The sequence below is a fragment of the Nicotiana tabacum genome, chromosome 22, assembly GCF_000715075.1.
Source record: "Nicotiana tabacum cultivar K326 chromosome 22, ASM71507v2, whole genome shotgun sequence".
NCBI classification, from domain to species: Eukaryota; Viridiplantae; Streptophyta; class Magnoliopsida; order Solanales; family Solanaceae; genus Nicotiana; species Nicotiana tabacum.
Window position 1 is genome coordinate 100,295,960 of NC_134101.1, and position 144,179 is coordinate 100,440,138.

Below are 144,179 nucleotides of genomic sequence, written 5' to 3' on the forward strand. Positions count from 1 at the left end.
ATTGCCTGTGATTAGAGGTGGCAAAATGGTTAAAAAACAGTTAACCACCCATATTATCCACCAAAAAATGGGTTGGATAATGAACTTTTTTAAAACGGGTCAAATATGGATAAGAACCATATTATCCATTTAAAAAAATGGATCACCAGTGGATAACCAATGGGTCAAACTTTTACATTTGTAAAGCTTCAACTTGGGGGTTCCTCAAGTTAGGGAGACTAAGAATTCTACCAAAAGTGATCATATGCAAGAAGTCATAGATAATATGGTTACCCATATTATCTTTCGGTTAACCCATTTTTTATCCGTATTAAATATGGGTCGGGACGGATAATTTATCCATTTTTTCATTACTTGTTTTCAACCTGAACCACATCCGACCCGACCTGCCCGTTTGCTACTCCTACCTATGATAATGAGGCAAAATTTGAAACTTTAGTGTTATGACTTGCTTGCTACTTTGATTAACATGGTATTTGAGAACTTGAATTGAAATGAAATTTATGAGAACTTGTTGGTGATTCATATGCTTTGGATTAATTATTGGTACAAATCAAAGTCATGTGTTTGTGATAAAGTATATTTTTTTACTTGGTATGACGTTGGTGTACTATTGAGTTGATTACTTGGAAGGAGATTGTGTGCTTTGATTGCTTGAGGACAAGCAATAATTTAAGTTTGGGGGTTTGATAAGTTTACCAACTTATCTCTACTTTAATCTTAGATTTTTTTCTATGTTTTCTTGATAAAATAGTGTATTCAATGTGGTTTATATGATTTAGAAGTGATCGGGAAAGAAATAAAGTGAGAACAAGTCAAAAAGGAGATTAAATGCAGAAATTTAGAAATTGGCCTAAGATGTCGCAAATGCGAGCAGGAGCTTGCAATTGCAAAGCCAACCATGCCAATTAATGTTCGCAAATGTGAATTGATGGATCCCAATTGCGACACCAAGTAAGGACAGCAGAGGTTGCATATGCGAAGTCAACCGGATAAGTCAACCTTCGCATACGTGAACTCCTTCATCGCAAATGCGATAACAAGTGAACAAGGCCCGGTTCGCAAATCTGATGCTTTTGCGAATAACGAGCTTTATTTCTAGGCAGTGATGTAATTTCATATTTTTTAGCCCCAACCCCTTTTATACACGACTTAGCCCATTTGGGCAAACATCTTTGGCTGCCTTTGGGACATTTTTTGGCTAATTATTGGTATTCTTGACTAAGAGAAACAAGCTTGGAACTAGGGTTCTTGACACACACTTGGGACTTGAAGATTTGAAACTTGTTTATAGGAATATTCATTGTTAAAGTTTGAATTAAATATCTTGTTGTGCTTATATATTGAATGATTTTTATTAATTATGAAGTGAGTTAATTATTTCTTTAATTATTCTTGTTCTTTAATGCTTCCAAAGGGATTAGCTAATCCTAGGACTCGCACATTAAGTTCGAATTAATCTTGAAAAAGGTAATTTGGGGTTGGAAAAGATTAATTAACAAGAACTTGAGGCGTTAACCCTCATTTTATAGGTTCTACCTAGGGATAGGATTGAACTACTTGTAGCCACATCGGGTGCACTTAATCCTCTTATTGTTTTAGGGATAATTCAATCCTCTTAATTATTTTGTGTTAGTCCTCAAAAGAAGCTAATAAAGAATTATTATCCGAGTTAAATTAATATAAACTCGCTCATATTTGTAAAATCATAAAATATATTGGATCGTTACTTGAGTGTTATTCCCCGTGTATCCATGCTTGTAGCCATTGATCATTTTACCCGCTTTCCAGGTTAGTTTACATTTTTTCATTTAGTTATTACATAGTCTCGAAAGCACCTATTAGTATTTGGCTCAGCATAATAAGTGATAATTCTCTTACTTGCCTAATCGTCTACATATTGTTCTCTGTGGGATTCGACCCCGACTCATAGTCGGTTATATTATATTGCATGCAACCTTGTTCGCATACTATTTTAGTAGTGGATTTGGACATCATAACTTAACTTGTGACATTCATTTATGAGAGAAGAATGAAACCTTTGTTGCTCTAGAAATTGAGTGTTGAAACTTGAAGTGAGAAATACATATGGAAGGTAAAAGATGAAGAGTTTGGACTACACCAAGATTTAAAATAAAGAACAAGAATCCTTGATGAATGAAGTCAACTCTCGAGGCTCAAATATCATACTAGAATTACATGAGATGAGAAAGTTGCACCTTTTTTAAAAATTTGACGCCTTGTTTAGAATGCATGAGTATTGTGGGCAGTTGTTGGTCCCAACTGAATATAAATAACTTGTAGATGACTCATTGAAATGGTTATACACTGAGGGAAAGATCAGAGAAGTTGCAATTGAACAAAGTCTGAAGCTTCCTCAAAGTGCGGCCCGCAGCAATTAATGTGTGGCCCCAGAAGCTGAAGCGCGACCGCAGAAGCTAGTGTGCGGCAGCAGAACTCCTCCAACTGAAAGCACTCGCAGCAGTAACCCAGCAAAGTGCGGACCGCTGATGTTAAAGTGCGGCCGCAGAACCCTTCGAAGGGTATTTTTGTCAGGAATTTCGTAGCAGTATAAATAATCGTGAAATATTATTTTAGGGTATCTTTTTGTATTATAGCAGGAGCTGGTAGTTATTCTTAGCTATTTGGGGTAACTTTGAGCTACAATTAGAGAGGATTTTAATTTAGCTTTATGTGTTTAATTTTTTCTTCTTTTCATTTTCTCATGTCTATTGTCATGAATAGCTAGATTTTATCTAGGGTTGTGATCCAACCCTAGTGTATAAAACTTATGAGTGTTTAATATTAATACTTGCTATTGATTGGGTTAAAGTTATTTAGCCTTATTTATACTTCATAGTTAGAATTAATGGTTACAAACATTGATTCATGCCTATTTGACTTTGTTCTTACTTGAGAAAGAGGAATTTAGTCTAAGAAAATTCGGCTAACAAGGAATTGAACTAGTTGATGTATCAATTAGATTAATTAAAGAATTTGAAATAGAGATAGGGATAATCTAACTTGGACTCATATTCAATTGCTTTGATTTCTACCCATTTGGATCTGAGAGAGCCAATTTGGGCATAATAACTCTTTAACCGAGAGGTATTGAGTGGGTACTTGTGTATTGAGAGTTATAACAAACCTCGATCTACCAAGCAAGCATAGATTTACTCTACCCATTAGGTTTACACCTAGGTTAAAGTTACAACCCTATGCTTTTCTCTATTTGATAAAACCTCAAAAACTTTCAATCATAACTTGTTCATTAGTTAGTCAAATTTTATTAGTAGTTTAATTTAGAAGAATTGATACCCACTTCTATTTGGAAGTTAAATCTAGTTATTTCGAGTTTCTCTTTCTTAAGTAAAATAGACCCTCGGTCCAGCCCTTCCCCGGACCTCGCGCATAGTGGGAGCTTGGTGCATTGGGCTGTCCTTTTTTTCTCTCTCTTAAGTATTTACCTCAACACCCATTCAAACTCTTTGTGGATTCGATCCCGACTTGCGTTGGATTTATTATTGTAACGACCATTTTATATTCCTTTAATTGGGGTGTGAATTAGTAGTGATGAGCCTCACATCGCCAGGCCTACTTAATTATAAAAAGGCAGCAACGGGGAGAGAGAAAGAAGAACACAATATTGAGATAAGTTTTGGTTCTTGGAGAGGATTTTCAACAAGGTCAACTATCGAGGTATAATATTAATGCTTGATTATGTTACTTTGCTCTCCATAATGTGAAATTTAGCATCAAACTTTTGTGATTTGTATAGACATCAAGGAATCCACCAAAGAACCCTAAAGGATAGGGTTTAGAATTTGTGAAATTTATCTTTCACTTAGACTTGATACTTTATGATCATTATGGTATTTTATGGGTATTTATTGATAATAATTATTGTAAGTGATTGGTTAAGTTTGACGAAAATGGAGTCGATAGATGGATTGCATGTTTATAAAGAGTTGTATATAGAATTTGTTGACTAAAAATGCATAAGAATGAAATGGGTAACTCTACATCATGCCACCCCTATAGAATAATGGATTGGTTGTCTTAGGGTGTCACGACCCTAAACTCGGACCCGGTCGTGATGGCACCTTTCGTGAAGACAAGGCCAGCCGACACACTCCCAATCTATTTTTAAGCAATTAAATAATAGAACTAAGCCTTAATCATAATAAAAATCCCCAAAATAAGGTAAGTAAAACAGTTTGCGGAAAAAAAGACATAGCCCGACATCGGGGTGTCACCAGTCATGAACATCTATAATAATACTACAAGTCTGAAAGAGTCCACTCCACTATTACATAGCTAAAACAGAAGGAAATAAGATATATGGAGAAACACTGGGCTGCGAATCGCCGGGCAGCTACCTAGTGGATCTCCGAAATCTGCTAGACAACTCTCAACCCTCGCAAGCAGGATCTGATGCGCCTGAATCTGCACACGGGGTGCAAGGAGTAAAGTGAGTACTCCAACTCAGTGAATAATAATAATAAATGCAGATTGAGTAATAAGAAACCACGTAAAGGCACATCAACAAACTATAAAGAAGCAGTAAAAGCCAGTAAAAGCAACGAAATAGTGAAAAATAGGTAAAGTCACTTTAGTTCAGTTAAAACTTCTTTGGAATGCCTTTTTAACAGTTAAGCAAGTAAATGACAGGCAATTAGGAAAGATAAATACATAAAGGACCGCCCCTCGGGCACAATACCAATAGAATCATCCCCTCGGGCAACACATGGAACAATACCAGCCCCTCGGGCTATATCTCACATCACAATGGGTACCCGCGCTCATTGGGGGGTGCAGACTCCAGGAGGGGCCCCTTACGGCCCAAGCGCAATATCAAGCCGTCTTGTGGCATAATCATATAAGCTCTCGGCCTCATATCAACAAGTCACCTCGTGGCGTACAAATCTCAGGCCATCGGCCTCATAATCATAATTAGTGTTTCCTCACAACATAGGCCCTCGGCCTTACTCAGTCAGAATCTCACAAGCCACTCGGGCAATAGTAAAACATGATGCTCAGCCTAAAATATCATTTTAAGTGTTAAAGGAGAGTAAACATGGCTGAGTTATGAAAACAGTAGAATATAGCTTGACTGAGTACAAGTATAAAGTCAAAACAGTGAGGAAATATCAGTAAAAATCCCCTAAGGGTTCAAATAGTTGGCACGAGGCCCAAATATGGCTTTCAACTCAAAACATGATGATAACAAATAGTATTCAGTCAAATACACGGTAAAATAGCCATTCGGATGTACTAAGTCACAATCCCCAACGGTGCACGACCCCACGCTCGTCATCTAGAGTGTGAGTCACCTCAATATAGCATAACGATGTGCAATCTGGGGTTTCATACCCTCAGGACAACATATACAATCATTACTCACCTCTACCCGGTCCAAATCTCTAGTTCGCGATGCCTTTGCCCCTTGAATTGGCCTCCGGATGCTCCAAATCTAACCAAAATCAGTGCAAAACCATCAAAATATGCTAAGGGAACAAAGCCCACTGGAAAGAAATCAAATTACAACACAAGTCCCGAAATTGGCCAAGCCCGACCCCCGGGCCCACGTCTCGGATTCCAATAAAAATTACATCAATGGACTCCTTATCACTCCCCGAGTTCATTCATACCAAAAGCATCAAAATCCAACCACAAATGACCCCTCAAATCCCAAATTCTAGATCTCCAATTACAAGTCATACTTCTTCAATATTAGGCTTAAATTCCATGATTAATTAGGTAGAATTCACATAAGAATCGAGTATTAAGTCCATAAATCTTACCTCCAAGTATTTCCCTTTGAATCCCTCTTCAATACTCTTCAAAAAGCTCCAAAATCGCTCAAAAATGGTGGAAGTTAACCCCAAAATTGCGGACAAGATGGTTATTTAAACATTCTGCCCAGGCCTCCAAACCTTTTTTGTGAACACGGCCTACGCCTCGCATTCGCGAAGCACAATCCAACTTTGACCAAATTTCCTCTTACGCGAACGCGACCAGTCCCTCGCAAACACGATGGTTCCTCAGCCCAACCTTCGCGAACGCGCTCCCTTTCCCGCGAACGCAATGAACAATTCCACCTGAACCCTAGCTGCTCAACTTCCTCTACGCGAACGTGGAGCCTCCCTCGCGAATGCGATGCACAAGATCCCAGCCATTCGCGAACGTGAAGCCTCCCTTCTCGAACGCGAAGGCTAAATCCTCAATCTCATCTGCTAACCCTTCGTGAACGCGAGGGCCTACTCGCGAACGCGAAGGTCATTTCTCTGCAACACCGACCAGCAGTTTTCTGCATTTTTCCAAAACATGAAATGGTCCGATTGACCACCCGAAACTCACCCGAGGCCCCCCGGGACCTCAACCAAACATGCCAACATACCCCATAACATCATTCAAACTTGTTCCAACCTTCGTAACGCTCAAAACAACATCAAAACACCAAATTCGCATCGGATTCAAGCCTAAGAATTCCAAAATCTTCTAAATTATGCTTTTGATCAAAAAGTCTACCAAAGCACGTTCGAATGACCTAATATTTTGCACACACGTCCCAAATGACACAACAAAACTACTGCAACTCCCGGAATTCCATTCCGACCCCTATATCAAAATCTCACATATCAACCGGAAAACGCCAAAAATCCAATTTCACCAATTCAAGCCTAAATCTACTCCGGACCTCCAAAACACATTCCGATCACACTCCTAAGCCCAAAATTGCCTCCCGAAGCTATCTGAATCATAGGAAATCACATCCGAGCCCTCTAACACATAAGTCAGCATCCGGTTGACTTTTCCAACTTAAGCTTCCTCAAAAGAGACTAAGTGTCTCAAACCTTACCAAAAACTTTCCGAACCCGAGCCAACCAACCCGATCACACATAGAACCGATAAACAAAGCAATAAAAAGCATAAATAGGGGAAAAGAAGCGGTAACTCATTAGACGACTGGTCGGGTCGTCACATAGGGCCTACTTCAATCTTGATGAATTGAACTTGTTACGCTTTATTTGTTATGATTAAACCCTAATTTATGTAGATTGTCACTCTTGGATTGTACTATTGGGTTGAGAAGGCCAGAATCATACTTAAGGTCTGGGTAAGTTGAGATTTAACCTTCTAATTAGTTTCTAAAATTCATGCTTCCAAAGTGCTTATATATGGGGACGAGCGGGTGCTTGATTCACCATATTTGTTGAACGATTGGAATGTTGACCATGAGACTTGGTGCATGTTTGAATATTGAAATTTCTTTCTTAACGCTCTTGGAGTTTTTTTTTTTTTTTTTTTTTAAATATTGTAAGTAGCATAGTTTGACATAAATAAAGTGTACTTGAAAAGTTCTAAATATTTGACACCTTTAAGGTTGTTTAAGGCCTTTATGGCTATATTGACGCCTTGTATGGCTTTTAAAACTATTTTATGGTTTGTTGAAGTTGTTTAACTTTCTAAATGTTGATGATCGTTATATTGATATTCAGACATGTTGATATTATCCTGGATAGACCAACAAAATAGAGCATGCGAATAATCTCGAATTATTTCGTGGACCATTGACACGTTGCAAGTCTAAGAACATCCAAGGATTGCACAGTAGGAAGTTGCATAATCTTCAAGCGTGAATCAGAAGATGTTTGGAGAGATAATTAATTTGATGATTCATGCAAAGATTACCATATTTAGAAGCTTGAAGATTGCTTGGAACAAGTGGCTGAGTGAAGATCGTTTAGAAGGTGTTGCATAATAGCGCGAACCCCGTACAATTTTGCCAAACGCGGGAACTTTCACTAGGAGCCAAAATGTTCATGAGCCAAAACGAAATGTTCAGCGCTATTGCGCCAACCACCATGCAATTGCGCCACTCGTAGTAGGAATTCAAAAATGGGAGTATAAATTTAATACCCTAGGTTGCTTTCATACTTGAGATTGGAGGACCGTATAAGAGAGAATTAGGATCTCTTGTTTCATATTCAACGTCGAATTACCAATTTTCAATAATTGGAAATTCTTTAGGGTAATCGTCTACTCGTTAACTTACATTTGGGGTTCAATTTCGCCTTCTTTGGAGACGATAACGTTAGTGCATCGGTTGTTGCCTGAAATGTTCATGTAGGATTTTAGATTTCTTCTCTATTTGCCTATCCATATTTTTCGTTACGTTTGATCAAAATTCATCTTTTATTTTTACTTTGAATTGTTATTGTTTTACATTTCAATATTATTTGTATCTCGGATCATAAAGGTTAGTCTCAGGTAAAAGTTTATGTGTTGTTCTAACCGAGTTCTTGAAATCAAGATCTGAAAGTAGTTCTAAAAAAAAGAGTATTTGTCCTTGTCCTCATGTTTTCGACTAAGCCCTGTCAAGTTGGTCTGGTGACTAAAAAGAGAGAAAGATCCAAAAAATTATTGAAGTGTTTTTTTGGGAATATTATTTGTTGGATAGAAAATGCATCGGATTCTAGTTGAGAATGAATTATTCTATGGGGGAGGATATATCACTAACGCGTAACTACTAAAACATTTAGCAAAAAAAAAACGCGTAACTATTGGTCATGCTCAGTGTACTGCATCTCATACACGAGTGACATTTGGTAGCCTTAACAAAGCATGAAACCAATGTTATTTTTCAATCATGTTGGTGCACATAGTAGAGTTTTAAGCAGCTAAATCCCATCCCTACCATCATTTGAGCAAAGATATTTTCCTTTCCTTAAACATAAGTTATTATACATATAGGGAAGAAATATATTTATTACTATACAAGTAAGATCTGTTCAAGGACAACAAATAGCTGGAGTTGGACACCTCGTAAAAATGTTGCTGCATTAACTTGTACAATGAATACAAATGACTGACAAAACTTCCGAAAACTAACATCATCATAACATATAAGCTTTCACACTAATTTTGACTAATTTTGAATTACAACCTCTGTATCCAATGAGCTTCAGATGTATGTATAGCACGCATTCCATTTTTACTTCCCAAAGGATGATATACAATGCACCTGGGTTTATGTATGCGCACATCTAGTCAAGCGGCAGAGTCATGGATTCTTATTTACACGTGCTTCTGACTATTCAACGATTAGCAGTTTCTTTACCAGTAGACTACGATAGTGATGAACAAATTGTACCATTCATTTTTCGCCTTTATGCTGCCGGTGAAGAACTAAAGCTGCTTCAGGTATTAGTTGGATGTTCCAAAATTATGCACACAATCCATCAGCTTAAATCAAAACCAGCATCAGCATTTATGGCATATAACAATTTCTGCTCCATCTGCTCCTTGCTGCATCATAAAGGAAATAACGGTTACTAGCAGTCTTTTCCGTGATAAAGAATAAATAAGGATGTACACTAACAGCAGTTTAGTTAGAAGCACCATATCAAAGAAACTACTTATTTGAAGTCGATACCACTCCAACTACATACTTATTTCTTTTGCTTTTGAAGTTGCATAAATGTAACGACAATAGATGTCACCGGAACAGGGCTAACCTTCTATATGGTGGAAGCTTTAAAAGATTCATGCAAGTAGCTGATGTCGGCAATCGATCAAGAGCTTCTTCGGAAGCATTCCCGCCCGCTCTAATCGGAAGGCAAAAATCAGAAGAAAAAAAGGATTGGAAACCAAATTGAGTAAACGCTTGGAACACAGACATCATATAAAAGAGTTAATCCAACCTTTGTATGCAGAACAAAGGCTCCAAATATCTAAATCCAAGCAAGGGTCCTCGTGAACACCCTGTCACAAACCTGGACCCAAAAGGGAAATGTTACATTGTTCATTGAACTCCTACAGAACATTATGATAAACATTTCATAGTGCGTTTTGAAAATTTCTGACACAGCTCGAATACATCTTTTCCCCGTTAGGGGTCCAAAGATGCTACAGCATAGATACTATGAGATAAGTCATTTTCATACATATCCATTTCTGCTCTCTAGGAGATGCTGAAGTCCAGGAGGTAGGATCAACACATTTAAGTGGAAAACTAAAGTTCTATTCAAAAGACAAGTCAAGCTGGTTAAATGCACTAACGATCATTTAAGAAGATGCTTTGCTTATTCCAAAACAAAAATATAGTGAACCCATGGGTATCCAGAAAGAAGGAAAAAGGAGTACTAAAGAAGGTTATTTAATGCCAAAGATATTATCAAAAACAACAGCTGCCTATTCCTAAAGATGCTATTCAGAAAACAGATCATTCACAAGATATAATGAGAAACTAAGAGAATCTCATAGAGGAAGACATAATGGTGCCATCCACTTATTTCTTTTGGGCAAATATCTTTTGTATCCATAATCAGCATTCTTCTTTTTCTCAGCTTCAAAGAAAACCTACGTGTTTGCAGGCATCATTCATTGTCCAGGAAACAATCCACATCTTCAATCGTTAATAGTTTCCACAGACTTGGTCCAAAGAGAGTGAGCAAAAACAGAAGAATTCATAGAAAATCCACATGGATCTTTTCCTAAGTAATTTTCATGAACCAATCACATTAAGCTCGTCACTGCTGGCACACTTAAGTCATCTTTTCCTACCAAAAACCTTTCCTCGCAAAAACTCAACCAATTCAAACTTTTGTACATCCGACTAATTATTCAATCGGACATATGGAAACAATAAAATTTTTACATTACGGACAGTTTACTTCGGACAAAAACACAAGAAAATCTGAGAAGATATTATAAGAGAGGAAAAAGGACCAAAAAACCACATGTTCCCCTTCCACCCCTTTTGTGTTAGCATACTCAGCTATTTCAATTAAGGACGTCTTCTCAAGTTAACAACAGTGGCTATACAGTGGGTGATCTTGTAAAAATTAAGCAACCTTTTCAGGCATCTGAGTTAAAGATCCATTGATTGAAAAATGTAAGGACAATACTCACAGTACCAAAGAAGCACCAAAATACTGCAATTAAAACAAACCTTTCAGACCTCAGAGACAGAAATCCATCAGATGAAGAACAATCAAAGCACTTTACTCAAAGTAATAAAGAAATGCCAATTCACTTCCCAAATTCATGTTTACCAGGTAGGGACATACTATTTACCACAACATCATGTTTAAAGATGGCAGCAAAGAAACACATAAAGTGCAAGACATCTTATTTCATCCTAATATCAAGTCACTTAAATTATATCCTATGGGCCATTTAAACCAGATTAGCTTTAGCAGTATTAGCAGTTCCCTGTTACCGAACAACAGTGAATCAGAAACATATGAGAAGGTAATACTTACTTCAAAAATTTCCTCTGATTTTCCAGAGAAAAGCTTTTCACAACCTCCCAGAACATATCGACAATGTAATGTTCCTGTGAGTACTTCAGTTAGCCATGCAACAGCAAAAGGACATACTTCAAAATATAAAAAATTCTGAAAGCATTTGTCTGATGAAACAACAATATAGCTCATTAACCTAAACGATTGTTTTTTATGCTCAGCTTCTTGATATTTAGAGTCTAGCTTTATTCCAAGGTACATGAGCAGCTTAAAACCCAATCAAACATGACCTAGACCTATCAGAAGAATCATCCATGACCTAATATAGTCGAGAAGACCCTAAAATCAAGCATTAATAGTTTCATCATCTATAGGAAGAAGAATGATACTCATTTGTTTTTTGCATTACTCTTTCGCAAGCGATCTATCACAAACAATATAAGGACTGTTCGAGGAGATTTTGCCGCTCCTAACTTAGAGACTTTTTAATTATTACTTATTGATTTTTGGTCAAGATTCTATAGAGGGGGGCATTGTTGACTGTGCTACAGTAGAATGTTTAAGATTGTTCTCTTTCAGAACACCATAAACGAGACGGAGTTTTCTTCTCCTCTATGTAGTGCAAGGTTATGGACTCATGATTTGACTTATCCAGTGAGTTGGAAAGTGTGAGAGTTCAAGACATGGGAAGAAAGAATTTCTTGTATTCATTTGAGTCTTACATTAGCCCTATTTATATACGGTGTTTACATAGAACTAAACCCTTCTCTACAATGTGGGAGACTATACAAACTACTATACATACTAACGCTCTAACACTCTCCCTCAAGCCGGTGCATATAAATCATATGTACCGACCTTGTTACATATGTAAGTAATATGAGGACCAGTGAGGGACTTGGTGAAAATATCTCTAAGCTGTTTGACTTCACAAATTTTATAACAATATCTCCGAAGATCTTTTCTCCCGTTAGCCAGCAGTGACGAGCTTAAGTTACAAAGTTTGTAAAGTCAAATGATCAGCTTGCAGATATTTTCACCAAGTTCTTCACCGATCCTTATATTAGTTACATCTGCAAGCTCGGTACATATGACTTATATGCACCGGCTTGAGGGAGAGTGTTAGAGCGCTAGTATGTATAGTAGTTTGTATAGTCTCCCACATCGGAATAGTAGTAGTATGTATTATATAGAATGTAGATATAAATAGGACTTCTTATATTATAGTAAATGAACTAATATCAATAATAATATATTTTCTCGTGCTATTCTCACATTTAGAAGTCAACATTTTCAAATTGATAGTAAAGTTTCTAAGTACCCTCACAAGGTAGGGGTAAGGTCTGCACACACACCGCCCTTCCCAGACCCTGATTGTGGGATTACTGGAATTGTTGTTGTTGTAGTTGATTGGTGTGCTTAATTCTGCTTTTTTCTGTGGCTAATCAAGTTGCACCATGAGAAATATTGTAATTTGGCTAACTAAATTCTTTTTTATTATGCATGCATCTCCGGAATGCTATCTTTTTTTAACATCAAATATGCTCGGTTAAGGTAAATATTTATTCATATCAATTTTTCGATGACATATAAAGCATATGGTCAAACAATACTTACTGTACTTGCTGCACATGTTTTCTCACATAGGCAACTGCATATTGAACTTATAGGATGAATTATAGTGTCAATGACAAGAGTTTTGGTCATGATAGAGCAACCGAAGCGACAAAAGGTACATACACCAAGAAATTCGTCTATGAAGAGATATTAGGTGAGATGCAACAATATAACATATTGATATTATAATCTCATACCATAAAATACCTATAACTACAAGTACTACATAACTAACTTATTACTAATTGTTTATCTTTGCAAATTGCAGGTTTAGAAGATATCCAATTATTTAATTCAACTACCCGACCTTGTAGCAAAATTTATTTTTTCCATTTAAATAAATGTTGTATATATTTTAATGTCAATTGCTATTTCATAAAATTTGTTCTTGTATACAATTTATTATTGATCACGGGCCTTACTTTCTCTCACTTTGGCCAGCCTGTACATCTTCTTATCCCCGCCTTTCTCCCCAAGCTCTTCATGCAGACGTTCAAACGCCGCAGTGATCTGGATAAGGGGAGGTGTATAAAAGACGAGGGTGGTAGAGTTTTGATGTATGAGGCACAAATTAGGCGGAGATGGCAACCATACTTCCATAAACTCTTGAATTGGGGGGGGGGGGATAGGAACATTGAGCTGGGTGATTTGGAGAACTCCGGGAGTCGTTGGGATTTTGGGTACTGTAGGCGTATAAGAGTGGGAGAGGTCGAAGGAGCGATGCGTAGGATGAGTAGGGGTAGAACGACTGGGCCAGACGAAATCCAAAGAGTGTGGGTAAGGTAGCATGGAATGGCTCTCTAGGTTATTTAACATCACTTTTAGCACAAAGAAGATGTGAAGAATGGAGGTGGAGTACGATTTCCGTTGTCTAAGAACAAGGTTGATATCCACAATTGCAACAACTATAGGGGTATATCAAGTTGCTAAGCCATACGATGAAAGTTTGTGGGAGGGTGGTAAAAGGGAGGGTAAGGAGAAGTGTGTCTATTTTCGAGAACCAGTTCGGTTTCATGTCGGGTCGTTTGACTACGGAAGCCATTCATCTGGTGAGGAGATTGGTGGAGCAGTATAGGACAATGAAGGAGGACTTGCAAATGGTGTTCATTGACCTAGAGTAAGCATACGACAAAGTCCTGAGAGAGGTTCCATGGAGGTGTTTGGAGGCTAAAGGTGTGCATGTAGCTTATATTAGGGTGATTAAGGACATATGAGGGAGCTAAGACATGGGTGAGGATAGGAGGAGGAGACCACTTCCCGGTTGTGATGGGGCTGCATCAGGGATTAGCTCTTAGGCCGTTTTTATTTTCCTTGGTGATAGATGCATTGACGCGACACATTCAAGGGAGTTGCCATGGTGTATGTTATTTGCGGATGATGTAGCTCTGATTGACGAGACGCGGGATGGTGTTAACGAGATACTGGAGGTTTGAAGACAGACTCGAGCCTAAAGGTTTCAAGCTGAGCAGGACTAAGACGGAGTACTTGGAGTGCAAGTTCATTCACGTTACCCAGGAAGCGAACATGGATGTGAGGCTTGATACACAAGTCATTCCCTGGAGAGGAAGTTTCAAGTACCTTTAGTCTATAATACAAGGGGATGGAGAGATTGATGAGGATGTTACGCATCGTATCGGAGCAGGGTGGATGAAGTGGAAACTCGCTTCCGGTGTTCTATGTGAGAAGAATGTGCCACAAAAGCTTAAAGGTAAGTTCTACAAAGTAGTAGTTAGACCAACTATGTTGTATGGGGCAGAGTGTTGGCCGATAAGAACTCTCATGTCCAGAAGATGAAAGTAGCTGAGATGAGAATATTGAGATGGATGTGTAGGCATACCGGGTTAGATAAGATTAAGAATGCATTTATTCGGGATAAGGTAAGTGTGGCCTCCGTAGAGGATAAGATGCGGGAGGCGAGGTTGAGATAGTTGGCATGTTAAGAGGAAAAGCCCATGTTAGGAGGTGTGAGAGGTTAGTCCTGGTGGGCATGAGGAGGGGTAAAGGTAGGCCAAAGAAATCTTAGGGAGAGGTGACTAGGCGAGACATGGTGCAGCTGAAGCTTATTGAACACATGACCTTTGATAGGAGGGTGTGGAGGTCGAGAATTAGGGTAGTCAGGTAGTAGGTAGCCGAGCGTTTTCCCTGTGTCTCTTCAGTTCGATAGCATTATTGTTATTATGATATCTCTTTATTCTTAGATTGCTACTACTACCTAGCATTTAATTGTTATCTTGGCTTCTGTCTTCTCTTCTTATCTTCTTGTTGTTATTACTTGTTGCCTTTACTTCTTTTCATCCTTTCTTTAGCCAAGAGTCTATCGGAAACAGCCTCTCTGCTGGGGTAAGGATGCGTACATCTTACCCTCCCAGACCCCACTTGTGGTTGTGGGAATTCACTGGGTTTGTTGTTATTGTTGTTGCGCGTCATATATGTGCAACGCACGTACACTAAAACTAGTATAGTAAAGAAAATAATGACTGCCACTAGAGGAGCCACTCAAAATAAGTTTTTAAGGTCCCCCTTAACAGAAGTCACAAGACTGTTTGATTTAAAACAAACATTACTCTTAATTTATTTCTAACCTGATGCACACCATGCTTTCTCCGAGCCTTTTATCCATTCTAATAGAACTTTTTTCTTTTATAATAGAATAAAAAAGTGAAATTAAAGGTATATACTTCTGCCACTAATTTTAGAGAAACATACACGATATAATTTATCATGTGGGAACACGAGGCATTTCCCTCGCGAAAATGAGGGACACAACCCATTGCTGACATGTTAGATTTAAACAAATGGGAAACCATTATCACGAGACCCTTTACAGAAGAGATGGAAGAAAGTGAAACAAAAAGCAAAAGCACCTTATGGTAACCTCCTGTATAATTGGTATGAGCTCGAAGGTCATCAATGTCAATGCCATCAAGTGATCCAGAAATAAGAAGCTGAAAACAGGGCCAAAAGTCAGAGGCAGAAAGCTAGATCTCTTACTCATTAAGAACATAACAACTACTAGAAGTCCAGACCAAAAGAACACCAAAACAGTTTTCACCCATTGGATAATTTTTCAGATGTCATCTTTCAGACAAGTAATTTCAGCAGTTCTCCTGATTCTGTATATTAGCTTTTGGATACAGTTTACCTTTCATTCTGAAATTTGCATGTCAAACTTTCGTTTTCATCTTCTTAGGCAGCATTAGGAACAACTATTTCTCAATATATTGGCGCTTGAAATTCAAATCTTTCAGGCATCTAGAAAATCCTTCTTTTCTAATCTTGTTCTTTCAGAATTGCTCAGGCTTTTTCCACCAAATCCTCTATTCTGAGCAAAATTTCTTGACAGACTACGGCATTTACTAGCTCTTTGTAAATGGCTGAGCTAATGCCAAATTGCCAATAACCTTACTACATAAAGCCCTACAAGTAGCTTCATCCAGAGTAGTCTATCATGAGTAAGGAGGGTGGCCTGGTTTACTTTGTTAAGATATATATAAGCAGTTGAGATGCATGGGACAGGCAATTTCCTGAATTTCAAGTGCTGACAGGGTATAGCATGCTCAGGATATATTTTAGTCAAGCTAATGTCGTTTATTATGTTTTCTTCTTATAAAATGATACAACCAACAATGTTCTGATGTGAAAGCATGTAATGTGTAACAGAAGTATAAATGCTAGCACCTGAAGTTCATGTTCATTAAACATGTCAATCCACTCCTTTTGTATTAGCTGTTGGAAGCCCCTCAGAAAATGAGAACTTTGCTGACGGATCTAGATCATCACAATTAAACAAAGTAAGCAACAACTCTAAAAGGGATATGAGGCCCACCACAGGTAAAATGTCTTGAAAGAGACATTGTAGTATGCAATGTGCAGGCTGGAAACGAAGCAAGACCAAAAGTTAAATAACCTGAAAGTTTAAACGATGGTTGGCGACAAGATGAATAAAGGTGATGACATTCTCACTAGTTACACGTATGCTTTTCCCACCAGGAAGCAGCTCCTCTTCAGTTTGCTCCCCATACTCATTGTTGACAATGACGAAGTACAACTCTAGATTTGAAACATCACCTTCGTAATGCTGAAATTTCAGAAACAGGCAAAGAGAACGATTCAATGAGTTAAATAAATAGGTAATAGGTAGAAGATAAAATGATTTACAAGAGATAAGGAAGACACCATGCCAATAGCACCCAGTCAACATCAACACGGCTTCCCCTAACCACATTTTATTTTTCAGTTTTCTCCATAGGGCTCGCCTATCCTTTTGCAGGGCCTGAGATTTTTCCCCATTACAAGACAAAAGACTAACAGAAGTAAAATATTCATAACTCCCACTCCTCACATCCTTAGAACATTACAAAAGGAAATATATGTCCGTTATTATGCCTTAGGAAGTGACACACAGATGAAAATAACACAACTCTCCTTTCGAAGAAAAAATGAAGATGGCCTTTAGTGTTAGAGAACCCTTAGTTTGTCTTTAAAGACAAAATATAAAATATTGGACTGAAATGGGTCCAACTTGGGCGAAATGCATATTGAGGATTTGGATAGCTGACCCCACCTAGTTTGACATTGATGCACAGCAGTTGTTGCTGTTAATTTCCAAATTTCTTGCACAGGCGATTTCTTTATGGTCTTTGTTTTTGGTTATGGATCAAAATCTACATTCCGACCAGTAACACTCGTGTGATTTGGTAGTATTATCAAGGAATCTCATTATAAGATCGTACCAGGTCTAAGAGTGGTTTTGACTAATAATGATTTTGAGGTGTTCGTTTTTTCTTTATTTTTTTGGTCTTTGTCTCTCTTTTTTCTGTTTTTGGGTTTGGTCAACTTTGTGAATGGTTTTCTAGCCCCTTGACTGAGCCTAAATAGTTGGTAAATTAGTGTTATTGAGGAATCTCGTTAAAAGATCTAACCAGTCAAGGGGCTAGAAGACCATTCAAAAAGTTGTCCAAACCCAAAAACAGAGAGAAGAGAGACAAAAACCAAAAAAATAAAGAAAAAATGAACACATCAATACCATTATTAGTCAAAACCACTCTTGACTTGGTAAGATCTTAAAACGAGATTCCTCTAACACTAATTTACCAATTCAGTAAAAAAAAAGGTGCATGTAATATAAACTAAGGATGAAAAATACAAGATAAGAAGCAGCAACAGCTTGAAACACACTCCGTCTTCAACAATGGAAAAATTGATTGCCACCATGAGCTTACAAGGAAACCATGAATCCTGATTATAAAGGATTTCACCGTCCAACCACCTTTGAAAACGTTTTCCTTGAAACAAAGAACTCATGGTTGTCCAAGTTGCATAGTGTAAGAAAAACTTTACATGGTTATGAAAATAACCCTAGTCCCACATAAAATAAGAGTAGAATATGTATTGTGTACAGTTATAAATAGAGCTATTGTAAAAACACTTAATAGAATATCAATAATAGATTTTTTCTCTCGTGCATTCTCACATGGTATCATAACATTAGTGAGAAACTTATCGTCGTCATGCAATATTTCGACAACTTAAGAGGTTGTCCATAAGAAAATCACTTTCCATTAGTGTTGTGCAAAAACCAACACCACCACAAGACCCCTCAGGCTCCGGCGACCAAACCACATTCAACCCCACCGGAAAACACCTTCCCACGCGCCCTCACATGCCGGAAAAGGGAGAAATTTTCTAGCTGACCCACACGCCGGCGCATGAGGCCTGTTCCAGCCAGGTTTTGAAAAAGTTTCTATTGAATAGTGTGATCTACTAGTAATTCTGAGCCTACTCATACCTTTTTCTTTTTATTCCGATCACTTTGAGATTATTCCGGCAACTACACTAACTTTCCGGTGGTTACAGTGATTTTTCCGACGAAACTTCTTTTGGACAGATTAAACAGGAGGTTATTCTGAGTCTGTCTATTCAAGTTTCATCAATTTCCGACAACCTTTTTATTCTCCGGCGAGTCAACAGTGTTTTGTCAACAAAAAAATCAAGTGTTCTGATTTGGCATTCCAAGGTTGGTCATACAACTTTTAGTCAAGAATTTGAGAAATTGGCTGTAGAAAACTGGGATCCAATATTATGAATGGTTGGATGTTTCTCTATCGGATTATATTGAGCTCCTTAAGTACAAAGCATGTAAACATACATCTTCAGAGATAGCTTCCGTTTTTCAAACAGGTAATAGCGTGGCGAGTGGTACTTGGGAGCTTGTTCCTCTTCCTTCGGGTAAATCTATTGTTGGTTTTCGTTGGGTGTATGCAGTCAAAGTTGGTCCAGATGGCCAGGTTGATCGCTTTAAGGTTCATCTTGTTACCAAAGAATATATTCAGATATTTGGGCTTGATTACAGTGATACTTTCTCTCCCGTGGCTAAAATAGCATCAGTCCGCCTTTTTCTATCCATGGATGTTGTTCGCCATTGGCCTCTCTATCAGTTGGACATTAAGAATGATTTTCTTCATGGTAACCTGGAGGATGAGGTTTATATAGAGCAACCACCTGGTTTTGTTGCTCAGGGGGAGTCTAGTGGTCTTGTATGTCGGTTGCGCCGATCCCTCAATGGTCTAAAGCAGTCTCCTCGAACCTGGTTTGGTAAATTTAGCATAGTTATTAAGGTGTTTGGCATGACTCATAGTGAAGCTGATCACTTTGTGTTTTATCGGCATTCTACTTCAAAACTCAATATTTATTTAGTGGTTTATGTTGATGATATTGTTATTACGGCAATGATCGGGATAGTATTACTAAGTTGAAGCAACATCTCTTTCAATACTTTCAGACTAATCTGGGCAGATTAAAGTATTTTGTGGATATTGAGGTCGCTCAGTCTAGCTCAGGTATTGTGATTCTCACAACGGAAATATGTCTTAGATATTCTTGAGGAGACAGGAATGACACCACCTGTCGACACTCCTATGAATCCGAATTCCAAACTTCTACCAGGACAGAGGGAGCCGCTTAGCGATCCTGCAAGATATAAGTGGTTCGTTGGTAAATTAAATTACCTCACAGTGACTAGACCTGACATTTCCTATCCTATGAGTGTGGCAGTGTTTTGGAGAGCGAGAAGCGAAAAAAAGCGAGGAGGCCTCGCTTCACTGAAGCGAGAAGTGCGAAGCAAAGCGCGCGCTTTTTTCATGTGAAGCGCAATTTAACACATAAATTAAAAAAAATTAAATAGGCATAGATAAATGGCCAAGAACTCAATAAAAATAACATATTAAGCAAATGTTTCAATTCTTAAATCAAGAAGTAAATAATAGATACTAAAACTAAATACGCCCAAGTTGGATCTCTTTTTTGGCTTGATGCCATTGAATAATAAGATTGAATTTACTACAATCAACAACCAAAAAAAAAAAAAACAGAACAGTTAGGACTCAAACCAGAAACAGTGAAAGAACAGAAAAACAGAGCAATACAAACTGAAAAAACAGTGTAGTCGAACAGAAGAACAGAGCACAAAATAAGGTCAGAAGAACAGAGCATAAATTAGGGCAGAAGAACAGAGCAATAAAAACTGAAAAAAATAGAAAGAAGAAGAGAAAAACAGTGTAGTCGAACAGAAGAACAGAGCACAAAATAAGGGCAGAATAGAGCATAAATTAGGGCAGAAGAACATAGCAATAAAAACTGAAAAAAAAGAAAGAAGAAAAGAAAAAGGAGTCGAACTCGAACAGTGAACTGAAGAAAATCAGAAGAGGAAGAGAAGAAGAAACTTACCCGTCGTCTCTTGCAACAGAGTGTTTGCGTAAGTGTATTTGGTAAGTGTATTTGTGAAGTTTTTTTTAAAAAAACCTAGCAGATGCCTTACCCTTGCTTAAGCGTGCTTTTTTGCAACTCGCTTTTTAGGGTAAAGCGAGCGCTTTTTGATGTGAGTCACTTTTTACGGCAGAAAAGCGCTATCTCGTCGCCTCGTGTCGCATCGCTTCTGCGCTTTAAGCGAGAAGCGCACGCTTTTTATAACACTGGAGTGTGGTGAGTCAGTTTCTGAATTCTCCCTGTGATAGTCAATGGATGCAGTTATCCGCATTCTTCGATATATAAAATCAGCTCCAGGCAAATGATTATTGTTTGAAGATCGAGGTCATGAGCAAATTGTTGGGTACTCAGATGCTGACTGGGCAGGATAGCCTTCTGATAGACGTTCTACGTTTGGATATTGTACTTTAGTAGGAGGTAATTTGGTGTCTTGGAAGAACAAGAAACAGAATGTCGTTGCTCGGTCTAATGCAGAAGCAGAATATCGAGCAATGGCTGTGGCAACATGTGAGCAAGTTTGGATCAAACATTTGCTCAAATTTGGTGAGATTAGGGAACTTGTGTGTGATAATCAAGTTGCCCTTCATATTGCATCAAATTCGGTGTTCCATGAGAAAACTAAACATATTGAGATTGACTGTCACTTCGTCAGAGAAAAGATACTCGGCAGATATTGCTACTAAGTTTGTGAAGTCGAATTATCAGCTTGCAGATATTTTTACTAAGTCCCTTACTGGTCTTCGTCTTAGTTACATATGTAACGAGCTCGATACATATAATTTGTATGCACCGTCTTGAGGGGGAGTGTTAGATAGTTATGTAAATAACCCTAGTCCCACATGGAATAAGAGTAGAATATATATTGTGTATAGTTATAAATAGGGCTACTGTAAAACACTTAATTGAATATCAATAATATATTTTTCTTCCGTGCTTTCTCGCAGTGGCTTAAATCTCGCTTAAACGAGAAAACGAACATTTAGGTACCGGATCCATGGGGGGGGACATCTTGAGACAACATATTGCTAGTTGTCCATGACATACAAGCAAGAAAATCTTAACCATCTTTACCGTGCAAAACGCATCAAACATAAATATGAGAATCAACAATTGATCCTTTTTTTCTTCTTGATAATGGCTAGGAAGAACCAATACATGTTTGAACAACTCAAATATGATAAAGCGGTTATAAAGGATATTAGAAAACATCACCTTCAGGAAAATGAGATGACGATATAATTCGGGATCCAAGGAAGGAAGGTCATTCAAATAGTTATACCTGAGCAGCAAAGTTACAAGAAGGAATCAAGTGAGTGAGGCCAAATATGCATGTCACAATGAGCTAGTGAAGAAATGACAATTGGTAGAAGTGTAGAACTAATTGTTAGACATGAAAAGGCCCTCTAAAAATGACGTTCCAAGTTGACGTAAAGGTCTCTATCCAATTAGGTCGATATATCAATCTACCCATTCCATACCCCTCCAGCTAACCTGTCCATAGTATTTCAGCTAAAATAATTCAAACATGCGTCGCATATTTCATGTTATTGTTTTTTCTCTTTTTCTTTGATAAGGGCATATGGCATTGTAACTCTTAACCAGAAAATGCATTATTGATGTAAGACTCGGTTGCTTTAAGATCCTGAATATAATGATTGTTTTCTTTTGAGAAGGGAAAGGAAAACAATCATTATATTCAGGATCTTAAAGAAACCGAGTCTTACATCAATAATGCATTTTCTGGTTAAGAGTTATAATACTATTTTGTGATGCTTTCTTTTAGATAATTACTACCTTGGAACTACCAAAGATTGTAAAGCTTTTAATAAAACAGCAAAAGCAGTATAAAATATTTGATAAAACATACAAAGCTTATACATATTATCGCTCAATTAAAATAGTCAAACTTACTTGAATTGCATGAAGATTCAGAGAAACTACGTTTGCAAGAGTCATTGTATTAAAGTTTAACATAGATATCTCTAAATAACCGTAGGAATCTAAGAGAACAGCAGGAGAATGTCACATCAAAATCAATAATAAAGAGCAGCCTGGTGCACAAGGCATCCTACGTTCACGTAGGGTCCGGGAAGGGCTACGCCCCAAGGGGTGTGACGTAGACAACCTACCCTAATCAAAATCAATAGTGTTGATCAGCATTATTCATGGAAATTTGATTATATTTAGGAGATTGTTGATTAGCATAATTTTAAGATTTTTGATTTGATTTGATTTGAAAGCTGGATTGATTGTATAAATTTATTTTATTTCATTAATTAGTATTAGGAGATTTTTATAAATTCTCTTGCTCATGGGATGTAAACACATAGAAATACAAGAAGCATTTTCTTCGTCTCAAAATCTACGTAGTATCAGAGTCATTGTTGTCTTTTTGAGGTGATTTATCTCTCTCACATCACTAGGGTTCCATTTTTATCAAAAGCGGTCGAGTTTTCTTTCTCTTGGTGGTTGTCCGTAACACAAACTCCTTCTGATCAGTTTCGTTTTTGGAATTTTCTTTTTTATTGGGGTCGCTGGAACATTCCAAGCCTATTGCTACTAATTTTGATTTTTCCGTTCACCGGTGTTAAGGTTCCGTCAAGACAGATTTGGTTTCCAGAGCGATGCAGATTAATTTTGAGTAATTTTCTTTAGATTAGATTCTGATTGGGCAGAAATATGGAGACATTTAAGGAGACGGTTTCTAGAAAAATCTTGTCTTCGAATGAAATTTAGCTTCTCCGTCACCTCCTAGCCAAACTTGATTCCGCTAATATTGTCACATCCAATCATGTGCAATCAGGTACTGCCTTTGCTGCTCACCTTAATTCTTGTATTGTTGATTCTGGTGCAAATAAACACATGACAGGCTCTTCTACAGGCATTCAAAACTATTATCCGTGTCTCAAAGGAGATAATGTTAAAATAGCCAATGGTTCTTTAACACCTATCTCTAGAACATGTTCTGTTGTTTGTACTCCTAATATTAAACTATCATTTGTGGTTTTCCTGAGTTCCGTGTCAATCTTTTACCTGTTAGTGCCATCACCAAAGCTCTAAATTGTAAAATCGAGTTCTTTCCCGATTATTGTATTTTTCAGGATCTTCAAACAGGGAAAAAGAATGGCAATGGTAGATTGCATGATGACTTGTATATATCAGATGGAATTCAAAACTCTTGTCAAGCCTTTTTAGGGGAAAGCAAGGATGTCAACCAAGAAATAATACTGCCGCATAGACGGTTAGGACACCCATCATTCTTTGTTTTGAAAAAGTTATATCTCGATTTGTTTTCAAGGACTCGATTTGAATATTTGTTCTGTGATGCGTGTGAATATGCCAAGCATACTTGAAACTCTTATCTTGTAAGTGATAATAGAAGCACAACTATTTTTACGACTATTCATTTGGATGCATGGGTTCCTACCCAAACTATTTCTTTGTCTGGTAGTCGATGGTTTGTTACTTTTATTGATTGTTGCACTAGGGTGGGTATATTTGTTAAAAGCCAAAAGTGAAGTTTTTTCTTGTTTTCAGTCATTTCATAATATGATTTGTACTTATTTTGATGCCAAAATAAAAATCTTATGAACAGACAATGGTAGCGAATGCATCGATAAAAGATTTGGTGCTTATTTGGAGTCCAATGGGATAGTCCATCAGACTAGTTGTCCTTACACTAGTGCACAAAATGGGTCGCTGAAAGCAAAAATAGGCATTTGTTAGAAGTAGCAAGATCTCTTATGTTCACCATACATCCACCAAACGTTACTGGGGATGCTATTCTAGCGGCTACCTTCTTATCAACAAAATGCCACTTAAACCCCTCAATTTTCAAAGTCCTCGGGAAGCTTTAAAGGGTAAGAATGAATATATTGTTCCTCCAAAGGTGTTGGGTGTGTTTGCTTTGTCCACACTAGGAATTCTAGGAAACTTGATCCTAGAGCTATAAAGTGTGTTTTCATTGGGTATTCTCGACACACAAAGGTTACAAATGTTATCATCCTCCTTTAGGAGATCTTTTGTTAGCATGGATGTTACCTTTGAGAATCTGAGCCCTATTTCAGTACTACCTCATCACCTCTACCTAGTTTTACTATTGGACCTCTTGATGACATTGTCACAAAGGGAAAATGAAATTGGAGAAAGAATTCATAGGGAGACTATTGGGTTAGATATGCCTATGTACATGCAATCAACTGAAGTTGAACCTTCTTCTACTGGTGAGTTATCTACATTTCCTAATGAGTTAGATATGCCTATTGCTCACAGAAAAGGAGTCAGATCTTGCACCACCAAACACCCTTTATCTAATTTTGTCTCCTATAATTTTTTGTCTCCTTATGGAGCCTTTGCCTTGTCTATTTCTTCTGTGTCTATTCCCCAGAATGGGAGGGAATCTTTTGCAGATCCTAAATGGAAGCAAGCCATGATTGAAGAAATGAAGGTCTTGTCAAAAAATAAGACTTTGGAACTTGTCACTTCATCACCAGAAAAGAAGTTGGTTCGCTAGAAATGGGTCTTCATTGTAAGCACAAAGCTGATGGCTCAATTGAAAGATTCAAAACAAGATTGGTGGTTAAGGGATTCACTCAGGCTTATGGAGTGGATTATCAGGAGACATTTGCCCTTGTTTCTAAGAAGAACACTATTAGAATTCTTTTGTCTTGTGCAGCTAATCTTGATTGGGACTTGCAACAGTTTGATGTGAAGAATGCATTTTGTCGTGGAGACTTAGAGGAAGAAGTTGTTGGCACATGAATTTGGTTCATCACTGCTACAGTGATACTGTGCATATACCAGTACCACCATCGGATCTGAAACCCTTGTGCGACCAAACCCCAAAAATTCCAGTCCCAACGGAACAGAAAAATCAGTCATTGTACGTCTTTTCGTTTGACGACTCAAGATTGATTTGCGTTATCTCCTCATCGGTAAGCAGTGTTGTGAAAAGCGCTCGCTTCAGCACTTAAAGCGCGAAGCGAAGCGAGGCGGGTACATGGTCGCTTCTGTGTTGTGAAGCGTAGCAGGTGATATGAAGTGTGCGTTTTTGCCAAAAAAGCGAGAAGCGCGACTGAAGTGAGAAGCGAGTGCTTCACTATGTTAAGTGGCTGCCAACGTTACTTAAATAAAAAAAAACTGTCTTTTTTCAAAATATCATCTAGCAGCAGAGAAAAACAGCAACTAGCTCCTCCTCCTTCTTCCTCTTTCACTGCTTCAGCCTCAAAATAGCAGCAAAATGCTACCAAATTTTTTTTCCTTCAGTTCTTTTTTTGTTATTCTCCTCTTCTTCTTCTTCTTTTTTTTTCACTGTTTCCGTCTTAAATTGCAGCGAAATGCTACCCAATTTTTTTCTTACTTACTGGTTTCTTTTTTGTTTCAGTTCTTCTTAGGTCTTACTGCCTATTTTTTTGTTTCAATATTTATTTTAATATTTTTTTTAAAAATTCCGCTTTATGCTTTAAGCGAAAAGGGGCTTGTCACTTTTTCTCGTTTCACGCTCTTTACAACACTATCGGTAAGTGTTGTGCGAAAACCAACACTATCATCTTGTTCGGAAACAGTCAATTGCTCCGGCAGAAAGTCCCTCATGCGCCTCCACGTGCTGCCGGAACTAGGGTTCCGACGAGCTACAGTAACTTTTCCGGTACATGTGAGCTACTCCAGCCACTTTTTGACAAAATTTCTTCTGGAAGTGATTCCGAGCCTACCAATACAAATTACATCAAATTCTGACAAATTTTATTTTCTCCGGCGTGAACAGCGCACTTTTCCCGCGTGAATAGTGATTTTCCGGCGTGAACAGTAATTCCCAGAAAAGTTTCTATTTTCTGGTGGTGTTTTAAAACCTATTTTATAGTGTGGAATTCGGCATAGTCTCACTATTTTCAAAATTTTCCGGCAACCTTTCAGCCAACTTCTGTTTATCAGCAACCACCTGGTTTTGGTTCTCAGGGGGAGTATAGTGGCCTTGTGTGTCGAATGATCAGCTTGCAGATATTTTCACCAAGTCCCTCACTGGTACTCGTATTAGTTACATATGTAACAAGCTCGGTACATATGGTTTGTATGCACCGGCTTGAGAGAGAGTGTTAGATAGTTATGTGCAAATAGTCCTAGTCTCATACGTAGTTGGAGTAGAATATGTATTACATATAGAGCTCATTGTATCTTTGTTAATAATTAGATTTTTCTCCTATGCATTCTCACAAAAACAATAGAAGAAAATAATGATTCATAAAAGACCAACTCCTTAATTCTATTTACAAAACTATCTTCACACTGTTATCCAAGGGGAATGTGGTTCATTACATAAAAAAGAAGAGAACAATAACCACAACTACATGGTATATTTCATGGAAGAATTTTCTGGGTCCATAGAGAATATACACAATACTTCGTGTCACTTGCATGAGCTATTGCATGAATTTCATTAGTTTCTGGAGAATGCAGCTGCTCTCTTTTTTTTCTTTTTTTCTTTTTTTTTTTGGTTAAAAAAGGTTTGATTTTCTTCTTTCTTTTTTGGAAGGTTTATACATCAATTCTTCCAGTAAATTTGCTCAATTTTAAGCCTTCATCATGCACTCTATCCATCATAAAGATGAGTACATTGCATATCCGAACCACTACAAAATAAATTAAATCACATAAGACTTTTCCTATAAGCTTACTTCTGCTTCAACTTGCTCAAAAAGAATGTCGCAAATGGAATATCAACGAGAATGCCTTCAAACATTGCCTACAACATCAGTAGAGGAAAAGAAAATAAAACATTTGCTGTCAAGATAAAAGCTTAAAGGCACAAAATGTAAATACCTTGAGAGAAGCAGATCTAAAGAAAAATGTCCTAGGCTCCTAGCTAAAGACCCATAAGCTCAAAAATATTGGGATATAAATGCTGCTAACAAAGAAATATATGACTAAATCATTGCATCTAAAGTTCTCTCTCTCCCTCCCCCTCTCTCTCTCTTGAATAATGTGCATCCATATTTCTCATAATATTATTTAGTCAGTATTTTGTAGCTGTTCAACGCACTTAAACATATTTAATTGCGCATTTAACTTTATTGTAAATGATAACACAGAGCTGAAGCAGAACCAGTACAGATACGTTATTCCCTTTCGTATTGGTTTTTGGAAGTTGAGCTGAACTTAAGTCTGGTGATGATAATGAAGAAATTTAATATCAAATATCATCATCAACAATTCTGGAATCTGAAATAAGTGCTAACAAAGCACCCATCCGTCGTCAAAGAAACGGTTTTCATATGGAAGCAGCTTCCAAGATAATCACACAACTGCTTCTTCCTTTTTTTCTTTTTTTTTGCTGGAGTCATTAAATCACACAACTATATTCCAGTCTAAAACAAGAAGCTTTAACCAATGAAAAAGCATATCTCATTCAAGATGACAATTATTTGAGAAAGAGCTACATTTCGAGATGATAATCCTTCCTAGGTGTAATTCTGCACCAAAACAAGTATTGTGCTTTGTTTAGAAAGAACATACAACAGCATGTCAGAAGTTGAGTCAATCACCAGTCATCATAGGTCATATGCTGAACAAGCATTACACAAGTGTCAATACCTTAGCAAGAACTGTCCCAAGAAAATGAAAATACTGGAGGTGTTGATCATGAGACATCCCAGATCCAGGATTTGGATAGAGTAGATGATCTGCAGTTTCCTGAAAACACAAGGGGAGGCAAAATGTGAGAATGCACGGGAAAAAATCAAATTTTTTTCAATGATACAATGAGCCCTATACAATATACATATTGTGCTCTTACTATATATGGGTCTGGGACATATTCTACTCCTACTATATATGGGACTGGACATATTTTACTCCTACTACATATGGAACTAGGATTATTTACACATAACTATCTAACACTCCCCCTCAAGCCGGTGCATACAAATCATATGTACCAAGCTTGTTACATATGTAACTAATACGAGCACCAGAGGGACTTGGTGAAAATATCTGCAAGCTGATCATTCGACTTCATTACGAGTCATGCCAAACTCCTGGATAACTGTAATGAATTTACCACACCAGACTCGAGGAGACTGCTCTAGACCATAAACTGACCGGCACAAGGGACATACAGACATACAAGGTTACTAGACTCCCCCTGAGCAACAAAACCAGGTGGTTGATGATAAACAGAAGTTGGCCGAAAAGTCGCCGGAGAAATTTGAAAATAGTAAGACTAAGCCAAATTTCACAGTATAAAATAGGTTCTAAAACACCATCAGAAAATAGAAACTTTTTTGGAAATCACTGTTCACACTGGAAAAATATAAATTGTCAGAATTAGATGTAATTTATATGGGTAGGCTCGGAATCACTGGACGGGTAAGTTGTCCTGAAGAAGTTTTGTCAAAAAGTGGCCAGAATGGCTCACACGCGCCGAAAAATTCCGAAGTTCTCGGAATCTGTAGGAAATTGTACTGGTAGACTCGGAATCACCCCACGAAACAAATGTCCTAAAGTTTTTGAATATTTCAGCTGGAAAGTGATCCACATGCCGGCGCGTGTGTCAGACGCGCTCGCCGGAACCCTAGTTCTGGCGGCGCATGGAAGCGCGTGAGGGACTTTCTGACGGAGCGATTGACTAGGGTTTTGTCACCTGACTTTTCCGAACAAAATGGTAGTGTTGGTTTTCGCACAATATTTATCGATGAAGAGATAACACAAATAAATCTTGAGTCGTCAACTGGAAAGACGCCCGGTGAGTGACTTTTCTATTCCTATGGCACTGGGATTTTTGGGGTTTGGTCGCACAAGGTTTCGGATCTGATTGTGGTACTGGTATATGCACAATACGACTATAACAATGATGAACCCTAGGAACAAGACGAAGTTGCCAGAAAATTGCACAGCGATGAGATCTTTCTTCCCGGATGTCGCTAGAATGACGCACAACGATAATTTTCACACTGAAGCTCTGCTACCATGTGAGAATGCACGGAAGAAAAATCAATATTTTTTTCAATGATACAATGAGCCCTATATATAATACATATTCTACTCTTACTACATATGGGACTAGGACATATTCTATTCCAACTACATATGGGACTAGGACATATTCTACTCCTACGACATATGGGACTAGGATTATTTACACATAACTATCTAACACAAGATAAGTAAGTTAATGAACAAAACGATAACATGAGTATAAATCAAACATTTACTTCCACCATATTATCTGAGCAGATACTCTCCCCTTCATTTTCAATTTCAAATAGCGAGCCCAGGATAGACTAATTTGTGCAGGATTCTACCATTCAGCTATCCAAGTTAGGTAAAAGACATGTTTCTAAAAGATGGGCTAGGAGCTATTGAACTGGAAAGACGATGAAATTGCTATTGAGTCTTCAACGCGCTCAAAGCCCTAAGATTGATTTTAGGAATGGAGATGGGAATGGCTTGATAAGTTCCCTTTAGATCTAGGGATGCCCAACAAGACAGGCCCAAGAGCAAATGTCTCAGTGACGTCAACTCAAGGAAGATTCAAGGAGGCATTCCTTTGCCTACTCCTGCTCCATCGGAGCCAAGAGCCCCGATGCCCGATTACCTTAGTCAATACTCATTTCCTTCCTGACTCGACAGGGATTGCAATCTCAAAAGAGGAGCAACAATTGATCTTCCACAATAGGTAAATTTGGGCTGCTATACCAGCTAGTCTTCAGATAGATCATAAGCAAAAGACTATTCCCTTAAGTTCAAAACCCAACTGATGTCCTACTTGCGAGAAGATAGAGAATGGGTAAAACTGCTCCTCTCCCTACTCTAATGTCCATAAACAGGCTAGCTATTCCAAAAATTAGGTTGGATGAGAAATCCAAACGAGTCTGACCATAATAAGGCTGATAAACCCTTTTGAACAAGAAAAACTAAAAAGAATCTAAACCATGTGAAATGATTCCAAATGACTATTCTAGGAGGTATAAAATGGCAGTGGTGAAATATATATACAATAGAAATTTATTGTAGCAGGCTGTAGTTGGAGTCTTATAAACAAACTACATCTCAATAACCCTCTAGAAGTTAACCATTCAATCCCAATTAATTGAGGCCAAAATCACATGTTGTATTTTGGTACAAATCAAACAGCCAACACAAAACTCGATTGGTTGAAACGGTAAAAATAAGCACTGGTGGCCTTAGCAAAATACAAAATCTTTGCAGAGAATTTTTACCACTAGCACAAGAAAAGAGAAATAGAAAAGAGCAGGACAGGAACCTAATTACCTAAGTAAAAGTGCTCACATTTGTTTTCTTTTATTGAAAGTACCGAACACTTTAGCTGGAACCACAACTAGTTACGGGGCAGGAGGTCCAAGCATTAATATCTAACAACATTAATGAAATTAGCACCTTAAATAATCCATATTGTACATCAAAAGCTGCTCGAGTAATATTCTCCATGAAATCCTTGAATATCCCACCACCATCTATACCAGCTTCCTCAACTCCAAGTTCGTTAACGAAGGTTACACGTATCTGGAAACACAAGGTTAACCACAGGAATAGAAATTATCACTTCTGAGTAAAGTGTACGCACGCACACGCATACTTGCACATATACATGCACGTCTATAATCAAATAGAAAGTGAACATATTCACACACAGAGCAAATGCATCACCAGTCCTCGGAGATCCTCCTCCGATAATGCATTCAATTGGTTAAAAGCATCTTCCAGAATATGGTCTCTTCTAATTCTGAATCTATGCCTAGCAAAAAGACCCTGGCTCCCATTCCTCTCTCTTGCTGCAGCTAGCTGTGACTGCCAGATGATTAATAAACTATTGGTTAGTTGAGCAGAGTGACATGCTATACAAGAAATTGACTAACTTCAATTGGCTCAATGTGCAACTCTTAACTTATACAAAGCTAACAAAAAAGAACAAAATAAGTCTAAGGGGAATGGAGCCACTCATTTTCCTATAATAGATATGAAGTCCCAAAGGAGTAAAACGGCAAGGCAAAAAAAGTGAAAATGACAAGACTTAAAAAGAGAAAATCAAAGAAGAATTGTGCAGATTTAATCACTCACAGTAAATATTTTGGCTCGGCTAGTAAATGGCACCAGGAATGGAGCTTGCTTTAGTATATCGTTGGCTCTAGTGTTCTCCGTCATTGCCTGAAAGATACTTCCAATTACTGCGACAAATTTATGAAAAAGAACCTAACCAGAAGAAACCTACATTGCAAATTAGCAATTGCAAAACTATTACCTGAGATATGAAGTACTCATTTACACCATCTGCATGAAATTCGCTAGGAGGTGTAAATTGCCGTCTGTTGTTCCAATCTTGTAACTACAATAACTCTATGTTAGAACAGTAATTTAATATAATCTTTATATCTCAAAACTATAATTATTAAATAATTCAACTAAAGAAAAAATATTGCAAGAATCATGTTTGAAAGAGGGACTGTGTATCTACCTGTGATAGGAGTTCAGATGCTACAACACTAACCCTATGCTGAAGGAACTCTAATGGATGCTTCTTCATAGCAAAGATATCAGTTGTTGATTTACCAAAGTTAGCAGGCGCCATAGGATTCAGCCAGAGGAGCTGCCACAAGGCCTAAGTGTGTAAAGCATAGATGCATTAGTGCAGGGAACGAGTCCTGATATAATATAACATGAGCCCTTATAGTCTCCTTTTATCAATTGCACACTTTGCACTCTCCAAGTAAAAGAAAAGTGGGATTTTTAGCTTATGCAAGACCTTGAAATAGCATTTTAAAGCAAGACATGGTTCTACTAATCCAAAAGTATAGAGCATTTTAAACAATCAAAAGAACAAATACGGGCACTTCCAGCTACACCTAGGTCCTATTTCAGTTCAGTGGACCATAACACCAGATTTTGTTTTATCATAGTCTTCAGGTGCTAGCTCCAGATCATACTGTCCCAAATCCAGATAAATGAGGATATTGTGGTAGGTTCAAAAACTAGCATTAAAATAGTCAAATCGTGATGGATACTAAAATAAGGAATGTGGTCGGTCATGCTCTCCTAGGCATCCGCTACATCGACACCCAAGTGTAGCGCTAAATGAGCAAAAGGTCTGTCACAAGGTTTCTAGGTGCTTTAATCTGTTGCTTCCGTATTCTTTACTTTATAAGCAAGCATTTCTCAAATCATGACCAAGGATAGAAGGAATAATTTTTATCAGCAGTAACTTCCTGTGGAAGTCTTGAACCGATGAACATATATGCTCATGCGTTAAATCACAAGGCTGTGCAGATCATTACTACACGTAAGGGAGAGTGGAGAACATCCTTTCTTGTTCTTGGTTCATAAGTAGATTAGCAGCCTGTAATTGCAAGCAAATACACTTTTTCACAGTATAAATTGAGGATTCTTTAAGTCTTCATCAATCACAGTGATAATGAACCCCCACCCTTGATTCTTAAACCAGCTGACCTGCTAATCTTATCATTGTTGTGTACTTGTGTTATGCTAATCCTATTATTGTTGTGCTTCTCATACCATCACGACAGTATTTTCCCATGCCGAGATGAAGAGACAACAATTTAAAAGTTCTTTTGATCAGTAAAACATATTAAGTCTTTTCTTTACCCGTTTATTGATTGTCTTATATAAGGTTTTACCTGTCTAAGGATAACAATCAAACATCTGATATCCTTCAGAGATAATGGCTTCTCCTGTTCATAGAACTCCTCATTATCGACAATCATAAGCATGTGCCTGATTCAGGATAGAGGAGAAGATGTGTTATTTACTTGTGCACAGTCACAACTCACACCATACAAGACAGCTGTAGAAACCTTCCCCCAGATGATACAGGCTGAATATGTTGAAGCCATAAGCTCTTACTTGTAAACCGGGCAGAAAACAGCCAAAGGTAGCAGCCATCCAGGAGCATCTGCTGGCAAATATGCTGATTGCTCTGACAGTGATGACCATTTCTGATTTTCATGACATTGCTTCATGAAGTTCCAAAGGACAGCAACTAGCTCTGTCCGATAGGCTAGCACAGTCATAATACGTTCAAGCGGCAAAATGTTGAAAGTCACGTGAAGGAAAGAACAAACTGCACTAACAGCTGCCACATGTTTCTCATCAAGCTGGCCGCTATGTAAACCATTGAGAGGTGAAAACCCTCCCAGTAAAACAGTAGTCTGTTCATTAAACATAAAATGTGACTCATAGTTCAAATGGATAAAATCTTGACTGAACTAAAAGTGAACCTTAATGCTTAGTACTGTGAAAATTATGACTGCATACCAGCTGTAGAAGAAAACGTGGATCTATAGCATTGGTTATCTGTTGCTCCAAACCCAAATTCAGAACTTTTTCTGTTTGTTCATCATCAATGACCATATCATCCTCAGACACTGAAGAATCTGAAGAAAGTGTAATCAGCTCAAAATAAAATTAAAAGAATGGTGTTTACATTTTTTTATTTCTTTTGAAATCTCAAATATGTGCGAATTAGAACATCAACTGAACACATCTACTGAAGTAACTGAACTCAGGTGTAAATAATACAAGGGCATACTTTCTTTACTTCCCATATTTGATGATTGGAGAGAAGGGAGTGCTTCCAACAAAAAAGTCGCAACAGTTGCAAAATCAACAGCCTGTGAACAGGTATAAGAGGAAATTACTGCGAATGCTTAAGAAAATAAGCCAAGAAAACACATCCTATAAACAATTATTTACAAGAAACATTCTCCCTACTGAGCAAGTAATGATCAAGATCCAAATTCCCTTTTCCTTATTTGTGGCAATACATCAGTCATCATCAACTATCTATCCAGTAATCTGATTCATCTCAACCAAGAGAACACTATCAATATGCAAATAGCAGAAATCACGCAAAATTGCTCCACATTTAAAGATACGATAGATACAACATTATAAAAGGTTAACTAAATCAGCAACATATCTTTTACTAGAAAATGGACCTTGGACAAAACTCAACCCTAAAAGCTACTCATCAGGTGAGGAATGACCAAGACCATATAAGAAGACAACATTCCATCTCACTACCAATGTATGGAATGTAATATCTCGCATGCCTTGGGCTGCACATTTGGAGTGTGAACTACATAACATGGGGGCCAAACATTGGGTAAACCAAGGACTGAGATGGCTTTGGCTTTGATACCACATGAAGCAAATGGACCTTTTATTATGACAAGGTAAATATTTTATTAATGAGTACCTAGAAGGTACTATGAAGGAATACAACAGCAATGATTCCTTACTTCAATAAATTGAAGGAATACAATAGGCCCAACAGAGCATCTATGTCAGATACAATATTTTTCCGGTACTACAAAAAGTGGCTCCTCAAACATCTAAATTTAACATATAAAATGTGCTCATTTTTTCTATTGAAGAATATGTTGTTTCTCAACCAAATGTTCTACAAAATGCAACAAGGCACTGCTTTACGGTAGTGTCTACTTCCAATAACTGATGGTTGTTTATACCAACTACATAAGGCCTGTTTTATGCTTCCATGCATGACCCATTGAATCCCAAAAATACCAAGAAACATTGACAAGATCTGGCAAGTACAATTGCAGTGGAGGCGAGATGATAAACTGACTCATACGCCTCTTCACATAAAATCATCTGCTGCAAATGATAAGACCTCTTTTCTGCACATTATGATGAGTTAGACAAGTACCATGAGTTGCAACCCAAGTGGAGGTGATGAAAATATACCTTGGGCCTAACTCAACCCTAAAAGCTAGCTCATTTTTTTGATAAGGTATATTGTATTAATCAAAAGGGAGAGAAATCCCGTATACAAGAAGTATACCAAAAAAGTAGAGAATTTACATCAAAACATGATTCTCTACAAAAGACGCCCAATCTTCTATACAAATAGGGGCTATATGAGTGCACCAAAAAGCGATCAAAGATAAAAGACTATTCTTGAGATGTGAAAAAGGAGACTCAATCCCCTCAAAAGTTCTCCTACTTCTCTCCCCCCAAACTATCCACATGAGAGCTAACGGGGCAAACTTCCACGCCTTTTGCTTTCTTCTTCTACGGAAACCGGCCCAGCTATATAGCATTTCCTTTACAGAGCTTGGCATCACCCATTGAACACCAAAAAGGTTCAGGATCGCCTTCCACAAAGCCGAGGACACAGGGCAATGCAACAAAAGATGATCAACTTCTTCCCCTGAGCTTTTACACATATAGCACCAACTAACAAGTGTAATTCCCCTCTTTCGCAGATTCTCAGCAGTCAAAATCACTCCCCTCGCCGCTAGCCATGCAAAAAAACACACCTTCGTGGGCGCCTTAGGAATCCAGATCGAGGAGTATGGAAAAGAGGCCTCCTCTCTCACCAACATACTCTGGTAAAAGAAGTTTACGGTGAACAGACCATCGTCACGCAAACCCCATCTCCAAAAATCACAAGATGGTTGAGGCATGTCTTGCCCATACAGCAGTGTCAATAAATCTTGGAGCTCCGCAATCTCCCAATCTTGCATGTTCCTTCTAAATGAGAGGTCCCATACTAGCCCCCCCCCCCCCTACATGCTCCTTACGAATCTGTTGGACCATCAATTCATTCTGGTTTGAAACTCTGAAGACGTGGGGGAAGGAGATCCTCAGAGTATCCTCTCCCTAAAAGCTAGCTCATGAGGTGAGGGATTGCCAATATCATATAAGGAGAAAATAACCATTCTCTCTAGCAATGTGGGACACTTAACAACTAACACATGTTTTTGTCTCTTTCCAGAAATACAATCGATAAATACTACGCGCCATTCCTCTATGTATCCTACTCAATACGAGCCTAATTCATTCAAAACTGGTAAGTTTTGCATTTTAACGCAAATTAGGGGTCCTCAAAACTGGAGTTCTATAAATCTCAATTTATTCCTATCCTGACTCGATGTAAGTGTAACAATAACAACTAATTAATCCCAACTAGTTGTCGTCGCCTACATGGATCTTTTGCTTTAATTGTGTTCTATCTTAGCTATATCCGTGTCGATTCCTAGAGAATCAGATATTGTCAGTATTTTGAGATTCTAATTCAGGTCTAGCTCATCTTTTTAAGCACCTTCAATCACCATAGTACTACAAGCAGAGACCAGGGAGGTCTACGTAGGACATATACAAATCATCTCATGGTCCTTCTCTCATTTTATCATCCAATTGGGCTACTTGCCCACTAAGTCTGTTATGATCATTTCTAATCTTTTTAATCATTTCTAATTTTGTATAATTGCACATCCATATTAAAATACACATTTCTACTATATTCATCTTGTGGATATATTAGGTCATTAACATTCACTCACATATGACACCTTTGGTCTCACAATCATTCTGTAGAACATCCTTTTCAACTAGCAATGGACCTCTGATGCAATCATTTTGTGCAAAAGTTTGATTTGGCAAAAGGGATGCTTACGAACATCACATATCTAATCATCCTCAAACACTAGAAATGATTTGTCAAATGCTCAGTGCACAACAATGTGTACCTTGAAACTGATATTCAAATGTTGAGCCCTATTAAAACTCTTTGAGTCTCATTGTATACTCCCTCTGCTACAATTTATTAAGGCCAAATACATCGACAGCCCCTTAAAGTTGTCCACACTTTTCACTTAGATACTTTATCATAAGTATGTTCCATTTAAACACTTTAACCAGACTTTTATTGTGTCATTCAGACACAATATGCTGACATGGCAAAGCAAGTGTCTCACACATTTTTCAAGCGCGTGAAAATGACTTAAAAACAAACCTTTCATACTTCTTGCCGGAAAATGAATATTTTTACCGAAAAAAATTTCCAGTGGATCTTCGAAAAACCCTTTAGATCTGTAAGCTTTGCAATGAGACCAAATGGGTCGGTGAATTTTGTCGGCACAAATTTATTCCGGAGAGGCAATGTCGAGTATGTGCTTAACTTGTTTAGTGCACTGAATAAACATACTAACATCCAGAAATTTGTTCTTATTGCAGCAAATTAACAAGAAAACTTTTGAGTGCTCAAAGGTTGTTTTTGTTTGATTAGTCATTAAGAAGAAGGTATTTTTGGTTCCTCTTATGCTATGATGGGCGGAGTTTCGCGTCAAGATTCGACACCGACAGGCGGTGATCGGCGACAGCAGCCATGGCGTTGTTGTCTTCTCTTTGCCCCATTTTACACATATCGGAGCCTCAAGGATTTTCAGTAAATGATGGTCGCCCCTCTCTGTCATGTCCACGATTTCTCCATTATTAAAACCAACAATGCTTTGAGAAAAGAAGAACAATAAAAGGAAAATATTGAACCATCTCAGCAACATTCCTTTATCTCCGTAGAAAGGGGCTATCTCTTTCTTTTTCTGCTTCTGCTTCTGCAACAACTGATTTGCACAAATAGCTACAGAAATTTTTTCTCCAGTCATTTTGGTTCCCAAACTCTCAAAAGTTTTAACCTAGAAAGGATGAATGAAGAAAAAGAAAAAAAACCAAATTTTTGGAGAAGAAGAAAGAGCTGGAAAAGCGATGGCAGAAATTGATTTTACTGGCGAGGAGGAATCGTTGGGGAAGATGACGACAGTTGGGTGGGGTTCTCGTTTCAATTTTTTTTAATTTGATTAAGTTAAATCCACATGTCCTCGGCCTATTCGTTACTGTGGTCTGTGAATTACACGCACCTTTTGTGCCTGGCAGCTTATGAATTTTGTGTCTAAACGACACAATAAAGGCCTGGTTAAAGTATTCAAATGGAACAGAGTTAAGATAAAGTGTCTAAGTGAAAAGTGTGGATAACTTTAAGGGTCTATCGATGTATTTGGCCATTTATTAACCTTATTTCCCTTTAAATCCATCTAATGAACACTAAATGCATGAACCATATTTACTTGACCCAAATTTTCAAACATTCTCTAGTTTACCCTTACCTTGGCCTTAACAGAAATCCATCCACAAACAAACACCCCCAGACGCCTATGCCTCTTAGAGTAAAAATAAACATTTTTTACATGTTTTCGTTCCAAACAACCTACCATCTTTCATAGAACTATTACTTCATTAACTCAAGTTTTCACAAATAGGCTACATTACCCTAACTTGGCTTTGACATGTTTTTTTATTTTTTGTAAGGTAAATAATTTTATTAATGAAAGGAAAATCTCCCGTATACAAGAAGAGTATCAAAAAGTAAAGAGTTTTTCTTTGTTCTCGAAATCCGAATGGTTCCACATAAATTGGGACGGAGGGACTATAATTTATTAATCTATGAGAAAGTTCCCCTATATAAGAAGTACACCAGAAAATAGTCTTAGAGAAATATATGGTTCTATTCAAAGTACATCCAATCTTCTACACATACTGGAACCACATGGGTGCACTAAAAGGTACTATAGAAATAAGAGGCTATTCTTCATATATAGAAAATCAGATTCTCCACGCCAATCTGTGAGTATAGAAGCTAATAATGTTGTACTTCCCAATCTTATTTGTTATGTTGCCACCGAAGCCTTCCCACCCTTCATGATGTTTCTCCATACACCATGGCCAAAATGTACTGTAACATTCGTAGCCCTTCATCCCTTGTCCACAAGTCCATATTTTTGTACTCACTTCTATCCATGGAGCCTAGTCCTCAGTCCCAGATCTCCACAGTCATTTCCCAGTAACGCCCTATTGAATACTCTAAGCTCCTCCAACCCAGGTCCTCCTTATTTTTTTTCGAGGAAGTTAGAATCGTCAAACTTAATGGATGGTTCTTTCTAGAATCATTTACTATGTCCTATATAAAATTACTTTGGAACCTTTCCAACCTCCCAGTCACCTGGTTGGTGCTTGCAAAAGTGACATGCAACACGTAGAGACAGTGTACTCTCTATTTCTTTCCGCCATACAAACAAGTATCACTTTTGCCATCCAACTAGCCTCTCTCAACTCCTTTTATGATCAAATTCCATGTTGCTTGATCCTTATTTGAGGCCCCCAAATGGCAACCCGTGGTAGATAGAGGAAGAGCACCAACCTTGGAATTGAGTACCTGTGCTATCTTCTTGTTGTTGTTCAGCTCTCCACGGGAATGATCTCACATATCCTGAAGTTTGATCTCAAGTCCTACCACTACTTGTAACCACAGGAGAATCTGTCACAAGTATGTTGGCTGGTTTGCATAGGCATCAGAAAAACTAATGCATCATTAAAAAAAGGAGGTGAGAGATCTTCACACAATTTTTGTCCCTCAATCGATGCAGAGAACCCTCTACCAGCCTCCTGCTGCAGCTTGGCTATCATCTTGCTCAAAGATTCAATCACCAGAATAAAAAGCATGGCAGATGATGCCCTTGAAATGATATATTTCCATAAAACAAATCTCCCCCTCTGATTACCTCTCAAATTTAGTTCCTTCAAAAGATCTGTAACCAACCCCAATCTTGTCAAATCATTTATGGAGTACTTCCCTAATCTCCAAGGCCAATTGAATTAGCGCAAATAAAATGCGAGAGAGGAAGCATCGTATAGAATGAAATTCAGGATTGCTAATCCATGAGAGTTCATTCCTTGATAGAAAGATTTTAAGTTTTTCATGCAACTGGAGTAGTAGGTTCCAAACAATAATGACAAAAGTCATAAAACTTGGACCACAGAAATATAAAACATCTTTTTTTTATTGAGTAAAATTAATGGCATGTCTTTACCATAGTGAATGATTCTGGCAGGGCAAAAGCTAGCCTAGCAACTTCGAGTAGATTCCCTAGAAGGCTAGCATAGCCAGGAAGATCAATCTCTATATCAGGAGGGAGGACATTAACATGCTCTTTCATGCATAATGCCATCTGATGAAAATAATGACGACTCACAGATGGACTTGCAAAGACCTGCATAATGAAATGAAACCAGCTGAATAAGCCTTCAGGAAATATAAAACAAACACTAACAAATAAAAAAAGCTCCCCAAAAGCATAAATCTGAAGCTTCCAAATGAAGATGAACAACAATATGGAACAGATATCAGCTGATGATTCATGCAGAACCATCACTTGAGCAACAAGATACTTGGTCAGTAAAGGATTATTCCTTGATCCGGTCCTCCACACAAATAACCATGTTCCGGTGAAACAGTATATCCATTTACCTCTTTTAGGTGAGGAAAAAACCGCCATAAAAATGGAATCGTAAGAATCTGGGAAGGGAAGCAACACCGTGGGTCAACACTTGCACAAGAACAAGTGCTTTGACCAACATGAGGTATAATCAGTCCAAGCACACGCTCGAATGAAGCTACAACCCTGTTGGAAGCTGGAAAGTTTCTTTCCTGCAAAAATTAAACTGCATGCTGTCACTCTTCAGCTTTAATAAATACCAAGTCAATGAGATATTTGTATTCTCGAGAGACCAGTATACCGAAACAGAGAAACAAGTGAATATGTCATATAAAAACAATGTTATCTAATTTATATGATCTTCCACCTGAAGAAAATATTATGTCTGTATATTGCCAAGCTCCTAAGCTCAAAGAAGCATTGGAAGCATAGGATTGTAGAGAGTCGTATGAAAGCTCCGCTTGTTAACATTAGCCAGGATTACTAGAAATCTCCGTGAAAAAATCACAAGCTTGTCACACACACCATCACCTTTTATGATATACTTTTTAGCTCCCAAGAGTAGAAGAGCACTTTAAAGCAATAAAGCTAGTTAACAAAATTTGAAATTGATCCACAATTACAAACTACTTGGAGTTTGTGATCACTTCCCTGAAAATATACTTGAATAACTCATTGTTACAGATTACATAAGTTGTAAAATAATTCAACTAAATAGCTCTTGTACTTATAGGAGCAACCTTGCCAATCAGAATGATTTCCCTAAATAAGGAATATATATTTCTTTGAAGAAGATAGGTGACACTGCTGCAAGCCCAGGGAAACCTTAAATCAATCAGCAACGTTACTGCATCCAACAAGAGGATTGCTGATGTACAGGACTTCTCAGATTCCATAAATAGTTGATCTCTCAACTTATTCCTGCGCAGACATAGCTCATATGAGTAAAATTAAGACACGACAGCAATTATTTAGCATTCCAATTGGACTTTGTCCCATAAAAACTGGTATCTTACAGGTGTTAGATAAAATAACTTCTTTCAGAAAATAACACTATGAATGAGTAATCATAGTTCTATAACTGGTATAGCAAGACAATAAAAAATAAATGCCTGCCACAGAAGACAACTTCATCAAAGCTTATCAAATTTCAAGGTTTAGCAAAGGAAGACTCCCACCCCTCTACACCTCCACAATAAAAAATTCAAAGCCAGCAACTAGAGAGTATGTTATCAGAGTGGTCATGCTTATGGAAAGATGAAAGACATCATGAAATGGTATACAAGATAGGAAACAATTACTGTATCAGAGTTTTCCTCCTAGAATAGCTACCAACTATTTTAGGGAAGAAAGGAAAGTGGGAAGAGAATACATGTTAAAATGAATCAACCATAGAAGCTTTATTGCACTGTTGCCAGCATTATAATGATATTGTTAACCAGCTAACTAATGTTAAATATAAATAGTGACATGCAATAATTCTTGCAACCCAGTGGATTTTCACATGGTTGCTTTGTAAGGTTCAAATCAGTTTGCTTCAAGGGGACAATAATCTTTAGGATAGTGAAGGTGAAGGTCCAAATGGTCTTTCAACAGAACACACATAGGCACATAGCACAAAAAAAAAAACCATGAAATTCCCAAATAAAGAAGACTAATAAATAGCAATATAAAGATCTGGAATTCAGGTCCAATACGATCCAAAAGAGGTACACTGAAAGTACTTAATAAAACAAAAATAACATGAAAGAATCGATTAAGACTTTCTTAAACATTGTATATTTGCTTTAAAATAGCTTGGTTTTAAGCCTTAAGATAAGGTCAAATAACTCTCCTTCTCTGTATTCAACAGAGACAAAGTAACAAGTAACCATATGAAGTTCAGAAGATTCATATGGGAAAGTAAAGCAAGAAGATATGAAGTAAGGTCTTGAGTTAACCTGTTTCCATAAACAGCCCGAATACAAGCATGAACAAATTTCTTTAGCCTGTATCTCACCAAGCCAAGATCGGAGGCACAGTCCATATCAGCAAAGAGGCTAACAATGTCCCCTGTAAAATTCTGCACACTATTAATGCTAGTGACAAGTTTCTAATATGCAAAACTCAAGATGTTAATAACAGAAACAAAGGAATAATGTGTAACGAGGATCACACAGATTTTCTAATTGGAGAACAAAGAATTAGTTTTTGTAAGTATGAAACTAAGCTAAGATGCTCTCAGACATGATAATCGAGGCATAACACTTTCAAATCCTGAAATTCTGGCGATTTCAACAGCAGAGGGCATAGTTTCTCCTCAATCAATTTTCGGTGATTGATCAGAAACTCATTTTTTGTGTTAACATAGGTGATGACAGGATTTATTATCACGTTGGTGTTTAATCTTATGACATTACGAAAATTAGTTCGAGGTCCAAAATAGGGTTTGAATGGGCTGAACGCAGTATTGTCAAACGCTCATTAAGGCGCACTTAAGCCTTGAAGCTCAGAAAAGCTCAAGAAGGGTGCTTTACCTCGCTTAAGTTGCGCTTCAGTGTAAGGCAAGCACTAAGGCGTGGACCTCATAGCCCATGAGTTCTCTGGTGAATCAAGCGGTAGTAAACAACAAGTATAATCGAAAATATGCGTATTAGGTGCTAAGGGAAGCATTATGAATGAATTTGTTACTTTGTTCTTGATTACATATATATTTTTATCTTTTTTCCGCCACTGCACCCTGTTTCACTAAAGCCCACACTTTAAGCAGGTTGCGAATCGTAGCTCAGAAAATCGCTAGATTCATAAATGTCCCAAAAACGGAGAATGTTAGGGGTCGCTTGGCAGGAGGTATAAGAATAGTGCTGAATAGGGTGTATTAGCAATGTTGGTATTAGTAATGTTGGGATTAGTTATGCTGGTATTACTTATGCTGGGATTACCTTCTTATCCACCGATTGGTTTGGTGTATTAAAGCATTGCATAATTTCTAAAAATATTGGTTGCTTACAAAAATATCCTCCACATTCTTATAATTTTATACCCTATTTTTATTGCAAAAAGTTTTATTAACCACCTCATTCTCTACTCTCTAAAGCGAACTTTTTTTACAGAGGAGCAAAATTAAATGAGAAAACAAATTGAAATATTAAAGTTAAACGACAAAAAAAAAATTAATTGCTATGACATATAATACAAAATACCAATTATTAAAAAAATGGGCACATTTTTAACAAATAAAGGAAACTTCAGTCTATACTTATACGAATTCAAAATCAAATTTAGCATTAAGGGTGTTTTTGGTATGAAGGAAAATATTTTCCTGGAAAATGAGTGATTTTATCACTTATTTTCCCTTGTTTGGTTGGTGAGTGGAAAACTTTTTCCGGAAAATATTTTCTTGTGTTTGGTTAGAGAGTATAAAATATTTTTAGGAAAATAATTTTTTATGCTATTCTCCTCAACCCACCTTCCCCAAAATCCCAATGTTTTGAGGGGCAATTATGTCTTTAACCATGTTTATGCAACTATTAAAAACCCTTGCATTGCTAATACCATGGTTTGTTATGTATTAGTTCTACATAGAATAATACCAAATAGGATGTATAACTAATACTAATACTTGTATTAGTTATACATAGGTTGAAAAAATGTATCAAACAAGGAATTAGTAATACACAAAGCTAATGCTTGCATTATTTTTTCTAATACCTCCTAGCAAACGACCTCTTATATCTCTTGTCAGAATCCCAAAACACACATCTTCACACACTGAAGCCATCAGAAGTAAAAAATGGACTAAAGGGCCAGAAGCCTCACCCATTAAAACCAAAATTTCTAGAATCATCAATCCCAGGTGATTCAGAAGTCTCAGATAAAGATTTGTTGAGTCGATGCATTGTTGGTAAATTCCAGGCTTCATCGCAGAAAATCCCAACTATCAACGACACTAGAAGATGGGTCAACACCACTTGGAAACCTGCAAGTCAACGTATACGAGATGAATGTTCCCACTTTTTGTTCGAGTTTCAACAACAGAGACTGTTGAACATGTCCTTACAAAAGAATGGCGATGGAAGAAGTTTAAGTTGTCTTTAGACTGGTGGACGCCTACCACCTCTTGCTGGCCACGCGAAGTGGTAAGAAGCTGGGCATGCATTCGATGGTTAAGGCTAGCGCGGACTATATGATCCCAGAAAATATTCAACGAAATTGGTGATTTATGTGGTGGCTGGATAGAGACAGGGAAGAAACAACCCTCAAAAATCGCTTGCACTGGGCTCCAACCAAGTGAGGAGAGATGGATCAAATGTCTTGAAAGAAATAGAGGCGGAAAGTGATGGCTCGTATATAGCAATAACGATATGGTGCGAAATTGCGACGACGGTGAAGGCCAAAAATCCGACCGGAGAAGAAGCTCTGGAAATACTGTTGGATAATAAAGATGCCTATCCCTATAAAGAATGGATGGCGGAATGGAATTAGGCTTTTGGGACATGTAGGTACCTTAGAGGAAAGGGAACTTTTTAAAATTGTGGCACATGAGGTATGACATGCACGTGTGAAGAGGGGTACTAAATATCTAATACAGATGGGCTACCAACAGCTAATTTAGAAGTGGTCCATAAGTCCAAACAGAAAAACTCCTTGGGCCCTATATATGTCACTCTTTATTGCAAGCCCAGATCCCAGAAATGACTTCTAATAGCCACAATGAGGTTGGTCACGTGAGCGAGCTCGTGGAGGCTTCTAATTCAAACTTTGATTTTTTGAGGGGCAATGCAGAAGAAATTGGGGCGAAGGACATAGCTAGTCTGAACATAGGAGTATTAAATCGGGATTGGACCTAGTCCTTAGGCCCAAACTTTATCTTAAAAAGGAACAAGAAATTGGGGCAGTGGATATTGAAAATTCTAAGGGCAATGGTTCGAAGATGATTTGTGTGGAAGGCTCCCAACAATGGTTGACAGAAGATGTATAGCCTTTACATGTTCAAGATCAACTAACTGAGTTAGAAGCCACATTAGGGGTTTATCGGAATATAATGAAATTGAGTAAATAATTCAGTGTGGAGTTTTAGGGATTCGAAGGAGCAGTGTGGTCATTGTTCATGAAATTGGACAAGAAGAGACAGGAAAAGCGCAAGGAAACTAGTGTATCAACTCCTTCTAATCCAAAACCAAAAGATACGAATGAAGTCAAAAAGCTACAATTTGAAGTCAAATTCAAGGAAAGGGGGTCAAGGAGCAGGGGAACATTTCACTCTTTTGATCATCAATGAAGGTACACATTATTTCATAGAATGTGAAGGGTTTAAGATACTGAAAAAGGGGGGGTGATCAAATCATTAATACAAGAATTGAGGGCAGAATGGAGGGCAGATATCTACTGCTTTCAAGAAACAAAGACGGAATAGGAGTATGGTGCAACTGTAAGACATTTGTGTAGCAATAGATTGGCTGATTATGTGGGGTAGGAGGCTAACGGGAGGAGTGGAGGTAACAAGCTCGGTACATATGATGTGTATGCACCGGCTTGAGGGGGAGTGTTAGATATGTACATAATGTAGTCTTGTCCCACATTGGAATAGGAGTAGTATGTCCTTGTATAGTATATCTATAAATAAGGACCTCTTGTATTGTATTGAACACACAATATCAATATATCATATTTTCTCAATATATCATATTTTCTCCCGTGCCTTCTCACATGGTATCAGAGCTATCGTGAGAGATTTATCACTGTGCATAAATTCCAGCGATTCCGAGAAGTGAAATCAGTCACCGGAACCCTTTTTTCCGGCGATTTTTCAAAGTTGTTTTGTTTCTGCTTTGTCTCGGTCAATATTGTGCAAACTCCAACACTACTACAAGAGTAGTCACTGTCCGGCGACCAAACCCCAGTGAAAATCTCCGACGGTACTGTAGTTGTCGGAAGAAACTTTTCCAGCGAAGTTCCGACGTCGCGTGGGCCACCTTGCGGCCATTTTTTGGCGACGACTCTTCAGGACAGATTGTTCCCCTTGTAATTCCGAGCCTACCCATCCACGTTCCACCAAATTCTGACCACTTTTATATTTTTCCGACGTGAACAGTGATTTCATAAGTGGACTGCCGGCCATTTTTTGAAAAAGTTTCTTCAGAACAGTTGGGTCGTCTGGTAATTCCGATCCTACCCCTACTATTTTTATTTCATTCCGACCACTTTGAATTTTTTCCGGCTACTACAGTATTTCTGGCATGAACATTGTTTTCCACGCAGAACAGTGTTAAGTTTCCGACACAAAAACAGTGTTTTTTTAGCGATTTCTTCAGTTTTCCCAAAGGAGTTACTAATTTTCACTATTTCAAGTTAACCCTACTACTATTAATTGTAGCGACATGGGAACCGATACTTCGAATAGTCGGATGGTTTCTTTAGCGGATTATTTTGAGTTTCTTCAGTACAAAGCAGGTAAGCAGACATCTTATGAGATAGCTTCTGTTGTTCAAACAGGTAATAGCGTGACTTGTGTCTCTCAATCTTCATCCTCTGAGTCTTGGGTCATTGATTCAGGTGCATCGGATCATATTTCTGGTAACAAATCTCTTTTCACTACTATTTCGTATTCTCAATCTCTTCCAAGAGTCACAATGGCCAATGAGTCTCAAACCATGGCAAATGCAATAGGTCAAGCAAGCCCAATTCTTTCCTTACCTTTAGATTCAGTTCTTTATGTCCCTAATAGTCCTTTTAATCTCATAGCGGTTAGTCGCCTAGCCAAATCACTTAAATGTACCGTTTTATTTCTTGATGATCATGTTTTTATACAGGAACGCAGTACAGGGAGGATCATTGGTACCGAGCGTGAATCAAATGGACTTTATTACCTTATCCTTGCTAAATCACATGGACTCACATCTTGTCTTCCATCACCAACTTGTCCTGTTACTGATTCACCAGCTTTATTACATAAACGGTTGGGACGTCCCAGTTTGTCAAAACTTCAGAAAATGGTAACTGGTTTATCTCACTTGTCAGCTCTAGAGAGTGAGTCATATCAGCTTGGTAAGCATACTCGCTCTCATTTCCCTCGACGTATTAATAATCGAGCAGAGTCACCTTTTACTTTAGTCCATTCAGATGTTTGGGGTCCTAGTCGGGTCAGTTCTACATTAGGATTCCGCTACATTGTCAGTTTCATTGATGACTATTCTAGGTGCACCTGGATATTTTTGATAAAAAATCGATCTGAGTTGTTTTCTATTTTCCAGACCTTTCATGCTAAAATTCAAAATCAATTTGGGGTTTCTATTCGCACATTTTGTAGTGATAATGCCCGAGAGTATTTGTCTTCCCCATTTCAGCAGTTTATGAAATCTCATGGGATTATTCATCAAACGTCTTGTCCGTACACATCTCAACAAAATGGGGTAGCTGAAAGAAAGAATAGACATCTTATTGAAACTGCTCGTACCCTACTCATACAATCTGTCATGGGCGGCTTTCCAGCCGTGCCCCATGACCCCTTGGGCGCGCCCCGTGGCGTCCTAGCAAGCCTTCCAATGCCTAGTGCCACGGATGGCCCCGTGGTCTTGGCCGCGCCAAGTGACAAGCGCGCATGTGCCTCTGTCGCCCCACCGATATACCTCGCCAGCGCCCAACCGCAGGCAGATGCCAACAGCGCCGCGCGTGCAGACAACGCCGCTCGCGCAGACCCTGATGCCAAAGACTATGCTGCTGACAACGGACCTGTTTTCAGCCTTATAGCAAACTAAGTCTTTTTCAATGTAAATATAGAGTAGTTTTATTCCATGTACTTCCATTATGTTTCTCTAGCTTAATCAAGTCTAGTCTTGTAGCTTTGGATTATTTTTTTAAGCATTATTAGGGGGATCAAGCAATCAAACTTTCTAGCAAGCAAACATTTCTCTGTACTGGTGTCTCTCCCCCTCGACACCGCGTTGCCTTTCTATAATAGCTTTCATTAATACAATCAAGCTTTCTTTCATTCTCAATTCTCATTCATGTTCTCTCAATTGCTCTTGACATTGGTTTTCCCGTACGGTACTGACAATCTAGTCTAGCGTACGAAGGGGACCTCAGTTGGCGGACAGCAACTGCACTGACATCAGTTGCTTAGCCTTACGTCGCCCTTCCAAGGAATCTCAAGAAGGCGCCGCGTAACAAATCTCATGCTCCGTTGCATTTTTGGGGGATGCGGTTCTTACATCTTGCTATCTTATTAATCGTATGCCATCTTCAGCTATCCAGAACCAAGTTTCATTCTCTATCATGTTTCCCCACTTACCTTTGTTCTCTCTTCCGCCCCGTGTCTTTGGAAGCACTTATTTTGTCCATAACCTTACTCCAGGAACAGATAAGTTAGCTCCCCGTGCTGTTAAGTGCGTATTTCTTGGTTTCTCGAGAACGCAAAAGGGGTATCGATGCTATTCTCCTGACTCCAGCGGTACCTTATGTCCATTGATGTTACCTTTTTTGAAACCCAATCATACTTCACAGGTCCAGGTAATCACTTAGATATTTCTGAGGTACTACCAGTCTCTTCTTTTGGAGATTCAGTCACTATCTCCCATCCATTTTCCTCTACATCTCCAGCTTCACCATTTATAGCTCCCGTTCCACCATCTATAGCTCCAGTTCCATCACCTATAGGTCCAGTTCCTCCACATAATCCAGCTCAACCTTCTGCAGCTCCGCCACTCTTGACTTATCATCGTCATCCACATCCAGCATCAGGCCCAGGTGATTCACGTCCTGCATCAAGTTCTGCACCTACTGCGGACTTGTCTCCTCTTAGTCAACCAATTGCACTCCGCAAAGGTATACGGTCCACACTTAATCCTAATCCTCACTATGTTGGTCTAAGTTATCATCGTCTGTCGTCACCTCATTATGCTTTTATATCTTCTTTGTCCACTGTTTCTATTTCTAAGTCTACAGGTGAGGCACTATGTAATCCTGGATGGCGACACGCTATGATTGACGAGATGTTTGCTTTACATGCGAGTGGCACTTGGGACCTTGTTCCTCTTCCTGCAGGTAAGTCTACTGTTGGTTGTCGTTGGGTTTATGCAGTCAAAGTCAGTCCGGATGACCAGGTTGATCGGCTTAAGGCTCGTCTTGTTGCAAAAGGATATACTCAGATTTTTGGCTTGATTATAGTGATACTTTCTCTCCCGTGGCTAAAGTAGCATATGTTCGTCTTTTTTTGTCCATGGCTGTTGTACGCCATTGGCCTCTTTATCAGTTAGACATTAAGAATGCTTTTCTCCATGGTGATCTTGACGAGGAAGTTTATATGGAGCAACCACCTGGTTTTGTTGCTCAGGGGGAATTTAGTGGTTGTGTATGCAGATTGCGCAGGTCATTATATGGTTTGAAACAGTCCCCTCGAGCCTGGTTTGGTAAGTTCAGCACAATTATTCAGGAGTTCGGCATGACTCGTAGTAAAGCTGATCACTTTGTGTTTTATCGGCATTTTGCTCCGAATCTGTGTATTTATCTGGTGGTTTATGTTGATGATATTGTTATTACTGGCAACGATCAGGATGGTATTACTAATCTGAAGCAACATCTCTTTCAGCACTTCCAAACTAAGGATCTGGGCAGTCTGAAGTATTTTCTAGGTATTGAGGTTGCTCAGTCTAGCTCCGGTATTGTTATTTCACAGCGGAAGTATGCCTTAGACATTCTTGAGGAGACTGGAATGATGGGTTGCAGACCTATTGACTCTCCTATGGATCTGAATGCTAAGCTTCTGCCTGGACAGGGGAGCCTCTTAGAGACCCTACGAGATATAGGAGGTTGGTTGAAAAATTGAATTACCTCACAGTGACTAGACCTGACATTTTTTTTCCGGTGAGTGTTGTAAGTCAGTTTATGGATTTTCCCTGTGATAGTCACTGGGATGTAGTTGTTCGTATTCTTCGGTATATAAAGTCAGCTCCAGGCAAAGGATTACTATTCGAAGATCGAGGCCACGAGCAGATTGTTGGGTACACAGATGCTGATTGGGCAGGATCACCTTTTGATAGACGATCTATATCTGGATATTGTGTTCTAGTACGAGGTAATTTGGTCTCGTGGAAGAGCAAGAAACAGAATGTAGTTGCTCGATCTAGCGCCGAAGCCGAATATCGGGCCATGGCTATGGCAACGTGTGAGTTAGTTTGGGTCAAGCAGTTGCTCAAGGAGTTAAAGTTCGGAGAAATCAGCAAGATGGAACTAGTGTGTGATAACCAAGCTGCTCTTCATATTGCGTCAAATCCGGTGTTCCATGAGAGGACTAAACACATTGAGATCGACTGTCACTTTGTCAGAGAAAAAATACTTTCAGGAGATATTGTTACAAAGTTTGTAAAGTCGAATGATCAACTAGCAGATATTTTCACTAAGTCTCTTACTGGTTCTCGTATTAGTTACATGTGTAACAAGCTCGGTACATATGATGTGTATGCACCGGCTTGAGGGGGAGTGTTAGTTTATAGATATGTATAGTGTAGTCTTGTCCCACATTGGAAGAGGAGTAATATCTCCTTGTAGTGTATAGCTATAAATAGGGACCTCTTGTATTGTATTGAACACACTATCAATATATCACATTTTCTCAATATATCATATTTTCACCCGTGCCTTCTCACAGTGTAAACTTTCTTCTTTCAACAGGAATTTTGTTTGGTTTCTCACTGGGGTTCATGCTTCAAACTGTAGAAGGGAAAGAGAGGAGCTATGGTGGGAGCTGGCAGGGACCAGAGGAGTTTGTGAGGGTGCTTGGGTGGTATGTGGTGATTTTAACACCACTAGGTTTGCCTCCGAGAGAAAAAAAACAACAGGGGTGTCACTAGGGCCATGAAGAAGTTTTCAGAAACTATAAAGGATTTGGAACTCATTGATCCTCCATTATTAGGAGACAGTTTTACATGGGATAAAGATTAAAGAGAACAACCATGAATGTTCCCCAAGAATAGATAGATTTCTCTTTTCAGTTGAGTGGGATGAAGAATTCAACATCAAATAGTCATTGCTTCCCAGAATGTCATCTGACCAATGTCCTATTTTTTTAAAATGTGGGCAATGGGAATTTTCAAAATCCTATTTCAAATTTGAGAATTGGTGGAAGGAGGTGGAAGGATGGTGGAATTCTTTTGAGATCACAGAGAGATCTGATTATGTTCTGGCTAAGCTTAAAATGCTGAAAACTAAGCTGAAGGAATGGAATGTGTCAAATGGTGGGAGCCTAAAGATGAAAAAGATGGACCTACTTAACCAAATTTCTATATTATGGATCTTTTGCAGGAATAAAGACCACTAAATGAGGATGAATGACTGGAAAAGGCCAGCTTGCACATGGAATTCCAGGAGATTGGAAAAAATGAAGAGAGAGCTTGGAGGCAAAGGTCTAGAATTCAATGGTTGAAGCATGGGGATAAGAATACTAAGTTCTTTCAGAAGATGGCAAATTACCATAAATGAATTAACCATATAGACAAGCTGGAGGTCCAAGGGGAACTTATTACTGAGCCAGATGGAATCAAAAGGCAGATTGTATCTTTTTACCAGGAGTTATATGGAGAAACTGAAAATTGGAGGCATGTTTTCAATCTTCAAGGTGGAGCTATTATTGCAGAGGAAGAGAATGACTGGCTGCAAGAGAATTTGAAGAACATGAAGCGCTGGAGAGTGTGAAATGTGCAGCAGACAAAGCACCTTGTCCTGATGGTTTTTCAATGGGTTTCTTCCATACTTGTTGGGAGATAGTGAAAGAAGACCTCATGAACACCATTAAGAACTTTCATTGTAATGAGTTAATTGAGAAGAGCTTCAATGCTTCCTATATAGCTCTTATTCCCAAAAAGAATGGTGCAAAGGAACTCAGGGATTTTAGACCTATAAGTCTAATATGAAGTGTTTACAAGATCATATCAAAGTTGTTGACAGAGAGGCTTAAAGAGTGTGGTTGACAAAGTAGTGAATGGGCATCAAATGGCTTTCAAAAGAGGCAGACAGATAATGGATGCTTCATTGATTGCAAATGAATACGTGGATTCTAGACTTAAAGGGCAGACCCCTGGAATTTTGTGTAAACTTGATATTGAGAAGGCTTACGACCATGTCAACTGGAACTCTCTCCTAAAAGTTTTAGAGGACATGGGTTTTGGGAGGAAGTGAATCAACTGGATTTCTTCAGCATCAAAACTGTGAGATTTTCCATCCTAGTAAATGGTTTACCTGAGGGTTTCTTTCTTCAGAGAGTGGTCTGAGGAAAGGTGATCCTTTACCTCCCTTCCTCTTTCTAGTTGCAATGGTAGAATTGAACCAAATATTAAGGGATGCCAAAGGCAATGGTTGGCTGAAGGGATTTAAAGCTTCAAACAGGGGGGAAGCAACATAGAGATCACCCACCTTCTCTATGCAAATGATTCTTTGGTATTCCGCAATGCTGACGCAGATCAGTTAAAATACCTAAGGACCATCCTGGTTATTTTTTAAGCATTTTCAGGGCTCCATGTTAACTGGAAAAAGAGCATGCTCTTTCCAGTCAAAGAGGTTGAAAATGTTCAGGTGCTAGCAGCTATTCTAGCATGTAAGGTGGGTCTTTACCAACTACTTATTTGGGATTATACTTGGGTTTCAAATACAAAGCTCAGGAAATATGAATGGGGTAGTTGAAACTTGAAAGATGTGAAAAGAGGTTGGCAATCTGGAAGAGGCAGTATTTATCCCTAGGAGGAAGAGTATTATTGGTGAACAATTTTTTAGATGCATTGCCTACATATGTGATGTCCCTGTTTCCTTTACCCTGCAAGGTGAGGAAAAGAATTGATACCTTGAGGAGAGATTTCATATGGCAAGGGAACCAAGATAAAAAAGCTATTCACTTGGTTAACTGAAATTCTCTTATCACCAAAAGAATCAATGTAGGTCTGGGCATCAGAAACCTCAAAGCTCATAACCAAAGCTTACTTATGAAGTGGCTATGGAGGTATAATCTGGAGGTTAATGCCTTGTGGAGAAGGGCCAGTCATGACAACTATGGACAAGAGGGTCATTGGTGCGCAAAAATTGGCAACAGTCCTTGTGGGGTTGGGGTTTGGAAGTTTATCTGTCTGCACTGGAATTTTATGGCTACTCATTCCACCATCAAGGTAGGTAATGGAAGGAAAATTTTTGGAGTGAGGATTGGTTAGGACATGGTCCTCTTAGAGAATTATTCCCTAATCTGTTCAACATAGTAACATCAAAAGAAGTAAGGTAAGATACAACATGGGGACAGCAAGGATGGAATGTTATTTTCAGGAGGTTTTTGAGTGACTGGGAGCTTGAGAAAGCTAGGAGTTCTACAAGACCTTGAAAGTTTTTCAAGGTTTCAGTGATTCTGAAGATACACTGAACTGGAACCTAAACGGGGATGAGACCTACACTGTTAAATCTGTTTATCTTTTTGCCTCTAATTCAAACCAGCATATAGAACATTGGCCCCGGAGGCAAATCTGGAAAGTTAGGAAATCTCTCAAGGTGGTCTGTTTTTCATGGTTAATGGCAAGAGAAGCATGTCTAACACAAGATAAATTGAGAAGGAGTAGCTTCCATTTATGCTCTAAATGCTCACTTTGTGGTACAGCTACAGGAACCAATAGCCATTTGTTTCTTTACTGTCCTATCACTGACCAACTATGGCAACTTTTTTTCAATATTGTAGGCCTAAATGGAGTATGCCAGAAAACACTTGTGATCTGTTGACGTGTTGGAATTACAATGGGGGTATAGTGAGACAGAAGAAATGGTGGAGATTGGTTCATACTTGCATATGATGGACAGTCTGGAAGGAGAGAAATTCAAGAATTTGTGAAGACAGAAGCAACTACTTACAGAATATTTTTTTTTGATAAGGTAAATTGTATTAATCAAAAGGGAGAAAACTCCCGTATACAGCAAGTATACTAAAAAGTAGAGAATTTATATTAGACCATGATTCTCTACAAAAGACGCCCAATCTTCTATACAAGTAGGGGCTATATGAGTGCACCAAAAAGCGATGAAAGATAAATGACTATTCTTAAGATGTGAAAAAGGATACTCAATCCCCCTCAAAAGCTCTCAATCCCCTCATATTAAAATGAATTGTTTCATTTTGTTTCATTTCTGGTGTAAAGAAAGCTTTTGTAGAGGAGGCAGATCTTTAGTAGATTTGACAGGTGCTTTGTAACCTTAGAATAACATAGCTGGGGTCTGCTCTTTTTGTAAATATAACTTGGCACTGCTTTTGTGCTGTCTTTTAGTCTTATTTAATATATATACAAGTTACCTTTCTCAACAAAAAAAAAAAAAAAAGAAAAGTCTTTGTAACGCAGTTAAACTTGAACAAGCAGATGCTACGCGCAAAACATGCACTTAAGAAACAAGCTCAATTGTGTAATTCAAAAGAATCAGATATTTAATATAAACAATGAATTTTGACACAGTACCACACTACCATAAAAGCTGGCAAAAGAAAAAATTTGCTGAGTCATTAAACATGCAGTTGACTTTTACTAGACGACAATGATATCAATTATTTCGCATGAATAAAAGAACTCAGGAATACGAAAGCAAGAGATACCTAATAATACAATTCAACGCCATTATGGTGGACATTCATTACCTTAAGTATCAGGAACTACTAAAACCATGGCACCAACACAAGGAGACATGATTCAACATTACATCAAAGCCCAAGACATTTTTAAGCAAGCATTCATTTGCAGTGATGCAGCTTGAATTCTAGAATTTGAAAATAGTCATATGAGTTTAGTAGATCTTCTAACCCACATGATGTGAAGTGATAATATTTGTCTTTACGAGTTTTGGCCTACAGGTCTCTCTCTCTCTTCGTTTCGCTAACAGTAACTCCACAGTCGGCGGCAGAACCTCCTCTCTCATCCATCGCTCTCTTCTTCTCTCCCCTCCTTTTCTTTTTCTTTCTTTTTCTTCCAATCGCTACACGTACTGCCCCCACTGCTCGCGACCGTACCAGCATCATCTACAGTCACACCACCCAGTTTATTTTTCCTCTCTCTCCCTCTTTCACCCTCTTTTGGTGTGTGGGGGGATCCGTGCTATCACACCGATGCACAAGGGACAGGGCCAATCGATTTCCGGCTCGATCCAGTAACTCCGGTCAGCTTCCTGACAAGGTCCATTATTTCCCACAACTGGAACTCCTTCACATACAAAACCAGGTTCTACCGTTCCTTTTGCTTTGCTATATTGTGCCCCCTAATACGGTTTTGTGTTCCTTAATATCCGTTAGGTTCCATTTGTTTGTTCCTTGTCGTGTTCTCAATATTTAGCCTGTCCTTTAATATTGATTCTTGTGCTCTTCAAAATCACACTGTGCTTGCCAGTATAGTCTTATTCCTAGTCGCACTTGCCTTGCTTTAACTCTACTATTGTTGCTTGTTTTATTAAGTTGTGGTACTCAGGAGGTTCGAGGAATAGGAATGGAGTAGGCATTCTAGTTGATAGAGAACTTAGGGAGCAGGTGGTAGAGATTAGGAGGGTGAACGACATGATGATGATTAAGTTAGTCATTGGAGGGCTTACTTTGAGCATAATTAGTGCTTATGCACCTGAAGCGGACTTAGGAGAGGAGGTCAAGAAGCGTTTTTGGGAGGATTTGGATGAGGTTGTGAGAGGTATACCGCAAACTAAGAAGCTATTCATATAAGGGAACTTCAATGGTCACATAAGGACTACTACATGGGGTTATGATACGGCCCATAGAGGTTTTGGCTTTGGGGATAGAAACGAAGGCGGAGTTTGCCTTTTGAATTTTGCGGTGACTTTTGAGTTGGTGATAGCTAATTCGAGTTTCTCGAAGAGGGAGGAGCACCTGGTAACCTTCCGTAGTTCGATGGCTAGGACTCAGATTGATTACTTACTGCTTAGGAAGGCTGATAGAGTTCTCTTTAAGGATCGCAAGGTTATCCCGAGTAAGAATCTAACCACCCAACATAAGCTCTTGGCGATGGATTTGAAAATTAAGAGGAAGAGGCAAAAGAAGGCCTTGTGCATCAGGCCCGAGGATCAAATTGGGTTGGCTTGACCACTGCCAGAGCTAGGAGTTAGGGGAGAAGATGGCGATGGGGGCTTGAAGGAGTAGTGGGGATGCAAACAGTATGTGGGAGAGGACAGCTAGTTGCATTAGAGAAGCCACTAGAGATGTGCTAGGGGCCTCGAGGGGTAACGATGGTGATCATCGGGGGATTGGTCGTGGAACGTAGAGGTCCAAAGAAAAGTGGAAGCCTCACATGAGGTTAGTGGAAAGCAACGACGGGAAGGATAAGCGGACACATAGAGAGAGGTATAAGGTGGCAAAGTTAGCAGGCACGGCGGCAAAAACAGCAGAGTTTCAACGCTTCTATGAAGAACTTGGGGTCAAAGGCAGCAGAAGAACCAGACAACGTTTCTTTTGCTTCGGTTATTTTATTTTTTGATTATTGTTGTTGCTTCTCTTTACATGGATTCTTCTCTTTACATGCTTTTCTTGAGCCAAGGGTCTATCAGAAACGGCCTCTCTACCTTCACAAGGTAAGGGTGAAGTCTGCATACCCTCGTAAAGCCACACATGAATCATCTCTAATTGGTGGACAAAACCAGAATCAAACAGGAAACAAAGAGCTTCAGAATCAAGATAAATGAAGTCACTCAATATGCAGCTACACAAATTACAGCCTACATGAAATTACACAATAAGAGGAACAAACCGCTATCTCGAACAAGCTCCAGTAGCGATCGGCATGTCTCCACGAGGATGGAAACATCATTAGTGTATGTTGGATTGAAAAAGAAAAGTAGCTGACATAGAAAATCTGAATCTGGACCGAAACATTGCCTGAGACACATGGGCAAAAAATAAAATAAAAGGCTAATTACCAAAAGATTCTGGAAAGAAACTCATACAACTTCATGGGATAAGCGTTAAGAAATTATCAGAGTACCCAATTACATGACCCAACAGGGGGAAGGATATAGCATCTAAAGCAAAATACTCAAGATAACATAAAAGCCATATAAGCAAACCTGTCAACACGGTGGCAGCGATCCCCATAAGTTTTTAAGAAATTCTCGCGAACTTTAGAACGCTCAGCTTCCACCTCCTTTCTACCTCTGAAGCATTTCTGTATTTAGCACTTCGACAAGTCAAAACAAAACAAAGCAACAAGTCCTAGATGATTCTATCAAGAGAGATTACCAACACATATCCAAACGATCTTGAGTCAAATAAAGCAAAAATAGAAGAGACAGGCACATAAAGATAGAGAAAGCACAAGACCAAGCATGAACTTGCAAATAACATGTCAAGATGATCCTTGAAGAAATACTCTGTCATTTCTCTCGCTATTATTGGCAAGAGAAACTAAGGGCCTAAAACTTAAAGGTTGAAACTTGAGCATGTGAGCTTACTAGGGAGAAGTGACAAAACAAGCATTTGAGGCATTTGACAATTTGTCTGGTGAAAGAAAAAGCACTTCTGTAGATCTAATCTTTCCTACAAGTGTACATCTGAGGAATAGCCTCCTGTTTTTAATGTCTTGTTGGTGAAATACTGAAATTCTTATTTGTAGAGAAGCCTAGGTATATTTGTATAGAATCATATCTTTATGTAGGTTCTCTACTTTTTGGTATGTGTATCCTGGGTGAAAGCCAACTTTTTGGTATGTGTCTTGTATATGGGAGCTTTCTCATTATCAATAAAAATATACTTGATAAAAAAAAGGAGGAAATTCCATCAATTGTGATTCCATACAATGGTTTCAAATACCGAATGACACGTTTTCTTACACGCATTTAAGATACAACTGCAGTGGTCTAGATCTTAGGGCTCCAGTCTTACTGCTTCTAAAGCATACAAACACATAACCAAACCTGATTACATATTGTATTCTTCTATCCATAATTTTATGCACATATCCTCAAACCAAGAGAGATCGATGAATAAACGTCAAGATAAATAACCGGTAAAGTTGTTGTCATGTGACCAGGAGGTCAGGGGTTCGAGCTATGGAAACAACCTCTAGTAGAAATGTATGGTAAGGTTGCGTACAATAAACTGTTATGATTCAGCCCTTCCCCGAACCCCGCGCATAGCGGAAGCTTAGTGCACTGGGCTGCCCTTTATAGTCTCCCTTCAGTTTAGCTAGCTTGTAAGGGGAATCTTCTAACTCATGCCAACAAATATTTTCTTGGTTAACTACTAGATTTTGGAGCTAATATACAAGTTAAAACTCTTCTTCACTATCTAATATTTACGCAGTGACTAGTTCTTTTTTTTAAGAGTATGAAAGGACTAGTCTATGGGTATTGAATTATCATATCGTTAATGACAATCTGAGTAGTGAGCCCAATGAAGAAGATAATATCATAATTGCTCTTCCAGGATGTTCCGTAAGGGCCAAAGAAAGCATTAGCTTTCAAAAACTTTGGGGTCTAGTACGAAGGTTTTGAGTTGAACGGATAGACCTAAGGACATAGAATTGCGAGCAGGTAGGCTAACTGGGAGGTGACCTTGAAGTTGAAAAGCAACAAGAACTTGCGAAAAAGGAGGCTGAACTGAGAAGAGTAGTCTTCAAGATGAATTATGAAATGAGAAGTAAAGAGAGGGGAAGGATCCAAGGAAGGAGGGGTATGCAGTTAATATAAAAACCTCCCAACACGCCAATGAGAATCAAGACCTAGTATGGTAGTGAAGGGTGTGATGAAGAAACCAGAGCAAACTTGAAATGTTTATGGGGAGCAAAATGTTAAAACTGTTGAATACAATACTTTTGTTAAGTAGTTAGTCATGTATAGTATCCCACATCGGGAAATAGATACCTATTATTATGTAATCATTGTACATAAATAGGGTGTTGTATAACACTTTAGATAATCAATGATATTTTCTCCCGTGCTTTTTCACATGGTACTAGAGCTTCGGTGAGAAAAGATAGTTGCGCGTCATTCCAGCGACATCCGGGAAGAAAGAACTCAGTCACCGTGCAATTTTCCGGTGACCTAAGTGACTGTTTGTGTCAAAGTCACTATTAATCAGTGTTGTGAACAAACCAACACCACCACATGGTCAGCCGTAGTCCCGCGACCAAATCCCAGAAAATCCCACCGGAAAACTCATACACACGCGCCCTCACGCGCCGGGCAGACTCCAAATTTTCCGGGAAGATTTGTGCACGCGTCGGGCGTGTGAGACCCCTTACAGACAAATTTCGATGAACTTCCTTCAAGAAAGCTTACTCGCACAGCAATTCCGAGTCGACCAGTCCTATCCCCGACAAATCCCGACAACTTTGGAATTTTTCGGCGAGCTACAGTGTTCTCCGGCGAGAACAGTGTTTCCAGCGTAAAATAATGTTCTGATTTTCTTTTGTGAACAGTGTTTTCCCAACTATTTCTTCAGTTTTCCCGTAAGAGTTACTGATTTCCACTATTTCAAGTTAACCCTACTACTTTTAGTCAAGATTTTGAGAGATAAATTATAGCGAAATGGGATCCAATAGTATGAATGGTTGGATAGTTTCTCTATCGGATTATATTGAGTTCCTTTCAGTACAAAGCGTGTAAACATACATCTTTAGGGATAGCTTCTATTCAAACAGATAGTAGCGTGACTTGTGTCTCCCAATCTTCAACCTCCGAGTCTTGGATCATTGATTCAGGTGCATCTGAACATATTTCTGGTAACAAATCTCTTTTCACTACTATTTCATGTTCTCAATCTCTCCCAACAGTCACCATGGCCAACGGGTTTCAAACCACGGCAACTGAAATAGGTCAAGCAAGTCCACTTCCTTCCTTACCTTTAGATTTAGTTCTTTATGTTCCAGGTAGTCCTTTTAATCTCATAGCTGTTAGTCGTTCAGCCAAATCACTTAAATGCTCTGTTTTCTTTCTTGATGACCTTGTTACAGGAACGCAGTACAGGGTGGATCATTGGTACCAGGCGTGAACCAGATGGACTTTATTACTTTATCCCTGCAAAATCACATGGACTCACATCTTGTCTCACTTCAACAACTTGTCCTGTTACCGACTCACCAGATATATTACATAAACGGTTGGAAAATCCCAATTTGTCAAAACTTCAGAAAATGGTACCTAGTTTATTTCACTTGTCCACTCTAGAATGTGAGCCATGTCAGCTCGGTAAGCATACCCGCTCCCATTTCCCTCGGCGTCTTGATAATCGAGCAGTCACCTTTTACTTTAGTCCATTCAGATGTTTGGGGTCCTAGTCGGGTCAGTTTTACCTTGGGATTACACTACTTTGTCAGTTTCATTGATGATTATTCCGCACTGGGATATTTTTTATGAAAAATCGATCTAAGTTGTTTTCTATTTTCCAGACCTTCCACACTGAAATACAAAATCAATTTGGGGTTTCTATCCACATATTTCGTAGTGATAATGCCCTAGAGTATTTTTCTTTTCCATTTCAGCAGTTTATGAACTCTCGTGGGATTATTCATCAAACATCTTGTCCGTACACATCTCAACAAAATGGGGTAGCTGAAAGAATAGACATCTTATTGAAACAGCTCGTACCCTACTCATACAATCTCATGTTCTGTTGCGTTTTTGGGGGGATGCAGTTCTTACATCTTGCTATCTTATTAATCGTATGTCATCTTCAGCTATCCAGAATCAAGATCCATTCTTTGTCCTATTTTCCCACTTACCTTTGTTCTCTCCTCCACTCCGTGTCTTTGGAAGCATGTGTTTTGTTCATAACCTAACTCCAGGAAAAGATTAGTTAGCTCCTCGTGCTCTTAAGTGCGTGTTTATGGTTTACTCGAGAACACAAAAGGTGTATCGATGCTATTCTCCTGACCTCCAGCGGTACTTTATGTCTGCTGATGTTACCTTCTTTGAAACCCAATCATACTTCACAGGTCCAGGTAATCACTTAGATATTTCTGAGGTGCTACCAGTTTCATCCTTTGGAGATTCAGTCACTATCTCCCATTCATCTTCCTCTACAACTCCAGCTCCACCACCTACAGTTCCAGTTGCAGCTCCAACACCTATAGCTCAAGTTTCACCACCTAGTCCAGTTCAACCTTCTGCAGCTCCACCACTCTTGACTTATCATCGTCGTCCACGTCCAGCATCAGGCCCAGGTGATTCACGTCCTGCATCAAATTCTGCACCTACTGCGGACTTGTCTCCTCTTAGTCAACCAATTGCACTCCACAAAGGTGTACGATCCACACTTAATCCAAATTTTCATTATGTCGGTTTAAGTTATCATCGTCTGTCATCACCTCAATATGCTTTTATATCATATTTGTCCACGGTTTCTATCCCTAAGTCTACAGGTGAGGCACTCTCTCATCCAGGATGGTGACAGACTATGATTGACGAGATGTCTGCTTTACATGCGAGTGGCACTTGGGAGCTTGTTCCTCTTCCTTCAGGTAAGTCTATTGTTGGTTGTCGTTGGGTTTACGCAGTCAAAGTCGGCTCAGATGGTTAGGTTAATCGGCTTAAGGCTCATCTTGTTGCAAAAGGATACACTCAGATTTTTGGGCTTGATTATAGTGACATTTTCTCTCCCGTGTCTAAAGTAGCATCTATTCGTCTCTTTTTGTCCATGGTTGTTGTATGTCATTGGCCTCTTTATCAGTTAGACATTAAGAATGTTTTTCTCCACAATGATCTTGAGGAAGAAATTTATATGAAGCAACCACCTGGTTTTGTTGCTCAGGGGGAGTCTAGTGGTCTTGTATGCCGATTGTGCCGGTCACTATATGGTTTGAAACAGTCCCTTCGAGCTTGGTTTGGTAAGTTTAGCACAGTTATTTAGGAGTTCGGCAAGACTCGTAGTGAAACTGATCACTCTGTGTTTTATCGGCATTCTGCTCCTAATCTGTGTATTTATCTGGTGGTTTATGTTGATGATATTGTTATTACTGGCAATGATTAGGATGGTATTACTAATCTGAAGCAGCATCTCTTTCAACACTTCCAAACTAAGGATCTGACAGATTGAAGTATTTTCTAAGCATTGAGGTCGCTCAGTCTAGCTCAGGTATTGTTATTTCACAGAGGAAGCATGCCTTAGACATTCTTGAGGAGACTGGAATGATGGGCTGCAGACCTGTTGACACTTCTATGGATCTGAATGCTAAGCTTCTGCCTGGACTGGGAGAACCTCTTAGAGATCCTATAAGGTATAGGAGGTTGGTTGGCAAATTGAATTACCTCACAGTGACTAGACCTGCCATTTAGACATTTCGAGAACACAAAAGGGATATCAATGTCATTCACCTGACCTCCCGCAACGCCTTATGTTTGCTAATGTTACCTTTTTTGAAACGCAGCCATACTTCACAGGCCTAGGTGATCATTTAGACATATCTGAGGTGCTACCAGTTCTATCTTTTGGAGATTCAGTCACAAATTTCCCTTCATCTTCCTCCACGGCTCCATCGCCTACAGCTCCAACTCTAGCTCCAGCTCCTCCACCTATAGCTCCCCCTACATCCTCAACCATAGAAGCCTTACCCATACCAACCATTGAGGAATCTAGTGTTGCTCCTCCTATATCCCTAGCCACAGGAACACCACTCTCGACTTATCATCATCGTCCGCACCCAGCATCAGGCCTGGCTGATTCACGTGCCGCACTTGACTATACTTCTACTGCATATTTGTCACATCCTAGTCCACTGACTGCGCTTCGGAAAGGTATACGGTTCACACTTAATCTTAATGCCCATTATGTCAGTTTAAGTTATCACCGTCTATCATTACCCCATTATGCGTTTGTATCATCTTTGTTCTATATTTCCATCCCTATGTCTACAAGTGAAGCACTGTCTCGTCCAAGATGGCGACAGGCTATGATTGACGAGATATCTACTTTACATATGAGTGATACTTGGGAGCTTGTTCCTCTTCCATTAGGAAAATCTATTGTTGGTTCTCGTTGGGCTTATGCAGTCAAAGTTGGTCCAGATGGCAAGTTTGATTGACTTAAGGCTCGTCTTATTGACAAAGTGTATACTCAGATATTTTGACTCGATTACAGTGATACTTTCTCTCCCGTGGCTAAAATAGCATCAGTCCGCCTTTTTCTACCCATGGTTGTTGTTTGTCATTGGCCTCTCTATCAATTGGACATTAAAAATATTTTTCTTCACGCTTGAGGATGAAGTTTATATGGAGCAACCACCTGATTTTATTGCTCCGGCGGAGTCTAGTCGCTAAGTATGTCGGTCGTGTCGGTCACTCTAAGGTCTGAAGCAGTCTCCGCGAGCCTGGTTTGGTAAGTTGAGCACAGTTATTCAGGAGTTTGGCATGACTCGTAGTGAAGCTGATCACTCTGTGTTTTATCGATATTCTGCTTCAAATCTCTGTATTTATCTGGTGGTTTATATTGACGATATTGTTATTACCGGCAATGCTTAGGATGGTATTACTAAGTTGAAGCAACATCTCTTTCAGCACTTTCAGACTAAGGATTTGGGCAAATTAAAGTATTCTCTGGGTATTGAGGTCGCTCGGTCCAACTCAGGTATTGTGATCTCACAACGGAAGTATGCTTTAAACATTCTTGAGGAGACAAGAATGACAGGTTTACGACCTGTTGACAATCTTATGGATCTGAATTCAAAACTTCTGCTAGGACAAAGGGAGCTGCTTAGCGATCCTGTAAGATATAGCCGGTTGGTTGGTAAATTAAATTGCCTCACAATGACTAGACCTGACATTTCCTTTCACGCGAGTGTTGAGTCAATTTATGGATTCTCATCGGGATGCAGTTGTTCGTATTCTTCTGTATATAAAATCAGCTCCATGCAACGGATTATTGTTTGAGGATCGATGTCATGAGCAGATCGTTGGATACTCAGATGCTGATTGGGCAGGATCACCTGATAGGCAACAACAACAACAACCTAGTGAAATCCCACTAATGGGATCTGGGGAGGGTAGTCTGTACGCACACCTTACCTCTACCCCGAAGGGGTAAAGAGGCTGTTTCCGAAAGACCCTCGGCACAAGAGAACAAAAGGACAAAAGCAGAGAATATTAGTATCACTACAGAAATAATAAGAAAAAATATGAACATGAAATCCAGAAGAAAGATGCAAAGTAAAGCGATAATTATTAAATACGTCATGCACTGAAATAGTAAGACGCAACAATGGAACTAGAAACCCTACCAGACTAGTCTCGCAAAGGCATAAGTAAGGCAAGACTCAACTACCTCCTAACCTACAACCTTAATACTCGACCTCTACAACTTCCTATCAAGTGTCATGTCCTCGGAAATTTGAAGTCTCGCCATATCATGTCTGATCACCTCTCCCCAATACTTCTTAGGCCGCCCTCTACCTCTTCTCATCCCCTCCACAACTAGCTGCTCGCACCTCCTTACCAGAGCATCTGGACTTCTCCTCTGAACATCCCGAACCATCTGAGCCTCGCTTCCCGCATCTTGTCCTCAATGGGAGCCAACTTGCACCTTCTCCCGAATATCATCATTCCTAATCTTATCGATCCTAGTGTGCCCGCGCATCCTCAGCATCCTCATTTCTGCTACTCTCATCTTCTGGGTATGTGAGTTCTTAACAGGCCAACGCTCAGCCTCATACATCATTGTCGGTCTAACCACCGCTTTATAGAACTTACCTTTGAGAATCGGTGGCACTCTCTTGTCACACAAAACTCCAGATGCTAACCTCCACTTCATCCATCCTACTCCAATACGATGTGTGACATCCTCGTCGATCTCCCCTCCCCTCTGATAGGCAGTCTACGTCTGGATATTGTGTTTTAGTAGGATGTAATTTGGTGTCCTGGAAGAGTAAGAAACAGAATGTAGTTGCTCGATCTAATGCAGAAGCAGAATATTGAGCAATGGCTATGGCAACATGTGAGCTAACTGGGATCAAACAGTTGCTCAAGGAGTTGACATTTGGTGAGATCGGCCAAATAGAACTTGTGTGATAATCAAGTTGTCTTTCATATTGCATCAAATCCGGTGTTCCATAAGAAAACTAAACACATTGAGATTGACTATCACTTTGTCAGAGAAAGGATACTCTCAGGAAATATTGCTACAAAGTTTGTGAAATCGAATGATCAAGTTGCAGATATTTTCACCAAGTCCCTCACTGATCCTCGTATTAGTTACATATGTAACAAGCTCGGTACATATGATTTGTATGCACCGGCTTGAGGGAGAGTGTTAGATAGTTATGTAATTAATATGTAGTTAGTCCGAGTCCCACATTGAATAGGAATAGGATATGTATAGTTATAATAAGGCTCATTGTATTATAATTAATACATCAATAATATTTTCTCTCGTGCTCTCACATAAACGATTGAATTGTTGCCGGAAATCCTTAGTCTTCATTTCTAGAGTAAGGTCATCCATCATGATTTATCGAATTGCTTTCACTTTTTTCGACAGAAGTGAAGGAAATCCCATCTCTCTATTATAATTCCATATTATTATGAAAGCATTTTGCAAGTTGTTCCAAAAACATATGGTTTATGCCTTGTTTCATGCTTGAATTGTTGAGTTTATGGTTAACTGGAGTGATTCCTCAATTTGTTTTGTTATTTTTATGATAGTTATGCAATGAAGGAAACAAGGAGGAAATACACAAGATTCTAGCAAAAGAAGACGCAAGAAGTGGAGAAGACATTTGTTGGTGAATTACTTTGGGATGTTGAGTCAAACCAACAACTGGCGTTGTAGCGGTAAAATTCTGTGCGCTGGAACAGTGGATCTGAATTATGGCACTGCAGCAGTAAATTCCTATGCATTGCAATGCATAGCTCAATAAGCTTATTTCGCTTGGCCTTATTTCCTAAGGCTACTCAGTGATATAAAAGGACTTTTGAATATTTGTGAAAGGACTTTTGGCCACACTCTGGCATATGGCAGCTTTTAGTTGGGGGGGGGGGGGAGGAGAAAAGAAGCACAAGATCCCAAGCTTTCAAGAGAGAGAAGATTTCTTCAAAATTTCTTCTTGACTTTATTTTGGCATCTCTTTTATTCTCTTGGATCATAAACTTGTTGATGATTAATACTTTTATGGTTAACTTTAGTATGGAATAATTTCCTTGTAGTTGAGTTTTGATGAAACCTTTGGTTTAATGAGTGATTAATTTCTTTTTATCTCATATGTTCATTTGATTTCTTGAGGAGTTATTGATTTATAAATTGCCAGAGGTATCTCAATTTCTCACACTGCTTTAAATGAGTTTAGGACGTTCTTTATTGAATATTTGATTCTATTCGAGAGAAGGAAATAGTATTTAACTTTAGAATTGTCACATAGATATTCGAAAGAAGTATATATTTTTATTTTACTTTTGATAAGGTAAATTTTATTATTAAAGGTACCAAGATGGTACAGAGAATTACATAAAAGGAGCAAAAACATCCTTTAAAACAAGCTCCCGAAATCAGTATATCAAAAAAGAAACTACATCAAAATATGATTCTCAATAAAAGTGACCCAATCCTCTATACAACAAGGGACCTCTTCAGTACACCAAACATCACAAGAGACAAAAGACTATACTACAGTTTAACAAAATGGTTGACAAACCCAAGGGCAAAGCCGGGGGGAAAAACTGAGTGATGAGAATCTGTCTTCACAATCTTGTTCGACCCTTCGAACGCCCTTCTATTCATCGCTTTCCAAATAAACCACATGATAGCTAAAGGGGAAATGCTTCATGCCCTGGGACTTTTCCTCCCCCTCATGTGCGCCCAACTATGCAGCACCTCCCTCACAGAGCCCGGCATCACCCAATATACCCCAAATAAGACGAGGAACACCCTCCATAAGCGCGTAGCCACTCATAAAATATAGTAAAAGATGATTGACGTCTTCACCCGAACTTTTGCACCTAAAGCACCAGCTTACATAGGTAATCTTCATTTTCCTTACATTTTTCGCTGTTATTTTTATCTATAGGGAATAAGTGAACACTACCTCACATCTTTATACTTTTTTTTTTCTTTCTGTTAATTGTATAAGCGAAAGGAGTACAATTATTAGAAGTATTAGAGGGATGGAATGTATTTGCAAGAAACATTCATATTTTAACAAGGGCTGGTGAAAGGTAGTCAAAATCGCTAGTTACTCCATAGGTGGATTCTTGACTCAACGGAGGAAAGATTGTAACACTCTTCAAATCTATAAAAGTTTCAAGACCCACTAAATATAGAATTTAATTTTTATAATCTTAAATTATACTTCTATTACGGATTAAAACCCTTGTGATTGATTTTGAGTTACTTCTCTATTTATAAATAATTGGATGTACAATTAGGGGAATATTAATAATTTTATTATTATTAATTATTAAAAGTAGGAATAATTAAATACTAGTTAAGTCAAAAAAAAAAAAGCAAAAGAAATCACGTGCAAACTAAAGCCATAAAAGGCTCTTGGTAGTTGGCTGGCAAAAGGCCTACGCCTTAGGAAAAGAAAAACAGAACTCACATTCTGTTTGCCAAGAAACAGAGGCGCCGTTAAGCGAGGTACTCACACAGGCAACAAAAATTCTAGGGTTCTTTACAAATCACTAATTCTTGAACTCAGGTATATAAAATTCTCTATTGTCAATTATCCTAATGTAGCAGTAGGTAAGAATAGAATAGTTAATTTCCTTCTTCCTCTATATCAACAGTAAATTTCATGCTTAGGTGTGAAACTTTAAAATTAATTAAAATGCACTGATTGTTGTAGAATCAATTATTTGACAGGTATAAATTGGACTAGGGTCTACGTATTGGCTCGAGAAGTTTTGAGGTGAGTTGATATAACCCTTTTCTAAAGTGATTTAACTCACAAAAGCACGCATACAAGGTGTTTGATGAATTGCTTAAAAGAGTTTATATTTACTTAATTGGAGCGAGTGAGTACTTATTAGCTTAGAATTGTTCTAGCAAAAGTTTAGATGATTTATTATGATATATGTGCATAAATTTTCAGATTTTGGTGTTATTCTTATATGTTATTTTCATGTTGAAAATTTATGAAGTAGCAAGAATCTTTAGAAATACTTCTAGATGTTTATTTCATTCTTATGCAATGCTTTACATTTAAGGATACCAGCATGAGCATGTACATGATGTTCCAAAAAGAAAAGATTTAGACTTGAAAAGTCACAAGAAGATGTAAAAAGAAAAGATTTTTGGGAGTATCCTTTATTCTGAGAAGGGGTCATCGTCCAGGCCGAGGGTCCTGACCAAGGCGTTGACTTCCTGAAACTACTTGTGCCAAAGTAGGGAGCACACGAGCCGAGGGTCTCGTTGCTGAGAAATTACTTAGCCATGCTAAAGTATGATATATGAGCGCTGAAGTATAAAGAGAAGTATTTTTTTTATAAGAAATCAAAAGAAAAGAATTTTTTTAAGAATATTCATAAACTGTTATTATGCAATTATTTTAGAATTGTTCTTATAAGCTTTATGTTTTACATGTATTTAGAATCTTTGCTCGTAATGTATATGTTATTAAAGTTTCGTCCCCTGTCGTTGAGACTCACTGAGTACAATGGATGGTACTGACGTTCTCTTTTGGGAACCTATGTTGGTCTGTGGTACAACGTAGGAACCGGTTTTGCAGGCGAGCAGGCTACGAGTTAGGACTTCCTTCTCTTCCAGTGCTATTGGTAAGCTCCGCTTTTGTTCGTGGAGTATTCCTTAGAGTCGTTTTTATTTAGCTATTTCATTATTTACTTAGAGAACTGGCCAGAAAATCTCATGTCCTGAGCAGTGCATCAGTTTATCAGTAGAGGCTTCATAGACACAGTCGGTAGGTTAAGATTCAGATGTTTTTATAATAATAACTTAGCAGTATTTCAATGGTTACTAAAAATAAAGTTTTGAAGTTGGCTTGTTTTAGATATTTAAATTATTTAAAGGTATTTGGTTGCAGTAGTGCCTTGTGGCATATAAAATTTGAAGTTACAATAGATTTGATAAGCGCAGATGGTTCACTCGGTCGTGTTTAGCGATTGGGTGTCGGTCCCGGCTTGTTCAGAAAATGGGTCGTGACACTCTCTAATTATAATTGTTTGTTCCAAGTGTGTTAGTTAGCTCTTCATTTAGTAATTATTAATTTTCAAGATCATCTTCCACAAATTATAGTTTTCTCAAACTGTAATCAAGCAAAGATAAATAGCGTAGAAATATTCAAATCCTCGTGGGTTCAACAATCTGTTATACTATCTTTGACAAGCACAAGTTTTGATTTTTATACACTGATTTACGCTCATCAGGGAGTCAACCTTAAAGAGACATTCCTTTCCTTAAATGTATTTGCAAATGACAAAGATGTAATGACATCCGACTTACTAAGATAGGAAGCACGCGAAATTTTTAGGATATATCCTCCATGATACCTATATAGGATTAGCAATAGGAAGAAGTGGAGCATCTTCTTCAAAACATTTATAGCCTTCTGATAGAATCGAAAAGTTAAGGCGCTGAGCCGAGAGCATGAGCAAAATGCCGAAAGCGTAAGAATCTTATTGTAAATATCTAAACAAAAGGAAAAAATGCAAACTTTAAGGTCGCAGCTTCTGATGTGTGGGTGTGGCACGTCACAGATTTGAACCCTGGCACAGACAAAAGCTTGATATTTAAGTGGAGAAGGATATAGGGACGGGCCCATCATCCCCGAGTTTCGAACTATGCGCCATTTTCCTTCGGGGATTTCTCTGTTATTTAAAAAAGCGGACCGGAGCCCCTTAAAGATAGCCTTCTTTGCATGGCCTGCTACTTAGGATGTCATTCTCAAAGCGCACATTTTGAGAAATAAGGGATGCATAATAGGACAACGGTGTTATATGCATAATAGTCTCTCTTTCGTTCGTTCTTTGGGTTTAACGACAGCCCTAACTTCTCGTTCTCCGACAACTCTGGCAAAACCACGTCGGACATATAGGTGAGTCATCTCCTTTTCTCTTTCTCATCTTCTTCTACTCCTCTCTTCTTCTCCCATTCTGCTCCGTCTCTCCTCCCCCCCTCTCTCTCTCTTCGCCCTACATCTTCTTCTCCTTTCTTTCTTTATTTTCTTTTCCTTTCTTCTTTGAATCTTTCCCTACCTATCCTAGACCAGACGAAACCTATCTCCCTACCCCCCCCCCTCGTTTTCACCTCTTTTCGTTCTCTTCTGTAGGTTCATCGGCGGCCTGTTGCCGGCAGTAAAGCACAGCTCCGACAGGGACAGTGAAGGTGTGTGTGACGCTAGGATCTGGTTCTACAACAACACCTCGACTCCAGGAGGCGTTACAGCAGGCTTCAGTAGCGGGCCCCACTAAAACAAAGTTCAGTATGGGCGGAGGCAACGGCTAGAAATCCTCGAATACGTTCCAGGTTCTATCTTTCTTTATCTTTATATATTTTGACTTATTTTGTATCCTTTTGTCATAATATATTTTGATTTTAATCTGTCTCTCTTTCTCTTTATATATTTTGATCTATTCTGTATCGTTCTTTGTCTTTGCCACTTACTACACATTCAATTGCATCAATTACTTGTTTTTCTGTAGTTGCTTTCTACCGGTGCCTTAAGGTGCAATAGTTACCTTGTTGCGTGCTGTAGTAGTACTAGCTTAGTATCCCTTAGATTATTGTGGCTGGGGCGAGGTATGGTAGAGTGAGGTCATGTCCTTGGATGGGGCAGGGGGCGGGGGCAAGGGTGGGGGGGCAAGGGTGGTGAATGAACCGCAAGGCTGAGGATTGGGGCCTGGAATATAGGGAAATTGACGGGGAAGTCTTGAGAGTTAGGGAAGATTCTCCAGAAAAAAAAGATTAATATAGCGTGTATCTAGGAGACTAGATGGGTGGGAACTAGAGCACGGGAAGTTAACGGGTTTAAATTGTGGTATTCAGGAGTTGCTAGGGGCAAGAGTGGAGTAGGTATTTTAGTTGATAGGGATCTTAAGGAGCTAGTGGTAGATGTTAGGAGAGTGAACGATAGGCTGATGACTATTAAGCTAGTGGTTGGTGCCTTGGTGGGTTCACTTTAAACGTGATTAGTACATATGCGCCTCAAGCAGGCTTGGATGAGGAGGTCAAGAGGTACTTCTGGGAGAATTTAGACGAGGTGTCCCGCTTACCGAGAAGTTTTTCATAGGAGGTGATTTTAATGGCCATATTGGGGAGACTGCTAGGGGCTATGACGATGTGCATGGCGTTTCGGCTTTGGAGGTAGAAACGAAGCAGGAATTTCGATGTTGGAGTTCGCTAAAACTTTTGATTTGGTGATAGCTAACACGTGTTTTCAGAAGAGGGAAGACCACTTGGTCACTTTCCGAAGTACGATGGCTAAGACTCAGATTGATTACCTTCTCTGTAGGAAGGGCAATAGAGGCTTGTGCGCTGATTGCAAGGTTATCCGGAGTGTCTATCAACACAACATAGGCTCTTAGTAATGGACCTGGAAATTAAAAGAAAGAGGAAGAAGAGAGTGGTGTATGGCCAATCCTAAAATCAAGTTGGGAGCCTTGACTAAAAACAAAGCTCATGAGTTGGGGGAGAAGTTGGTGGCTATGGGGGCCTGGAGGAGTAGTGGGAACGCAAGTAATATGTGGTCCGCGACAGCGAATTGCATTAGGGAAGCTGCTAGAGAGGTGTTAGGGGTCACGAACGGATGCGTGGGAGACCACAAAGGGGACTGGTGGTGGAATAAAGAAATCCAAGAAAAAGTAGAAACCAAGAAAGCAGCATATCTGAAACTAGTGGAGAGCACAGTCGAGGAGGAAAGGAGGACGAATAGGGAGTGCTATAAGACGGCTAAGAAAGAGGCAAAATTAGTGGTCACGACGGCTAAGAATGCAGCGTTTGGGCGCCTATATGAGGAGCTGGGGAGTAAAGGCGATGACAAGAGATTGTACAGGTTAGCTAAGGTTATAGAGAGGAAGGCTCGGGACCTGAATCAAGTGAGGTGCATTAAAGACGAGGATGGTAAGGTATTGGTGGGATGAGACGTCTATTAGGCTTAGGTGGCAGACATATTTCCATAAACTCTTAAACGAGGATGGTGACAGGAACACCGTACTTGGTGAGTTGGAGAACTTAGAGAGCCAGCGAGATTATGGTTTTTACATGCGCTTTAAGGTGGAGGAGGTTGAGTGGGAGATGCGGAAGATGAGCAGGGGTAAAGCGACTGGGCTGGACGAAATTCCAGCAGAATTTTGGAAGGACGCGGACCAGGTAGGCTTGGAGTGGCTTACTGGATTGTTTAATGTCATTTTTAGGATGCAGAAGATGCCCGGTGAATTGAGATGGAGCTTGATGATCCTGGTGTACAAGAATAAAGGGGATGTCCAGAATTGCAACAATTATAGGGGTATCAAGTTGTTGAGTCATACTATGAAAGTTTGGGAGCGGGTGGTGGAGAGGAGGATGAGGAGAAGCGTGTCTATTTCTGAGAACCAGTTCGGATTCAAGTCAGGACGATCGATCACAGAAGCCATTCATCTTGTGAGGAGACTGGTGGAGCAGTATAGGGAGAGGAAGAAAAATTTGCATATAGTGTTCATTGACCTAGAGAAAGCCTACGACAAAGTCCCGAGTGAGGTCCTATGGAGATGTTTGGAGGTTAGTGGCATCCCAGTAGCATACACTAGGGTGATTAGAGATATGTACGATGGTGCTAAAACTCGGGTGAGGACTATGGAAGGAGACTCGGAACACTTCCCAATGTTGATGGAGTTACATCAGGGATCGGCTCTTAGTCCATATGTATTTGCTCTGGCAATGGATGTGTTGACGCGACAAATCCAAGGGAAGGTGTCATGGTGTATGTTATTTGCAGATAATATAGTGCTGATTGACGAGACGCGCTGTGGGATTAACACTGGGTTGGAGGTTTGGAGACATACCCTGGAGTCTAAAGGTTTCAAGTCCAATAGGACGAAAACAAAATACTTGGAGTGCAAGTTCAGTGAGGGGACGCATGAGGCAGAAGTGGACGTGAAGCTTGATACACAAGTCATTCCCAAGAGAGAGAGTTTCAAGTATCTTGGGTCTGTTATCCAAGGTAACGGGGAGATTGACGAGGATGTTACATATCGTATTGGAGCGGGGTGGATGAAATATAGTCTCGCATCTGGTGTTTTGTGTGATAAGAATGTGCCACCAAGACTTAAGGGCAAGTTCTACAGAACAGTAATTAGACTGACTATGTTGTATGGTGCTGAGTGTTGGCCAGTCAAGAAGTCTCATGTCCAAAAGATGAGAGTAGCCGAAATGAGGATGTTGAGCCAGGAAAGATAAGATTAGGAATGAAGTTATTAGGGACAAGGTGGGAGTGTCCCCTATGGAAGACAAATTGTGGGAGCCGAAGCTGAGATGGTTCGGGCGCGTGATGAGGAGAGACATTGATGCCCCGGTTAGGAGGTGTGAGAGGTTGACCATGGCGGGTCTGAGGAAGAGTAGAGATAGGTCAAAGAAGTATTGGGGAGAGGTGATTATGCAGGACATGTCATTGCTTCAGCTTATCGAGGACATGACCCTCAATAGAAATGTTTGGAGGTCGAGAATTAGGATTGTAGGTTGATAGGTAGTCTAGAGTTTCTCCTAGTCTTACCAGTAGTATTAGTATTATTCTTACATTTTTGTGTTCCTAGATCGTTGTTATTACATATTGTGTCATTCTTACCAGTATTGTTAGTGGTGCTCTTGTATTTCTTATTTTTAGATCTTTGTTACACATAGTGTCTTTGTTTTTTTCTTGTGTTACTATTGTTGGTCACTTCTTGTTTATTGTTTCTTTAGCCAAGGGTCTATCGGAAACAACCTCTCTACCTTCACAAGGTAGGAGTAAGGTCTGCGTACACACTACCCTCCCCAGACCCCACTCGTGGGATTACACTGGGTTTGTTGGTGGTGGTGTTGTATGTGCAAGAAGGGGAGAAAGGGCATTGGTCACTTGCTCCACAATTCTAAGTCGGCGTCAAGAATATGGATTTCGTTTACTGCTTGTTTAATGCTCTGTGGTACCTCCGAAATAACGTCTCTTGGGTACCTTCCGAACGGGTAGGGGAGACCGTCAAGACATGGAGGCAAATAAATGGGGAAAGAGAAGAAGAAAGTGCAAAAGGTAGCCTCCTGAAGTCTATTCTAAATGATTCAGGGATTGCTCAAAGGAGTTGAAAATTTTGCATAGAAGATCAAGAATATTCCCTCTAGTTGGCAGCCATCAATACACAATCGAATAACACTCTCTTAATCCTAAGAAGACCACAGCTGGTCTAAAAGAACAGTCTATCGAATGACTACGGCTCAATACAAAATGAATACAAAACTTTTGATTGGTAAGTAAATATTATTACTATAAGGAAAACCACAAAGGAAGTGCTTAAGTACAATAGTATGTACATAAACAGTCCATGTCAAAATAGAATTCCAAACAAAGAAGTTATTAAATTGCTAACCACATAAACATCTTTCAGTTTATAATAGAAAGCTAACAGCGGTAAGCATTTAAGTTTTTAATTATGTACGATTGAGTAATTCCTTCAAATATGTCTTCGGTCCCTTTTTTTCCAAAATACACACGATACACGTGCTAGGATTTCGCACTAAATCACTTTGACATCCTTTATCAGTCCACACAAAGACCAGCAACATAGTAGATCCTTGACTACAGCAAGCATCATTGGATGCCAAAAGTACTGAAAATGAATTAACAAAATCAATGCCAAAATAACTTGCATCACATTTATGGAACCTTCATATAGAATCCATTCCGTTCAGGTTAATTTCATTCCAATGAGAAGCAACTTATAATTTAAAGGCAAATGACTATGATCCAAAAAAAAAGACTCGTTAAATTTTGTACCTATGCAACACGAAGAGGTGCTAACGCGAGGTTAGAGGTGTGGAAGGAGACCCTGGAGTCTAAAGGTTTCAAGTTAAACAGGACCAAGACAGAATACTTAGAGTGTAAGTTCAGTGGTACGACTCACGGGGTAACAAGGCTGGATTTAGAAGTCATCCTAGGAGAGGAAGTTTTAAGTACCTTGGGTCTATTATACAGAGGGATGAGGAGATTGACGAAGATGTCACACATCGTATTGGGGCGGGATAGATGAAATTGAGAGAAGGTATCACCAAAGCTTAAAGGTAAGTTCTACAGAGTAGTGGCCAAACTGATGAGTGTTGGCTAGTTAAGAGCTCTCATGTCCAGAAGATAATAGCAGAGATGAGAATGTTGAGATGGGTGTGCGGGCACACCAGGTTAGATAGGATTAGGAATGAAGTTATTCGGGACAAGGTGGGTGTTGCCCCTATTGAGGACAAGATGCGGGAAGTGAGGCTTAGATGATTTGGATATATGAGGAGGAGAAGCACAGGCGCCCCGATAAGAAAGGTGTGAGAGATTGACATTGGAGGGCCTAAGGAGAGGTAGAGGTAGGCCGAAGAAGAAATTGGGGTGCGGAGGCAGATCCCAGAGTCTAAAGGTTTCAAATTAAACAGGACTAAGACAAAATACTTAGAGTGTAAATTCAGTGGTGCAAATCAAGGAGTGGAAGGGAAGACCTTGGGTCTATTATACATGGGATGGGGAGATTGACGAAGATGTCACACATCGTATTGGGGCGGGATGGATGAAATTGAGACTTGATTTTGGTATTTTGTGTGACAAGAAAGTGTTACCAAAACTTAAAGGTAAGTTCTACAGAGTGGTGGTCAGACCGATGAGTATTGAGCAGTCAAGAGCTCTCATGTCCAGAAGATGAAAGTAGCAGAGATGAGAATGTTGAGATGGATGTGCGAGCACACCAAGTTAGATAGAACTAGGAATGAAGTTATTCGGGACAAGGTGGGTGTAGCCCCCTATTGAAGACAAGATGCGAGAAGCGAAGCTTAGATGGTTTGGATATATGAGGAGGGGAAGCACAGACACCCCGGTAAGGAGGCGTGAGAGGTTGACATTGGAGGGCCTACAGAGAGGTAGAAGTAGGTCGAAGAAGAAATTGGGAAGAGGTGATTAGGCAAGACATGGCGCAGCTACAACTGACTGAGGACATGACACTTGATAGGAAGGTGTCGAGGATTAAGATAATAGGTTAGGTAGTCTAGATTGTTCATACTGATAGTATTAGTACGTACTCTCGCATTCTAATGGTATTAGGTTTCTATGACTATCTGTCGTTTCTTTCATTTTGGTCATCTTACTATCTTGTTGCTATTTATGCTGCTTTTACATGGCTTCTCGATGGTGTCCCTTCTTATTTTTCTTTCCACTAATGTGGTGATTATGCTTTCCTAAGCCGGGGGTCTATTGCAAACAGCTTCTCTATCTCTACAAGGTAGGGTTGAGATATGCGTACACACTACCCTCCCCAGACCCACTATGTGAGATTATAATGGGTATGTTGTTGTTGTTGCACCGTACCACACTCTAACTAGAATTAAATAATGTAAGTCTAATATAACTACACCTAATCCCATTGCTTATATGAATTTTTTGCTTCTATTGTGCTCCAAATGAGAAATATTACTTGAAAAATACTGACATGGTGTTGCTGCCAATTCTACTCACACATAATAAAGCAGAATTGTAATACATCGTCTCGGCAAGCACTAGTAATACATCATTCGATTCAAATAAAGACATCTTATCATACACAACTCCAACCTAAAGTAAAAGTAAACTTCTAAGTTATTGGTTTATCAATATATCAATCAATCAACTCTCCCGAACTAGTTGAGTTGAGTATCAATATATCACTCAACCAACAGTGCCTCAATCCTAAATTAGTTGCCAAACTTTAACTATTGGGTAAAACGTTAAATTTTTACCCCCCCCCCCCCAAGATACACCCACATTAAAACTTTTCTCAAACCCAACAAAGAAAAAAAAAGGAGAAACAATAGCAGAAAAGAAACCTGAATTTTGATGGCAGCACAGTTCTGCTGACGCAACCAGAGGCGACGATTCCGCTCTAAACGAGTCTGTTCCAGAAGCTTCTGTCGGTCACGTTCCTTGGAGCTGCGCCCACCCAAATCGACCCGCTTCCTCGTCGAAGGATCACCAGAGAAAAACATAATTTCTTTTTCTTCAAATTCACAAAAAAAATCTGCCCTAAAATTCCCTGTGGCCGATGATTGATGAATCCAGAATTCGTTCAACTGATCGGAAATAGTAGTAGCAAGAAAAGAAAGCGGACTCGGGAAGAAAAGGGTCTCTAGTGTTTCCTATGGTTCTTTTCTTTAAACTTTGGGAATGAGAATTACAGCAATACCCTTAAGAAAAAATAGTACTCCGTTTGATACTTTTGAGATAGAAGCCGTTTGTATTTCGGTTATTTTTGACAATTAATGGTTGGCCAAGTTTCTAAAAAGGTGTTTTTAAGTATATTCTTCTCAAAATTATTTTTTTAAAAGGTATTTTGAAAACAATTTATTTCCTTCTCTTCTCAAGACTACTCAAAAGTATTTTTTTTCTTCTAAAAGCTTGGTAAAATATTTTAACATTTAGAGCCGTTTGAATGGACTTATTTTAAGTGACTTTTAAGCCAAAATAACTTTTAAGGTATAAAAGGGTGTTTGGCTAAGCTTATAAGCTGGTCAAACTAGCTTATAAGCACTTTTAGGCTTATGTACGCGTTTGGTAAAGTTAAAAGTGCTTATAAGTCAAGTGCTTAAAGTCAAAAATAAGCCAAAAGTCATAAGCTGGTCACCCCCAGCTTATGAATTTTTAGCTTATAAGCACTTTAAGTTTGACTAAAATTTTTACTATTTTATCCTTAAAATATTCTTTTTTAGAACAAAACTCCTATATCGATACTCACTGCCTCAAATATTCAACCTACCTCGATACGTCGATACTCACTGTCTCAAGTATTCAACCTAAACCCCCCCTCCCTCCACCTCTTCAAGTCTGCAATTCTCATTGACTATTTAAGATAAGCAAATTCTCTATTGCTTTGCATTTTTGGTGTATTGTTTTCTAAGTGTTGTGGTGATGAAGACAATATTTGTTTCTCTTCAAATAATTTGTCTTATTTAGGTTTATTTTTTACTAAGAAATTTTTGTCAATTTACTAGTTATTATAACTTATGATTATATGTTTATCATAAAATAAATTATATTTATCATAAAAATTATCTTATCTAAGCACAATTATATTTAAAATAAAATGACAAATAGAATATTTTGTATTTGAATCGATCCGGAATCTAAAATTTTGAAGAAATTACCACTACTAAATAAAATAAATTTTAGCGACAGACAAATTCTGTAGCTAAACAGAAAAATCCGTCGCAAATCTCATTTAGCGACGAATTATCAAAAGATTCTGCTAGCTACGAGCGTTTTAGCAACAGATTATCGACGACGTTCGTAGCTAATTTCAGTTTTTTTTTGTAGTGTACGCCCTTATAAGTGTAAACAGTTCTAAGGTTATTTAAGTCATTTTCACATAAAAATAGCTTATCAGCACTTTTTTTTATCAAATACTGCAACAACTTATTATCAATTTCAGCACTTGTACCCAAACATGTAACTATTTATTTATTAAATCGGTTTCAGCACCTAATGCTTATCAGCTACTTCAAATCAGCTAATCCAAACGGGCTCTAAGTTAGGAATTCTAGCTTTTGACTTTTGGCTTATTTTTGTCATTTTAGCTTAAAAACAAGTGCTTAAAAACACTTTTTTACTTTATCCAAATACTACAAAATGGCTTAACAGCTATTTTTGCTTAAAAGCACTTAAAATAAGTCAATCCAAACAGGCTCTTAGAAAACACGTTTGTCCTAAAAAGCACTTTTGGCCAAAATAAGCTTGGCCCATATATATATATATATATATTCTATACACTTTCTTGAATGTTATATATAAAAATTATACAAATATACACTTTAAGGCTACCGAATGTAAATAGTTTCTGAGGCATGCTAAAAGTGATAATAAAGATAAAGTATGAAATCTCATAAATATAATTAGGCTACAACACATGGATGTCTAAAACTATCTCAAGATTTGGTGTCACAAGTACAAGAGCCATTAAAAGTACTAAATACAAAATCTTCAAAGAAAATACAATATTGTCTGGTATAATAAACAGTAAATAGGGATATGTAGGGGACTCGAGGGTATGCGAACGCCATGCAATACTACCTCAAATCTCTAGAATAGTCCGAGCTAACTACCTCTGTGAGCGCCGCTGGGATCAACACCGGGATTTGCACAAGAAGTGCCTAGGTATAGCATAAGTATAACCGACCATATGTACTTAGTAAGTATCAAGTCTAACCTCGACAAGGTAGTGAATAAGCTATTACGAGGCAATATAAACCTGTACAAGTAATAAGCAGAAAAGCAATGGCAATATAGAGACACGTGTAAAGTCATAAAATTAAATAAGAGAATAGATAACAAGCAAGAAATAACATAATGGCATAACCTTATAACGCAACACCATAATGGAGAATAAAAACCAAGAATAACTACAAGACTTTCTATCCATTGTAGAGTGCAACTAGATCTCAATATCAATACCAATAATAATCATTACCCGTAGTCGCATTGTAATGATCCGACCGGTCGTTTTGAGCATTTGCATTACGTTCAGCTATTTGAAGTCTTGAGTAGCTTTATATGATGTATTTACGACTTGCGTGAATCGTCGATTTTGGTTTTCATGTGATTCGTGATTGATTTGGAAAAATAATTCTCAACTAGGAAGCTTTAAGTTGGAAGAGTTAACCAAGTTTGATATTTATATATTTCACCCCGGATCGGAGTTTTGATAGTTTATTTATGTTCGTATAGTGATTTTGTACTTGGGCATATGCCCGGATTTGCATTTGGATGTTCATAGAAGATTTTGGCGCTAATTGGTGGAAGTTGGCAATTTGGAGGTTTTGAAAGTTTATAAGTTTGACCGAGAGTTGACTTTGATGTTATCGGGATTGGATTGTAGTTTCGGGAGTTGGAATAGGTTTGTTACGTGATTTGGAACTTGTGTGCAAAATTTAAGGTTATTCCGAGTTGGTTTGATATTGTTTCCCGTGGGAAGGGATTTTTGGAGTATTGATTCACGTGCTTCAAGGTAAGTAACATGTCTAAACTTGGTTTGAGGGTAACTTCTCTGTTGCCAATGATATTATAGATGTGTTGGGGGTGACGCATATACTACGTGACGGGCATATGTGCATATATCGGGGTTATTCATGATCCGGTTAGATCTTAAGCTATTATGTGCCTTGTTTTGCTATTATGCCTCATTATATCCGTATTTTCTCTACTTGTATGGCTACTTGAGCTATTATTCATGCTATAAATCATATCTAGGCTATGTGTTTATCTGTTTTAGACATGATAGAGCTATTCTTGTTATTTTGAGTTGTTTGCCTTAATTGTAACCATACTCTCAGTCATGATACTATATCCACATATTGTATCACTGTCTCTGTACATTCTTTATATATTATATCACATATTGTTGATACCCTTATATGTATGGCATGGGTTGAGCTAAGTATTGTGAGATTGAATATTTGAGACATGACCGGTTAATGACTGAGCTTGGATCATATAGCCGATTTGGTATTGATTTTGAGGTGACACATACCCCAGGAACTACATTGGACTGAGTGGTATTGATTGTGAGGTGACGAGTGCACCAAGCCCCATATTGGGACTAGTGATTTTGATCATTGCCTTAGACAGATAAAAACCATGTTAGATGATTTCTATGAAGAAATTTATGCTTTAATTGTTATTCTAGGAAAACATGCCTATTTTCCTGCTATTTATGAAAATGTGGAATTTAATATTGCTTGAACTACGTCTCTATACCTTTATTATTCTATCATTATTGATATTGGTTATTTGTATTGAATGTTGGGCACTTGCCAAGCTCCTCACTACTTTCCGCCCAAGGTTAGGCTTGTTACTTATCGAGTACATGAGGTCGGTTTTACTCATACTGCACTTTACACTTTATGTGTAGCTCCAGGTACTGCAGAGATGAGTGATTGTTAGCAGGTGGAACCCGTACCAATTCTTAGATATTCGAGGTAGCCGTTGTTACAGTTCGCAGGCCTTGAAGTCCCCTTCTGCTTTGTTTATGCTATCATTGTTCTATCTTTCAGACAGTTTTGTATTTTGGACTAGACTTTGTATTTAAATTTTGTAGTGCTCATGTGCTTGTTGACACCAGATCATGGAATGGTTAAGTTGTGTTACGACTTATGGCTTCAGTTGTTTATGATTATTTCCGTTGTTGAGACCATTTTATATCGTTATTTGAGTTTATTACTGCTTATTGATTGATGACTTGCTGAGCAAGAGGTATTAGGCACCGTCACAATGCCCGTGGGAGTTTGGGTTGTAACAAGTTGGTATTAGAGCACTAGGTTTCTCAAGTATCACGAGTCATGATCAAGTCTAGTAGATTTTTACGGATCGGTACTGTGACGTCTATACTTATCTTCGAGAGGCTACAGGACTGTTAGGAAACTTCACTTTCTTTCATTCTTTGTCGTGCGGATTTATCATGTCCCAAAATACCTAGACGTGACTAGCACCCTGCTAACCAATTTACACCATATACATAGCATTTATTCAAAACTCAACCGAAATAAATGCAAGTCCCTAATATTTCAATAATTAAATGCGAATGATTAATGATCCAAATTGTTCCATAAATATTTATGAATAATAATAACCAAAATGGAGCAACAACACTCTAGCCCAAATCTCAAACTAGACCATGGAGCTTCTAACAAAATTATAAAAGACTCAAGATCGGATGTGTAAACCCCAAAATAAAAGAATTCATATAAATAGATAATAAATACTCTTTTGGTAGCCTCCATAAATAATACGGTGGCTCACCTCAAGAAATGGATCAACTCTAGCGAACTCGTCAGCTACTAGCTCCGTCGTCACGAATAGTATCTGCATGAACATGTAGGTAAGGATTGAGTTATACATGAATATAACCCCGTAAGATCTTCGACCAGCTACTTTGAATACCATTGGAACAAGTGTTAGAAAATACAAATACACCATAACTAACACGATTTAATAAACACAATAAACATACGAAAACTCAATGTATTATCAACATAACTAATAAGAATTAACTAGCAAGATACACATATCTCAATATAATACACACTAAGAATCAGTCATAAACGGTAGTGAAGGAAATTAACCAACACCCCGACGAGTCCACGACGGCACCATAATGCCTCAATTATGTGACGAAGCATACATAATACCCCCATTGAAGCACACACAATGCCCTAATTATATCAATAAGTATACACAATGCTCCAATAATATCAAGAAGCATACACAATGATCTGGTGTTGTACAAAAGCATACACAATGCTCCAATATCATGGCTCACAGCCGACTCACACTATCAAATAACTTATAAAATAGTTTTAATAATTTTCATAAAATAATATATTTGTGGCTAATCAAAGACTACCGATTCTGCCAAGCACGTGTTTGTCCCAATAGATGGACCATGCAGACGAAATACATTTTCAAAACTGGTTTTGAAAAAGTAAGTATCAAAGCTTAAAGTTTTACTTGCCTCGACTATGCTTTCGATTCTCTAGATCACCTCAAACTTAATATAAATTACCGAAATTGTAGACTATAGGAGCCTTTTTTTTGTTTTTTTTTTGTTTTAAACGACTACTTTATATTATAATTAAAAATGTGTTACATGGAGCGGCTGCTCATTGACAGTGTTACAAAAAGTACTAGGAAGAGGAGAACCTCCAGTGTGGTGCCTTGCTACATCAGTTATAATAGTGGTACTGCTAAAAGGAGACGTAGCTATACTATAGTACATGGGTACATCAGTTATATTAATGCTACTGCTACTACAACCATTGCTTGAAGATGGGCCATCCAAAGGTTGACAAAATTTGTTAATTTGTGTATGAACGCCAATAGCCACGCTGGGCCTTTGCATGGATATATTGCCTTGCTGATCCTTGAGGAGGTGGTCGATGATGAAAGGAGGAGGGTCTGCCAAAAAAGTGATGTTTCTAGTTGATAGCTCCATTCCAAAGTGTTCTAGGCCATCTGCTACTATATTTTGCTCCCTGTAAATATGTCTGACTTTTGGATCACTCAGTTGCCGGATCAGGAATCTGCAGTCATTTAACAAATATGAGTGTTGTATTGTATGTGTGTGCAATAAAGTGATTACCTGTTGGGCATCCATCTGAATTTGTAATGGAGTTAGGTGATATGCTACTGCTATTTGCAAGCCACGTAGTAGTGCCATAAGTTCTATTTCTATGACATTGGTCGATGGATGTTGACCTGCATATCCCGTTACCCATTCGCCCTTATGGTTTCTGAAGACCCCCCCCCCCCCTCCAAAAGCCAGCTTGTGGTTTGTGGGAGCTGAAAGCCACATCTGTATTTAGGATGATGATTCCCCGAGCAGGGGGAATCCATTTTACATACCTAGTCATTTTAAGACTTTTATGGGTGCATGTATTAGTTAGGAAAATATGTTCACTGGTTAACTGGACAATTGTATTGGTAGAAGGCTGTATAGTAACATTTTCAAAATAATTTTTGTTACGCACATTCCATCGGTGCCATAATATAAAAGGTATTAGCTATTGCGAAGGTAAGCCATTGTTATAAAAAATTACCCTTTTGACGAATAAGTTGCTTAAGCCATACATGATTGGGAGTTCCGTTAGTGGTTAATGATCGCAGAAGGTGGTCCAACTTTAGGTTTTTCCAACAGTTACGTGCATGCACATACTGAAGTAGTATGTGTGGAATGGTCTCTTTTTCTAGGTTACAAATTGTGCATATATTAGAGGTGGTAATTCCCAATGTATAGAGATAGTCTTTTGTTGGCAGTTTGTTGTGGTTTGTCAAACATAAGAAATGTTTTAATTTTTGGCAGTGTTTTCAATTTCCATATCCATCCATGATTATTATAGTGATGGAGTGGCTTAGTAAGGGCTTTATAGCACGAGCTGACAGAAAAGTTACCCGCTGGTGTTAACCCCCAAATTATATGGTCAGGGGTGGATCCATACATGGGTATATGGGTGGTGTTAATTGACTAATTTATTTTGTAGGGTAGTTCGATGGATGTCACACCTCCTTTTTACTACACCCCCGAGAAGGGTATAAATATAAGGGAGTTTTTCCAATTAAAGGACAGTCGAAACGAGATTATTTATTTAACATTCAGAGTCGCCACTTGGAAGATTTATGGTGTCCCAAGTCACCGGTTGAATCCCGAATCGAGGAAAATATGACTCTGTAATGCAGTCCGCGAACCAGAAATCCGGGTAAGGAATTCTGTTAACGCGGGAGAAGGTGTTAGGCATTCCCGAGTTCCGTGGTTCTAGCACGATCGCTTTGATCATACTTGGCTTATTAATTTAGGAAGAGCCTAATAATTACTAGACAAGAGGTTACAGAAAAATCAATAGATCGTGCAAGATAAACAGAATGAACCCCAACATAGGGAATTCAGCCTCGCAGTATGGCATTATAATACTTGAGATATGTTCATATGGGGAAGTTAAAAGGATATTGTACGAGTTCTATGGAAATAAAAGAGAGTGCCACTGGGAAGACAATCAAAATATAAGTTTAAAAGCAACCAACAAGCTCCAGGGCGTGGAGATAAGTAACTACGGATAGGTATAGGCAAGAACGAACATCAGGAGGTCCGTCGAGTATACAATGTAATAAGCCCACAGCTATACAAGAGTCAGAGAATGCTCCCTAAGTACTACAATGAAGGACTAGCTGAGGAAATGAGGAGAAAGGCTTCAACCTAAGCACAGTGACCTAAAGAGAAAATGGTCTTGTAACAATAATTTCACAACAACATTGTATGTCCTCCATAAGAAAGAGGAATCTACCGTGGGTAGTGAACGGGAAGTAAAAATCAAAAGAAATATTCGAAGATCATATGAGTTGTACGGAAATTCCGGCAAGCGTGGGAGACTAAGCTAAGCAAAGTATACACGCAACAAGGAGGAAGAAAGATAAGGAAAGGTAAAAGCTTACGTTAAAAGAAAGATGAGAAGGAACGAAAGGAATTATTTGATCAATGATCCCAAGTTAGTCACGTTATTATGCACTCAAGATTTTAGAAAATTATCCATGGAGCATATATATGGCAATCGTACAGCCGTAAAAGACTCTGGTATAAGTTGAAAAGAAGGAATTAAGTTCAGGTTATAGAAAAGGATTGAATTGTTGGATGATGGTATCATGGGTATTCCATAACGCCCATGAAAGGCTAAGGTAATAACTGATACCATGATCCACAGATCGGAAGATAGCTTAAGCCTATGTAAAGGCTAATCAGAAGGAAGAGGAAACTAAAGAATTACATCACCAAAGTAAATCAGGAATCTGATTATTAGACCTAGAAAAATTATAGAAGTTGTGCTGGAGAAGATGACAGAATAGCTCTTAATAGCAGACGTTCAATAGAAACAACACAACGACTATAATCTATAATGGCTCTACAAGGAAGCCAGTTGGAAGAAGTACCAGCCTCATAAGAAGTCAGTACGAAGCTCCCACCGGATTGTGTATGCACCAAAGGTGTAAAAAATTATAATAGAGCTTCAAGTATAGACGTGAATTGTACCTATGTGGAAGGGAGGTCATGAAAGAGATAGAAGATACAATGTGAGATTTTAAGGTAAGAAGGTAGAGGTGAACAACGTGTGAGATACTCAAAGGCAGAGTATGTGAATAGTCCATACATCGGATAAAAGGCTAGATGTGTTGGGATTCAATATCCAGGAATGACAGTGGCATATCTCACAGCCTATGGTTTCTCGGTATCGAGAAACCTAAGTAAGAGAGTAAAAAAAGAGTGAGAAATGATGTAATGTTTTGCCTGATATCCAGAATAACATAAGGAAATCAATGGTGCAAGAAAGTTGAATAAAAGTTGCGAGTAGTATAAACAGATATGTGTAGGTCGCAAGATAAGGAATGGTAAAGAGACAGAGTTCTGGAAGACAAGAACAAGGATAAGAAAAGGCGAGTAAGAAGGTGACGAGAATGGATAAGTCCTCGGGATTAAGCCCATGAAAACAAGAAGAGCTGATGGTTTCTCTAAGTTATAGAAAGCTCAGTATAGCCTGAATAAACTCAAAGGAGTCTAAGACTAGTAGCATTTAGAAAAGATGGAATGTTGCCCTGATAGTACAATGAAGGTATAATTGTGATGGATAAAGGATGACGTTTAGGCTTTCGAGTGAGTAATGATTGAAGAGGCTTTCATGGATTGTACGAGATTAAAATACCCACATAAGTAAATCACATTGGGATGCCATGAGATACAGTTATGAAATCAGGGTATCGCCCCAGGTGGATCAATCTAATCATTTCAGATGTTCCTCGATAAAACATGAATCCTAGCAGTAATATTACATAAAATGTTAAGTTATCAAGGGTGGACTATGGATCAAAATTGAGATGAATCAATAATGGATGAATAAAAGTTATAAAGTATGAGAAGAGATTAAGCCTTCATTCTTAAAGACGAACAGTAATGTAGAGGCATTAGAGGACATAGATTTATACGTACGAGATAAGCAGTGAAAGTAACCTGAGATTGGGTAGCAGACCTCAGTAACGAGAAATCGAGGTAAGTGTTATGGTATAGTATGACCTATGTAGATGCAGTAAAGTCATACGAATGGATAACCATGTCTATAAAATAAGATATAGCAGTATTCGTAAGTTCGACAAAATACCAAGCAAAGAACGTCAGGATTGGCTAAAAACTAGAGGAAAAAGGAAAGGAGAGTTGCATAAGGACACGTACATGGTCAGTATCGTAGGAGCTGCATGATGGGAGGTAGCAACAGTTATGAGATTGGAAAGTATTTGAGCACAAGTCATGGCATGGGAAAGAGGCCTAAAGGGGGGAATACCCTGGCCTTTGGACTTATTCACAGAACAGTTACTAGATGGCAAGAGGACTACTAAAGTATTCGCAAGAGCTATGGGATATGAGAACGATAAACACATCAGTCAACATTCGAGGACGAATGTTCCAAAGGGGGGAATGATGTTACACCCCATATTTTTGTACATGAAAATACGCCATAAATAAATTAATGAGACCCCGAAAGTGAGGTGTCACGTCCCGCAGTATTACATTACGGTGATGTCACGTTTTGCAGTGTTAAGTTACGATGATGTTGCACCCTAAAGTATTGTACGTTAAAATTTTATTTTCAGTTAACCGATGTAAGACTCGGGGATGAGATCATCTTGACGTTAACGTACTTGCACTATTTATAGCAAGCAATAAATAAGTGTTATGAAGAATAAGGGGGTACACGAATTAAAGAAAACAAGTTTCGTTGAAAGTGGTCAATTTGGAATAGAATACGGGTCGAGCAATAATACACGATAATTATGAAATACTACCATGTAAGGTACCACATGACCATGATAGTAAAGTATATAAAGTGTATTAAAAGTGAGTAGTAGTTTAACTAATTTGAGATAATTGGTTAATTATTCATTTAAGTGGGTAAGTGTAGGAATTGTCTTGTCCACGTGGGACCATGACAACTAAACTAAACTATGACTAATATGTGTGCTACGTTGGTGTCATACTTTGAGAGCAAGAAGTCTTGCTAAGCATTAATTATAAATGGGACCTACCAACCAAGACACTTAAAGAATGCATTTTGAAACTAGAGAAATCATTTTTGAAACTCAAGCCTTAGGATTTAGGCTTGCTAAGAACGGTGGAACTCACCATTTTTCAAAGACCTCTTTATCTTAGAACTTTTTCATGCGAGATATCATATGACCACGGTAGTGTAATATATAAAGTATATATGAAGTATTTTAAAAAAATAAATAGAATTTTAAGTAATTTGTGATAATTTTTAAATTATACGGGTAATGGATTAATTATCGGGTAACAAAATATTACCCGGTTAACTAATAAGTGGATAAGATTAAATTCCTTCCCCTAAGAAAACGTGGCAGAAGGCCACTACTTAAGAAAATGACTCATATTGATTATGAGTAGGTGGCTGCCATACATCAATTAATTATTAACAAGGCAAGACTTGGTAAATGTCTTGGTTCCATGTTCTATTGGAGGAGTCAGAACGTTCTTTAAGTTCCAAATATACATCATATGTCAAAGTCTCCATTTTTCATTTTGAAAAAGGATTAACGTACTCATTCCTCAAAGAAAGGCAAGAAAATCAAGAAGCTTGAAGCTTGAAATTGGAGTTACATTCTTTCGTTTAGTGCTTCAAGAATCCAGAAGCTTAGAAATTTCGTTCAAAAATATTCAGAGAGGCAGAAGCAGTTTCGTTCAAGAATTTTAAAAGCAGAAGCTTAATTCGATTTTTGGGTTCTAAATTCAATCCACGAAGGTTTCCAATGGGATAATTATACGGAGTTGTTCCTACTCCAGGTATGTTAAGGCTATCCCTTCTTTCGTTTGACATGATCCATACGATATGAACGAAACGTGCAAATGCACAAATTCTATAAGTGAATCTACTCATAGAAGTAATAGAAATATCTACGTTCTTTAATTCCCATGTGTCATAATATTTTATCATCTGTTCATGGGTCTTAGAAAAATATGAAAGTTGAAAAGAGTTTACTTTATGATATTACTCAGAGGCAAAATGGTCTTATGACATTCCGAATAATTTTATTGACGTACTTTTTATGCACTGCATTCATGTGCACTGACCCATGACCAGATGGCGTTATATACGCGTATATATGTAAATATATGTATATGGGATATGGGAAAAGGTTATGGCGTTATATACGCACCACCACCTGGTCAGCAAGTATATGATGATGTTGTTGCCCACAGTGGCTGAAATATGATTCAAACGGCGTTATATAATATATGGGTATGTATTCAAATGGCGTTATATACGCATATATATGTATGTATTCAAATGGCGTTATATATGCGTATATATAGAGATATATATATATGTATATGGGATATGGAAAAGGTTATGGCGTTATATACGCACCACCACCTGATCAGCTGGTATACGATGATGATTTTGCCCACAGTGGCCGATATGATATGATGGAATGCCCTCAGAGGCTGATGATGTTATGAAACATAGACATTCATACGCATATGTATGACGCTGAAAGTAATTTATGATTTACAAAGTTATTCAGACGTACGGGTTGAGTCATGTACTCCATATGTATTACATGTCTCCTATGTATTTATTTATGTGCCTTACATACTCGGTACATTATTCGTACTGACGTCCCTTTTGCCTGGGGATACTGCGTTTCATGCCCGCAGGTCCTGATAGACAGGTCGAGAGCCTTCCAAGTAGGTTATCAGCTCAGCGGAAGATGTTGGTACGCTCCATTTGCTTCGGAGCTGCGTATTTGGTTAGTATGATTTAGACGTCTGTTGTTTGGTATGGCGGGACTCTGTTCCGACCTTTGTGACACTTATGTATTCTTAGAGGCTTGTAGACATATGTCTTATACGGGAAGGATTGTACGGCCTTGTCGGCCTATATTTTGAGTTTATAAATGATTATGTTAGCCTATTAGGCCCGTATGTTACATGTATATGATGATGTAATAAGAAAGATACGTTACATTGGTGCTCGGTTGAGTAATGTAACGGGTGCCCGTCGTGGCCCATCGGTTTGGGTTGTCTTTGAGAGGATGGGGTGTATGGAAGGAGATGGAAAGCCAGGGGGTGGGGGTGCTTGAAGAAGACGACGCGGGGGTGGGGGTCGTTTTTGTCTGCGCAGCCCTGCGTATTTTCTCCTTCTTCTTCCTTCTTCTTGTTGTCCGCCTGTTTCGTTCTTATTATTTATATAGTTTAGGTTTTTTTTGGTAGGGTTTTTAGGTTAAGGGGTATGGGCCTAGGGATTGTGGGCTTGGAAATTGTGAGCTAGGTCCAAAATTAGGCCTAAAAGCGGGTTGCTCGAGCCCAAGTTCTATCCTTTCCCCGTGAACAAGACTAAAAATACGATCTCAATTATTAATTAGTCCTACTATTCAAATAATTATTAAAATAAAACTAATCATTAAAAAAAAATCTATTTTTGGTATTTTCAAATATCATATTAAAAATAAAAATACGATACTATTTTTGTATATTTTTTAGATTAAAAATGACTACAAAACATTAATGAACCTATTTTTGTAAATTTTTATTTTCTTATAATAAAATAGAGTAAAAGAGTCAAAATTACTTAAAATATTTATATTATGCCTAAATTAAATATTTACGCGCTAAAATATGAAAAATCTTGGGGAGGGTCAAAAATCACATGTCTATAATGGATAGGATGGATGTGGGATTGCAGGTGAGAGGGAGCACCTTGGCTACTGTTAAGTTGTGTTCATGATTAGTTAAAGGCCCATGGACAAGGCTTCTTATGTTAAAGTTTGGGGCAATCCAATTGTCATTCTAGAAATTAACATGTGTACCTCTCGTGACTTGCCATTTTAAACTAATTTGACAAGTCTTCCACCCATGCATGAGCTATTTCTATAAGATTGAAGTTCGTTTAATAGGTGGGTGAGTGTTTGAAATATATTTTGTAATTTAAAAAGATACCCAAGGTGTTTGAGGTTGGTAAAATAACATCCAAGCCGTACTAGCTAATATGACATTATTTTTAGGTCGTAGCCTTTGGATACCAAGTCCACCTTGTTCCTTGGTAGTAGTAATTATTTGCCAATTGAGGAGGTAAAGCTTCTTTTTTTGTGAGGTAGAACCCCATAAAAAAAAATTTGATAGGTTTCTAGCTGGTTGATTACATGAGTTGGGAGGGACATAATTTGCATGATATGGTTGGGGATGGTGTTCAGAGTTACTTTGATTAGAATAGTTCTGCATGCCATTATTAGATGCTTTGTTTTCCAGCCGGCTAACCTGTTTTTAAAGTTATCGATTATAAATTGGTAATCCCTCTTTGTAGGTTTTCCTGTGGATATTGGAAAGCCTAGGTATTTACCAAATGACTTACCTTCCCTCATGTTAAAGGATGATAAAATGAAATCCTTGTCATGTGTGGGGCAGTATTTGGAAAAGAAAACTTTTTATTTGTCAAAATTAATTTTTTGCCCGGATTGGCTAGTATAGTTGTTTAGAAGGTCAATTACTATATGGCAGCTGCCAGTTGTTATTTTAGAAGCTAGTATAATATCGTCTGCAAAGAAGAGATGGGATATTTGAGGTGCTTTATCATTTAAAGAGATAGGCTTCCAATTGTTATAGTCTACTGCATTGTTTATTTGTCTAGATAACATTTTCATACAAATAATGAAGAGGTACAGTGATAGGGGATCACCTTGCCTAATGCCTGTGGAGGTGTAAAGAATTTGGTAGGGGATCCATTAAAAATGATAGAAATAGAGGTAGTTGTCATACGGGACATGATAATGGATATTAACTGAGGAGGAAAATTAAAGAATGCTAATGATTGTCATATAAAACTTCATTCCAATCTGTCAAATGCTTTTTCAAGGTCTAATTTGAGGAGCATGCTTGGGCATTTGGATTTTGAAGTTCTAAAATGATGGAGTAATTCCTGAACAATTATAGCATTATCCGCTGCCCTTCGCCCTTTTTGGAAAGCAGATTGAGTAGGATTAATTACTTTTTGAAGGAAGGGTTTAATCTGACTAACAATAATTTTGGAGATTATTTTGTAGAGAGTGTTACATAAAACGATTGGTCTAAAATGGGACCTAGTTGAAGGTGTTTTTATCTTGGGTATCAAGCAAATGTAAGTTTTGTTGAGATCTAAGGGAATGTAGCCTTGTTGGAAAATTTGATGGCAAAAATTAACTAAAGAGTTCTTTAGTTGTGGCCAAAATTTTTGATAAAATAATGGATGTAAACCGTCAGGTCCAGGAGATTTAAGAGGTTGGAAGGACTGCACAGCTTCGAAGATTTCCTGCTCAGTTAGTGATGAAGAAAATGTATTGGCTTCCTCTTGTGAGAGTATGTTGTAATTTGCAGTTGTATAATTTTTATAGGAATGAGTGTGTGATGTAGTATAAACAGATTGATAATAGTTAGTAACGAGGTCGTAGAGCTGGTCTTTGTCATAAAGCCAATTACCTGCCTAATCTTTTAAGGAGATTATTCTATTACGGCGCCTCCTTTTAATAGTTGACAAGTGAAAAAATCTAGTGTTGACGTCCCCTTGGTTAAGCCAATTTACACGAGATTTTAATTTTCAAAAATCCTCTTCGAGTATTAAAAGGTGGTTGTATTGGGTTATAAGATCCCGTTCCAAGTTTTGAAGGAAATTACTCATGGGATAGTGTGGAGATTTTTGGATACCTGCTAGTCTCGCTTGAATGTTATTTTCTTTTTGTAAAAAATATTACCAAAGGAATGGTTATTCCAAGTTTTAACTAATTCTGTAAAATCCTCTATAGCATCAAGAATTTGGGGATCATGTTGCCATATGTGATTAATTAACTGAGGGAATTCTTGATGGGACATCCATATTGTTTCAAATCTAAATATATTACTTTTTTTATGAAGGTGTGTGTTGAGGGTTAGCAATAGTGGACAATGGTCGGAATGGGTTCTAGGTAAATGATGCACAATTGCTTTCGAATACAGATTTAACCATTCATAATTTGCTACTATACGATCTAGTCTTTCTAGTATCATGACTCCCCTTCTTCTTTTATTAGTCCAAGTATATTTGCTGCCCCTGAAACCTAAATCTAGCAGGTTACAGTAATTGAAACAGTTAAGCATCAAATCTGCTCGATTGTTGTTTAAGGAGCATCCCCCAAATATTTTTTTGAAATATAAAATTTCATTAAAATCACCCCCAACTAGCCATGGGCCTTTGTAAGTGTCTGTGATATTCATTAAATTTTGCCATAGTAATTTCCTAGATGATAAAACATTGCTAGCATATATGACTGTAAATAAAAAAGGTTGACCGTAGGGACGTACCTGCACCATGCAGTGTATTTCCTGATTTGTGACAACAAGTTCATTAACTTGAACTATGGAATCATTCCATAACACCACGATGCCACCTAACTGCCCTTCAACGGGAGCTTGTGAGAGGTGTGAAAAATCAAAATCTTCCTTGATACTGTTGTGATCTACTATGTGTTTTTCTAGAAGTACTACTAGTAGAGGCTGATAGTAATTTAGCATTGAACAAAAGTTTCTTCGAAAGTCAGGTGATTGTGTACCCCTATAATTCCATATCACAAAATTCATTGATCTATTACGTGAGGGGGTTTGTGGTGGTATTGTGGCCTGCTCCACCGGTACTGAAGTCACTTGGCTTGCCTCCTGGGGCATCTGCCGTAGAGTTGGTGTGATCACGACTACAAATTTTCCTGCTTCTCGGTTGACGGGGGGCCTCAACTTGATCAGGCACTTGGTCACTTCTGGTGAACAATTGAGCACCATTTTTTTTGCGTATTGCTATTTGAGGACAGAGATATGGCATGCTCCTAGCCATACTGGCTCCGTGCGAGTTTCCCTCATTTCCTTCATAACTGCTGCTATTTCCTGTGGAGTTAGCAATTCTTGGTCTCCTGGACTTGGTAGTTGTGGACTCATTGAGGAAGAGGGTGTTAGAGGTTCGAAGGGGCTCATTGGAAATAGTGGGGGTAGTGTCTGTGGTATGTGGATGTATTCGTGTATCCAAGGAATTGGAGACTGTGTTTGTGGGTAGAATGGAAGGTCGACATAGTATGGTGGCTAAGAGTGAGGCCGGTATTGAGGGTAAGGATTCCACCATATGTTGGTGGCCTACATTGGTGTGGTCGTCCAATTGTACTAACCATAGAATTGCATCGCTGCTGTCATTCCCTTTGTGACTATCTATGCTAAGTATTGGGGATTTTGGAGGCACTCTATAACCTCCTGGTTGTTCACAATCACTGAGAACATGAATGCATGGTTTTGGAGTCCCATCTCTAACAATGATTGAGGTGGTTAAAATGGATTGGTAGCTTGTGATGTGTATATTATAGGGTAGGTTAGAGGTGGAGGTGTGTGTGTGTTATGCTGCATTATTTCTGGGTTGAGAAAATGTGTGTTAGAGGGGCCAGAATAGTAGCTGTGAAGGTCGTTGATGTTGAGTCCTTAGGGGAAAAAGGGAGTGTGGTGCCTGTGCATGATTACATTATATTGTAGACTCTGTAGGTTGTGAAGTATTGGGGTTGGAGAGTTGAAGTGGTAATGATTGAGGAGTGTTTATAAAATTTTATTATTGGGTGGTGGAGTCGGTGGAGTATTGTTAGAGAAGGAGTTTCGTGTGGGTTGGGCTTAGCACGTGGGTTGGGGTTAGATGAAGGATCTTGCATGGGAAGGTGATTAGCAGCGATCGTTTGTGAGGTGGGCTAGGGAAGGGATAATGGTATATCATTATGGGTATATGGAGTAGCTTGTGGGCTTGGTGTAAGGTTTGAGGCATACTTGAGAGATGTTTCCTGATAGGTTGTGAGGGGTGGTGGGTTTATTGTGGCAGTGGTTGAATTTGGAGTAGTGTCAATAGGATTACTGTTAACCTTTGAAGGTTGTGAAGCAGGGTTATTATGAGGGTTATTATGTAGAGGTGGGTCGGGGTAAGGTAGGAGGTGCATGCAGCGACCCATTTGCAGGGTCAATTTTGTGGAATTGGGCCACTTATTTGCCTATTGGGCTGGTGGCCTGTTTGGCTAGAACTTTGGAAGAGGGTGTGCACTCTATGTCATTTGAATAGTTTAGTAATGCAAAATGATTTTTTATAGCTAATATATGATTAGTAGAAAGTTGTTCAGGTAACTTATTATGTAAGTGAGTAGTAATTGGAGTAGGAGATTCAGATTTAATACATGTGCGATAGTCTGTTACCTTTGGCGCTGGTGGAAGGTGGAGGTTTTTTGTTGTAGTTGCTGAAGCTGTGGGAATGGCATCATTGTTATTGTGGAATTGTTTGTGTGATTGCCTGTGAGCTTTTGTGTGCCTTTTTGGGAAAATGGCCGTCTTTCATTCTTCTTGGGGTGGCATCTCTTTGGTATCTTGCTGGGTAGGTAATGAGTTGTGACTGGGTGGAGGTGGTGTAGGCGTGAGACTGAGTTTCATGGGACATTGGGTGGTGATGTGGCCTATTCTTCCACAACAAACACATAGCATGTTAAGACCTTCATATAGGATCTGTTGGTGATAGTTCCCTATGAAGACATGCGACTTTAGAGGTATTTCAAGGGGAACTTCAATACATATTCGAGCATATCTACCCTTGTATGTAGATGATGTGCATGTATCTATTTTTAGCAATTTGCCTAACTTATTGCCTACTTTTTGAAGGATGTGGACATTGTAGAATTCAGTGGGTAGTTCTGGTAGGCGTGACCAAATGGTTGTGTAAGTAAGCTTTGTCGTAGATACTAGAAACCTTGGTTCCCATCGTCTAACAGATAGAAAATGGCCTAATACAAACCATGGCCCTTCATGTAAAGCTTTATTCATATTTTTTCCCTTTGATACTTGATTAGGAAGAAATCATTGCCTCGATCAATGAGGGCTAGTGGTTCAGTTGGTTTCCACAGGTTTTGTAATTTTTGTTTGAGGGTTAGGTGACTCACTTTTTGCCCAAAAACTTTGATGATTATTGAATATTTCCACGGAGAATAAAGCCTCACCTTATCCTTTGTGGAGAGTGGAATGAAGTTTTCTGAATTGTTTGTTGGAAGTGTTTCTTCTGACATGTTAAGATGATATGGGTTAGTATTAATAGTTGGTATTGATGTATCAGTTTGATTGAGTAGTGTTTGAAGGAAAGAGGGAGTATGCTGGTTTTGGATTGGTTCGTCAATGTTCATGGAATTTGAGTCAGGAGGATCAGTGTTTGGGATTGGGGTAATTTCTGACATTGTGGATGTTGTGTACTCATAAAGATTTTAGAGAGAGGTTAGAGCGTCTCTCGCCATTGCATTTTTGTAGACTATAGGAGCCTCCTCTTAGTTATTCGTTGTTTTCATTGTGATTAGTGACTTCATATTTAAGAAATCAGATTTCCTCTTAGTTCTATCGATCTCTTCTTCTTGTTGACTTGCAAACCAACCAAATATTTCCTTTATTTTTCGCAAGCATCTCTTAATCATTTAATATATTCATGGAGATAATTTAAGTGATAACCTTCTATTTGTCATTGCCATCTGAAAATCCCTCCATTTGGATATTAATATTCATGTCACATGAATAATAGTCATAGAGAAAAATAAAATTCTCTCGATATCAGTAATAATGTCGAAACCAGTAACTGTAGATAAAGAAGAAGCTAAGCTTCTCACAGTATTTCACTTGTCTTCTTCAATCAAGACTTTCTTATGATTTTTCCAAAAATATTCCATTTATAATGATGGATAAAAGTCATTTTGGAACCCCTCTTTGTTCACCTGTAGGTTCCGCCTACTAAAACCCCAAAGATGCCTACAAATACCCTTCTTCCTTCCTTTTAGTGCACGTACCCAAATGTTTTCTTCTCTTGTTCCAAAAGCCACGAAACCAAATTTCCCTTAACTCTTATTTCCCTAGGTCATTGAACGTGCCACAAAAGAGAATAGTCTTGGCCCACATATTTCAAGTTAATTAATAATATAGCTACCATAATAACTTTGCAATTGGCTTAGTCATTTTACTTTCTAATTGTCTTCCAAAAAATATAAATTAATTATTCATCAAATATACTGTAAGTTTGGTCCATTAGACACTTAGGTATTCTCTATTCCATATTTACTTCATATCCCTCAATAAATGATATTAAATTCATATGTACATAAATACATATTTTATTGAGAAAAGAAATTCCAATTAAGATAATAACTCAAGGGTTAACTTTAAAAAATACCGCTCTATTACAGGATTTGTTTATCCCTAAGTTTGAATTCTTGACTTTCTATTCACTCACGTATGGTGATTACACGATCGTCAGGTGTAGCTGAGCAGGAGCCGATACCCCAGGCCAAGGCTGTGAGAGGCCGGGGTCTAGGCAGAGGTAGGGGCGGAGCATGCCCCGTAGCTACATCCACTGCTTGTGCAGCTGTTGTTGAGCCATAGGTAGGTCATGTTGAGGAGCATGTTCTTGATTATGTGGAGCCGAAATTACCGGCTTAGGTTCCCAAGGCTTATTTGTTTCGCCAGTTATTTACGATGCCTTGATTCACATGGTTGGTTTGTTCTAGAGTTTGGATCAGGCTGAGACATCTTATATTGTTATAGCTATTTCTCGATGAGGGGAGCAGACTCTCGATACTCGTACCACAGAGCAGGTGGCCCATGGTTATCACTCTTGCAATATTACAGGTCGGGGGAGTTCAGCCTATTATCGCCGCATAGCCTGAGGATATGCCCGCAATGTCAGCTAATGAGCTAAAGAAGTTAGATAAGTTCACCAAGTTGCATCCTCCTCATTTCAGAGGTATACCTTTGAGAGGATGCTCGGGGATTCTTAGATCGTTGCCATGAGATACTGCGCAATTTGGGACTAGTGAAGTCCAATGGAGTTGACTTCACCGCCTTCGAGATGCAGGGTATGGACAAGAGGTGGTGGCAGGTTTTTAAGATGGGTCGACCAGCAGGATCACCTCCTCTTACATGGGCTCAGTTCTCCAGAGTCTTCTTAGAGCATTTTGTGCCACGCACCAGGAGAGAGGAGCTGAGGAGGCAGTTTGAGTACCTATTGTAGGGTTATATGTCAGTTACTGAGTACGATATGAGGTCTTGTCATGCTATTGCTTTGATTCCCAGTCATGAGTAGAGAGTGAGAAGATTCATTGAGGGTTTTCACCCTATTATTCGCCTTTCTATGGCTAGAGAGATCGAGACCACGACTCTATTTAATTAGGTGGTTGAGATAGTGCGTCATGTGGAGCACATCCGTATCAAGACAAGAGAGATGATACCGGGTAGGGACAAGAGGTCCCGATATTCATGTAGCTTCAGTGGTGCCTCGTCTGGATGCCTAGGTCGATTTGTGAGAGGCCAGTCTAGTAGGCTAGTTTATCATTCACCACCAGCCAGCCGAAGAGCTTCAGTGCAGTCTTCATTCAGTGCACTCCCAGTTCAGAGCTCTTACCGCACTCCATCAGTTCAGAGAGCATTGCATAGGAAAGTAAAATCTTCACGCGATGGGAAGGACAGGAAAGTAAAGCTCCGCACGATGGGAGTGGAAGGGATTGAAATCTCCGCACGATGGGAGCCTTTTTTGATGTTTTGAAAAATGAGATAGAACCTGGGAATGGTCCTTAATTGATGATTTTTTGATTTTTTCCTTCAAAAAATATGGCCGAACCCTAGAAGGGTCCTTGATTGATCTTTTGTATGAGATGTATGGGTTTCAACACTTCTTTTACTCTCCTATTTCAAGGCGTTGCAACTGACTATATTAATTACATCAAAGATATGTATGAAATGCAAGGGTATAGACAAACTCGGAGCGATGCCTCGTTGTACCCATGATTGGGTGTGGTATCTCTCGAGTTGAAGAGTGTCTTCCTCCAGAAGATGTGCCCCAGCTGCTCTTTCGAACAATTGTCTCGATGCCCATGACTGTTTGCGAGATAGTTGTTGTTGTTGTCTCCCAATTGACTGTAGGGATTTTTTGTTGCGACCTTCAAATTGTCCATAGGAACCTTTTGGTGATTGCCCCCAGCTATTAGCCGGGGCAATAATTTGATCAAGATATAAAAATATTATGAAGTAGTGCCATCATAAAATAACAAAATTAAAAATTGTAACTATTACTCCACTGATCTTTCGGTTGATGTTCCACAATATCTTATGTCGGATGCCATTTCCCATGCAGTCCCAGGATGATGCACCTTTCGACCGTCTGCAGGAACCATTTGATGATCGTCTCGATTGACAACCGGGAACGATGTTCTTATCTAAATATAGAAATGTGGTGAGAGCAGCGAAGTCTTGAGAATGACATAGCTCATTGTTAAACCACTACTCCCCTGATAATCTGACTGATGCTCTACCAAGTCTGAGACTAGACGTTATCACCCGTGAAGTTATCGGGATGATGTTCCTACAAGACTTAAAGGAGAAAATGATAGAGTCCCTTTTGGGTGAAGTTATAAAATTAAGAGGGTGTAGAGTTAGGTCGTGTAACCAGTGATGGATCCGGTTGTGATCGGAAAAGCGATGTCGGCATGCCACGATGATTTGAAATTGTGTTGTCCCTACTTCATCCAAAGAAAAATTCTTAGTTTGAGGGAGGGAAATTGATTCGTGTTGTCTTGAGGTGTCACTTATTCTTCTTTATTTGTCCGAGTCGTGCGAGCATGACACTTCTTGAAGGCTGACTAGTAATTTGCCCCTATAACAAAAATGGGTTGACTTGTATCGAATCTCTAAATTTGGAAAGTGGGAGTGAACATCATGACTCCATAGCCAGATGTTTGAAGAAAGGACTTGCATCCCACATGTTGGGATTTAAGTCGAGCGAGAGTCATAGTAAAGTTGTCATGGTATTTTGATGTTTGGATATTTGGTGAAATTTGGTTGACGCTCTCAGAGATTTCTGAGTTGAGAGCATCATCGCACTATTCCAAAATACCCGCCTAGTTTTCTGTACCGTGAAATTGTTTTGAAATAGTAGGGAGACCAAACCCTTATGTAGGGTTGCCTACGTATCTTGCCAAAACAAGAATTAGGTCAAAACATAGTTCGGGCCAACTACTGAAACTACGAAATCTGTATGATTATCAAGAATGATCGATTGTTCCTTAAGAAGAAATGTGATTATGAATGAGAATTCTTTGGTAGGTGGGTGGAGACTGGTAGATTTTGAATAAGAGATATATTGTAGCATAACGCATGGATTTGTTCCAAATGATGGAAGCCAATGAAAATGCGAGGTATGATTGAGAAGAATACATCAAATTAGTGGAAGATTTACCAAGCTAGGTTTACGTATCTTTGAAAAGAATGGTAGAGTTCAGATGATGGTATGGTTATGAGGATGGTCATAAAGACCGGAATGGGTATGTATATTTGAAAGGTCAAGGTTCAACACAAGTCAATCGGAGTTTAGTCGGATAAAGAGGACCTAGTGGTGGACAACAAGTAGAACGTGTATGCAGCAGATAAAGGATACATAATAATAGCAAATGAATATATGACACATAAAGAATGGGTAACATATAAATAATATGTAACAATTAATCCAGCTAAAGCGATCTGCAAGGTGGTATATAATGACTTAGAAATTTTAAGAGTAGATTTACCTAGATTCTAGCATGAATTAAGGACATCTGCAAGATGGTACATAGTTAATCTCGTATGCCAATCTCTGAAGCTACAGAATTTTGAAAGAAAGTTCGGAGGGGTAAAAAGACAACCCTTGCATGACTTGTATGTGATTGTGTACGACCAAGAGTCGATAGAGAAGCGATGCCAATTTGATAAGGCAGCACCAAAAGCATGTGTGAAAGAATATGCAACACAGTCATATGTAGTAGAATATACGTAGACATGTGGGAAACATATACAACATGAGCACGACAGAGAATATGCCGCTTGAAGTGGATGACAAAGAATATAATACTTAAAACATATGACACAGAATATACCGCTTGAAGAGCATGACAAAGAATAGTCTACTTGAAGCATGTGACAAAAATATACCACTTGCATCAAAGAATATACAACTCAAAGCAAGGAATATACACCATGAAGCAAAGAGTATACAATTGAAGTAGACAATATACAACCTGAAGCATGTGACAGAGAGAATAGAAGTTGGAGTATTGGAGAACCTGTAATCCATCAAGTAATTTCGAGTCGCTGTGGTTAGAACCTGAAGTATCCCCAGTAGAGCTGCTATGTTGTTGCACCCTATTTTGCACAAGTCAAAATAATATACAACTTATAGTACTCTACAAGGTGAATTATTGTTTAGAGTCGCCACCTAGTATTTATGGTACACTAGGACATCTATATTACACTATATAATGTACATTTCGACCATGATCTACAAAACCGTTGGGATTCGGAGTAAGGGTTCAAGTTATCTCGAGGGAAAGGTGTTAGGCATCCCTCAAGATCCACAAAATATGGTTTCTATGGACTCAATCAAATAAATGAGGGAAGGTTCAACGACAATTAACCGACACTCACAACTATTACAAAGAATAAAGAATGATTAACGTGTACTCTAATGAATAGTAATAATATTAAATATGTAATGAATTATGTGCGGATGAATTATGCAAGTATTTTTTTGTGTTTTTGAAATGAAATGATTAAAATATATTGACTCGTACGAAATGTATGTAAAGTGGACAAGGGAGTCGTGTTCCAAAAATAAGCTAAGTACATAGTGAGTTCTAGATAAAGAATAGTAAAATATTTGACAAAATATATATGCAATAATATATAGTGTACAAAAGAATTAAAAATATATTTAAATATAGTATTTTAGTGTATATTGAACAATATGAAAAAGAATTGCACCTAAAGAGTGCGTGTTAACTTAAATTGTTTGAATAAAAGTTTGAACCTATAAGAATAAACTTAAACAGAAAAATGACCCATAATTAGAATTAAAAGTCTTAGATGGATAACTACAACAAGAGAAAATTTATATTAAAAGATTTGAAAAAAGGGGAATAATATTTATTTGCACATGGATGAATAGTTAGCCAGGAATTTGATCAAAGAATGGAGGAAGAGTCATCCTCGGATAATCTTAGTGCATAATGAGTAAAGTGAAAGAATTAATTTAATGAATATAGAATTGATTGAATGAATGAGTGTGGTATAAAATATGTATTGAGATGTTTATGACATAAGAAAATTATTATATAGATGTAAAAGAAATATTTGCATTGGAAAATGAATGGTCATTCAATGAGCAACTAGAGGCCATCTTAAGAGTCGCGGTCTTGAAATACCAATTGTTTGTCGAGCCCGAATGACCACAAGACCCAAGTCTTTCAAATAAAAGTATGATAGTCTAACTACAACTTTCAACTTAAGATGCGTCAATTAAAGAATAATTTACATATAAAATGGTTCGAAAATCATGCTAATAATTTTAGGAGAACAGAAAAATTATTTTTTGAAAGAAGATGCAATGCCTTTATTTTTATGTATATGACTAATTTAACTATTTAGGTATATACCGATCCTAAGTTAATTAACCACGTCATAAGATACGATCAACATCCCACACAAACTACAAGAATTATCTAAAGCATAACATTGCAAATTAAACCGATCATTAACTATATGCAATTCATCCTAAGTGTTTAGCAAACAGGTGATACCAAAGCAAACATAACATATATATACGACTTCACTATACTTTATGTTTTGAATACATCCGAGGATAGGAAGTATGAAGCGAGGATTAGATGAGGGGTTTGTCTTTTCGTCTTCGAGTGTCATCCTCCGAAAGCAACCCCATGTGATAGTACCTCGCAAGATGAGAGAAATGAAATTATTAGTAAAATAAAGTAAACAATAAACTATTTTTTTCTTGAACATGTTTTTTGGAAGATTGTTGTAGAAAATGGTTTGAAAATGTTCTTGGGGAATTGTTTTTTGGAAATAGTTTGAAAATGATTTTGGGAAATTGTTTTTGGAAAATAGTTTAAGGAAAATATAGGAGGCTCAAATATGTGTAATATCCGTCTAGACATGAGAATGGGAATTGACTTGGTCGCGACTACGGTAGCTAATCGTACCGCCTACCGAAGGACTATTGGTTCCTCTCGTTCTTATCTTTTTCCTTTCTGATGTTTATCATCATCGCCTCGTTATTTTGGGCCCGGTTCGGAGGGTCATTCGGGGCGTCGTGGCCTCAAAAGTTTTATTCTCATCGGCCATATCTAACATCATATTTGTTCAACAACAATTACACCACTAGTCAAAGAATCGGCAAGAATTGTGCTCAATCAAAACATTGTCAATAACGAGTAGCAGTCGAGCATAATATCTATATTTCCTCTTAGAGGTCATTCATGATGTAACGAGCCGACCGGTCCTTTTGAGTATTTTGGCCTTGATCCCCTATTTATTACCTCTTCTATATTATGGTTATGTGATTTTTCGGGGGTGGTTGGTTTTAGTTCGGGTGAGTTTCGGAGTGAAATAGGACATATAGTCCATAAGTTGGAGTTTTAAGTTGAAAGAGTTGATCATAGTTTGAGTTTTGTGTAGACAACTCCAGAATGGAGTTTTGACGGTTCCAATAGCTCCGTATGGTGATTTTGGACTTAGGAGTATGTCCGGATGTCGACTTGGAGGTCCGTTGATCGCTCCGGCTTGAATTGGCGAAAGCTAAGAAGTTGAAGGTTTGGAAGGTTGGAAAGTTTGACCGAGAGTTGACTTTATTGATATCGGGGTTGGATTCTTATTTCGGAGGTTGAAATATGTTCGTCATGTCATTATGACTTGTGTGCAAATTTTGAAGTCAATCAGAGTTGTTTTGGCATGAATTGACATTAGTGTTTGAATTTAGAAGTTTATAGTTTCACAGTCTTTAATTGGGTTGCAATTCATAGAATCGATGTTGTTTGATAAAATTTCTGGCCTCAAATAGGTCTGTTATGTGTTTTGGAACTTGTTGGTATATTTGGATGGGGTCCTAAGGCCCCAGGTGTGATTCGAATCGAATTTGGAACAAATTTGGACGTAGTCTCATTGTTGAAGTTCCAGCCTTCTGGTGTCATCACACCTATGGAGGGATTGGCCGCAAGTACGGAGATGCAAATGCGAGTGATAAAGTGCATAGCAAAATAAGGCAGCCCAGGTCTGGGTTCGCAGGTGCAAAAATTTGGGTGCAGGTGTGCCTCCGCAGAAGCGGAATTTGGGGAGCAGCCTTGGGCAGGACTGCAGATTAGCTTCTGAGGATGCACATGATTTTCTTGAGGAGTACCACCATATCCTCCATCCTATGGGTATTGTGGAGTCGAGTAGGGTTGTTTTCACTACGTTCCAACTTAAGGGAGCTGCTTATTAGTGGTGGAGAGCGTATGAGTTAGGTAGCTCGGTCGAGGCAGCTTCACTCACCCGGGCTCAGTTCTTAGAGATGTTCATGAGGGAGTTTGTTCTCTCGAGTCTTAGGGATGCATGATGCGTAGAGTTTGAGCAATTGCTCCAAGGTGCTATGACCGTATCAAAGTATGCAGTCCGATTCAGCGAGTTGTCCAGACATGCACCTACATTAGTTTCCATTGTCAAAGAGCGAGTTCGTCGATTTATCGTGGGGGCTCAACCCTGGTATTAGATTTAACATGGCTCGAGAGTTGGAGACTGATACCCCATACCAGCAGTTAGTGGAGATTACTAGGATATTGGAGGATATATGGAGTCGGGAGAGAGAGAGAGAGAGGGGAGAGGGAGGCCAAGAGGCCTCGAGATTCTGGCACATATAGTAGTGCCCGTGCCCAGTTGCAACCTATCATGGTAGAGGCTATGTGAGCTGTCCTATTCATTCAGAACTAATATGTGGATTTTTCTTGTTTTGGCAGGGTATTACCTTTGATTCGTAGAGGGTTTCTCATCTATTGATGCACATATGACCAGATTAACCCAGAAGGGTGTTCCTTTCAGGTGGACCGAGGAGTATGAGGAGAGCTTTCAAAAGCTCAAGACTACTTTAACTATAGCCTCAGTATTGGTGTTGCCTACGGGTTTGGGGTCTTACACTGTGTATTGTGATGCGTCGCTTGTTGGCCTTGGCGTGGTGTTGATACAAGACGGTAGGGTGATTGCCTATGCATCTAGACAACTGAAGGTACATAAGAAGAATTATCCTGTCTACGACCTTGAGTTAACAACTATTATTCATGCCTTGAATATTTGATGGCACTATTTGCATGACGTCCCTTGTGAGGTCTATACTCCGCCCGAGCGTACTACTCAGTAACTATGAACCCTGGATGCGTAACCCTCAACTTAGGCCGATGAGGCCATATTCTGAATCATCTGAAAATAACATCTACGACCAACAATACCAAACTAAAAATTTACATAGGACTGGTAAAACCACAATACTTATATAAAAAATATACAGAACTTGTCTACAAGTCTTTAGGGATAAATAAACTGTATCATGGTCGAGACAGGGCCTCGACCTACCCATCAAACCTGTATATATAAAATGGACTCCAAGGTCTAAACCTGGTAACTCGGGGAAAGTGGAGCTTACCAACCAAGCTGATGTTTGGCTCTGTCTACTGGGAAAGTCTATCCAGTTGTCTATCAGGACCTGCAGGCATGAAATGCAGCGTCCCCGACAAAAGGGACGTTAGTACAAAATAATGTACCGAGTATGTAAGGCAATGGAATAACTTAAAGCTGAAACTGAACTGATAATACAATAACTGAAAGTAACTGGGAGTCAAAGATAATCTGAAGATGTGCCTACCTGCTGCTACTGACTCAACTCTCTCAATATAGTAAGTAAAATAGATGTCCGACCCTATAAGGCTTGGTATGTGTAACTACTCTGCCGTAGTAGGTTCTCTCATAGGTGGTCGGCCATACTAGTCTCTGTATCTCGGCTATTCTAGGCTCGCTCATAGGCGCTTGTCCACAGTAGGCTCGGTATATAACTTACCATCTGATCAGAGGTTGCCCAATAGGGACCTGCTAACCGATTATAGCTTGGTGGTGGTGAAAATACTGTAATATATATATACATAGACCTCTACTGTCTTGACTGAAAGAAGACAATATTTAACTGAATAGAAAGTCTCAATAACGGAGAATATTGTAACTTATTAGACTAGGATAATGTGAATAAATTCAGAAATAAGGACTTCTCTTTATGTCTCGTTATCAAACACATGTCGTTATAGGATCATGCCAAAATGAAGGAAAGGTTTAGCCTTAACATACCTTAACACAATATGTCCAATAACCCCGCTAAACTCGTCTCGTTGTACCTTAATCTACAAAAACGATAACAATACTATCATCAAGTTATGGAAGTTACAACTATCACACAATGAACGACAAGCTTATTTTATAATAAAACGGGCAACATCTCCCCTATAATCTTTACTTTTTGCCAATTCGACATAGAACCAAAAACAACAAGAACACAACAATAACAACATGTATACATCATTTTCCAACCTTATACCCATCATAAAATACCACAAAATAGCCCACACACCCCAATCAGTTCATACACAAAACAACAACCCTAGTAGTGTCAAACAACCCAAAAATGTAACGACGAACGATCAGCCAAACACCCTGCCATTATGTGGTGTTTCTCCACACCCTTTCTACTCCCATACTCTATAAAAATAGTAGCAATAGAGACAACCCAACAACAACACAAAACAACCCACAAAATAGTCCCATGAGTTTAGCAACTCAAAACTGATTTTTCAGTTTACTAAAACACGTTTCGACTTGTCTTTTCTTTCAAATTGAGCAACACAAACAAAAGTATATAATTAAGACAAACTTATCCTATAAACCAGCCATGAATTTAACTTAAAAATAAGTTCACAACCAGCAAATAGTGAAGCAACAACAACCAGCATACCACTCTTTCGAAACTCGCTAAATCTAGTCTTTACGATCGAGTTACAACTCGTAAACGCATAGATAATGGAAGGAGAAGCATAAAATTACCTTGGACTAAGTAGAGCCCATGAAGCTTAGTCCTTCTTCATCAAAAATCAGTTCCCCAATGCTGCTACAAGAAGGATAAAGAGAAACTAGCAAGATGTCCGTGGTTTTCGGCACTAGAATCACATCGTAACATCCTAGGGTTTATGTGGGATATTTTAGAGAGGAGTTGCAGGGGTTAAATTTCGTTTTCATGGTCTTAAAGATGAGTGAATTAAATGATTTTATAAGCCTTTAAAAATCCCCTCTTGGCCGACTTTAAGATCTTTTAATTGAGGCCTCTCCTTTTGGCAAGTAGGTGATGCACCTACTTGTCACCTACCAGTCTGCGCAATCTCACAAAAATATGAATATCTCTCTACTCCAATATCGTATCGATGAACGATTTAATGCGTTAGAAACTAGATTCGTAGATATTCAATTTGATATGTAGATCATCCCCTAATTCCAAGTATATTAGGAGAAAAGCTCAGATACATTCAACCTAAGTTTCAACACATTTATGAATGTAACTTGTGATGACCTTTTCCAACTTTTGTTCCACAACTCGCTTGACTTCAAAACATAACACACGTCTATCATACATTCATATGGCAATAATAACTCATAACATAATCTCCTTAATAGTTTAAGCACCTTATTCTCACCCCAAAAGTACATGTTATAACATTCTCAACTTGTCGACTTTCAGCGAAACTTATTTTCTTCAATTAGCTTAGCTTCTAAGCCTTCCAACCCTCTTGGTACTTGGTATTCATGATCTTAAGTATTTGTAACCTCCATGGTAACATGATTAACTTACTTTATGTACTTTTAAAGATGATCTCATTTCTGAGCTTACATCAATTGACTTAAGACGTACTCTTATGTACGAAAAAAGGGGTGTAACAATACCAACCACTAGAGTCTACATCATCTGTTCGAACAAAAGGATCTTAACTTGCATCATCGGAGATGGTTAGAGTTGCTTAAGGATTATGATATCACCATTCTTTATCATCCTGGGAAGGCCAATGTAGTGGCCGATGCCTTGAGTCGAAAGGTGGAGAGCTTGGGCAGTTTAGTATATCTAGAGGTAGCAGAGAGGCCATTAGCATTGGATGTACAGACCTTGGCCAACCGGTTTGTTAGATTGGATATTTCGAAGTTGAATCGCATTTTGGCATGTGTGATTTCTTGGTATTCTCTATATGATCGTATCATAAAGCATCAGTATGATGACCCCCATTTGCTTGTCCTTAAGGACACGGTTCAGCATGGCGATGCCAAGGAGGTCACTATTGGGGATGATAGTGTTACAGATGTAGGGCATGCTACGTGTGCCCAATGTAGATGGGTTGCGTGAGTTGATTCTTCAAGAGGCCCACAGTTCGCATACTCCATTCATTCAGGTGCCACTAAGATGTATCAGGACTTGAGGCAGCACTATTGGTGGAGGAGGATGAAGAAATACATAGTGAAGTACTTAGCTCGGTGCCTAAATTATCAACAGGTGATGTATGAGCATCAACGGCCATGTGGATTGCTTTAGAGGCTAGAGATTCTATAGTGGAAATAGGCGCAGGTTACTATGGATTTTTTTGTTGGGTTCCCATGGACTCAGAAGAAGTTCGATACAGTATGTGTGATTGTTAATAAGTTGACGAAGTCGGCTCATTTCATTCTAGTGGTGATTATTATTCTTCAGAGCAGCTGGCTCAGGTTTATATTCGCGAGATTGTCAGACTTTATGGCGTGCCGATATCAATCATCTCTAATCGGGTATGTAGTTTACATCACGATTCTAGAAGGTCGTACAATGAGAGTTGGGCACTCGGGTTGAGTTGAGTACAATATTCCACCCTCAGACAGACGGACAGTCCGAGCATACTATTCAGACATTGGAGGATATGCTATGTGTGATGGAATTTAGGGGTTCTTGGGATAAGTACCACTTGCGGAGTTGCCTACAGCAACAGCTACCAATCGAGCATTCAGATGGCTCCGCATAAGGCCTTGTATGGGAGGTAGTGTTGGTCTTCAGCGGGTTGGTTCGAGCCGGGTGAAACTAGGCTATTGGGTACAGACTTGGTTCAAGATGATTTGGAAAAGGTTAAATTGATTCAAGATCGGCTTCGCACAGCCCAGTCTAGATAGAAGAGTTATACAGATCGAAAAGGTTGTGACGTTGCATTCGTGGTTAGGGAGCGGGTCTTGCTTTGGGTTTTGCCCATGAAGGGTGTTATGAGGTTTGAGAAGAAGGTCAAGTTAAGCCCTAGGTATATCGGACCTTTTGAGATTCTTGAGAGGATTAGAGAGGTGGCCTACAAGCTTGCCCTGCCACCTAGTTTACCTGCAAATCATCCAGTATTCCATATTTCTATGCTCTGGAAGTATCACAGTGATCCATCTCATGTGTTAGACTTCAACTCAGTCCAATTGGATAAGGATTTGTCTTATATTGAGGAGCCGGTGGCCATTTTGGACAGATAGGTTCGAAAGTTGAGGTCGAAGAACATTGCTTCAGTGAAGGTTTAGTAGAGGGTTCAACTAGTCGAGGAGGCGACTCGGGAGACCGAGCATGATATGCGTAGCTGTTATCCTCATCTTTTCACCACTTCAGGTATGTCTCTATACTCGTTCAAGGGGAGTATGTAACGACCCAGCCGGTCTTTTTGAATATTTTGGCCATAATCCCCCATTTATTGCCTCCACTATGTTGTATTATGGTTATGTGATTTGCCGAGGGTGTTTGTTTTTGGTTTCGGGTGAGTTTCAGAGTGAAATGGGACATATAGTCCCTAAGTTGGAATTTTAAGTTGAAAGAGTTGAGCGTTGTTTGACTTTTGTGTAGACGACTTCAGAATGGAGTTTTGACGGTTCCAATAGCTCCGTATGGTAATTTTGGACTTAGGAGTGTGTCCGGATGTCGAATTAGAGGTCCATAGGTCGTTTCATCTTGAATTGGCCAAAGCTAGGAAGTTGAAGGTTGAAAAGTTTGACCGGGAGATGACTTTATTGATATCGGGTAGGATTCTGATTCCGAAAGTTGGAATAGATCCATTATGTCATTTATGACTTGTGTGCAAAATTTGAAGTTAATCGAAGTTATTTTGTCATGAATCGGCATTAGTTTTGGAATTCGGAAGTTCATAGTTTTATTAGCTTGAATTGAGTTGTGATTCATGGAATAGATGTTGTTTGATGTAATTTTTGTCCTTGAGTAGGTCCGTTATGTATTTTGGAACTTGTTGGTATATTCAGACGGGGTCCTGGGAACCCCGAGTGTGATTCAGATCGAATCTAGAACAAATTTGGACTTAGTCTCATTGTATATGGATGATTATGACATCGCTGTAGAGCTTGTGACTAGATTTCACCAGGTTTTGGGGAAATTGTAAACACTGAGTTGTGGAGTTTTCTTTTTTAAAATTGTTTAGTATTTGAGAGTAGGGGTGGGCATATATCGGGTAAAACCGATAACTCGAACCGTTAATTACTTATTGGGTTATCGGTATTGGGTTATTGAGTTAACGGTTCAGTAACGGGTAAAAAACATTTCTTATTGGGTTATCGGTTCGGGCTCGGTTTATCAATTCTGTTATTGGGTAAACCGATAACCCAATAAGGGTTTACTAATTTACTAGTCTACCCTTAAGTATATACTAGTAATACTAGGGTTTCATTTTCATATACTAATTTTGCTTTCTCCGCCAGATGCTAGTCCGTTGTCCGCCTCACTCACTCCCTATCACCCTCAGTCCTCACCCTCAGAAGTCAGACCTCACCAGTTCTCCGCCAGTCCGCCACCGGCCACACGGCTCAAGCAGTCAAGCCCTCACCAGTTCTCTGCCTCACGACTCACGCAGTCACGCCCACACGACTGAGCCCGTCAAAACTCAGTTTTCTATATCTTTTTCCGGCAAAGCATTGCACTAAGGTTAGTGTTTCATATCCCATTTCTGAATTCGTCTTAGTTTGGTATCTTAGAAATCAATTTTTGCATATTTTCCTTTTTTATGAAGCTCGAAAAATGGTTTCCCTAAAATTTTTGGTTTCTTGAATTTATACTACACTGATTGTTTGGTTTCATTTTTCATACTATACTGATTTATACTACACTGATTTATACTATAACATCATGCAAATTTAGTGGGTAACATCCTGAAAATTTGGTGTTGTATAACAAACGAAGGTGGTGTTTTCTTTCTCTGTTGTTCGTACTTATCTTTTATTTTACCCTGCTTGATAGTTGCTGCTTAGACTGAGTTGTTTCCCATCCTCACTTGTTTACTGTCTATGTTGTGGCAGGAAGTATTGAGCATTTATTCAAAAGATATGTGTTTCATTTTAAGATTTTAAGCTAAATATGTAGTTATATGTGTTTCATTTTAAGATTTTGTTGTCTCGCTGCTTGATTTCTTTTAAATCAAATTCACAGTGACACAAAAACATGGCTGAAAATATCATGATTGATAAGGTGATTGGTGAAAGTGGAGCTTCTAATTCAAATGCCACATCACAATCTCAATCAGTTCAATCGAAAGCAAAAAAACAAAGAAAAAAGAGGTCTGTTGCATGGGAATATTTCGACCAAATTATTGATCTGGAAGGAAATCAAAAGGGTGTTTGTAAACATTTCAAAAGAGAATATTTTGCCGATTCAAAAGATAATGGTACGAAATCACTCCTTACACATATGGCCAAGTGTATAAAAATGCCTTTAGATGTTGCAAAAAGTCAATTAAAAATAGGCTTTAAACCTATTCCGGGGGGTAATAAGGGTGATGTAGCTGTTGTTCCTTGGAAATTTGATCAAGAACAATGTAGGAAGGCTTTGTGTCGTATGGTGATCGTTGATGAACTTCCTTTCAGCTTTGTTGAAAAGGAAGGTTTTATGAATTTTATGAAAGTTGCACAACCTTTTTTTCAAATTCCTTCACGTAGAACTGTGACTCGGGACTGTTTTGATCTTTTCAATGATGAAAAACGTAAGTTGGTGAAGCTTTTTAAAGATCAGAGAGTTTGCCTTACCACTGATACTTGGACTTCCTTACAACGAATAAATTATATGTGTATTACTGTTCATTGGATTGATAGTGAATGGAAAATGCATAAAAGAATTATCAACTTTTGTCCAATTTCTAGTCATAGGGGTGAAGATATGGCAAATAGTATTGTTAATTGTTTGAAAGAGTGAGGGTTACAAAAGATTTTCACTGTCACAGTTGATAATGCTAGTTCAAATGATGTGACGGTGAAAGAGCTTTCTAAGAAGTTAACTAAATGGGGGACCAATTCTATGAATGGTAAGCACCTTCACGTGAGGTATATGGCTCATATTATGAATCTTGTTGTTCAGGATGGTATAAAAGAATCAATTGTGTCTATTGAACGTATTAAGCAAGCAGTGAGATATATCAGGCAGTCTCCTGCTAGGTGGAAAAAGTTTCAGGAATGTTGTGATGAAGGAAATCTAGTTAGGAAATCTTTATGTTTGGATGTTCCTACAAGGTGGAATTCTACATACTTGATATTGAACAGGGCTATTGAATATGAGAGTGCAATTTTAGAATATGCTGATCATGATATTGGCTTGTCACATCATCTTGAGTTTGTTGATATCGTGGATGGATGTCCTGTAGGTACACTTTTGAGTAGTGATTGGGAGGATGTAAAGAAATTGACAAAATTTCTTGAAATCTTTTATAAGCTTACTGTAAAGGTATCTGGCTCACTTTATGTTACATCAAATCATCATTTTCTTGAAATTTGTGAAGTTGCTGTTTACTTGAAACAATTGATATTAAATGAAGATGTTTTGTTGGGTTCAATGGCAAAGAAGATGAAGGAGAAATTTGATAATTATTGGGGTGATCCAGAAAAAATGAACAAAATGATTTTCATTTCATGTGTTTTGGATCCTCGGTACAAGTTTGATTCTGTTAGTTTTGTACTTGCGAAGATGTTCGAAGAGAAAGGGCCAATTATCGCGAAGGGAGTGCATACACACATGACTTCATTGTTTGATGAGTATGTAAAGTCTCATTCAAAAGATAAAGGTTGTCATCCCTCTTCATGTTTATCTAACTCTTCATTGGACACAATGGAAACTTCAAATGGATCTTTTGGTTCTTTCTTTGAAGAATTAAAAAGACACAAAAGCTGGGATTGGAGGTTCAGATTCTAAATCAGAATTGGAAAAATATCTTACAGAAGAAGTTGAAAATGAAATAGCAGACGGTAATATATTGCTTTGGTGGAAAGTAAACTCACCTAGATTCCCCATTCTTGCTGAGATGGCTCGAGATGTATTATCTATTCCTATTTCAAGTGTTGCATCTGAATGTGCATTTAGCACTGGAGGGAGTATTCTTGATTCATTTAGGAGTTCATTGACTCCTAAATTGGTGGAAGTTCTCGTGTGCCTTCAAGATTGGCTTCGAAGTGAGCCATTACCTGTAAGTGTTGAGGAAGATTTAGATGTTCTCGAGCAACTAGAACAAGGTAGCAATATTTTAATTTGTTTGATTGTATATTATTTTTATAAATAGTTTATTTAATATTTTTGTTGTTTGACTTGTTAATATATATTCTCATAGATTTTGCCAATCTTGGAAACGAACCCTGCTATGATGATATGTAGAATCTTAGATAGTTGTAAGTTAAAACTTTGGTAAGTTAATTATTCAACTTATATAACATATAGTATGATTACAAATATTACTTACTTAATATATTTTCTTTTTATGTTTAATAGGTGTAACCATGCCTCGACTTTGTGGTCTCAAAGCTATCTCACATGTTTGGAGTCACTATGAAAGGATTGAAGAAGGTGATGATGGATGGTGGAAAGTAAGATGTAGTTATTGTCATCTTGTTTTATGTTACAATGCACGAGAAACTGGTACTAAGTCCTTAATGAGGCATGTTGAGCGTTGTTTGGAGCATAATTTGGTGAAGCCTATAAGGATTGAGTAGTTGTTGTGTTGTTTACTTGAATTTGAACTATTAGTATTATGTTTGGACTTTAGACTTGTTAATCTTAAGGTTGCTACTACTTTGCATTGTTATTAATGTGTTTGAACTATTACTTTGGAGTTTGGACATTACTGTGTATACATCTGTTTTTGGGTTGTGAAAGTTGGGATCTTTTTATCTCCTATTTTTGTTAGATTGGAATTTTGAGCTGTTTGCACTTTGTATGCAGGCAATTGAGGTACTGGGTATGTTTAGTTTGAGGCAAAAAATGTGCAGCTTTGTGTGCTGAAATTATTCAGTGAGAAGTTTAAACTGAAATTATTGTGAGAAATGTTGGTTTTATGTGCAGCTTTATGTGCAGTTTAAACTGAAGTTTAAATTCATCAAATGCTTGTAGTTCTGCGGCTTCTGCCACAATATATTGCAGTTTCCAGTAAACTTTGTACAAACGTTCAGCAATCAGCACTCCTAATTTTAGTTTTACCTTATCGGGTAAACCGATAATCGAACCGATAATGATCAATAATCGATTAACCGATAACCAATATCTTATCGGTTTGGTTATCGGATCATGATATTTGTAAACCGATAACCGATAGGCAAAACCGATAATATTCAAAACCGAACCGAACCGACCGATGCCCACCCCTGTCTGAGAGTTTATTTGTTATTTCAGTTATATTCCGCATGTTTGTTAGGCTTACCTAATCTTAGAGACTAAGTGTCATTACGACATCTTACGGAGGAAAATTAGGGTCGTGACACATGGGGGAGGAGGGGGCAACAACATAGCACAAAAATTTGACAGTCAGTTTATGATAATGAGGATTAACAGAATAGCAAGGAGAAAATACACAAGAGAATGATAACATTGAGGTAACAAAACGTTTTATGGAAAGAAGACCATTAATGAATGGTCCAATACCGAACTCATAAAAAAAATGGCCAAATACTCCATTTCCGGCCATGCTCCGGTCGTGAAAAATAGCAAGAACGACCAAACAAGATCCAGTTCAAAGACGTTGCTTCGACGGCACTAGCACTGAAACAACGACAGCATGGTAGAGACCCAGTCATAACAGTTTCAACGGAAAAACACGTGAGTTAGCGGGAAAATTATAAACCGGCCAGATCTGATGCCACAACTGTGAGAAGAGGTCGTCGTTCATTTTTCATCATTAGAATTCGGAGATGATGAGAAACCTCAAAATTCAGTAAGGCAACATCAATGGACACAAGCGACTCGCTGGCGATGAACTCCAGCGAGGTCGAGCGTCCAACAGAAATAAAGAGAACCCATGCTTAACGCCAGATCTAGGCCGTTTGACTTCTGTAGAGTCCACCGGAGTTCTTTTTCTTGGTCATCCAACAGAGAAGAGAGATCATCACCAGCAATCACTGATGATGAAGTCTGGCGGGCGGCAAGAGGGGAGAAGGGCAGCAATAGTGTGTGAGAGACGGTTGTAGCTCTCAATTTTGAGAGGAAGATGGAGAGAGCACTATTGGTTTAGACAGCTATTGTGCCATGGAAGGTGACTGGCCGACGACAACCTTTGTCTCTCAAAAGTTTAGATAAATGAGATGACAATGGGGTTAGGGGTTGTAGATTAAGAATGAGAGGGGTATGAGATATTATTAGGGTTTTGTTCCCCTTTTATTTGTACTAAAAGACTATCTTTTACCCAATGTGTAATAGTACACTCTTGTCATTTCCCATTGTATAAAAAAGTATCACCATTGCATTATGTTATGTCACATCAAATGTTTAGTCAAATCAAATGTCCTGTCATGTCAATGTCTAGTCAAATCAAATGTCTGGTCACCTCAGATGTTGAAAAATGAAATTGAGAAGAACATGATTGATACACCCAATTGAGGGAAGGGTTCCTCAACATCCCTCCAAGTCTTTTGATGCCACTAAAAGATGCGTACCATTCCAATATACTTGGATATGACACTCAAGATTTGTTTCAAGTTGGAAAATGAAATTGTAACCCTAATCAAGAGCGGAGCCATTCAATGCACTCCGGCACCACCTAATGTGAATCACAACTCACTGCCAAATCATCGAAAACAGGGAGCTAACATGATCACATTAGACGAAGAGTATGACCTGAAGGGAACAATTGTCACTATAGGAAATGCAGAAGCCACAGGGATCCCTCCTCAAAAGGCTCCGATCATTACAGTACAACTGAGGCCTACGATAATGGTTTAGACTTATCCACGGCAACTTGCCGATGCTACTCAAGACGAAGAAGGTCGGGAGTACAAAACCGTCCCATAGACATACCAGCAAAAGGGAAATGCCAAAATAACAGACTATGTTGTAGCCCATGGCATGACTAGGTTCGGGAGATGTTATGCCCCTGAACATGTATCGAGGAAATCTGAGGAGAGAACAAATTCCAAGGAAAAACATAACAGACTCAAAAGCCGTAGAGTTTTGGAAAAAATGTCAAGAAAAAAGTATTTTGTGGAAGAGCAGCTGAAGAAAACTCTAGCACAGATATATATCATGGATCTATTAATGAGCTCTAACAGTCATAAGGATGCCCTGTTAAAAGTACTAAGCAAGGTAAATATACCAAGTAACACCACTAGTGAGGCGCTGGCCGCGACAATGGAAAAATGATCGAAGCAAATATGATCATTTTCAGAAGAGACGAACTCCCTGTTGAAGGCGCAAGTCACAACAAGGCTCTTCATATCACTGTCAAATGCGGGGACAAAGTGGTGTCCTGGGTGCTGGTCGATGGAGAGTCAGGAGTCAATGTTTGTTCACTCTCCACCATGCGGGAGTTAGGAATTCATTTGAGGGAAGTCAAGGAAAGCCACGTAAGGGTGAGAGCCTTTGATGGTTCACAAAAGGATGTTAATGGAGAAATTTATTTAGCCTTACAGATCAGGCCGGTCGATTTTCCTATGTTGTTTCAAGTGATGGACATCTCATCTTCCTACAACTTGTTGCTAGGCAGGCCCTGGATACATATGGCAGGGGTCGTGCCATCCACTTTGCACCAATGCATAAAATTTAAGTGTGGATGACAAGAGATCGTGGTTCATGGCGAATGGGGTCACTCCGTCTATTTGGAGTATATTGTTCCATTCATTGAAGAGCTGGATGGAGTTGCCTTCCCCAAGATGGATATGAGGGAGATGATGAAATATGGATACAGGCTAGGAACAGGGTTGGGGCCAAGTCAGATGGAATCACAGAGCCAATTAAACATAATGGGCAGAAAGGAAGGACTGGCATAAGATACCAGTATCTGGAAGGGAAAGCTCACACCGCCATCTCTAGGAAAAAGGTTTTTGTGTCAGAGCATGTTGCAAGTCCGGGACAAAGTTCAGGACCCGAAGATGATATCATCGACGGGATGGGAAAGTTGTTCGTGAATATTGTTGAAGAATGCTGTGAAGGAACTGACATCAAGACATCAACTATCAGGGATGCTGAACCAAGGGAAAGAGCTGCAGAATTGGACCACCAGTCCATCTTTGGTTCGCCGAGAGTCTTGGTAGTATGGAAATACAGAAGTTTTCTTTTTAAAAGAGCACGGTCAATTGAGGCTTGTACCGTGTCTACACCCTTTTGTCATTTGCCTCCTGTGAACGCTTAAGATGTTCCCCTTTTGATAAAATAAAAAGAATAATTTTCCTAAATATTACAACTTTATTTACCGCTTTATTTATACTTAGATTTTTATTTTCAATAATCAAACTGATAAAAATCCGCGTTCCACGATTATGACATGTAATGAAACTGTTGATCACAATGATCCAGATTACGAGGATGTTTACCTTGAAAATGGTAATTATAATAAAATTTGATTTTGTGGTTCTAAAAATACATGATCTATTTTTATACTAGTTGTTAGGAAATAGATGCTAAGTATGAAACTAGGAAATAAGATAGGAACTTAAAAACAATATGTTTAAGCAAACCGAGTGGCTGAGAATCGGGGCCTCGAGCCTGACTAAACAGGACCTCGAGGTTGAGCTCGATGCTAAGTTATGGACAACCGATGAAGGACTAACAATTTTGAGAGCTCTGATGAAGTCTCTTTATGGTCAATAATGAGAAATAAATGAAGAACAATAAATAGAACACATTAAATGTAAGCAATAAATATAAGTAGTGAAATCAAGAGAGAATGTTTAAGTTAGAGAGCAAAGAATGTTCCTGTATTGAATGTTGTGAGTGAAATTATATCGTTACAAAATGACAAGGATCCCCTTTATATATCAGGGGGAATCCAAATATAGTACAAATTGATTTATTACAAAGATATACAACTAGTACAGCCATTTAATCCCACGGTATGGGTTTGAGCTAGCCTAATAGACTTGGTCAGCTTTAGTCACATGCCTTGGGAACTTCTCGTTGTCCATCATCACCGTTTATTTGTACTGCATCGAGGTCGATCTTTGAGAACCCTCAAGGCCGAGCCCCGAGCTGAACTTCGAGCCTTCTGGGGTGGTCTTTACGAGGTGCCTCAACGGTCACAAAATCGGATCCTCTGATTTTTGCCGTATATAGATAGTCCCCACGTTTCTTAGATTAGAATGATAAGAAATGATTTTGACACCGATCTCCTCGAGCCTCTTGTAATGATATCATGCTTATGACGTAAGCTTTTATGATAACTGAGACGTCCCATCGGTACATCTTTCCAGAAGCATTCAATGTAGCGCCAGTTTATTTTCTCAAGGCGATAATATCGCCGTCGATCCATCTCCCAAAAAGCATTGATTGGCCTATCGATACGCTTCCCAAAGGCATTGATTGCGCCATCGTTTATGCTGCCACCTTTCTATAAATAGAAGCTTTCTTGAATCAAAACTTCATTCACTCATTCTTCAACAACCTTTAACTCCTTTCTTCTCTTCATCCTCATCCAACTTTACTTCCCATGTTTAAAGCCCGTGGCTGTAAGGTCACACGATAGTGTTCTCGCTAGTTATATTATGGCTCTTTCTCAGAGCTTTCCCCTACTGAGTGGGATCACACTGATCTGTTTTTGTTGTTGTTGTTGTTGGCCCAAAATAATGAGAGAAGAATCTCAAATTATCTTCGTATCAGAGGATATGTGGACCATAGACTGTTGCTCACCTCTCTTAACTTCCACCTGGTGTGGCGCTTCACTCCTTTTGCTTTCCACGGAGTGAGGTGGTGCCATCTACTAACTTTTGCATCCTGCACCGATACAATATCTCAGGAAGTGGCTTCCCAATAGTAGTGCTGGCGAGACCCATATTTGCCAAATTTTCCACCCAACCACTTCTTCATCTTTTTCTGCTTCTTCATCATTTTCTGCTTCTTCATCTTTTTCTGCTTCTTCATCTTTCTCTGCTTCTTCATCTTTTTCTTCTTCTTCATACTTTTTAGCTTTGGAGGAGGTTCTCGAACACGTCGTTTGGAAGTTCGAGATGGGGTCTCCGAGGGAATGGTTCTCGCAGAAATTGCCTCCGAGGGTGTACCTCCGAGAGTAGATTAGACTTTTCGCTGTTATTTTTTTTGCTTCTTTATTTCTATGTAAGGACCCTCCGTGGACTTTTGTAATCATGTGTAAGGACCCTTTGTGGGCTTTTGTAATCATTGTTTATTAATACAAAAATATTTCTTCAATTTGTCTCTGATTTGTGCTAGATTTCCCTTTATTTGAATTTGTGAAGAATCTGAGCACATGACTCTACCGATCGGGCCAAATACCGAGGCCGGGCGTAGGTATTCCCTCGGTTTCTGATTGGTTAATATGATTTTCCCTGGAACCCTTTGTTGTTCCTCGGACTGAGCCCAGATTGAATTGATATGAACTCAGGTCGCCGGGACCCCCGACTTCGAATTGGACGAGAATAGGGCTTTGAATTTTAGAACAAAATTTAGCCTCTTCGGCCCTATTGATAGTCCTCGAGGCAGAATTTGCTCAAACGACTGAGAATAAAGATAGCCTTAAGACTTTCATAGACATTCCCCGAGTGAGAGTTAGCTCTAGCTCGGGCGGCCTAAAAAACTTAATTTGAACTTAGAGTAAAGATATCCCTAAGTCTTTATGGATAGACCCTAGATGAGGATACGCCTTGACTCAGATGGCCCTTGGACTAAAGTAATAGAGAGAGCGTTTAACTTGATCTGAAGGCGAAAACAGCTCTAAGGCTTTATTAGTAATTCTCAAGTGAAAACTGGCTCGGGCTCAGGTAGCTCGAGGGCCAAAGAATCGGGTGGATGACCCGCACTTGTAATAGCAGAAACCCTCGAGATAGGGCACCACCTCGAGGTTAGGTTTATACGAATAGCTCCTTAGAGCTTATATTTTGTTTTGACAGAGATCCTCGAGATCGGGCACCATCTCGGGGCTTAGAATGATATTTGTTACACCCCGCAATATTACGTCCCGCAGTATTATATTACGACAATGTTATCCTCTGCAGTAATATGTTACGATGATGTCACCCTCTGTAGTAATATTTTATGATGATGTTACATACTGCAGTAATAAGTTACGATAGTGTTGTACCCAGCAGTATTACATTACAGTGATGTTACGCTTCGCAGTAATAAGTTACGATAGAGTTTCACCCTGTAGTATTACATTGCGGTGATGTTACGCTTCATAGTAATAAGTTACGATGTGTTGTACCCTGCAGTAATGTACATTGAATTTGTCGTAAGGTAATTGACATCAGTCCAAGGAAAAGATTATTTGGGGATTATAAGGATTATAAGTGATGAGTAAATTCGTGAAGGTAAGAGGGTAAGTAATATCGAAGAAAACGAATTTTGTCAAAGTTTGGCATGTTGGGGTAATATACGGCCCAAACTAAAATACCCGACATTTATGGACTAGTGCCATACAAGGTACTACATACGCATATGCATATGGACTAGTGGCATGTTACATACGCATATGCATGACGCTAAAAGCAACTTATGATTTACAAAGTTATTCAGACTTACAGGTTGAGTCATGTACTCTATATTTCTTCTATGTCTCTTATGTATTTATTTATGTGCCTTACATACTCGGTACATTACTCGTACTGACGTCCCTTTTGCCTGGGGATGCTGCGTTTCATGCCCGCAGGTCCTGATAGACAGGTCGAGAGCCCTCCAAGTAGGCTATCAGCTCAGCGAAAGATGGTGGTGCGCTCCATTTGCTTCGGAGTTGCGTATTTGGTTAGTATGATTTAGATGTGTATTGTTTGGTATGGCGGGACTCTGTCCCGACCTATATGACATTTATGTATTCTTAGAGGCTTGTAAACATATGTCGTGTATATAAAAGATTGTACGGTCTGGTCGGCCTATATTATGAGTTTATAAAGGATCATGTTGGACTATTAGGCCCGTATGTCATGTGTATATAATAATGTAATAAGAAAGATACATTATGTTGGTACTCGGTTGAGTAAGGTACCGGGTACCCGTCACGGCCCATCGGTTTGGGTTGTTACAAAAGTGGTATCAGAGCAGTTCTATCCTATGGAGTCTACAAGCCATGTCTAGTAGAGTCTTGTTTATGGGTATGTCGTGCACCACACTTATAAGCAAGAGGCTACAAGACATTTAAGACTGTCACTCTTTCTTCTTACTCTAGATCATGTGGTAGAGCTCACTTATAAGAATTCAAGTCCCGAGCTTCTATTTTTATTTGTAATAAAACAATACCTACGTTCAGAAAGATGATCGATAAGAGGTATAACTGTGGAAGTGTTGAATTAGAGGAACTCAACTTTATATCATGCTTATGATAAGTAAATATGAGGTCTTCAGCAGATCATGTGCGTACTGAAAAGTGTAAGCCTCTTGATAAGGAGCCATAAGGCAAGAGTGCATATCCACCTTTATGGTGAAAGACAATGAGATATTAAGAAGATAAATACAAGTTTCAACAAGCAAAAGAAGCAAGATGAAGAAGGGTACGAGGCGCCTGGTTAATGAAGGTTAACAATGTTTATAATTGAGGCAGAGGAACATAAGCTTTTTAAGTTATATTCAATAGTAACATAGGTATGTACAATTGGCCGTACCCATCTCAGTTACGCCCTATGGGGGCTAACAGGTGTAGTTTAAGAAAAGGACGGAACATCAGGACCTGTTTGGGGTTAGAGTAAACCAAAATGGTGAGTGGATTGTTTGTGTTAGTTGACATTTCTGAAGGACATTGCAAGTGTGCTAGTAGATCTCCTCGTGAGACACCTAGATGGTGCACCCTAAAATATTAAAGCTAGATATGAGCACTGGAAGCCTTGAAGGAATAAATATTTCTTTAGTGTGGCTCCCGCCCCCAGTAAAGAAAGAATGTTAGGCAATTGAAAGAGCCAGTGAATGGGGCAAAGGAGAGCTAAAAGCGAAAGAATGTCGTATAGAAGTTTTCACAAGAAAAGGGATATGCAGAAATATTAGCAAAGTAATGAGAAGAGAGATAAAGAAGCATTATGAATAAGGTGTGATACATGGATGAAAACGGTAGAGTGTTATAGAACCTATAGTCAAATAAAGAAGAGACGAAAGGTGATGGGCCTCAAGAACATGAAAGATTATAGGCTATAAGGTAATATCCTCCTTTCGAGAAATAAGTTCATGACTCCAACATGACTACCAGAGGGGAGAGTTAATCCCTAGAGTAATAGAAATCAGTATGGACTGGTAAACAAGATAAACTAAATTTGAATTAGGGACTGAATGATTGGAAAGTACTCGACATCATGGTAATTTCAGATTCTGTTCCGGCGGTAATAGAATGGACCACAGAAGAAGATTCATGATGAATTCAGAGAATGGTCATTCAGGGAGACGCTTCCCTAGAGCAAGCAATGTGAGCAAAGTTAAGCTTAAGAGGCTGTATGTGCTAGTCACGCTAAGTGTCACCCTCGCGAGTAAGGGAATTTATCATCCTTGGTACAGAAGGATTGACGCAAGGTGAGTAAGGATCATTGATGTTGAGAAAACGACGCCAAAAATGAAGAGGTAAAACATCTATAGGTAGATCCTCGTGGCTTCTGCTTTTAGTACACCCTTAAAGGGGGGAATATGGAGTGATGTGGAATTAAGTCAGAATTAAGTGGTTCTAGTGATTATGGAATGGTAAAGGAAGAATGTGATAAATGAAAGAGGAATGAGATGTCACTTATCCAAATCTTACAGATATGCTACGATTCAAGAATATTGTGCAAACATGACGTCAAGGAAAGGAAGTAAAGGTTCCTACCCGAACTGTTATTAATAAATAAGGAGACAGTGCGAGATGTAAGTTAAGACAAAGAAAATAACCCAAGAAAGATTACGGGAATATTGATATGAGAATGGGCCAACGAGTAGTTAGTAATTGGTCAGGTAGATCCCAGTTATGGCTAAATAGGAGGTTACAGACGAGCCATCAAATCGTGTAAGGTAAACATAGTAGAACCCAACATGGAGAATTCAGCCTAAAAAAATATCATTATAAAATTTGAGATATATTCAAACAAGAGTCGGGGTAGTTAAAGGTACCGTATGAGTGTTACGGGAATAAAAGAAAGTGTCACTGGGAAGGCAGTCAAAATATCAGTTCAGAAGCAACCATACAAGCACAAGGGCATGGAAGTAAGCAACTACGGATGATTATAGGCAAGTAAGGACATCAAAAAGGTCCGTAATAAGCTCACAACTTTATGATAGTCAAGGGTTCTCCCTAAGTACTACAACGAAAGACTAGCTGGGAAGATAAGAAAGAAGGCTTCAACCTAAGCACAATGGCCTAAAGAGGAAACGGTCGTGTAACAACAATCTCGCAACAACATTGTAAGCATTCCAAAGGAAAGTGGCACCTACCGTGGCTAATGAATGGGAAGTAAGAATTAAAAGTAATATTCAAGATTAGATGAGTTGTATGAAAACTCTGGCAAGTGTGGGCACTAATATAAACTAAGTATGGACGCAACAAGGGGGCAGAAAGACCAGAAAAAGTAATAGCTTACATTGAAAGAAAGCTAAGATGGAACGAAAGAATTATTTTATCAATGATCCAGAGTTAGTACGTTATGGATACACTCAAGATTTTGGAGCATTATCCAGGCAGTATATGTGTTGATAATCATACAGCCATAGAAGAATCCTGTATAAGTTAAAATAAAGAACTGAGCCCAGGGCATAGACAAAGGATTGAATTGTTAGAAGATTGTATCATGGATATTCCATAACGCCCATGAAAGGCTAAGGTAATAACTGATACCATGAGCCACAGACCAGAAGATAGCTTAAGCCTACGTAAAGGCTGATCAGAAGGAAGAGGAAACTAAAGAATTACATCACCCAAGTAAATTAGGAGTCTAATTATTGGACCTAGAAAAATTATAGAAGTTGTCCTTGAGAACATGACAGAATCACTCTTAATATCAGATGTTCAAGAGAAATCACAACAACCATAATCTATAATGGCTATACAAGAAAGCCAATTAGAAGAAGTACCAACCTCATAAGAAGTCAGTACGAAGCTCTCACCGGATTATGTATGTACCAGAGGTGCGAGTATTATAATAGAGCTTCAAGTTATGGACGTGAATTACACCTAGGTGGAAGAGAGGTTATGAAGGAGATAAAAGATATGATATGAGATTTTAAGTAAGTAAGGTAAAAGTGAACAGCGTACGAGATACTCAAAGGCAGAATATGCGAATAGTCCATACTTCGGATAGAAGGCTAGAAGTGCTGAAATTCAATATCTAGGAATGATAGCAGCATACTCAGTGGCATATCTCATAGCTTATGGTTTCTAGGTATCGAGGAGGCTAATTAAGATAGTAAAAAAGAGTTAGAGACGATGTGATGTCTCGCTTGATGTCCCAAAATGACATAAGGAAATCTATGATGCAAGCAAGTTGAAAGGTTGTAAGTAATATAAATAGAGTTGTGTAGGTCGCAAGCCATTATATGGTGAATCGACAAGGTTCTAGAAGACGAGAGTAAGGATAAGAAAGGGCGAGTGAGAAGGTAACGAAAATGGATAAGTACTCAGAATTAAGCCCATGAAAACAAGAAGAGCATATGTTTTCTCTAAATTATACAAAGCTCACTATAGCCTGAATGAACTCAAAGGAGTCTAAGACTAATAGCATTTAGAATGCCACCCTGGTAATAGAATGAGGTGTAATTGTGATAGATAAAAGATGATGTTTGGGCCTTCGATTGAGTAATGATTCAACGAAGAAAAAAACGGATCTTATGAATTGGACAAGATTAAAGTACCCACGTAAGGTGAATCGCATTGGGATGCTGTGAGGTACGGTTATGAAAGCAGGATATCGCCCCAGGTGGATTAATCTAATCATTTTAGACGTTCCCTAATGAAACGTGAATCCTAGTAGCAATATTACATAAAAGGTTAAGTTATCAGTGGTATATTGTAGATCAATATTGAGGTGAATCAACAATGGATGGACAAAAGTTACAAAGTATGAGATAAGATTAGGCTGTCATTCTAAAGATGAACAGTAATGAGGAAGCATTAAAGGACTTAAATTTTTACATATGGAATGAGCAATGAGAGTAAGTTGGGATTTGGTAGCAGACCTCAGCAACGATAAATTAAAGTAAGAGTTATGGTAGTAAATTCATATGAATGGTTAAACGGACCTATGCGATGAGATATAACAATATTCGTGAATTCAACCAAGTACCGAGCGAAGAACTTCAGTATACTCATAAATGCCCAATGGGACATCTTATAAAGCTCTACATGTGAAGCCTAGAGATTGGACACATTTACAAGATCAAAACTGTACAGGATGTATGATGAAAGGTAGCAACAGTTACGAGATTAGAAGGATTCCGGCTACAAGTTGTGGTGTGATAAGGAGGCCTAAGGAGGGATGCCTTAGACTTTGGACTTATTCATAGAACAGTCGCCTAGATGGCAAGGAAAGTTCTAAAGTATTCGGAAGATATAAGTTAAGAACATGATAAGAACATTGGTCAACATTCGAGGACGAATGTTCCAATGGGGGGAATGATATTACACCCCGCAATATTACGTCAATATTACGTCCCGCAGTATTATATTACGACAATGTTATGCTCTGCAGTAATATGTTACGATGATGTCACCCTCTGCAGTAATATATTGATGATGTTACGTCCTGCAATAATAAGTTACGACAGTATTGTAACCAGCAGTATTACATTACAATGATGTTACGCTTCGCAGTAATAAGTTACGACAGAGTTGCACCTTGTAGTATAACATTATGGTGATGTTACGCTTCGCAGTAATAAGTTACGACGATGTTGCACCCTGCAATAATGTATGTTGAATTTGTCGTAAGGTAATTGACATCAGTCCAAGGAAAATATTATTTGGGGATTATAAGGATTATAAGTGATAAGTAAATTCGTGAAGGTAAGAGGGTAAGTAATATCGAAGAAAACGAATTTTGTCAAAGTTTGACATGTTGGGGTAATATACGGCCCGAGCTAAAATACCTGGCATTTATAGACTAGTGCCATACAAGGTACTACATGGCCATGATAGTAAGGTGTACAAGGTATGTTAAAAAAGAGTAGTATTTAATTAAGTTGAGATAATTTTTAAATTATGCAGGTAATAAATTAATTACCGGGTAACGAAACATTACCCGGTTAACTAATAAGTGGATAAATTTAATCAATTACCCCAAAGAGTAACGTGGCAGCCCTCACTTAGGATAAGGTGAGTCATTAATTAACTTTACATATTTCAAAAGCTTAAATTTCAAAATCTTATCCTTTGGTAAGCTTTATCAAATCAAAGAAAGCAATACAATTCATTCAAAACCAAGACTTATGTTCTGTCTTGAACCAAAACCAAGAACTTTGAGAATCATTTCATGTCTTTGGCTTGAAACCAAGAATCCTTGGAACAGAAAATGTTTTCATCTAAAATCTTAGCCAACCTTTTAATTAAAATTTCAAAGTTCAACAAATAGATTAAACCCATTTCTGTCCTAGTTCAAAAATGTTCAAAGTAGAACAATTCATCAAGTAATTCAAGTGTAGTTTCGTTCGTATTTCGCAGAAGCAGATTCATTCAAATAATTTCAGGGATAGGTATGTTAAGGCTGTCTCTTCTTTTTTTTGGCATGATCCATGCGATACGAACGAAACGTGCAAATGCACAAATTCCATAAATGACTTTATTCATAGAAGTATTAGAGATATCTATGTTCCTGAATTTCCATGTGTCATAATATTTCATCATCTGTTTATGGGTCTCAGAAAAATATAAAAGTTGAGAAAAAAAAGTTTACTTTATGATATTGCTCAAGACAAAATGGTCTTATGAAATTCCGAAAGATTTTATTAACGTACTTTTCATGCATTGCATTCATGTGCATTGACCCATGACCAGATGACGTTATATACGCGTATATATGTAAATATATGTATATGGGATATGGAAAAAGGTTACGACGTTATATATGCACCACCACCCGATCAGCTGGTATATGATGATATTGTTGCCCACAATGGCTGAAATATGATTCAAATGACATTATATACACGTATATATGTATGTACGTATCTATATATAGATATGTGAAAGGGTATGGTGTTATATATGCACCACCACCTGATCAGCTGGTATACGATGATGATTTTGCCCACAGTGACCGATATGATATAATGGGATGCCCTCAGAGGCTGATGATGTTATGAAACATGTCCCTATGCATGACATGACATTCATACGCATATGCATGATGCTAAAAGTAATTTATGATTTACAAAGTTATTCAGACTTACAGGTTGAGTCATGTACCCTATATTTCTTCCATGTCTCTTATGTATTTACTTATGTGCCTTACATACTCAGTACATTACTCGTACTGACATCCCTTTTGCCTAGGAACGCTACGTTTCATGCCTGCAGGTTCCGATAGACAGGTCGAGAGCCCTCCAAGTAGGCTATCAGCTCAGCGGAAGATGTTTGTACGCTCCATTTGCTTCGGAGTTGCTCGTTTGGTTAGTATGATTTAGACGTGTATTGTTTGGTAAGGCGGGACTCTGTCCCGACCTTTATGACATTTATGTACTCTTAGAGGCTTGTAGACATATGTCATGTATATAAAAGATTGTACGGCCTGGTCGGCCTATGTTTTGAGTTTATAAAGGATCATGTTGGCCTATTAGGCCTGTAAGTCATGTGTATATAATGATGTAATAAGAAAGATACATTACATTGGTACTCAGTTGAGTAAGGTACCGGGTGCCCGTCGCGGCCCATCGGTTTGGGTCGTGACAATATTGATGGCTCCTTATTGCCTATTTTTATTTGGACAGAGATCCTCGGGATCGGGCACCATCTCGAGGCTTAGAGTGATATTGATGGCTCCTTAGAGCCTATTTTCATGGTAATAGGGATCCTCAAGATCGGGTACCATCTCGAGGCTAGGTTGATGCGGGGGTTTTTGATCCCTCGAACGTTGTACGTCAGTGTTAATCATATGACATGGTCATGAAATGATTGAGGTGATCCTGCCAATACATCTCCCCGAAAGTGATAATGGCCTAGTTGGAATTAATTGGCCTTGTAGAGTAGGCAGACAGTCGCCGCTTGCTCTATATATGAGTTTATTTCCTTCTTTTCTAAGGATTTTGCTATTTTGAGCCGCAATCCCTTTTCATAGAGTTCTTCTTCCTTGCGTCAACTTTTCCATTATTTTAATTCAAAGTTTTTGCTTGAGTTTTCATTTTCCTTCTCTTGTTTTATTATAGCCATGGCTGCCACGCCTAAATCCGTTCACTAAGAAGAGGAGGGTTCCGCTTCTTCTTCCCGCTCAATCAGTGGTACATCGCCGACATCCGACGAGCTAATCTCAAGATGCTTTGTCTCGAGGAGGGTCCTTTTGCTAGGGACGCCTCCCAATGTTGAGGGCCATTGGGATCATGCGTCAAGGTTTACTTCATCAATAGGAGAGAAACACCTTGAGGAAGTGAGGAGAGACTGCGGATGGGGAGAAAAGGTGGTACTGCAGGTACCCTCCCTGAAAGAGAACATTACGGCTCATTATTTTACACGTATACACATACCCCTTCACATTGGGTCCTATCGATAGAGTCATGCTTGACTTCTGTCGAAGATATCGGGATACCCCTGGCATAGGTTCACCCGTCGTTCTGGAGGATAGTGTTGATGATGAGGTTCTTTACGGAAGAAGCCGGGCTCGAGTTCACCCCTAGCCATCTTATCAGATTGTACCGACCCTTTCATTGCCAAGGCCTGATAGCTTTGTAATGCCGATCATCCATACCCTTCGTTGTTGATGATGAAGAAAATGGGGACCGAGTATGGATGAATCGATTCATCCGAGTAAGGACTGTCGATGTTATCCGAGTGGAGTTCCTATAATTTCCTGAGAAATGGAATGTCACACGTAAGTGGTACACTTGTGTTTTTGTCATTTTTGGAGACGGATTCTGTAAAGACGCTTTCTTTTTTTCTTTTTTTAGCTACACCATGGATGCCATACGAGGTTCCCGACCTGGCGGATTGGGCTTGGAAGCTGGCAGCCTGTTCGACTTATGATGAGCGTAAGTGGCGAGATCTATGCAAGGGTAGATGGGAGGCAAAACACCACGGTACGTGCTGTGTGATTTGCTTTCTTTGGAGGGCACTCTGTGTGTACTAACCTCGTCACCGCAGGTATTGGAGAGTTTCCTGAGGTGAGATCGTTCTCCCTCGGAGAGGAGGAGGGGTCATTGGCTTCAGGACTAAGGAGTAATAACAAACGGAAGGAACCCTCACAGGGCAAAGTAATAACAAACAGAAGGAACCCTCACAGGGTGAAGGCACTCATAGCGATATAAGTCCTGCGCGGAGGCCCAGAGAAGATATCTCGACTGAGCCTGCAACACCCAAGGCTTCTAGCCATGGAAAAATGGTTTCTCCTTTGCCATCATCCTTTTTTCCCATCGAAGGTACTTCGAGGGACAAGGATCCTTTGCCGCTGTCTTCTCTTCCCGTCAAAGGTACTTCGAGGGACAAAGATTCGTTGTTGCCATCTTCTTTTCCCATCGAAGGTACTTCGAGGGGTGTTCGAGGCCAGGGGCCGCGTGGTTCAAGCGAGGTCTCGAATGTTCACGTTCCTATTGGGAGCGGTTCTGCTGGGGCCGATGAAACCAGGCCGGTAGGTGTGCGTTCGACCTTTGAGGAGGCTCAACGGCTCTGTTCCGTGGTGAGTTTTAGCCGATTGTATCAGTTTTTCAGTTTTGCACTCCCACTTTCTTATTGAGCTCCTTTTTCATAGGCCTTTGACAAGCTCAAGTCCGAGCTGCTCCGTTGTGAAGCCAGGTTGAGGAAAGCCTTGGATGAGGAGAAATCCCTTAGGCTTATTTGTGATAAAAGGGGAGATGAGTTGGTATACCTACGATATGAAGTGAATCGGAGCCTTAACTATGAAAGCCACATTGAGAAACATGTAACCTTTGCTCCGAGGGAACGTATGCTTCTTCTTCTATCCTAAGGAATTAATATTTTGATACCTCAGTTACAGAGTAAGGTAGAGGATTTGGAACACCTTTGGGGCGAGGTCGGCCAAGCCAAGCATGAGTGTAGCGAGCTAAGGGATCAGATAGATGCCCACGTTGCGGCCAAGAAGAATGCTCTGGCCAAGGTTTTTGCGTTCAAGGTGCAGCTTCGGAACACCCATGAGAAAAACTCGGTTCAGATGAGCAGGATTGTAAGGCTCGAGTCCGACCTTTTGGAGATGAAGGCCGAGGTCATGGATGCCCGAGCTGAAGCTGAAGAGATTCGGGCTAAGGCTGACAAGAAAGTGGTCGTTTATTTAAAAGACGTTGTTGATGCTTGAGCAAAGTTAAGAGATGCTTCCAGTCGAGAGAGCAGAGGCAATGAGTATGCCCAATGCAAATCTCGGAGGGAAACCCTCGAAGAGATTCAAGCCAGGGGCTTCGATCTCTCAGAAGAGATAGCGCAGGCCAAGGCAAATGAATACAACGCCAAATTCCTCTTGTCTGATGCCGAAGATAGTGGATAAGAGGCCGATGGGGTCGCAGTCCCCGAGGGGAAAATTGACTAGGCTTTTTTCTATTTGATTCTTTGTACAGTGTTCTTAGAGAACTTTGTAAACGTAGCCTTGCAATATTCCATGCATGCGTATATGTAACGAAACCTTTCGGTTTTCCCCTTTCATGACTTTTTATTTGCTCGTGTGTGTCTTTCTTTGTCTTGAGTTTTGATGTTTTGTCAATGATTAGCCAGATGAATTGGCCTTTGAGTAAAAACCCTTAGGTTTGTAACTCATCTGCGAGGCTTGTTGGGATGGCTCGTAGGCTCTTACGCATTGGGTCAGTACGACCTCTAATACATGCTGGCATTTGGGCTCTTACGGACTTGCCCTTGGGTGTTTTTAGTTAACTACTTCGGGCTCAGTCTCCGAGTCAGATTTCGATTCGAGCTCATTGACCCTTAAGTGTTTAAGCTAGCCCTTAGGCTCTTACGCGTTGGGTCAGTACGACCTCTTAATATAGGCTGGAGACAGTGGCTTTTACGCTTTGGGTCGGTACGACCTTTAATTTTAAGCTGGTGACAGTGGCTTTTACGCATTGGGTTGGTACAACCTTTAATTTTAAGCTGGCGACAGTGGCTCTTACGCATTGGGTCGGTACGACCTCTTATGTAGGCTTTATTTTTCCCTCGCTAAAGACTTTTTGAAGTTTTTGTGCTTGCCCGACTCTTCAACGGTTCGATAAGAACCTCGATTGTGAGTCGTTATGTAGCGATAAATTAGCACTTTGGGAGGTTTCGCTCGATGGCTGAATTATTTTGAAGACTATTGTTTGGAGCTGATATGATCGAAGCTCTTTTGCTTATGCCGAGGGTAACCTAATTAACTGGTTCTTTTCAGAGTTTTTTCGAAGTAATTTAAGGCCTGTGATTTTGTAGCAACGGTCGGGCATCCCCGAGTCACGTTAGTTTGGCTGGTACAGCCTTGTGACCATAGTCTTCGTGTTTGGCCGGAGCCTTTCAGTCTTCGAGTGAAGTAGTTTCGGCGTCTATATCGAGGGTATGCCTTTTTAGGGGTCTTATAAGTTCAGATATATAGCTTTAACTTTAGGATCGGGATTATACCTTTTGTAAGGTCTTACAAATTTTAACATGCCTTACTTGAGGTCTTATAGATGAGTTACTCGGTACGAGTATGGTTCATGCCTTGCTTGAGGTCTTACAGATATGGTGTTTCCTTATGAAGGTCTTATGAGCTCGATGTTGCCCGCATAGGGTCTTATAGCCTCAGGTTTTCGACAATTCGATGGGGTTAACAGTCGGCGACAGTGCCCAAGTCATCGAAAGTTTCTTGGTTCTGGAGCCATTCTTTATAATCTTGGTGTTGCCTCATTGTGGGCCTACGAGTTTGAAGTTTCCAACCCAAAGGTCGTATAGCTTCGAGTTTTTGACGTCAGTCCCCGAATGTTCGGGAAATTTCTGGCTCTGGAGCTATTTCTTGTAAAAAATACCAGACTTCTTTGAAGCGTAAAGCGTTTTGATGGAGGAAAAATATTCTTTGGTTACCTGGCACAAGTATACATGTTTTTACCATCAAGTGCTCAATTATTCTATGTGAACACGGTTCATTCAACCGTTTGGACCGATACATCATTTTCCTACTGAGACCCTTTTTGGTTCATCTTGGCTTTTTCGAGAAGGTGGTCTTCCGGGGGGATATCCCCCAGTGTTCGAGGTTGATTGAAGAGAAACTTTGAATACTTGTGAAATTTTCCTTAGGTAGCATATATATGTTGCCTCATTAAAAACCTTGTCGGTAAAACCCTTCTTGGGATAAAACCAGATCGAAGGAAAAGAGTGCAACGTATACTTTGAAACCTTAAGGTCTTCGAGATGTTCTGATCGGGCACCTGCACAAAGGTTAGTGTAATATGTAAATAAAAAGGGAGATGGTTATACCTTAGCGACGATGGCGCTTCGAGCCTCGATATGACTTTAGTGTTTGCTCTGAGGACGCGGCACGGTCCTTTGCTTGTTTTATTCGGGTATTGCCGAGAATGTGTCTCGTGATTGCTACTTCACTGTTTGCTTATCCTTTGGCTCCTTTGATGTTGGGGGCGTTGACGCCGGTGCCACATCGTGCACCACGAACATTTCCCTTGTTGCGTGTTGTTCCCCATACACGGTTTTTATTTTGTCCTTCGTTAGAAACTTCATCATTTGATGAAGGGTTGATGGTACTGCTCTCATGCAGTGTATCCACGGCCTTCCGAGCAAGGCATTATACCTCATGTCTCCTTCGATGACATGGAATTTGGCATTTTGGGTCGTGCTAGCCATGTTGACCGGGAGGGTGATTTCCCCTTTTGTTGTTTCGCTTACCATGTTGAATCCGTTGAGGACTCGATAGGCATGCACAATTTGATCAAGCAGTCCGAGTTACTTCACCACCCTCGACCTGATAATGTTGGCCGAGCTACCTGGATCCACAATTACACGTTTAATTTGAAATGTATTCACAAGAAAAAAGATTACCAATGCATCGTTATGAGGCTGAGGCAGGGTCTCGATGTCCTCGTCGCTGAATGTGAGAGCGTCCTTAGGTATATAACCTTGACTTCGCTTTTCCCTAGTGATGGATATTTTTGTTTTTCTGATAGTGGGTTCCTGTGGGACGTCGATTCCTCCCATGATCATGTGGATGACATGTTGCGGCTCATCTGTTTCATTCTTCCTGTTTGCCTCTTTTTCCCGAAACTGATTTTTGGCTCGGTCGCTAAGGATCTCTCGGAGGTGCCCTTTGCTGAGTAGCCGGTCTACTTCTTCTCGAAGCTGTCTATAATCTTCGGTCCTATGATTGTGTGTGCCATGAAATTCGTACACTAAGTTGGGGTTCCTCTACGACAGATCTGATAGTACAGGTCTTGGCCACTCGGTGTCTCTGATTTTACTGATGGCAGATACAATGTCTGAAACGTCGACGTTGAAGTTGTACTCCGACAGGTGGGGTGCCTCCGTCGGTCCTGTGTGTCTATTGAATTCGACTCTGTTTACGAGTCCCCGAGGATTCTGACCTCGGTCTATTCTTCGATCATTTCGGGGTATGTTACGCCTTGGGGCATTTCTCCTATTTTTGGTGTATGGTTGGTACCCTTCCTTATTTGGTTTTGGCTCCTTTTCTAGGAGTTTGCTTGGATATACCAAGCCCGAGGGGGCTCCCAGTTAGTCGTCCTCGACCCTAATCTTTGACTGATATTAGTTGTGGACATTCGACCAAGTCACGGCGGGGTATTCAACCAAATTCTGCTTCAGCTGCTTCGCAGCCACCGAGCTTCACTCATTCAAGCCTTAGGTGAAGGCCTGCACTGCCCAGTCATTGGAGACTGGTGGCAATTCCATCCGCTCCATTTGAAAGTGAGATACGAACTCCCGCAACATTTGTTTTCCCTTTGTTTGATTTTGAAGATGTCGGATTTCCTTGTAGCCACCTTGATGGCACCGACATATGCCTTTATGAAAGTATCTGCCAGCATGGCAAATGAGTCTATTGAATTCGTAGCTAGGTTTTGATACCACATCATGGCCCCTTTTGAGAGTGTTTCTCCGAACTTTTTTAGCAGGACGAATTCGATCTCGTCGTCCCTTAGGTCGTTGCCCTTCCCCGCACAAGTGTAAGCAGTGACGTGCTCATTGGGATCTAAGGTTCCATTGTACTTTGGAAAGTCGGTCATTCTGAATTTCTTTGGGATGGGCTTTGGAGCGGTATTTGACGGGAATGACTTTTGCACGAATTTCTTTGAATCAACACCCTTCAGGATCAGGGGTGCGCTGCGGGGATTGGCTCTGGTGCATCCTCAGGGTTTCATGGTGGTACACCAATGCCTGGCACATTTACACCATTCTCTCCATAGTCTTCAAGACCGCTGTTTTCATATGCATTCACTGAGTTAGACATTTTGACCTAAAATCAAAGATTATTGGGCAAGAAAAGCGTGAAAGATAACTCGCGTTATGTGTTAAACCAGCAAGAAAACAATCACTATTATTTTTAGCCCCACGGTGGGCGCCAAACTGTTTACCTTGAAAATTATAATTACAATTAAATTTGATTTTGTTGTTCTAAGAATACGTGATCTGTTTTTATGCTAGTTGTTAGGCAATAAATGCTAAGTATGAAACTAGGAAATAAGATAGGAACTTAAGAAAAGTATGTTTAAGCAAACCGAGTGGTTGAGAATCGGGGCCTCGAGCCTGACTATACGTGACCTCATGGTTGAGATCGATACTAAGTTATGGACAACCGATGAAGGACTAACAATTTTAAGAGCTCCGATGAAGGTATTTATAGTCAATAATGAGCAATAAACGAAGAACAATAAATAGAACACAATAAATTAAGCAATAAATGTAAGTAATGAAATCAAGAGAGAATGTTTAAGTTAGAGAGCAGAGAATGTTCTTGTATTGAATATTGTAAGTGAAATTATAAAATTACAAAATGACAAGGGCCCCCTTTATATATCAGGGGGAATCCCAACATAGTACACATCCATTTATTACAAATATATACAGCCGGTACAACCATTTATTGCCACGGTACGGGCTTGAGCTAGCCTAATAGACTTGGTCAGCTTTAGTCACATGCCTTGGGAACTTCCCGTTAGTCCGTCATCACCGCTGATTTGTACTGAATCAAGGTCGATCATTGAGAACCCTCAAGGTCGAGCCCCGAGTTGAACTTCGAGCATTCTGGGGGCGGTCTTACGAGGTGCCTTAACGGTCACAAAATTGGACCCTCTGATTTTTGCCGTATACAGAGGAGTATGACGAGAACATGATGGCCAATAATCTCCCACAAGAGATCGAGCAGTTGGAGAGTCAGAAAAAGCCTAGCCTCAAAGAAATAGAAGTGGTCATTTTTGGAAGTGAAGAAGATGTAAAAGAAACCAGAATCAACATTCACCTAGAAGCCGAACAGAAGGAAAAAATGAGTGAGCTCCTCCGATAGTACGTCGATGTGTTCGCATGGTCCTATGATGACATGTCAGGATTAAGCACCAACATTGTCTCGCATCAACTATCCACTGATCCTTCCAGACCACCGGTCAAGCAGAAACCCAGAAAGTTCAAACTTGATTTAAATCTAAGGATAAAGGAAGAAGTGACCAAACAGATAGTAGAAAATATGGTAAGGGTCACCAACTATCCAAGCTGGTTGGCAAACATCGTCCCAGTACTCAAGAAGGACAGAAATATAAGAATATGTATGGACTACCAAGATCTCAACAAAGCTAGTCCAAAGGACGATTTCCCTCTACCAAACATCCACATCCTCATTGGCAACTGCGCAAAGCATGAACTACAGTCGTTTGTGGATTGTTTCGCTGGATACCATTCAATCTTAATGCACGAGGAAGATGCAAAGAAGATATCTTTCACCACACCTTGGGGAGTCTATTGTTATAGAGTCATGTTGTTCAGTCTTAAGAATGCTGGCTCCACCTACATGAGGTCCATGACAACCCTCTTTCACGACATGATTTATAAGGAGATTGAAGTGTATGTGGATGACATCATCATAAAGTCTCGAAGGAGCTCAAATCATTCGGATGACTTGAGGAAATTTTTTGAATGCATGCGAATGTACAATTTGAAGTTGAACCCAGCAAAGTGCGCGTTCGGAGTCCCTGCTGGAAAACTATTAGGCTTCATTGTAAGCATGAAGGGGATAGAATTGGACCCATCAAAAATCAAGGCCATCCAAGAATTACTGCCACCAAAGAGCAAGAAAGATGTCATGAGCTTCCTGGGTAGATTGAATTACATCAGTCATTTCATAGCCCAGTCTACGGTAATCTGTGAATCCATTTTCAAGTGGCTAAAGAAGGATGCTGCCACAAAATGAACAGAAGAGTGCCAGAAAGCCTTCAATAGAATCAAAGAGTATCTTTCAAATCCACCAGTACTGCCCCTCCCCCCCGTACTAGGGAAACCATTGTTGCTCTATTTGTTAGTCTCGGATAATGCCTTCGGCTGTGTGTTGAGGCTGCACGATGAAACTAGGAGAAAAGAGCAAGGCCATCTACTACTTGATCAAGAAGTTTATGCTATGCGAGGCCAAGTATACCCTAATAAAATGCACTGATTATGCTCTAACTTGGATTGCTCAGAAGTTAAGGCATTGCATGTCAGCATATACCACATATCTGATATCTCGGCTTGACCCGCTCAATACATCTTCCAGAAGTCGATGCCTACCAAAAATCTAGCTAAATGGAAAATTCTCCTCAGCGAATTTGACATTATATACATAACTAAGAAGGCTATCAAAGGACAAGCTTTAGCCGACCACCTCGCCGAGAATCCAGTGGATGGAGATTACGAACCGTTTACCACATATTTCCCCGACGAAGAAGTACTATGTGTCGGAGAAGATATTTCAGAATCATACACTGGGTGGAGAATATTTTTGATAAAGCAACAAACTTCTAAGGAGTCGGAATTGGGGCAGTCCTGATTTCCGAATCTGGGCAACACTATCCAGTGTCAGTGAAGATAAGATTCCCTTGTACTAATAATATGGATGAATACGAAGTGTGTATCCTTGGAATCAGAATGGCAGTCAACATGAACATCAAAGAACTTCTGGTCACAGGAGATTCCGATTTGCTGATACACTAAGTCCAAGGAGAATGATCCACTAAGAATGTTAAGATATTGTCATACCTGCACTACGTGAAGGGGTTGTGCAAGAAATTCAAAAAGATTGAGTTCAAGCACGTCCCCAAGATTCAGAACAAGTTTGCTGACACCCTTGCAACCCTATCGTCTATGATTCGACATCCAAATAAGAATTACATTGACCCTATCGAGGGATCGACATGCCTATTGCTTCCATGTAGAAGAAAACCTGATGGTAAACCATAGTATGAGGACATCAAGAAATTCCTTACCACCAGGGAATACCCGGAGAATGCTACTAATGGTCAAAAGTGAGCTCTCAGGAGCCTGGAAAACTACTTTTTCCTCAACAGGGAAGTCCTGTACAGGAGGACCCCAGACTTAGGTTTGTTGAGATGTGTAGACGCCACTGAAGCAACCAGGATATTGGAAGAAATACATGCAGGGACATGCAGACCTCACATGAATGGGTTCACTTAGCCAAGAAGATTTTATGAGCTGGATACTTATGGATAACTATGAAAAGAGACAGTATCCGCTACGTGCAAAAATGTCACCAGTGCCAGATTCACGAGGATTTCATCCGGGTCCCACAAAATGAGCTAAACGTGATAGGTTCACCTTAGCTGTTCGCCGCTTGGGGCATGGACGTAGTTGGAACTATAGATCCCGCAGCATCAAATAGACATCGTTTCATTTTAGTAGCTATCAACTATTTCACCACATGGGTCGAGGGGTCAACTTACAAGACCGTAACGAAGAAGGTAGTGGCAGAATTTGTCCAAAATAACATTGTCTGCAGATTTGGGATACCGGAGTCTATAATCACTAACAATGCCGTTAACCTTAACAGCGACCTCATGAGATATATCTGCAAGAAGTTCAGAATTGTCCATCGCAATTTCACACCCTACAGACAACAAATTAATGGAGCAGTCGAAGAAGTAGCCAACAAAAATATCAAGAGGATTCTGCGAAAAATAGTGGAAAATTACAGGCAATGGCACGAGAAACTACCTTTTTCTTTACTGGGTTATCAAACTACAATGAGAACATTCACTGGGGCAACACCGTACATGTTGGTATATGACACTGAAGAGGTGATGCCCGCATGGGTCGAGATACCGTCCTTAAGAGTCATTCAAGAGGCAAAATTGGATAATGCAGAGTGGATACGGGTCAGGCAGGAACAACTCATGCTCATTGATGAGAAAAGAATAGATGTAGTATGTCATGGTCAATTATATCAGAATAGGATGGCCAGTGCATTTAATGAAAGAGTGAGACCTCGCCAATTCACACCGAGGCAGTTGGTTCTGAAGAAAATCTTTTTCGATCAAGAAGAAGCCAAAGGAAAGTTCTCACCAATCTAGCAAGATTCTTACGTGGTTCACCGAGCACTGTCGGGTAGAGCTCTAATCTTGGTAGAAATGGATGGAATATTCAACACAAAGCCCATCAACTCAGATGCAATTAAGAGGTACTATGTCTGAAGACAAATAGAGTTAGGTTTTTGATGTAACAGAACTACGTTCAACCTAACTTCCCATGGAGGGATATGTAGGCAACCCACGTAGGGTTCATTTTCTTCCCCCCCTCTCTTGTAATAGAAAACCAAATATCACTTTTGTACGTTTCTCAAGAACTATGCCGACTTGATTACCTCGGAAAGGAATATGTAGGCAATCCTCATTGGATTCAGTCATCTTTTGTAATTGAACTACATTTTGGCCTGATTCAATTTGGATACGTAGGCTAACTGAGTCAAACTCAGCCATTTTCATTCTCAATCTCATCATTTTGCATCTATTGTAATTGAACTATGCTTTGACCTGATTCTATTTGGATATGTAGGCTGTCAGAGTCAGGCTCGATCATCTTCATCATATTTCATCATAACCCACGACCTGATTCTGTTTTGGACACATAAGAAGCCTGAAAGGGTTTGGCCTTAACCCTAGGAAAACCTTTGTAAATTAGTTCAAATTAGGACACAATCGCAACAAAAAGCAGCCACGTCGTCAGAGGTGTCATAGAAGTCAACATCAAAAGGACGAAGTTTTCAAGAAGATAATGCTCACGTGTGGAGAACGTTTTGTAATGTGTCATAATACGGAACGCCAACATTTGCCTTACAAAACACGTTATTTTCAAAATGTTTTCTAAAAACAAAATATATGTATATAGTGTAATTTGTTCCACCTACTAGACTTCGTGGCATGATCATGTTCAACGCCGGGGCAAACCAACACTGTGGTCAACACAAACTAACCCCTCCCCCCCTTACTTAGAAGTTTTCTTTGAGTGCAGGGTTAACAGGGAGTAAGGTAGCACTAGGACCACACTCGGGAAAATGACGGATCCGCCACTTGCCTAAGATTATCTATCTTCCTCCTTTACTTGAATTTTTCTGGGTATAGCTCAAGCTAACCTTTGATTCCTTTGCAGGTATCTGGGAGCCAGACCGCAAATACGAAAAACCTGTACATAGCAAACTGTCTACTCAAATAATGGGAGCATCTTGTACAAAATGGATCGCCGGCTTTGCCAATCGAAGTCCTGTATATAGCAAACCGGCTGTAAGGCCCCGTAAAATTTATCTAAGGAATTTAAGGTTTTGTGGTGCCGAGTTAGGCTAAAGTGTTCAGAAGTTGTAAAAAATTTATCTTTGCTCGCAAACTCGCCATGACATGGACTTTTTGGGTTAAAGAATGCACTGAAGACTGGATGAAATTTTTTGGCAGAAGAAGGCATTTCTGCGGTCTGTTTTGCGACCACAGAACTGTTTTGCGGCCCGCAAAATCATCGCGGAGTTGAGTAGAAAGATTGTTGAATTTTGAGGATTGTTTCGCGGTCCATTATGCGATCGTATACTTGTTTCGCGGTCCGCACTTTTATCGCAGAGTTAGGATGAGGAAATTTCATTTTGCGATTCTGCGGCCCATTCTACGGCCGCATAAGTGGTCTGTGGACCGCAGACCTGTTGCAGACCGATCCAGTGCAGCCCAGTTCCTGGCATCATTTTTGCGGCCCATTTGCGGGCCGCATACCTGTTATGCGATCCATTTTACGATCACAGACCTGAGTTAGAGGGTCCATTTTTCTATTTTTATAACCCGACCCCATTTTGATAAATAGCCGTTGGGGCTTAATCTGGGGCAAATTTCTGGAGAGTTTAGAGAGTGGTAAGAGAATTTTAGATAAAGAAGGGGGAATCCTAACATTCCAATCATCCAATCTTGCGCAAATCTTCAAGAATCAAGGAAGATAGTCACTAGATTATTATCCATCTAGGTAAGTCCTACTTCTAAGCTTTCATTCATGAGGTCATGAGTTTAAACATAATGTATGTTTGGAAATAGGTCATGTATGTGACACTAGGTTGTGGTATGTGGGATTAATGAACTATTTTGGGTAGTTTCTTGTTGAAATTGGTTGAGGGAAGAAGGGATTACTATTTTAGAGCCTTGTAGCCTATTTTGCATGATAGGTGTTTGACAAAATTCCTAAGAGAGTTACACCATGGGAATCCTTCTAATTACTAATCGATTTTCGCTATCTTCCTATAGATTGTTATTGCTAGAAGTGTTGGTGCATTTTAGTAACTTAAGGAAATCTCAAAAAATGTATGTTGGCTAAACTTTCTCTCTTAGAATCGAATTCCATAATGTCCCCGTAAGTTCAAGTATGGTTAGCTCTAGATTCCTAATTTCTATATTCCGGGTTATCTCCTATAAACTTGACTATTCCGAATGAGCCTTATATCGAAATATATATGTTCAAAGTGTGGTTTGCATATTAAAATATTATTTCTTTGAGCCGTGTTTCAAATGAAAGATAGTATGCCAAATTGTGTGAGAAAAACTCAATATGCGTGAGACTCTTAATTGCTCATATGTATGCCTAAAATCTTGATTGAAAATGTCTTGTTGTTGATAATCTGTTAGGATGCATGAAAATGAAATAAGTGAATTGGGGAAATAGAGTGTGGCCAACGTGCCAAGAATTTAAGTTATAATTGTGACTAATGATGCCAATGAAATGAGAAGATGTGAGACAGATTATAAAATGAGCCTCGACTTAACTATTCATAAATGACTACAAAAATAGAATTGCCTAGAAGCTTTTGTACTCAATTTACGCCCATAAGTGGCCGTTTTAAATAATGCTTTGCTTTATAAATATATCTAGTGTGATTCGAGTCATTACACACCCAGGTGTTGAAATTGTACATTGTCATTTCTGGGAAAGAGAATTGTAAGAATAAATGGTGTACTGATTTTTTATGATCTTGATGTGTGTTTCTATTGCTTTGGTATGACCCATTATTTGTAAAGGAACTTTTTGTGTTTAAAGTTTCCATAACTAATGAACTTGAGGTATATGATTTCCGAAATATTCTTTATGTTAATATTGGATGGTGATTCTTGGAAATAAAAGAAGTGAAAATATAAAATATGAAATATGGTCATCGAGCCATGAATAAAGAATCTTGTATAATGCCAAAAGAGCCAAGGAAATATTGTTGTCGTGAGGGGTTGAAAATAATAATGAAGATTTATACAATGCGAAAGACTCTTAGATGAATACATTCCTATTTATGTTACCTTTGTGTGCGAATCAAATAAAAAAATTGTTTTAGGAGTATCATTTACAAAATCGAGGAAGGGTGGGTCGTAAGGCCCATACCTGAAACTACACGTGTCGGTGTAGGGGTGGATTGTGATTATTCCCCTCATTTGGGATGAAATTGAAATATTGGTGAAATTGTGATTATTCCCCTTAATTGGAATGAAACTGGTGCCTGTGAATTGGAAAAAAGCCAACCCGCACGACATGTGTGGGAAGATGGCCTAGCTGATCGGGTGGAGATCAGACGCTATGTTGCACACATGGTGGTACTACTCTTGTAACAACTTTCTTCCGCATCATCATGTCAAACCACATTGTTCATGGGGAGATGGCCTACCCGATCGGGCGTGATCAGACTCCTTGCTAACAAAACGGTGTTATATCGGTTGTAATGATCTCCCAACCAAAAATACATATTTTTGTGACTTGCTGTTTCTATGGTTTTCCTTTCTTATATGGTCATTCTATTTTGAAAGAGGACTTTTAGCTATACATACTAGTACTATTCAATGGTACTAATGTCCCTTTTATCGGGGGCGCTGCATCTTTAATGGATGCAGGTGATTCCACAACAAGCGACATTGATTAGTGATAGCGGTACACTCTCTTCAGCTAACTTGGTGAACCCCACTTCATTTCAGGGTCATGTATCTTTTGTTTCTCATGTACTGTGTTTTAAGGTATAGTCAGGGCCTTGTTGCCGGTATTTCTTATCACTCTTCAGTTGTACTTAGAGGCTCCGTAAACAGATTGTGGGTGATGTTTGATGTTGGGAACGAAACTAGAAATGTTGGTATTTGGCAAAACACATTTTTCATTAAATCTATAAACTTGTAATATTTTGGAAAAGACAATCGCAAACCTTGTCACCGACATTCTGCCAATTGATGGTTGCAACCTAGCTTCGCAGTCAAGAGTATCTCTTGGGCATGCTTTTATTTCATTTGCTATTATTTTGAATGTTTTAACGTTTTTCTCATGCACCTTCAGGCATGATTACAATTTAGACAATCACTCCCAAGCGGAGATTACTTTACATTTTAGTGCAAAGCTATCCCAACAAGCAGAGACGCACTTTACAAATCAAGCTCTCCCAATAAGCGGAGACATTTCTCAGTGCAAAGCTCTCCCAACTAGCGGAGACACACTTTACCAATCAAACTCTCCCAACAAGCGGAGACAATTTTCAAATGCTCTAACAGCTGTGGAACGGTACACAACACGACTAACAAATCTAGTCAAGATCAAGTATCCCATCATCCCAATCCCATATAACGGCTCGCCGGCAGACAGGCATCATCATCCCTGCATCATTTACATCACATCTTAATATATTCTGCATTACAATATATTGATATGTGTGTATTTCATTTGTTTTGCAGGAACAAACACTGCAACGTGGAACTTTTCTTAGCAGCAGACTGAACTACAATGCTATGGGGACAACCAACCCAGTAGTGGGCCTAAGATCCCAGCTTAAGACGATCAGCGAAACTTAAAATTTTGAATCATTCAAATCAGGCCACAAAATTCAAGTTACCATGAGTGATCATCTT

General features: G+C 39.0%; 1 protein-coding gene and 1 long non-coding RNA gene across 4 annotated transcripts; one reads left to right on the forward strand and one right to left on the reverse strand.

The window, feature by feature from the left end:
* Positions 1–8,726: 8,726 nt before the first annotated feature.
* On the reverse strand, positions 8,727–77,996 carry LOC107813587 (E3 ubiquitin-protein ligase UPL6). Of its 2 annotated transcripts, none has more exons than XM_075242600.1 (26): positions 77,637–77,996; positions 57,776–57,873; positions 57,460–57,587; positions 42,673–42,784; positions 41,473–41,653; positions 40,765–40,944; positions 40,328–40,507; positions 34,189–34,270; positions 33,915–34,033; positions 33,504–33,808; positions 33,278–33,374; positions 32,101–32,244; positions 31,888–31,971; positions 31,707–31,793; positions 31,296–31,436; positions 31,026–31,151; positions 28,221–28,319; positions 27,305–27,372; positions 21,846–21,912; positions 16,777–16,947; positions 16,548–16,637; positions 15,734–15,814; positions 11,271–11,344; positions 9,708–9,779; positions 9,522–9,611; positions 8,727–9,312 (listed from the first exon to the last, which is right to left on the reverse strand). In XM_075242600.1, the coding sequence occupies exons 1-26, from the start codon at positions 77,793–77,795 to the stop codon at positions 9,246–9,248; spliced, it is 3,102 nt and encodes a 1,033-aa protein (XP_075098701.1). In that variant the 5' UTR covers positions 77,796–77,996; the 3' UTR covers positions 8,727–9,245. The 2 variants fall into 2 exon arrangements, with proteins under 2 accessions (XP_075098701.1, XP_075098702.1); XM_075242601.1 differs by having other exon boundaries at positions 33,915–34,024; positions 77,637–77,975.
* Positions 77,997–88,803: 10,807 nt separating this feature from the next.
* LOC107768696 (uncharacterized) lies at positions 88,804–114,490 on the forward strand. 2 transcript variants are annotated; one of them, XR_012705551.1, is made up of 4 exons: positions 88,804–89,185; positions 90,062–90,153; positions 111,065–111,287; positions 114,108–114,490. It is a non-coding gene; the product is annotated as an uncharacterized LOC107768696 (long non-coding RNA). The 2 variants fall into 2 exon arrangements; XR_012705550.1 differs by lacking the exons at positions 111,065–111,287; positions 114,108–114,490 and having other exon boundaries at positions 90,062–90,376.
* Positions 114,491–144,179: the final 29,689 nt, after the last annotated feature.

Excerpts from the sequence above, each read along its gene's own strand:
- LOC107813587 (XM_075242600.1), bottom strand. The coding sequence starts at position 77,795 with ATGTTTTTCTCTGGTGATCCTTCGACGAGGAAGCGGGTCGATTTGGGT. Across the intron at positions 34,271-40,327 it reads TGCCAGAATCATTCACTATG|GCTGTTGATTTTGCAACTGT; the intron begins GTAAAGACATGC and ends ACCTGTTCACAG. Across the intron at positions 31,437-31,706 it reads GCCGAGCCAAAATATTTACT|TCACAGCTAGCTGCAGCAAG; the intron begins GTGAGTGATTAA and ends ATCATCTGGCAG.